The sequence below is a fragment of the Pygocentrus nattereri genome, chromosome 6 (genome assembly GCF_015220715.1).
Source record: "Pygocentrus nattereri isolate fPygNat1 chromosome 6, fPygNat1.pri, whole genome shotgun sequence".
NCBI lineage: Eukaryota > Metazoa > Chordata > Actinopteri > Characiformes > Serrasalmidae > Pygocentrus > Pygocentrus nattereri.
Window position 1 is genome coordinate 48880756 of NC_051216.1, and position 144179 is coordinate 49024934.

General features: G+C 43.9%; 4 protein-coding genes across 20 annotated transcripts in view; all 4 read right to left on the reverse strand.

The window, feature by feature from the left end:
• Window positions 1–19582: 19582 nt before the first annotated feature.
• col6a3 (collagen, type VI, alpha 3) lies at window positions 19583–81117 on the reverse strand. 17 transcript variants are annotated; one of them, XM_037539039.1, is made up of 67 exons: window positions 80572–81117; window positions 78973–79572; window positions 78206–78802; window positions 77439–78038; window positions 76605–77204; window positions 75853–76449; window positions 75007–75606; window positions 74240–74836; window positions 73473–74072; window positions 72639–73238; window positions 71872–72468; window positions 71105–71704; window positions 70271–70870; window positions 69507–70103; window positions 68740–69339; window positions 67906–68505; window positions 67139–67735; window positions 66293–66892; window positions 65526–66122; window positions 64759–65358; window positions 63925–64524; window positions 63159–63755; window positions 62392–62991; window positions 61558–62157; window positions 60791–61387; window positions 60024–60623; window positions 59190–59789; window positions 58425–59021; window positions 51089–51706; window positions 50129–50740; window positions 49307–49903; window positions 48604–49212; window positions 48119–48453; window positions 47440–47518; window positions 46922–47067; window positions 46749–46841; window positions 46582–46635; window positions 46308–46379; window positions 46181–46207; window positions 46038–46082; window positions 45262–45315; window positions 45105–45167; window positions 44398–44463; window positions 43793–43846; window positions 41617–41652; window positions 41401–41463; window positions 41089–41151; window positions 38225–38287; window positions 37824–37886; window positions 34781–34831; window positions 34539–34574; window positions 33715–33777; window positions 33565–33627; window positions 31783–31815; window positions 31634–31679; window positions 31334–31345; window positions 30736–31229; window positions 29650–29752; window positions 28802–29500; window positions 28337–28439; window positions 27792–27844; window positions 27203–27463; window positions 26844–26924; window positions 24879–25049; window positions 23095–23154; window positions 21789–21959; window positions 19583–20618 (listed from the first exon to the last, which is right to left on the reverse strand). In XM_037539039.1, exons 1-67 carry the CDS (start codon window positions 81089–81091, stop codon window positions 20572–20574), a joined length of 23049 nt encoding a protein of 7682 aa, XP_037394936.1. In that variant the 5' UTR covers window positions 81092–81117; the 3' UTR covers window positions 19583–20571. The 17 variants fall into 17 exon arrangements, with proteins under 17 accessions (XP_037394936.1, XP_037394935.1, XP_037394934.1 ...); XM_037539038.1 differs by having other exon boundaries at window positions 19583–20615; window positions 21789–21992; XM_037539037.1 differs by having other exon boundaries at window positions 21789–21992.
• A 9162-nt stretch (window positions 81118–90279) lies between these two features.
• LOC119263618 lies at window positions 90280–112916 on the reverse strand. Its single transcript, XM_037539305.1, has 26 exons — window positions 112347–112916; window positions 111580–112179; window positions 110746–111345; window positions 109979–110575; window positions 109133–109732; window positions 108366–108962; window positions 107520–108119; window positions 106753–107349; window positions 105986–106585; window positions 105152–105751; window positions 104385–104981; window positions 103539–104138; window positions 100420–101016; window positions 99574–100173; window positions 98806–99402; window positions 98039–98638; window positions 97205–97804; window positions 96438–97034; window positions 95671–96270; window positions 94837–95436; window positions 94070–94666; window positions 93303–93902; window positions 92469–93068; window positions 91718–92314; window positions 90872–91471; window positions 90280–90701 (listed from the first exon to the last, which is right to left on the reverse strand). The coding sequence occupies exons 1-26, from the start codon at window positions 112864–112866 to the stop codon at window positions 90280–90282; spliced, it is 15315 nt and encodes a 5104-aa protein (XP_037395202.1). The 5' UTR covers window positions 112867–112916.
• A 181-nt stretch (window positions 112917–113097) lies between these two features.
• LOC119263619 (collagen alpha-3(VI) chain-like) lies at window positions 113098–126288 on the reverse strand. Its single transcript, XM_037539306.1, has 16 exons — window positions 125827–126288; window positions 124952–125552; window positions 124185–124781; window positions 122583–123182; window positions 121815–122411; window positions 121048–121647; window positions 120214–120813; window positions 119449–120045; window positions 118682–119281; window positions 117848–118447; window positions 117081–117677; window positions 116314–116913; window positions 115480–116079; window positions 114713–115309; window positions 113946–114545; window positions 113098–113711 (listed from the first exon to the last, which is right to left on the reverse strand). The coding sequence occupies exons 1-16, from the start codon at window positions 126286–126288 to the stop codon at window positions 113098–113100; spliced, it is 9462 nt and encodes a 3153-aa protein (XP_037395203.1).
• A 12778-nt stretch (window positions 126289–139066) lies between these two features.
• Window positions 139067–144179, reverse strand: part of LOC119263620 (collagen alpha-3(VI) chain-like) — a 36646-nt gene continuing 31533 nt past the window's right edge. The window contains exons 10-16 of the mRNA XM_037539307.1: window positions 143976–144179; window positions 143142–143741; window positions 142374–142970; window positions 141607–142206; window positions 140773–141372; window positions 140006–140602; window positions 139067–139838 (exon numbers count right to left, since the gene is read on the reverse strand). The exon at window positions 143976–144179 is cut by the window's right edge and continues 393 nt beyond it. Coding sequence (XP_037395204.1) covers window positions 139099–139838; window positions 140006–140602; window positions 140773–141372; window positions 141607–142206; window positions 142374–142970; window positions 143142–143741; window positions 143976–144179 — 3938 coding nt within the window. The 3' untranslated portion in view covers window positions 139067–139098. The remainder of the gene's footprint in view (window positions 139839–140005; window positions 140603–140772; window positions 141373–141606; window positions 142207–142373; window positions 142971–143141; window positions 143742–143975) is intronic.

Here is a 144179-nt window from a genome sequence, read left to right on the forward strand (position 1 = left end):
TCCTGAGCTCAGATACTGATAGAAACACAGTCACTGATACAGAGAGAGAAGGAGCAGAGCTGAACTCAGAACAGTGCGATACAACACACTAAAACACACTACAATACACTACAACACAATAAACTACACTACAACACACTACACTACACTACAATACACTACACTACACTACACTACACTACAATACAATAAACTACACTACACAGTGAAATACAATAAAATAAATAAGTGCAGCTTATAATTCAGGGCTGATTTAAGTGCTGTGTAAAGAGACGGTCTTCAGTCTGAGTTTGAAGACAGCAAGAGACTCTGCTGTTCAGACGGTCAGTGGGAGTTCATTCCCCCACCTGGGCTCCAGTACAGAGAACATTCTCGACGCTTGTCTTCCACACGCCTTGAAGGATGGCGGGTCAAGCCGAGCTGTACTCGAAGCTCGAAGGGCTCGTGGTTCAGTTCGAGATTTCACCATTGCCATCAAGTCTGTAGGGGCTGGTCCATTTCTGGCTTTGTAGGCCAGCATTAGGGATTAAATCTGATGCAGCTACAGGAAGCCAGTGAAGGGAGCGCAGCAGTGGGGTGACGTGGCTGAACTTGGGCAGATTGAAGACGAGCCGTGCTGCCGCATTCTGGATGAGCTGCAGTGGCTTGATGGTCTGCATGGGAAGACCAGCCAAGAGCAAGTTGCAGTAGTCAAGCCTTGAGATGACCAGAGACTGCACTAGCACCTGGGCGGCCTCTCGGGTGAGGAAGGGTCGGATCCTTCGGATGTTTTACAGGAGAACCCTGCATGACCAAGTCAGGTTTGCGATGTGAGTAGAGAACGATAGCTGGCTATCCAGAGTCACACCAAGACTTCTCTACAGACGGAACAATCAGAGAGTTCTCAAATGAGACGGTGAGATCATGATGAGGACCTGTAGTCGCAGGGATGAATATCAGCTCGGTCTTGCTAGGATTGATTCAGGTGGTGAGCTGCCATCTATGAAGAGACGTCAGACAGACATGCCGAGATGCGACTGGAAACCTGTGTATCAGAGGGAGAGAAAGAAAACATTAGTTGAGTGTCATCAGCATAACAGACGAGAAGAGAAGCCATGAGAAGATATTACATCAGCAAGAGAGCTAGTGTAAAGAGAAAAGAGAAGAGGACCCAGGACAGAGCCTTGTGGGACACCAGTGGAGAGCCTCAGAGTGAACCCTCTCCATGTTACCTGATAAGAGCGATCCTCCAGATAGGGCCTGAACCACTTCCACGCGTAGCCAGTGGTTCCAAGGTTGGTGAGCATGTCCAGAAGGATTGTATGGTCAACTGTGTCTAAAGCTGCTGAGAGATCGAGAAGGATCAGGACAGATGACAGCTTGGCTGATCTTGCTGATTGGAGTTTCTTGGTCACCGCTATGATGGCAGTTTCTGTAGAGTGCGCTGGTTTGAAGCCAGACTGGTTGGGGTCCTGGAGCTGGTTCTGTGTGAGAAAGAGAGAAAGTTGATTATATGCAGGGAACATCTCAATTTATCAGCCTTGTTGATAGTCCGGCCCCTACAGTTCACACCTTTCACTAACCCGAAACCACACCTGAAACTAGTAATTACAATTAAGCACTAGGTACTACAAGCATACAGCGTTTTTGCAGCGTTTGAGTTTGAAAAGTTTTGTAATTGTACACTGCTCAAAAAAATAAAGGGAACACTCAAGTAACACATCCTAGATCTGAATGAATGAAATATTCTCATTGAATACTTTGTTCTGTACAAAGTTGAATGTGCTGACAACAAAATCACACAAAAATCAATGGAAATCAAATTTATTAACCAGTGGAGGCCTGGATTTGGAGTCACACACAAAATTAAAGTGGAAAAACACACGACAGGCTGATCCAACTTTGATGTAATGTCCTTAAAACAAGTCAAAATGAGGCTCAGTATTGTGTGTGGCCTCCACATGCCTGTATGACCTCCCTACAACGCCTGGGCAGCTCCTGATGGAATCTCCTCCCAGACCTGGACTAAAGCATCCGCCAACTCCTGGACAGTCTGTGGTGAGACAGGATGTCCCAGATGTGCTCAATCGGATTCAGGTCTGGGGAACCGGCGGGCCAGTCCACAGCTTCAATGCCTTCATCTTGCATGAACTGCCGACACACTCCAGCCACATGAGGTCTAGCATTGTCCTGCATTAGGAGGAACCCAGGGCCAACCGCACCAGCATATGGTCTCACAAGGGGTCTGAGGATCTCATCCCGGTACCTAATGGCAGTCAGGCTACCTCTGGCGAGCACATGGAGGGCTGTGCGGCCCTCCAAAGAAATGCCACCCCACACCATTACTGACCCACTGCCAAACCGGTCATGCTGAAGGATGTTGCAGGCAGCAGATCGCTCTCCACGGCGTCTCCAGACTCTGTCACGTCTGTCACATGTGCTCAGTGTGAACCTGCTTTCATCTGTGAAGATCACAGGGCACCAGTGGCGAATTTGCCAATCCTGGTGTTCTCTGGCAAATGCCAAGCGTCCTGCACGGTGTTGGGCTGTGAGCACAACCCCCATCTGTGGACGTCGGGCCCTCATACCATCCTCATGGAGTCGGTTTCTAACCGTTTGTGCAGACACATGCACATTTGTGGCCTGCTGGAGGTCATTCTGCAGGGCTCTGGCAGCTCCTCCTGTCCCTCCTTGCACAAAGGTGGAGGTAGCGGTCCTGCTGCTGGGTTGTTGCCCTCCTACGGCCTCCTCCACGTCTCCTGGTGTACTCGCCTGTCTCCTGGTAGCGCCTCCAGCCTCTGGACACTACGCTGACAGACACAGCAAACCTTCTTGCCACAGCTCGCATTGATGTGCCATCCTAGATGAGCTGCACTACCTGAGCCACTTGTGTGGGTTGTAGAGTCCGTCTCCTGCTACCACGAGTGTGAAAGTACCACCAACATTCAAAAGTGACCAGAACATCAGCCAGAAAGCAGAAAGGTACTGAGAAGTGGTCTGTGGTCCCACCTGCAGAACCACTCCTTTATTGAGTGTGTCTTGCTAATCGCCAGTAATTTCCACCTGTTGTCTGTTCCATTTGCACAACAGCTGTGAAATTGATTGTCAGTGTTGCTTCCTAAGTGGACAGTTTGATTTCACAGAAGTTTGATTTACTTGGAGTTATATTGAGTTGTTTAAGTGTTCCCTTTGTTTTTTTGAGCAGTGTACTATAAATAATGTCTTGTTGCCCAAATCACACACATGTAGAAATACAGCTGTGTAGGTAAACAGGCCAAATGTCTGTGTAGTGATATTTTTCAGATGTAAACAGTGAAATCAAACTGTCTGGACTGCAGGCGTCTTTGTTTGTGAGACGACATCGATCATCTTCTGCTGTGCAGAACAGAATCAGTGATGGATCGTAGGCGCTGAAACGGAGCTGCTGCCAACTGTCAGATTTATTCCATCATGTGACTGAAGTTTCAGAGAGTAGAACGTGTCCTGTGAAGTCATCGCTCTGCAGCTGTGGACGCTCAGTTTTAGTGTTTCTTTAGCTTCACTGTCTGCAGCTCCGAGGTGTGAAGGGCTGCAGGTTCTTCATTCGAGCTGCTGAAGCTGAATGTTGAGCCGATTGGACCAAAAAGCCACATGGAAGACGTTTTGCCCGTTTCACATAAATGTCACCACTTTTATTGAACAATGTTTACAAATGGTTATATCTTCCTTCCGTGAAACATCTCTGCATGACTGAGGAACATCGGGCCTCGTTCACCAACCATACCTGAAAAGAAATTTCTTCTGAAAATCAGTTCTGATGAAGACCCTGACTCACTAATGTTCTCTTTGTGCGGTTTGTTCTGAGGTGAGCACAGAATCCACACACACTCTGCGCTTTTTCTCAGGACTTCCATCAAGAACACACTTAGGAACAGACTCGGGCGATGCTGGAGAGTGAGGCCCTGTGTTTTTACAGCGAATGACACTTGTGTAAAAATAATAATGATCTTTATGTTTGTGGCAACTTTCATACTAAATGCAGCACAAGAAGAAATAAAAACATGGATAAAAGAACAACAGACAAAGCTACAGAACAGGGAATATAATTACAGGAATAATTATAACAATTAAAAAAATAAGTAATTCAGCAAAACACAGCTGTTCCATTTCACATGCTCTTCTCTTAATGCAGCATAAATCCGACTCCACACCTTTCTTCTTTAGAAGTCTTGTTTTGAGGTGGTTGAAAGAAAAACATATTTTCCTTACAGCCAGTCACCGTCTGGAGTTTTTACAGGTAAAGGCAAATATTTCATAATAAACAACACCGACTTTCTCATCATGAAAGCACCACAGTGCTGTTTACACTGGCCCTTATTAAAGTTCTGAGCATCAGTGCTGATCTGGGATCAGTCCATGCCTTTTACAATGCGCTATTAGGGCTGCAGCCTGAAGACCAGTGTTTTCACTCTGAGATGCTGGTAATGCGGCCCAGTGTCTCTGGTTTTGGTTAAAAGCTCAGCCAAGCTGTAATGAGTGAAAAGAGGAGTGAAAAAAGGCTGCAGGGAAAAATGCTTTGTTTCTCAGAATAAACCACAAGAGAAACTTCACCTTTAAGTGGAACATTTGGATTAACAGGAAAATCTTTTTCAAAAGCCTGTTTTTTATCTTTAATACACCACCAAAGCTATGAGCCACCCACAAGGACCATCCTTCGGCTGGGCCTAAACAGGAAGAGGGAGGATGAAAGAAAAGCTACAAGCGGTTTATCAACACCGACCCAAACAGAGGACAGTCACACAGAAAAGCTGAATGAAAGAAGAAGAAAGTCATTCCGGCTTCGTGATTGCAGGAGGTTCATGTTGCACAAAGTCAGAAAGCAGAAACGTCGTGTCAGCATGAAATGATGTTCACTGAGTGAGTCATAAACCCACATCTAGCAGGATGAATCCCAGTGAATCCCAGTGGCATTCCTTAGCAAAGTACCAGGTGGGGGGGCGGTGGGGGGTGGGCATGGGGAACATGGGGGGCATGGTGCATGTGTGGGAAGACCCACAGATTAAAGCCCTGGTGAACTGAAACTAAGATGAAAGTAATTTGAGCCCAGTGTTCAATTGAACCCATTAATTATGTTGATGTCAAGCTTGTAACAATAACAGAACCCTTTTTAGTGCTATATGGAACCCTTTTCACATTCTCCATTGATCTGAAGAACCATCTAATCATGCAAAGAGTTCTTTGAGTGAAAGAATCCTTGAAGAACCACCCTATCCTATCGCTCCTTGGTTGGAAGGCAGGAAACACCTTGGGCAGGTCGCATGTCCATTGCAGGGCAGACAGACAGACGTATACGTTCATACTGTCGGACAGTGTAGCATCTCCAGTTGTCCTGTCTGTATGTCTTTGGACTGTAGGAGGTACCAGAGCACCCAGATGAACCCACACAGACCGTTAACTCCTCACCCTAGTTATTAATTAAAATATTGCTGTAATTTATTTTATTTGCCTGATTTTATTTTTTGATGTTTTTACTTTAGTCCTGCTGGAGGTGCTGATGCTGCTCCTTTTCCTGGACAGAACAGAGAAGCATAAGCGCTCTTTGAGAATTAGGGTTTTTTTCCAACTCCCAAAGAGTAAAGACTTTATTAAATTTATGTAAACAAAAAACCCACCGCATCTCAGGAGAAAACGTTTCCATGTGGAAAGATGACTCACGGCTGAGCCTGGAACAGCGACCTATGGCCACAAAGAGCCAGTGTGTGTTTGGTAATGTTGGGAACGTTTAAAGTTGTGTGTTCGTCAAAGGGAGGTTTTATGTGATCTACTTTGAAGTCGTTAAACGCTGCAGATGTTGGAGGATTTTTATTTTTTTAATTGATTTGTCATGTCCTGCTGAAGACAAAGCTGTGATGTCATGTGTTTTCTTTAACTCTGTCGTACTGTATGTATGGACGACCCACAGAACCTTTTTAATGCAGGAAATTTTTCTTCTGTAGCCGTTTGAACTTATACATGTGTAATTACCTGCAGCTGCTCGTCCAGCTGTGCCGGCTTAAGGAGATTCTGCATACAGCAGAGCGCCGGGCAGTTTACGCTGTACTCTGCATTTGGGCTGTGCCAGTCTGTTTACTCATGAGATGACAGTGAAAATATAAATGGTGCTCTAGATGAGTTTATTTACATCCCCCCGCCTGTGAAAGTAAACCGAAGAAGTGGTCAGACAAACGGAAAAGGGCCACTGCTTATACAGAATAGAGGGGCATCCTAACATAACACTCTCCATAAGACACACTGACATATTTACAGTTCAACTAAACTTTTGTGGAGTCCATCAGACCAGAGGTCAAGACATGGTGAGGCTGTCCAGTGATTATGGTTGATTATTTAAACAGCTTCATGTTGCATTGATTTAGTCGAATTTGCAGTGAAACAGAAACTTGTAGGTTTGTGAGTCCAAAATGCATTTCTGCAGATATTAATCAATAACTTTACATGTATTTTGTATGAGGAAGTCAGGTGTAGCTGAAAAGTATGTTAGGGTGGTGCAGGACATGTATGAGGATAGTGAGACAGTGGTGAGGTGTGCAGTTGGAGGGACAAATGGTTTCAAGGTGAAGGTGGGGTTACATCAGGGATCAGTTTTGAGCCCCTTCTTGGCAGGAGGCTCCATGGACCATGATGTTTGCAGATGACATTGTAATCTGTGGTGAGAGTAGAGAGCAGGTGGAAGAGAATCTGGAGAGGTGGAGGTTTGCACTGGAGAGGAGAGGAATGAAGGTCAGTAGAGACAAGACAGAATACATGTGTGTGAATGAGAGGGAGGCAGGTGGAAAGGTGAAGATGCAAGGAGTAGAGTTCGTAAAGGTGGATGACTTCAAATATCTTGGGTCAACCATCCAGAGCAATGGACAGTGTAGAAAAGAGGTGAGGAAGAGGGTGCAGGCAGGATGAAGTGGGTGGAGACGGATGTCAGGGCTGATGAGTGACAGAAGGATAGCAGCAAGAGTGAAAGGGAAGGTCTACAAGACAGCAGTGCGTCCTGCTATGATGTTTGGTTTGGAGACTGTGGCTCTGTCTAAAAGACAGGAGGCTGAGCTGGAGGTGGCGGAGATGAAGATGGGAGTGACGAGGCTGGACAAGATTAGAAATGAGCAGATCAGAGGGACAGTGAAGGTGGAGCAGTTTGGAGATAAAGCCAGAGAGGCCAGGTTGAGATGGTTTGGACATGTGTTGAGGAGGAATAGTGGATATATTGGGCAAAGAATGTTGGAGATGGAGCTGCCGGGCAGAAGGAAAAGAGGTAGACCTCAGAGAAGGTTTATGGATGTAGTTAAGGTGGACATGGAGATGGTTGGTGTAAAAGTAGAGGAGGCAGCGGATAGGGCAAGATGGAGGCAGATGATCCGCTGTGGCGACCCCTAAAGGGAGCAGCCGAAAGAAGAAGAAGAAGAAGAAGAAGAAGAAGAAGAAGAAGAATTAATATATACATGAAATTGTTTTGTTCTGTTCCAAAAATATACAAATTACATTAACTTAAATTTGATTTTCATTAAGTAAAACTATTTGCTGTTTCGGTCAGAGTTAGTTAGACTAAATTATGTTAGACATAAATTATCTTTATGATATTATAAAATGGGCTAAATTTTAAAGGAAACTAAAACTCAATTAACCAAAAAGATGTGAAAACCAGATTTTGGAGCAGTTAGAGAGACAAGCACATGCAGTTTAAAGAATTCTTTGGAGCGATTCTGAAGACTCTCAGAAAAAGGGTTCAATGTAGGAACCTTTCATTTTAGGGAACAGCCAGTTCATTTGTAGGTGGAAGTGGGAGATGTGTGTAGGTGGAGTGGGAGATGTGTGTAGGTGGAAGTGGGAGATGTGTGTAGGTGGAAGTGGGAGATGTGTGTAGGTGGAAGTGGGAGATGTTTGTAGGTGGAAGTGGGAGATGTGTGTAGGTGGAAGTGGGAGATGTGTGTAGGTGGAAGTGGGAGATGTGTGTAGGTGGAGTGGGAGATGTGTGTAGGTGGAAGTGGGAGATGTGTGTAGGTGGAAGTGGGAGATGTGTGTAGGTGGAAGTGGGAGATGTTTGTAGGTGGAAGTGGGAGATGTGTGTAGGTGGAAGTGGGAGAGTGTTGGTGGAAGTGGGAGATGTTTGTAGGTGGAAGTGGGAGATGTGTGTTGGTGGAAGTGGGAGATGTGTGTAGGTGGAAGTGGGAGATGTTTGTAGGTGGAAGTGGGAGATGTGTGTAGGTGGAAGTTGGAGATGTGTGTAGGTGGAAGTGGGAGATGTGTGTTGGTGGAAGTGGGAGATGTTTGTAGGTGGAAGTGGGAGATGTGTGTAGGTGGAAGTTGGAGATGTGTGTAGGTGGAAGTGGGAGATGTGTGTTGGTGGAAGTGGGAGATGTTTGTAGGTGGAAGTGGGAGATGTGTGTAGGTGGAAGTGGGAGATGTGTGTAGGTGGCAATGGGCGATGTTTGTAGTTTTAAGTGGGAGAGTGTTGGTGGAAGTGGGAGATGTGTGTAGGTGGAAGTGGGAGATGTGTGTAGGTGGAAGTGGGAGATGTTTGTAGGTGGAGGTGGGAGAGTGTTGGTGGAAGTGGGAGATGTTTGGACAGCTTTTGTGTTACAATTTACTGAACAGTAATTTATGTTTTGAGTGATTTCCTTCTGTATTTTTACTTTTCAGACAAATGAGGCCTCATAAACCTGATTACGATTGGGGTTAGTTGAGGAGATCAGCTGTTAAATATTGATACAGCTCGACAGCAGTGCTGTCTTATTATACTGATTCCAAAACATCAGTGAAAATGTAAATACATAAATAAACCCAACCAATGCTGCAACACCCGTCTTTATGAAGTACGCACTCATCACAGGCAGTGCCCGCTCTAACTCTAATGATATAACTTAGAACTACAGTAACGATTTTTACTACCATGAACTACTTTAACACAGGCGTGTCCAATCTTATCCTCAGAGGCCGGTGTGGCTGCAGGTTTTTACTCCAAGCAGGTTGGAGCTCACTTGTTTAATCAGTTGGTCTTAAACTTCAAACTTGCAGCCACACCGGCCTCTGAGGATAAGACTGGACACTCCAGGGTTAATGTGAATTTTTTCCCCACAAAATTAAAAGATGTAGCTGAAAGAAAAATGATTTTGTGGCTGCTGCATGATAGAGACGTACTTTCATTTTGCCCAGAAGGGTAGCGCTGCTCCTCTGATTGGTCGATGGGTCATGAACACAGCCTCAAACGGGTCAACGAGTCAGGAATTCCTCTTATGTATGACATCCGTTACTGTCTCATACCACAGCATTGACCTGAGAGGGTTAACACACCACCAGTCAACATACACCATGGTAACTCTCACAACTCGGCCATCAAATGCGTGTTTTCATATATTACTCCATTTCACTAAATATGAGATTATTCTGGTCTTTATTTGAATACGTGGCTTTTTAGAAAGGTAAGTAATCCACTAGAGGTCACTACTCCAATCTGTCTGAAATATCATGAAATGGTTTTAAATTCTTAAAAACTTTGTTTTTTGTTTTGTAACAAAACAAAAAAAAACAATATTAAGTTGAAACATTTTTCTGCTGAGTGGAATTCATGAAGAAAGCATGATCGTTGCTGGTTTTACTTTAAAAGAGAGGAGCCTTCATGTGTTGAGAGGACGTAAAGGGAGACTGACCACAGTAACAAGCTGGACGGCAGATGTGTAGCTAGTTTTCCTCTTCGCGCTCATGCAGTGCGTTTTTACAGCCGTTGTTTTGTTTTCTTGGAATTCATGATGTGTCTAATTAACCGCTGCACTTTGTTCTATTTTAATCAGATGACTTTGTCTACCAATGTGTGCCAAGAACACTTTGATCTCCTTATCGATTGAGTTTCCGTTTTCCGTCGTATTTCAAGGATAAAAATAGACATGAAGCATGAAGAAGGAAATACTCAACACTTCTTGAAGCAGCAGGGAATGAAAAGTTCTACTTTGTACTTTGGTCGATTGATCCAACATTGCATGTAAAAATCTGTCAAGAAGTTCATCTAAAAGCCAGCATTAATATTTGCCACAGTTGAAAACAGACATGGGTTCATGTGGTGAATGTGTAAGGAAGCATGGCTTCCATTTTCCCCTCAAAACCACTTTCCTCTGACTCTCACGGCTCTTTCCAGTACATGTGCACAGACAAATGAATCCCCACTGAAAGGAACTTGAGAGACATAAAGTCTCTGTGGAAAAGGAGCAGAGTGGAGGGTGATGTGAGTGTCTGTTAGATCTGGACTGGTCACTAACTGAGCTGTAATTCTGCTCATTTGAGCTGAAGGATTTATCTGATTTATCTGCTTGTTTACCACATGGAGCAGAACTTACAGCACATCTTCAGTTTCTACGCTTGTTTTTGATTCTTCAGTAACTACAGGGACTGCAATTAGACAGAAATATGACTGAAAGCTAAATTGAGAGCTCAAGTTGAGAGTATAGTGGTTCTCAAATGGGTCCTCTAGGACCTCCAGACACTGCATTTTTCCTCCAACCCAATTCCCACCACATAGGGGTGAAAATGAGGACCATCTGTCGGTCCCTGAGGTCCAGTATGAGAACCACTGTACTGTATGACCATGATGTACGGACATTGGACAGTGCAGTGGTTCCCAAGCTTTTCACAGTCCTGTGCCCCTTTCTGACACTGTACAACAGACAGGACATGAACAAACACATTCATGTTATTATTACAAAAGTAAGACCAGATTTTTTTAAAAACGCACTAAAATAGACTCTCTGCCAACTAAACACACTAAGGTGCAGTGTTGACAGATCACAGGTCATCGGGCAGTGTGTTCCACCAAGTGGGACCAGAACAGCTAAACCTGTGTTTGACTCTGGTTGTGACTAAAAGATCTCGGAGTTCTGTTTTAACACAGCGAGCAGGTCATAAATACTTTCAGAGGCAAAAAAAACAGTTCAATGCTTTGTGTGCAAAATAAAAAGACTTTCTGAATAAAAATCTGTTCTGAATTTGACTGTGGAGTGAAGGAAAATCAGGACCAGCAGTCCTACAGCAACGTGAATGAGCTGGAGCTTCTCTAGTGAAGCAAGAAGAGCATCACAGCAATCCAATCTACTGGACATCAATTCATCGATTGTCAGCGTCAAACTGACATGAGAAACTTCTGAGTCTGAAATTATTTTACATGCTTAAATCATTGTTTTATTGGCATCTTTTGTTTGTAAACTTCACACTTAAAAACTTCTGCTAATTATGTAAAGCTGTATGCAAAGTTTGGGTACTTTGGCCAAATGACACATTCTGTTGATTTTTAAAGTGAAAAGAAATAAACAACCTCTGTAGCAAACTATTTAACACATCTGCAAATGTTAAAGGACAGGTACTTTTGATTAATGTAAAAACAGAAGAAATGGAATAGATTGTGGAACGGCCAAAACTCACTTTAATTAATCGACTTGTCATGAGCTGTCATTAGGAGCTGTCAGATGAAGGAAATTCCAGAGCATGATTAATACTCTGACTTAACCAGTTGGCGGAGGCTAATTGATGCCTGGGCAGCAGAGAAAGGCTATTAAAAAGGTATCCACCCACTCCTCATTGTTTCCACTGTCTGAAATGTCATTAAGAAGTTAAGGTGGACTGTGAAATCAAGGCAAAGTGTGGAAGACCACGAAACCTTGCAAATACAACAGCTGGTATGCTGACCAGCAAGGGTACCTAAAACATACGACAGCAAAGGACCTGTAGGAAGCTTTAGCTGACATGGTGGTGGGGCAGGTGTTGCTTGCACAAATATGATCTGCATAGATGAGCCATCAGATGAACACCTGAACTGTGACCTCTTCATAGAAAAACCCACTGGAAACAAAAAGTATAATTGTAGAAGAAAAGGAGCATCTGTTGCCAGGGAAACGGGAACCATTGTGTGGGTAGATGGAAGTAAATTCTTTTAAAGTGACAGCTAGCTGGGTAGGAAGCCTAGGAGTAACAGGAGCTCAGCCATGAAGCAGTAGACTACACAAACCAGGGTCTGCCGAGTGCTGTAATGCATAAACATCACCTCTTCTCAGTTCCATCACTCACTACAGAGTTCAACTGCATCTGAAAACCACAAGAGCACTTCAGCTGTACATCCGGAGATTCCATGGCTGAACAGCTGCACACAAGCCTAAGATCACTATGTGCAATGCCAAGCGTCAGCTGGAGTGGAAGTGTTGCCACTGGACTCAGGAGCAGTCGAAATGTGTTCTCTGGAGTGATGAATCTTCTCTATCTGTCTGTCTGATGATGAATCTGGGTTTGGTGGATGTCAGGAGAATGTTACCTACTGGAACGCAGAGCCAACAGTAAAGTTTGGTGGAGGAGGGATGATGGGCTGGGCTGGTTTTCAGGGTTTGGGCTCTCAGTTCCAGTGAAGGGTGATGTTGAAACTACAGCACAAAGACATTTTACACAGTTAAGCTTCCAGCTTCGGGTCAGCGGTTTGGGGAAGAGCCTTTCCTGTTCCAGCAGGACTGAGCCCCTGAGCACAAAGCAGCTCCATAAAGATATGGAGTGACCAGTTTGGTGTGGAGGAATTCCAGTGGCCCTCACAGAATCCTGACCTCAACTCCACCGATCGCCCAGCATCAGTGTCTGACCTCACAAACACTGTTTTGACTGAATGGACACAGATTCCCACAGACTCTCTCCAAAATCTTGTGGGCAGTTTCCCAGAAGAGTTGGCCATGAATGGGGGGGGGTTGCAACTCCATATCAATCATGGTTTTGGGATAGGATTTCCAACAAACCCATATAGCTGTCAGGTGTCCTCAAACTTTTGGCCATAGTGTATATCATAGTGAGAATATCATGATAAGTGAGGGGCTCATCTTTGAATGAAAAATAGCACAGGTCTGGATTTCAAGGGCAGTTATTTTTCTTTGAATCAGCACGAATATAAATAAACTGCACTAACAGCTTTATGGGTTCAGCGCAGAGCCAAAAGGTTTTGCAGTGAGTCATGATTCAGAGGCCTGGAGTCAACAGAGATGAACAGGTGAGCCACAGAAGGAGCAATACTTTTTTGATTATTCCTTTTAATTTCATAAAAAATTAAAGTGCTAGTTTGAGGAAACTCAGACATCAGAATTTTTTCCCAGCACTGTTTGTGAGAATTATAGTAGTGCTACATTTACCTAAAAGATGAGGTCAGTAAAATTGCTTCTGTTGGTCTTTGTTAACTATTTAGAGCCCAAATAAGGGTAAACATTAGCCCCCATGATTAATAATATATGGCATAAAACCATAAAGACAGTCAAGTTAAACTCCTTCTGTGTGGGAATGTTTAAAATGCAGCTGTTCTCTTTCTGTGGAATTCACATTTACCTGATGGCCAGATGGAGGCGCTATTCTTCCAGCAGTAGCGTATAAGCAAAGCTCGCAAGGAATCATGGTTAGCCGCAACTCAGTTTAGCTTCAGGCTAAGTGTTCCCCTGTTTTAATTGTTTTAGACCTATAGCCTCATTCATCTGTTCAGGTAAGGCTTTAACAACAATGCCTGTACTGACCATTCCAGTTGGACCATTACAGCCAGTGTTAGTGCTACATGCCTTAGTCTCATGCGTGTGTGTAACACAGTATAATCTGTTCAGGGAAGGCAGCAACATTACTGACTGTCACCCTGCTGGCAGTTTAAACTGGAAAAATGAAGCTAAACAGCCGCGCTGACGTAGGGGTGCAGGAGGCGTGTCCATGCAAGGCCGCCGCTTGGCGGGCGTCTCGGGAGGTGCTGCGCTCGCATTAGGAGGAGCTTTAATTTAAATTGTTGATGTTAGTTGGCGTGAGTACATGTGCTGCATGTGCCGTGGGGTAGCTCGTTTGGCCACTGTGCAGTCAGTAAACGAGCTTTCGCCTTTAAAGCGCAATGTTTTGTGCATCTTCTTCACTGACGCTGTGATACAGAGCAAGAACAGGTTCCTTAGAGTCCTCAGTTATTCTGTTCTTGGTCTCTACTCTTCTTACTGTTTCTCTCTCATTATCCTGATTGGGCTTTTTCTTTTCTACTGGTTTCTTGACAGGAGGCAGGAAAGCTAACATTGTCTAGATGTGACGAGTTTTGCTGGACATTTCCAAAATGGAAATAGGGGCGTTTTGTGGTCGTTCTAACTCCAAACGTTAGGCTTCACGCCCCGTCCTTTTCCCTGAATGCCATGAACTTTCCTCGTGGTTCTCAGCACAGAGGACAGAGACGTCAAAGAGCACTGGGAGAACTGATCTGCAGTCCACGACAGCTGTGAATTTAATGTGCGATATTATTTCGATGTTTGATGCTAGGAGTTAGTAACATCACATAAATCTCACACGATGGCGACCAAGCGCAGAGAAAAACATACAGGTGATGACTATAAACCAATAAATGTTTTGTGAGATTTTTAGTAAGTTTTTAAACACTCCTGTCTGTTGTTTGGTCCTGTTTGCATATTTTTTCAGGCTTTACTCACAAGCTGAATGCCAAAGACAGGTCACACTGACAGACATGCAGCCACCGCCTTACGCTGTCTGGGAGTGTTGTGACTCATTTATGTTTTCTCAATTTTTAAAAATGATTCTTTATTTAAGGACTGAATGTCTGAATATCAGCATTGGACCATGAGTGTTACAGCTAGGCCATCAGTTTGAGCCATAACTGCCAAAACTTGGTGAAAACTTGAGGGAAGCCCACCTCGACGATATTGCTCATTTCTGCTGGCTTCCCTATGGGATTCTAACAGTGTTACATTAGATTGAACACAGACGTCTGAAGCTTCTAAAAGACATTCCATGTTTTACCTGAAGGTTATAAGCAGTTTCTCAACGACTTTCATTAGTAGAGCTGCTGCCACTGTTTTCCATTTCTAACAGCCCTTTGATGAGGCTGCCGCTCATTCAAGTCAAGTCAGTGATTTATGTAGAACTTCCAGAAGATCTAGAGTGATGTTTTTTTTCTCACAACATTGGTTCTGTTTATTGTAAATCAGAACATGGTTCACTTTGTAATTATGCTGATGGTTAATCTGAAAGGATGGACCTATTTCAGCTCTTGACGTGCCAACCAATAGGAGAGCTCGCCAGCCTTCTGGACCAGTTTGACCACCATGGAGCTTCTCGCTGTAAAACACTGTGCCAACCTCACCAGCATGAACGGATCCTTCTGCTGCTGCTGCACAGACTCAGCCTATCTAAATAACCACTGCGTCACCCTTTTTTCCCCTTTTCTTTATCATATACTTGTATTAACCTAATTTTTTGCTCATGCTGCCTCTCTGTTATGGTTTGCTGTCTGGTGTGGACCAGAGGAGGGTGGGTTCCCCTTTTAAGTCTTGGTTCCTCGGACCCGTATTTTTCTGTAAAGCTGCTTTGTGAAAACACCAGTTTTAGCACTATATAAATAAACTTTGACTTCACTGGCCTTCTCTGCAGGCCTAGGTGCCCTGAGGGCTCCAGCTGACTGTGCATTTATTAACAATACACTGGCAGTTTTTAAGCCATCTAGGCTAATTATTGCTTGGGGACATTTTCAGAGGACAGTGGTCTTATACCTGCCCATGGTGACAAGGCTGAGTCACTGCAACACCGTCTTCACAGCTTTTTAGGCTTCTAGATATTATACAAAATTAATTTTAGACTTTCAGTGCTAAAGCATTGAAGAGCTCTATAAAGTGCAACCTGAGTAAACATTTTATGGCATTTAGCTCTTGCTCCGTATCTGTTTGATGGAATACAGAATCTTCTCACAGTGATTTCAGTGTGTAGTCTGACTGCTGACGTGACAAATGATGGTCAAAGTCTCTTCCACCACATTTCAACATTGTAAATGGCAGCTGTCCAAAGAAATTCTCCTCTAACAAACTCCAGTAAGTGTGTCAAACGAAATACTAAAGAAAGCTCAAATGTGCTGCTTCTCATTGGCTGTGATAATATTAATGGTTTTGTTTGGACATGTTAAAAATATGAATTTTTGGCTGTTATTTCTGGATTCATTTTAAAATTATAGCTGCATTTTAACTGAATAATTATTGATCACAAAGCTCCAGTGAACACAATACACACATATTTCACGCAGATCATACGGAAGTCATCATAAGAGAAAAGCCCTCGAGTGTATTTTGCTCCTCTGTTGAATTTTCCCTGAATTGAAAGTCAGGGCCAGTGTGTGTGAGTCAGCAAACAGCCCACAGTGAGTTAATTAAGGCAGAGAGTCAGCAGGCAGCAGCTCTGAGCCTCCGTGTGTACCGAGGGAAGTTTTTCTCGGTGGCGTGAATGTGACGGTTGACTTTGGCCTGTGGTAAATTGACTCTTCTCAGAGGAAACTCTGACTCGGTGGAGCCAGCATGGTACGCTTTCTGGCCCTGGTGTTAATGGATATTACTCCACGTTTTTATTAAAGGCCCAGCAAAACAAGCGGGGAGCTGGAATAACACGGCCTCTCCGAACACTGGACAAGCACTGTTTACAGTATGACTTCAGTAGAGCTTCCACTGAACATTAGAACCGTTTGTGTTCAGTTTCTATAGAAGTAGACAGACCGACATCACCATGCAGACCCTTCTGGGCCGAGTCATGACTCAGAGGTACTGGACAAACTTCATCAGCAGAGATGGAGACTAAACAATTGCAATCTCTTCTGACTAGAACACGTTTTCCCGGCAATCAGTTCCATATTAATTTGAGTTTATTTTTAATAACGTATTCTTAACTATTGGAAAACCTCCACTCTTCACTCCATGTCTGAAGAGGCAGTTATCAGGAACCCAAACACAAATGTCATAAAATCATAAGAGAGTCGTCAGAAGAGAAAAGTTCTGCGCTCTTCCTCACAGTTACTGAGATCTTCCTCGTCTCCTCTTCTGTAGAGCCTCTGTTCTAGTGCGGTTCTGCGCTCTTCCTCGCAGTAACTGAGATCTTCCTCGTCTCCTCTTCTGTAGAGTCTCTGTTCTAGTGCGGTTCTGCGCTCTTCCTCACAGTAACTGAGATCTTCCTCGTCTCCTCTTCTGTAGACTCTCTGTTCTAGTGCGGTTCTGCGCTCTTCCTCACAGTAACTGAGATCTTCCTCGTCTCCTCTTCTGTAGACTCTCTGTTCTAGTGCGGTTCTGCGCTCTTCTTCGCAGTAACTGAGATCTTCCTCATCTCCTCTTCTGTAGAGTCTCTGTTCTAGTGCGGTTCTGCGCTCTTCCTCACAGTAACTGAGATCTTCCTCGTCTCCTCTTCTGTAGAGTCTCTGTTCTAGTGCGGTTCTGCGCTCTTCCTCACAGTAACTGAGATCTTCCTCGTCTCCTCTTCTGTAGAGTCTCTGTTCTAGTGCGGTTCTGCGCTCTTCCTCACAGTAACTGAGATCTGCCACCCTGAGGCAGAACAGAGCTGCAGTTCTAGGTAGTTAAGAACATTAAAGAATCTCTCCAATTGTGACGTGTATGAGTAATGATATATATATTTAATTTGAATGTGTATTTTTGTCCTAATGAACAGCACAACTTCATTATCATTCTATTTTCAGGGACGCCCCAGAATTAAAATTTTGAGGGGGGCCGGGTGATTATCCCTGTGGGGTCCAGGACCCCACAACTAATGTTAACATGGTTTAGTATATCTGAATATAATTCTGTTTAAAGAATGAAACAGTTTTACTGAGATCTGTGTAAATACAGTATAATGAGCAGTTCTGGCCGTGTAAACACGCTGAACTGAGGGAGTAGTTGGTTTTACGTGGGAAGGTGGGGTGATGATCCGAGCTGGAGAGGAACTGCAGCTCACTGATCAAACCTCTTTACTCTAATGCATAAACTAACGACTGGGTCACAGTTTAAATGGACTGAATATCAGGTTTAATGTGTCTTATTGCTGTCTTTCCTTTAATTCGGTCTGTTTTGGTGTGTAAACGCTCCACCTGGATTCAGGTCCACACCAAAGAACTGAACCACGGACCGGTGACTTCACGATGGACCACACCAGACGAGAGAATCCGGCACCAGAGGCTGGATTTCTCAGCGCTGGACTGTCTGTAGAATCTTATCGTCTTACTCTTCATAGACTGTCATAATGATGATGACAAAAGAGAAATAAAATACTAGCAAAGATGCTTTAAATCAGATCATAGAACAAGTTTTTGGCGAAGCATCAGTGACACGACTCAGGTTGGAAAGCCAATCATAAAGAAGCAGAAAAGATCCAGAAAAGTTTATTACTGCTTTACTTTGTGACACACCGACACTAAGTGTCTCTACTTTAGATGTTCTGCTTATGTTTTTATATTTTTATGGTGGTAAATGTGAGAGTACCAGACTGACTGCATCCCTGGAAAATCTCTGATCAGTAAACTTCTCCATGAATTATCTGGTCCACTTCAGCTGTACAATATCACAAAAACTGATGAACAGGTTTATTACCAATTCAACTTTAGTTACTCAGGCAGTGTCCTGGTTGCATTTTGTCACATTTATTTTCTTGGAAAGCCTTCTGGAGGTGTGGCGCCCCCTCTGACCGAGGTAGAGAATTGTAATTGGCTCTCCATGTAAAATGGATCTGTTTTGAGTCCTTTTAGAGGGTTATACTCATACCTTTGTCTGATGTTCCACTGACTATAAAACAACTGATGGAGAAAACAGAAACTTTAATAATCTGCATTCTATCATCTCAGGCTGATGACTGAACAGAGGATGACTGACATACTTCCAAAACGCAGAGTATAATACTGACAAATGTTGAAAGATAAGGCCTGGACTGTGTCTGATATTTGGCGTGAAGTGTAGCTGTGCCAAAAACTTCACTGCATTAACTTTGTTGATGAGAAAATATTGTACATTTGATGTTTGTTAAGATGGGAAATGTATCCCTGTTCGCTGCTCAGTCAGCGGCTGTTTTTCTGCCCTGATAAATGTCTCTGAGGCCCTCAGAGTTCATAGGAAATGTCTCCTGATGTTTATTGACCTCTGTTGCCATGGAGTCTGCAGATTTGTGCTTGGACCCTCCGCAGCCTCCTACTCGTTTTGTGCTGGTTTAATTTCAAGTGCAGAGCAAAGCGTGGGATCGTGTAGAGGAGAGAGGCAATGTAGGTTGTGGGCTTGGCTCGGCTGCAGACCCCCCCTCCGCCCACCCTCGCTGCAGCCACAGCTTGACCAAATTTGGTTAATATTTATTCAGATTTTCAAAGTCTGCAAAATTCTGCAGTTGTGGAAACACAGTTATGTTAGATTCGAGGATGAGCAGCATTAAAACCCCAAACCATAAAACTGTGCCAAATAAAGTGTTTCTTCTTTATGGCTTTGTCCTGCTTGTGAAGCCCATCTGCCTGGCTGTTTTCTAGACCAGTGATCTCCAAAGCCATAAAAGGACATTCCACTCAAGATGAGTCATGGCTCTGGTCCTCAGCGGTCCAGCTCAACACAAACCATAGGACACATTTGTTCCACAGCTCTCAAACACACCAGGAAATAACGTCAAAATTGCAACGGCAAAAATCCCTCCCGTCCACTCTGAGGTAAACTGGCGCAGCTTTCTTGGACCCTGCAGACACGAAACTAGAAGGGGGAGGTGCAGCGATGAACCAGTTATTCCATTACGCTTAATGGTCAGAAAGCAAGACACCATAAGCCAGAGGTTAGTATAAAGACCAGTTTATTCGTCTTTCTGTTGCCTAATGAAAACACAAAGTTGAAAAACACCACATGTTCAGCTACAAAGTCCATAATACATCATTTACTGAGGCTCAAATGATTCATATCTGCTTACATATAAATACCTGGCGAATCAACCTGGAGCTGGTTCTCAACAGCAATAGGGTTCAGATTAGGAGTGGTTTAGAGTTTAGGTTTAAGATTTAGGGATAAAGAAAAGTAAAAACGAACTTAAGTTACAGAGCGTCTATGATGAATTCTGAATAAAGTGTTTCCATTTTTTATCAGCACATCTGCGTTCTCAGCCGGAGGTTCCAGAAGCGCATATTCAGTTAAAGGGTGGCTGATCTTCACTGGCAGAGGAGATGACAGATATGGTAATTTAGAGTTTTAACTCTGCCAGATTCAGTTAGACGCGTAAACATCAGTGTGGATTCTTTAAATGAGAAACATCTTGAGCTTTTACGAGTCTGAGTGCCGTCCCAGCAATGTGACCAGAGCAAGCAAGCAAAAAAAAAAAAAACAGAAAACGAGAAAAAGAATAAAAGGATTCTTGTAAACAAGCAGTGGAAGCGCATTGAGGGCACCTGGAGTAAAATTCACTATATGGACTGAACACTAGGCTGAACATCTTGCTCTATAACAAAACTGATTTATTGATAAGCTTTCATCACATTCATACATGACTTTTCTATAAAACTGCAACAAAAAAACACAACAACATAAAAACATCTCTTTTGTCCTGGGATTTTACTTTTTAGACACTGGAAAATACTCTGGGAAACAAAAACAACAACTCTGTGTAGCACCAGTACGAAAATATCATGCAGCAACATATTTGCCTTTTTCTCCTTTTGTGGGAAAGTATGACTTCAAAGGTTTTCCTTTGGCAGAATCCAGTGCAGGCATCTTGGCTTTTGGTGCTTTTTTCCTCTGAGCAGAGGTGAATCTTGAATCTTCATCAGTGTTAGTTCTATGTTCTCATCGCAGCAACGACAGGTGCTTGTTTAACATGTGCTGCTGAAAAAGCAAAGAATATGAAACCTTAACTCACAGTGGCAATATAATAAAATGTACTATAAGCAGAAATTATCTGTTATTTTTAGCTCATTCCTGTGACTCCTTTGGAGATCTTACCCAGTGGAACCCTATGAACTGACGTAATTCCCGATTTCTAATTTCGATTTCAGATTTTTTTGACCAAGCTTTGGAGCATCATCTGAGGGATTTTCCCCATTATTATAAGAATGGATAAAATTAGGCTGCAAATATATTGTTTGTTAATCATTACTGCAGCGTTGGTGCTCAGCACTAATATGGGAAATGTCATTATAGCGCTGCTGTCAGAAGAACCTCGCATCTCCAAAGGAACCAGAGCTTCTCCAAGTCATTTTGAGTTGTTTCTTTTGGTCCATTCAACATGAGATTTACCCACAATGTAAAGAGGAATGATTGTTTTCAAATTATGTCAAAAACTGAAAAATGATAAAATGAGATACGAGGTTTGGTTCTGAAAGCAGTGATATACGTGCACAGACATCAGATTCTTTTGTTACGTCCATCAACAAAACGTCAAACTTCTCATATCACACTACAGGGCGGCTGCTCTGTCATTAGCACAGCTGTGGTTCTCAGCTGGGTTTTGGTGCCATACAGAACCCTTCGGCTCTTCGGGCTGCCTGTGTGTGGAGCCACGCTGCTCATTACTCAGTCAGACCAACTCGTATTAGAGTTTAATATCAATTTAAAATGTGCAATTTTTAGTCAGAAAGTCACGATTAGGTAGTTTCCCACATTGTTCAGTGGAAGGTCCGTCTTTCAGCAAGTTTGTGTTATTGCTTTTTTGCTGAATTAATCTGTTTAATATTAACATGATCATTTCATCTCTGAGGTGTGTAACTTTGCATTCGTGACCATCTGTTTTCTGTTCTCTAAATCCACTCGTACCCTAAGGATGGAGAGCACAGCCAGCCAGGACCGCAGCACTCCTGCGGATTACTCTTACAGACAGAGCTATTTTAAAACAGGATCTTTGTAACAGTAAGCAGGACAGGACAGTGACCGCAGCTCTGCAAAGCTTTTGGTATGGTGGCCAGTTTCTGACAGATAAGAGAGAAAACCATTAGTAAAACCAGTTTAAGCCACGCCGAGTCCTCTGCTCAGCAGGTACAGGTGTTCTCCGTGTCTCACCTTTTCCACACGCCTTCTCACACTCCTCCTGTGTTTCAAAGCGGTTCTGGTTGCCGCCGCAGCCTCCATACCAGAAGCGAGTGCAGCTGTTACTGACGGAGTCGTAGAACCATTTCAGTACAAACTTGGCACAGGCACCTTCCTGTTTGGGCAGCTTACATATGTCCACTCCTGAGGAGAGAGGACAGTGCAGTAATGAGGAACCTGCACGGATATCAACCACACGGAAAAGCTCAAAACCTACAGACATACAGGCTGTTAGCATTTAGCTGAGAGTAAGACTTCAAAAGGTACGAAGATCTTTAACTCTGGACAAATCACTCAGCTGCCCATCAGTGCATTAAGACTTATAAAAGAATAAATAACGACGTCATTTCAATCATTTAAGAATTACAAGTGGCTTCGATTAGCGTTCAAACAGAATTCACATATGTTTTTATTAATAATCCGGCTGTACTGTTTTACTGAGTAAGGGCTGGGCTAGATTTGATAATTCTACATTTTAAAAGTGCAGAAACACAAACAGTCATACAGTCTTAAAATGATCTTCAGGGGTTCTTTAGTAAAGAACATGGTCCTATAGAAACCTTTGCTTGATTATAGGGTTCTTGCATTATGAAATGGTTCTTCAGATTGACGGAGAATGTGTTGTACATGGTTCTATATAGAACCTTTCTGAAAAGGGTTCTGTGCTGCACCAGAAAGGGTTCTTGTATTGTTATGATGTCAAGCTTGTAATAATAGAAGAAGTCTTTTGGGTTCTATATAGAACCCTTTTCAATAGAATCCTTTTCTATAACTAAAAGAACAAGCGAAAAAATGCAGACCTATTCTTTGACCCAAAAAGGGATTTGTTTCCAATTAGGGTCTTTCATTTTTTCCACAAGTAACTAAGGGAGTTCAGGGGGCTGAGCTGAAGCACAGGCGGCTTATTGTTCAGAAATTTAGTTATGCAACAAGAGACATTCATGGACACTTCCAGAAGGACGGCTGTCCAACTCTTTATGACTAGAGAGAGCCAAAAAGCTCATATGTGATGTTTCAGGCTCTACATCCACATCAGCGTCTTCACCAATACACAACATTCAAATATCACTTCCGAAACAATTAGAAGGTTCGTCGGAACACTTTTGGACATAAAGTCTGAACGTCAGAAAGTTCTGAAAGTGTCCATTTTGTAGCTGAAGGTTTTGTGAAAATGGCACCCAGCCAAGTGTGCATCTGTAAAAATTCCCAAATGAAGACCTGACTAAAGCTGTGATGTGTGGACAGTTCGCTGCTAGAGTGTTTTCCCTGGCAGACGCACCTGGAGCAGAATGGACCTCTAATTTGACCTCGTCACTCTGCAGCGGCTGCGGCTCCAGAACTGTGGGTGTCAGAAAAAACACAATGTCAAGAATTTGTGTGATTCAAAACAAAACAAGACATTATAAACATCACAGTAAATGCTCCGTGTCTCTGCTAACTGCACTGGCTCCTTTGAGCTTTATGATCCAGCAGGAACTCTTTAAACTTGTGCAGTTCACCCACTTATCTGTCAGCTCTGTACTCTGAGTCAGCAGGAGAGAAACAAGTAATGATTTATTAAGTGGCCTTTATAGGACGGGCTGCTGGACTGCCTGGAAAAGTTTCCATTCTCTATCCACAGTGTACCAAATGTCAGGATAACTCAAGATAGCAACTAAAAACAGGTGAAAAACACAGAAACTGGGGTGGTCGATATCCCACAAATATGATATCTTAATACATTTTCACAGAACACAATAGGTATGGCGATATATAGTGTTTCTGAGATTTAATCCTTTGGAACCGACAACACAGAACCTGTAGCGCCACAACCAAAGAAATCCTATAATACTAATAATATTCAACCCACAGCTACAATGATTTATATTGACTATGCTGCACTAAATCCAGTTAAACAGGCCTAATTATGCTCACTTCATAATAAAACGTGGTGAGTAAGTTCTTTAAGTACTGATGATATCCACAATATACTCAGAAAAGAGAACCGTTACATCATGTATCACGATAATGGCAGAAGATCGCCCCTGACTGAACTGCACATACCGACGTAGTCACTAGTGTATTTCTGATTAAACTCACGTGAAGCATTTCTGCCTCCTTTATTTAAAATGCAACAACTTTTTAGAGCATGAAGCAAACAAGTGTAATTCACTGCTGTCGGAACAAAACCTCGTATCTCCAAAACGGGAACTCTACAGGAGAAGGAATCTCCTGTATTCATCATGAAATTTACACACAATGGCAGATGTGAGGTTTTGTTCCAACAGCAGTGAATTAGAGCTTTATATTCAGTGCCATATCTGTTCTTTTTAGCCAAGTAACATTCTGATACAAACATTTTTGGGCCAGTTCTGCCAGACTACCAACAGCTCCTTCCCACAGGTTCTCCATATCCTCAACAAGGTGCCCCCTCCACCCTCTGCTCAACCCAATTACCTCACCTGGTCTCTAATGACTGTGTTACATGGCAGCGTCGTTCTCTAGACTGTGAACAGCTAGAACTCCAGGACTGTTCACCCCTGATATAAACAGATTTGACCACAGGTTTGTGACTCCTGCTTAATCTACTCTTCTTCTGAAATTAAGGTGTTAACAGTCAGTTTGTGCTGCAGTAACAGCCTCTACTCTTCTAGAAAGGCTACAATGTGAGAAATGAAGAGAATGAAGGTTCTGTGCAGGTACATTTTAGTTCATCAAGGAACAAACAGTGTAAATGTTCCCTCAAAGCTCCAGCAGTGGGTTTAAGGTCTGATTGTGGAGCTTAAATCAGTTCCTCCAGGTGAAAAGTTGGTATTTGTTCCTTTTCATAACCGAATGTTTTAAAACAGAGCAGTAGAGTAAAAGCCTGGAGGCGAGGCGAGGCGAGGCGGGGTGTGTGGAGTCAGTCCAGCTTAGAACAGATCATTTCAGTGGATTATGGTTCAATTATGTTCTCTGACTGAAGGTGCTGAGATGGAGCCTTGAGGGTCCCACCCCAGTGACAGGAGGGGAACCGACCAAGAGACAGTTTAGTGCCTTTATTTGAGAGTGTACCTGGGACAGTGGGGCAAAAAACCCACCTACCTGTATTCTTGCAGCGTCTGAGGCACTGTGCCTCGGTCTCAAACCTATTTTCATTGCCTCCACAACCTCCGTACCAGAACTGGGAACAGAATCCATTCTTTTTGTCAAAGTACCACTTAGCCTCATAGTCTTTGCATGGCAGTCCGCTGTCAAAGTCATGTGAGCATGGGTCTGCAATGTCATTTGCCAGAACATGCAAAGAAAAAGAGAAGGTGGTGAAAGGCGAGAGAGTTAGTGATGCAAACTAGTATATTTAAATGAAAATAAGTAAATATTTGTACGTTTTAATCTAGAAACACAGCTACAGTAGACCACATTCAAACAATGGGAGCCGTTCAGTCGACGTCTTCTGCTGCCACTTTGAACATTTTTTGCAATAGCTAATCAGTGAGGATTACTGAGTGAGAAGATTCTCATCTGTCACTGCTATAAATTCATAAATATTTTGACTGATCTGTTTGAATCCTGTCCCAAATGTTCATGTCTGTGCATATGAATAAAAAAATAAATAAAAATATGAAGTTGTTAAGAAACACATGGAAACAATAGCTATTAAAACTACAGCCGGGCTCCAGCGCTACATGCTTGGACCCTTAAAAAGTGATGCCGAGACATAAACTGAAACAGCTGGACCTGCGTAGTGAAGTAATATGAGTGTGTTGACTTTCAGTGCTTCTCAACCCGTCAAATCCATTCAGGCCACAAAAGTAAAGCAACAGTAACAAAAGACTGATAAACTTTACCAAAACACCAATGTGTTAGTTTGTTGCCCAAAAACTAAAAGCAAACTAACAAGTACAACATGCATCATACCCACCATCGGAAACTGATCAGACTACCTGGCTTGGAGTTATCCGTGCTGATGAAGCATGCAGTCTGACCCTGTTTCAGGCGCTGTGATGTATTAGTGATATTAGATATGTTAGCACTGTTTCTCTGGCTAATGCTGAATTAAACATCTGCTGTGGGTCAAAGGGAAAGTCAGTGAAAGGTACTGTGTGGTGGGTCGCACACAATGATATCACGGCTCTGGAATGCCTGACATATCACGGCTCTGGAAAGCGTTTAACACACGGGGGGACACAGCTGCTCGTTTTCTGAGGGGCACAGGTCCATATCCAGCGACGGGAAGGTCAAAATATTTACTGCAGTTTCACCTCTTGGAGTTTATTATGAAATAAGTGTATTGATTAAATTAATTTAGCAGTTTATAAATTGAATATAAAGTTGAATCACTTTTGTGTCACTAAACTATTTAAAACATGACAGTAAATAAGTGTTTAATCTAATATACATACAAACACACTGAAAAATAAACATGGTGGATCATTCACTACTTTAGTATTTCTAGACCCAACTGGCTCAAAATATAATATACAATATATTTTTCCCTGAGGGGTAAAAACGGTCTTTTAAACGTCGAGTGAGTGAATAAAGGCTAAGTGTGAATTTGGTAGGGAGGTTTTTGTCCAAGTATCTGGGGGAAACTCCTGCTCTTATCACTTAGTTTGGGCGGCTCAGTTGTAACTCTAATTAACTGTCGCTTTGAGCTGGCTTTATCCTTAAAATCGGCAGTTATAAAATAATATAGTTGTGAATTCTGTGACTCAGCAAAACTAAAATCAAGTTGCTGTGAAGTTGCTGTGCATGGAAATACAAGAAGATCAAAAATCACATGACGCTTAAATCTGTTTAACGTACATCAAAAATCAAAAAATGATGTATTCCATCCTCAGTTACGTTGTACCACTGGCTGTTTTGCTGGTGTTTTTTGTGAAAACATTTTTCCAACTCTGAGGTTTCCACACATTTTCTGCTTTAAGAAAACAGCCGTGCCTGTAGCCGTGCAGCTAAAGCCAAAAACTAATTTAATGCTTGGGATGTTTCGCGATCCTGAGCTCAGCTGGGACGACTGACCAGACAGTTCTGAGATTGTAGAGTTTGATTTTGAAAAGAACCACTCACCAGTTTCTGGTTTACTCAGCGGTGCAGTCGACACTACGCCGGTCACTTCACTCCCAGGAACGTATCTGAGCTCTGCTGATTCTGTTTGAATAGTTATACAATATTTCAGATTAAAATCAACATGAACTTTTGCTAGTTTTTTTCATGGTTGTCTCACTTTATATTAAAAAAATTGGACCAAATTGGAAGAAACTGATGTTTCTTCCTCATTATCCTGCACGCTTGTGTAAAATATTAAATTCTCAACAGTTTTAAAAAAAGGTAAAATTGAAAGTGGCTTTATTTTGCATTTCCAGCTACACATTTACTCTGTAAGTGCTGGGCACTATGAACACCTCAGTGTCTGATGTTGACCTTACTTGTGGTAATGACGCCTTTGTAGGTCCTGGTAACTTGTCCCTTAAGGTTGCGGCTGTTGACCACTACATGATAGGTTTGGGCAGCTTCCAGCTGATGGACAGTGAACTGGTGGTCTGTTGTGTTCAGTTGCAGCATCACTCTTTGGTCTCTCATGTGAGTCACAGTGACCTCATGGGTGGCCTTTGGATCATCACTGACCCAGGACAAAGTGAAGCCTGTGGCGGTGACGTTGACGAGGTGCAGGTCTTCTGTGTTTAGTTCTGGATACACACAAAAAAAACAAAACAAAAAAACCCCAATATTTTTATATCATTGGAGCCACTTGTGCATTTCTTTTGCTTGAAATCTCGATGCTGGGGTGCTTTAATACCACTTTAGCCAACACTTGGTAATGGACACGGTGACCTCAGGCTCATGAGAGGCTCTCCAGAGACTCCCGTTCTATCAGAGATTTATAGCAATAGGTCCATTTAATGTAGCTGAATTCACTGATTAGAAGGGGTGTCTGGATACTTCTGAACATACAATTTATTACAATGATGATTAACAGTCATACAGAAGATCAATTTTTTAAATCGGTTGCCATGCCTTTATGTTTTTGTTCATGAACCTCCTGCTGTTGGTGCTGTTTGTGGCTCTTCCTAGAATAAAACAGAAGAAAAAAGTGTTAATACATGTGCTTAAAAAGCTGACTGCAACAAGCATTCTACAATATAATCAATCAATCAATCAATCAATCAATCAATCAATCATTTAACATTTATTTAAACTCTGAGTACATTGACGGAGACCCTGATTTACAACGTAGCTGAGCCAATACAGAGAGATCACAGATGGAGAAGTTAAAAACATCTCAAACACTAAAACATAATAATAATAATATAGTGTATTAATAAATAAGATAAAATAAGCATAAGTAAAAAACACATTTAATTAAATAATGAAAGAAATTAAATGTGTAAAACAATAGCTTGCCAATAATAAAATCAATAAAAAATAACTAAATAACTAAATCATACCAAAAATCACTATAAAATCAAGTGAAACAGTTACAGGCTGATTGGAGGTGAAATGTGTTAATGTGTATAATCCATGAATATAGATATTATATACACCAATACTGAAAAGCTTACTCATGTAAATGTGATGATCTGAAGGGGGATTTTCCTGGCTGGTCACTCTGATACCACTGGCAGTTCTTTGAGACGTTAGGGGACATGTAGAAGACATTCTCCACTGCAGTAAGAGGCGCACAGTCAGGCAAAATCAGGATATGCATTGAATCTATGTGATTATCAATGAGTCATGTAATTATCATGTAAAACAGTGTTTTATTAAGTCCCAGGGAGCTTATATCTGTGACTGTTTTTATTAAGGTTGGTTCTTGTGGGCAAACAATATGCATGTATACTGCATAACTCTACAACGTCTGCAGGGGCTTCTCCAGAATTTCCCCCTTTCAGTGTAAATTCCCAATCTTGGGTAAATCTTATATAAAACAGACGACTGCATACACATACAGTAGACCTTTTCATCATCGTGTTAATATTTACCCTATTTTCCCTGGGACTTCAAAGAGACTGTTGTACACCACTTACTGCTGAGGTACTTGGGTAGTAGCTGGGCAAAGATCTGAAGATGGCTGTCGTAGAAGCCTGCAGGTCCATCTGCGTTCTTGTAGAACACATCTGAAGGCTCACTAGCCACTTGGGCCAGAACACGGGCATCTCCAGCACTGATCTGCTTGCCGATTCTTATCACTACAATGAAGTACCCTTTGCATTTAGCCTCAATGGCAGCCTTCACCAGCCTCTCCTCATGCTCTTCCACTGGCCCAGTCACCAGCAGCATCAGCACCTTCAGGTGGCGTGGATATGGTGCTTTCTCAAACACATGCTCTACTGTGCTCTCCAGGGCAGCTGCCAGAGCACGGCCACCTTCCAGCTGGTACACCTTGTCCATGAGGAAGCTCTGGATGTCCTTTGCCGACTTGTGGTCAGTCAAGCCAAAGGCGACGCTGATGGGAATGCCACTGCCATTGTGCAGGTACTCATATGGCGCGTGCTGGACTAATGCGACTCTAGCCTGATGCGAGGTCGCAGCCGGCTCCGTGGAGATCTCCAGGTTATCCACCACTTGAGCAATATATTGCTTCATGTCTGTGAAGACATTAGGCCAAGTGCTCTCAGAGCTGTCAAGGATGAAGGCCATGTCAATGTCCAGGTCAGTGGTGGAGGCCCTTCTGCCCCTGCTTATAGGTGGCTCATAGTCGCATATCTGATCAGGAGCGCAGAAGTCTGGGGAAAAAAAAAACAGGTTTGGAGGCAGTTTGTGTGGTCACAAATCCTTTTCTCACTAGATTGTCACTCTCTTGGTGTCTCTACTCATGGTGACACAGATTAAAGATGGAAACTGGATCTCATTCGAGAAAACGATGTGCTCCTACCTAGGCAGATGTGGCAGTTCATTATCTTGGTGATAACTGAGTTGTACTCGCTGCTTCCAGGAGGGGGTAAGACCAGAACTTGGGCCAGTGCAGTGTTATTGAGCTGGAACAGATAAATGTGTTAGACTGATAGGTAGATATGTTGGGCAGAGTGCTGGTGACTAATTAATGCTCAGTATCTTTTAGAACCAGTAATTTGTGTCCACATAGTTTAATAATAATCTTGTTTGAGTCCTTGGTTAACGAAAAAGAGGATATTATATTATGAGGTAAATGTTAAGACATTAAATAAACAAATAAATAAACAAAATCTGACAAGTTTACACCGATAGCAGTGTCTACAAAAATGCTGCTGATTTAAAAACAGTATTTATGAGGCGCTTGCTTTATATTGACACATTCCGGTAGCACTGTTTGGAGTGGACCTTTGTAGATTAATAAATTCTTAATTGAGTATTAGTAACACATCAACAACATATCAGTGAGGTAAAACAGTAGTGCAGCATCTGAATACACTGAAGTAAATATCTTGAAGATGTTCTGTTGATGCATTACTTACATTTAGTAGATGTCCTGTTAATATAGGTTTTATATGGTACTTCCATTGAGCAAAACCTAACCTTACCCAACCTAAACCACAACCTAAACCTTATCCTCACCTTGGCCCTAATCCTAACCTCAACCCAAAACCTAATCCTAACCCTATCCTTCACCAAACCCTAATCCGGGTACAGGGTGGTGTCAGAGAGTCTATAACAGCTTGTTGAGGATGTTGATGATCTGTATTAAACCTGTTAATGTTCAGTTCCTCTCAGATTAAACATCTACAGATCTGAACGTGGACACAATAAAGTAAAAAGCAGCTGAATTCAGCAGATTATTCACAAATTTTATTTACTCAGCTAATTAAAAGATTCTTGATAATCTACTGAATGTATTCACTGCTGCTACATCATTGAAATCTTGTTGATGTTACTGTGAGATGTTACTCATCTAAAAAGGACCAATCAGAATAAAGTGTCACCCACACTGCGATATCAGTAGAGCCCTAGATAAGTATGTAGTGGAGGCTCAACTGCGTCTTACCTGCAGGGCTCTGACAAGTGCACGATCCTCGCGGGACACGAGGAAGACAGACGCAATTCCAGCATCATAGAGGCGCAATGCAGCAGCGCTGAACTCTGCTCCAGGCCTAACAGCGCCATTCACAAAGAACACAGCCACCTTTCGCACCAGAAAGCCGCTGCGCACCCTCTTGAAGGTGTTTTGTGCCAAGAAGTTCATGGCTGTCTCCAGGCTTCGCTGCTTATTAGTCTGCAGGGCCTGCAGGCCTTCTACACGTTCCACCAGTGCACGTTTCTTCAAGGCATCTGCAAAGCGGATCTCAGTGGTCACCTCGCTGTTGTAGAGTGTCAGGGCCACTCGAGCTCCTCGTGGACAGTTGCTTTCTGTGATGGTGATGTTTCGCACCAGGCGAACCACAGCGTCCCTCATGTTGTTAAAACTACCTCGTGATACACCGCTAGACGCGTCCAAGGCAAAGGCCAGCTCAGTGGGATAGAGAGGGCACTCCTGAGCACCTGGAGAGGACAACAAGCAGAGATGTTACTGACATGGTTCCAATATCTTTAAATTAGCCATGAAAAGCTGATGTGATGGGTTAATCATATAACTGATCACTTACCATAACAGCAAGCTACAAGAGAAAATGATGGTAAAAGTTAATGCATAATCAGTCATATTTCCTTTTACAATCACATATCGATTGTTATATATACAATTACTACCAAAATTAAAATGACAACACTATGCTGATGAACTATATTCTATTCATACAGAAACGCACAAGGATTTGGATCAATGCACTACTTTTAACTGCATTCCCTATTATCATTATTATTATGTGAACGTAATACATAAATATTCCACAACTTCCAGCACATGAAAGCTTCTGCACTTCTTCGGACTGTAACCTCATACTTACGACAGTTATCCCTGATTTTCTTGACCAGGTCACACTGCGTTGAGGGCTAAAGAAAAACAGGACGTGGATGGTTAGCATAACATTTCTTTTCCCACAAAAAAATGAATGAAGAAGACAAAGCCCACAGTGTGGTACGAAAGTGCCCTCACCACCACGCCTGGTCCTCTGGGTCCTTTCTGGCCCTGTGTGAACCGAAGCACAAAAGTATTATATTCCAACAGCTGGACACAGCTGGAGAGAAAGCTGCACACAGCTTACACCACAATGCTTTAGTTCCCAAAAATCCATATCGGTCACCAATTCTCAAACACAGTTTAGAAGCTGTTGTTAATTAGTAAATCGTGTATTGAAATTATGGCATCACATGCTGCTTTCAAACATCTGATACCACTGCAGAATATAATTAGGACCATCTGATTATGGCAGCGCAATGACTGGATGAGACTGAAGAACAATCTTTGATGAAAAATATTATATAAGTTACAGAATAAAGACAAAATAAAAATCTGTTCACAATGTTAGAATGTTTTTAAACCAGTGCCATAAATGGATCATTTATCAAATCCAGTGACTACAGGAAAAGCGGTCTGTACATATTCTTCATGTGTCTGTTAGGCTGGATAAAAAACAGACTTTGGGTAACACTTCACTTTAAGGACATCTACATAACATGTCCATAATACCTTGAAACACCTAATTTCTGGACAGACGAAATAAAAATGACCGGCCTTTAGACCTTTGGTCATTAAGTGCTTTGACATGTTGGCACATTTTGCCAAAATTTTCAGCTTCTTTTATTTTTTTAAACATTTGTATTTTGCACTTTGTTAATCTTTCTCCTTTTTACTCTGTATCTATAAATGTTACTGTGCCAAAAGGTTAATTCCACAGTCCATAAATCTAGGAGGAAAACATTTTTATCCTCAGTTTGGGGCTAAATACTAGCACTGTTAGCGATGTTCTTCCTTGCTTATATTATTGGAGATGGCACAAGTATAATTGTGCACTGGTTAATTGTCACTCTTTAGGGCTAAATGTTGCTCTGTTATTCCAAGGATTAATAAACACTGTATGTCTTTACCTCAGAAGGGATGGAGGCTAACCAGACTGAAATGCATTACTGTCCATGTAGTAAAATGACATGCAAAGCAACAGATGCTTGAGAAAAAACAAATAATTAAAAAAAAAAGTCACTGAAGAGAAAGTATAGATGAAATATGTGAAATTATACACTTTTTCAAAATAAAAATGTGGACTTTTATTTTGAAATATGTATCTCAGTAAGATGACAAAGTAGTGCATATTAATGTCATGTAAATGTGATTACTTTAGAAATGTTATCACATTTTTATTAGAGGCAAATAAACGTTTTTGTGGTGTCCAGCAGACCAGACCTGTGTTTAGAGATCGGCTAACGCTTCATGATCTTAGACACATGATCTTAATGTGTTTCACAATGTGGCTGCAAACAGCTGAAGTGGTAGTTATGAATAAATGTTTAATGATTCCTAGCCAGGAATATGGAATTCCTGTCTGAGAACAAACGGCTTCTAGTTGATGCTGAAAGGCTGGTGGTGTCAAAGAACAACATGTCATTATTTAATTAAACTGGTCGCCTTTGCTTATAACATGTATTGAAGCCTTTCTCTGCAATGGTGGAAACCAGTCAGATCACAAAAGGAAAGTCCTGGCTTTCTAAACTGGACTCGTCCAGTCTTTCCGTTAACTGCATTCCACAAACATTTACATTTCAGATTACTCCTGACAGAAACCCTGGACTGGGCGCTCTAAGGATTTTTGAAGTTTCTCATCCTGTGGGATGCAGTGCTATGCACATTTAGTTTGATTATTCATCAAAGAACTTCAGAAATTTCTGAACATGCTGCACTAAAGGTTTACTAACAATCAAACTGAGAAAGGCTCGTGCTTACATAAGGTCCAGGATGGCCAACCTCTCCCTTCTGTCCAGGCCCACCAATACCACCAGCAACGCCCTATAAAAATATTACATAATCATACTATAAGCTACAAAGCATTCAGAATGGATGTTATATAAAACTAGCAGAAGATGTGAACCTCACTCTCTGTCCACTGTTTCCTTTAGGTCCAGGTGCTCCCTTGGTTCCAGACTCACCAGCTGCTCCCTAAATAAACAGAGAAAACACTGCATCTTTAGAATCTCCTGTGTTTGCTTTCAATTTTTGAGAAATACACCAATAAATAAAGAGTACCAGATACACATGGATCAGCCACTTCTTTAAATCTCCTCCTTGTTTCTGCACGTTGTCCATTTTAGCAAATCCCCTATTATTATTATTATTATTATTATTATTAGATGGTTTTAAGCACCTCAGTGTTGCTGCTGGACTGAGAACCAAAAATACCCAGCCAACAACGTCCTGTGGGCAGCGCCCTGTGGGCAGCGTCCTGTGACCACTGATGAAGGACTAGAGGATGACCAACGCAAACTGTGCAGCAGCAGATGAGCTGTCGTCTCTGTCTTTACATCTACAAGGTGGACCGACAAGGCAGGAGTGTCTAATAGAGTGGACAGTGAGTGGACACGGTGTTTAAAAACTCCAACAGCACTGCTGTGTCTGATCCACTCACACCAGCACAACACACACTAACACAGCACCACCACGTCAGTGTTACTGCAGTGCTGAGAATGACCCACCACCCAAACAGTACCTGCTCTGTGAGGGTCCATGGGGGTCCTGACCACTGAAGAACAGGGTAACAGAGTATCAGAGAAACAGATGGACTACAGTCTGTAACTGTAGAACTACAAAGTGGAACTGAACGGTCAGTGGAGCTGATAAAGTGGACAGTGAGCGCAGAAACAGGGAGGTTCTTCACGAAGTGGCTGATTGGTGTAAAGATTGGTGACAGGACTTGATCTTACCTTTGGACCAGGATATCCTGGGAAACCTTCATCACCCTGCATTGACAGTTATATTTAATGACTCAAACATCACAAAAGAATCATCTCATGTATACAATACATACATTATCATACAACATACAATTCTACATTAAAACATTATAATACATTTTATATCAACAGCATTAGAGACACTTAATGCTTGCCTGTAAATTGTGTATGTAGCAAATGAAGTGCAACCATTAGAGACAGATCAAACGTACCCTTCTTCCTTTAGGACCAGATACGCCAAATCCATCCCGCCCATCTTCGCCCTGCAGGGAGTGGTACAGCTCTGGGTTAGGGTCAGGGTCAGGGTCAGGGTCAGTGAGTTCAGTTACAGTGTCGGTTCTTAAACAAACGAAAGTATTTTAAATCCACTAGAGAACCGGCTCGATTCCGACTAACGGTCCAAAAAGCTTCACCCAAGTTTAGAAGATAAAGAGTGAGATCTGATGAGGAGGATTCGGGCTGGTGCTGGACGGACAGGGAGCTGGAGTTTAGCCTGTTCTCTGGTGTTTGGAGCTAATGCTAGCTAGCTCCTCGCTAGTTTAACTAAAGATTCAAACACCCCAGTAGCGACAGGTTGGATTAGACCAGCCGCTCTGGCCACAAACACAAACGACATCAGCTTATTTCAGCGGGAGAAATAAGACTGGCTGGTGCTGCAGTGACAGAAACCCAAAACCGAGCCTGTTCTGTGGTGCTTTCAGCTGTGGCCCGCTAGGCTACGCTAACATGAGTGTACAGTGACTCCCGCTGCAGTAATAAAGCTGCACACTCGGCCGTTTAGAGGATAAAGATTACATGAGAGCTCGAACTCGAATATGTGGTGTTGGAGGCACAAAGGACACACAACACGCATCACCATATTGCCGTTTCTGAGTTTTGCAAACAGATAAAACATCCAAGTAAAACAGTCGTCCTACATTTAAAAAAAACTCAGAGTATGATTATCTTCTTTTTAAAAATGGATCAGTCAAAGAACAAAAAAGGAAGAAAAACAGAAGAAGTGGTAGAAACACATTAATAAGATAAGCTAACGGGATGACCTCCATTAACTACTTCTTACTACTTGTTTATTATATACTGGTTGTTTACTGGCTCGGTTACATCGTCTTAATCTGTCTTTTATAGTGACACATGCAGGATCACCCAGGGTTCAATTTGGAGTACTGCATTATTAAGAAGTGCATGTTGGTAGGTGAGCTGTAACTGACTTTAGCCCAATAACCGCATTCATTTACCCCAATAACCGCATTCATTTACCCCAATAACCGCATTCATTTACCCCAATAACTGCATTCATTTACCCCAATAACCGCATTCATTTACCCCAATAATCGCATTCATTTACCCCAATAACCGCATTCATTTACCCCAATAACCGCATTAATTTATCCCAATACTCGCATTCATTTACCCCAATAACTGCATTCATTTACCCCAATAACCGCATTCATTTACCCCAATAACCGCATTCATTTACCCCAATAACTGCATTCATTTACCCCAATAACCGCATTCATTTACCCCAATAACTGCATTCATTTACCCCAATAACCGCATTCATTTACCCCAATAACTGCATTCATTTACCCCAATAACTGCATTCATTTACCCCAATAACCGCATTCATTTACCCCAATAATCGCATTCATTTACCCCAATAACCGCATTCATTTATCCCAATAACTGCATTCATTTACCCCAATAACTGCATTCATTTACCCCAATAACCGCATTCATTTACCCCAATAATCGCATTCATTTACCCCAATAACCGCATTCATTTACCCCAATAATCGCATTCATTTACCCCAATAACCGCATTCATTTATCCCAATAACCGCATTCATTTACCCCAATAACTGCATTCATTTACCCCAATAACCGCATTCATTTACCCCAATAACTGCATTCATTTACCCCAATAACTGCATTCATTTACCCCAATAACCGCATTCATTTACCCCAATAATCGCATTCATTTACCCCAATAACTGCATTCATTTACCCCAATAACTGCATTCATTTACCCCAATAACCGCATTCATTTACCCCAATAATCGCATTCATTTATCCCAATAACCGCATTCATTTACCCCAATAACTGCATTCATTTACCCCAATAACCGCATTCATTTACCCCAATAACTGCATTCATTTACCCCAATAACTGCATTCATTTACCCCAATAACCACATTCATTTACCCAAATAACTGCATTCATTTACCCCAATAATCGCATTCATTTACCCCAATAACCGCATTCATTTACCCCAATAACTGCATCCATTTACCCCAACAATCGCATTCATTTACCCCAATAACCGCATTCATTTACCCCAATAAGCGCATTCATTTACCCCAACAATCGCATTCATTTACCCCAATAATCGCATTCATTTACCCCAATAACCGCATTCATTTACCCCAATAACTGCATTCATTTACCCCAATAACCGCATTCATTTACCCCAATAACTGCATTCATTTACCCCAATAACTGCATTCGTTTACCCCAATAACTGCATTCGTTTACCCCAATAACCGCATTCATTTACCCCAATAACTGCATTCGTTTACCCCAATAACTGCATTCGTTTACACCAATAACCGCATTCATTTACCCCAATAAAAGTTCCTTAATCATCAAACGCCTCAGTCTTTCTCTTGGAGGTGTTTAATGGCAGCTCAGCAGAGCAGCTGTTGATCGCGTCTCACTGGCTGATCTAATGCCGCATCCCAAACCACACACTTCTGTACTTCACCTACTAATGAGTGCACTTCTAATGGGATACGTGCTCCTTGTACACACCAATTAGCTAGTATTCGTTTATTCGTTTGGGACGGGGCGCTAATAACACAGCGGGAAATCTCAGTCGTTTAGATTTCAGCTTTCATTTCTTATCAATACAGCAACCAATCAAATAAAATCAAAACACCACACTCAAATATATCAGTTAATACACTTTAACAATTAGATTTAAACATGGGATTAAAACACGTTTTACTGCCTTTGCTGGACCAGTTATGGCTTTATCTCATTCCAGCCACAGCACTGCATGAAATGAACTTGATGTTGATACCAAAATAGCGGCAGCACAATTGTGACATCATTGGAATGCTATCAATTAGTCACTTATAGAAATAATACCCATGATATAATCATTAATCATGGCACAATAGCAGCAGCATATCACGCTGCACACCTGTATGTGAAGTGATATACATTAGCACTAGGCATTTTAACTTTCAACTTACAGGTTCTCCTCTGGGTCCCAGTGGTCCCACGGTGCCTTTTGGTCCCGTTTCACCGGGTTCACCCTACAGTGATTAAGGGAGAGTGACTACATTTCAACAAACATCTTAACCTCTTAAAATCCCAGTCTTATTACAGACTAAAGCTTATTATTCAGTAAATACAGGGACTTCCGTGCAAACCGGCTCAGCTGCTCTTAGATTATACAACTGTTTAATAAATCTCTGGACTGATCAGCTGTTTAAGGGGTTAAATCAAAGTCTGATATTGATATTGTGGCGTTCTGCCACAGATTATACAGCGCGATTAGTAGAAGAGATATTAGGTGCAAATATGAAGAATGAAGAATATAATAACACATAACAGAGGAGACACTGAAGCCGTTTTCAGCTGTGTGACACACCTTGCGTCCAACTGGCCCTCGTCTGCCCTTCTCTCCAGGAGACCCTTGGGCTCCTCCAGCGCCCTAAAGTACGATAGAGAGTTGATCATTTTGTTGTGTTTAGGCATTGAACACACTAACGTAACAACATGCATCCTCTTCCTCATTTGCCGCATGGCACCTTATTATTGTATAGGAGAGAAATCTCTATTAGGACGGAACGTTCCATCAGATCTGTTCATGCTTAAAGGCGGAGAAACAAACAAGTTCAGGGGTCAGTTGCACCAGCTGAACGTAAGCTTGGAGTCTTTCCTAACCCACATGTTAAGAAAATTTCATTTAAAACTACCAATAAATTTCAGGTGCACAACAAACAGTAATATGCATCGTAACTAGTCGTGCGTCTAGTGATCATAAGCAGAGATACTGTCACTGAGGGTCAGTCAGGAACACCTTGTAAGTGTAGTATTAGTAGTAAGAATGCAGTGCTGGTCTGGCCTCATTGTGAGAAACAGCAAATGGCATATCAGCTTGTTTACTTCCCCAGATTTCTCTGATATTTGTTTCTTATTTTTATTTGTATCACACCAGCGCAATCCAGCGAGATCTGTCACGGTGGAATGCGGTGACAACATTGCAAGTGACTATTTATGATAGCTGCGTCCGAAACGGCGCCCTACTCACTATGCAGCGCACTATTTTGGGGGCTGCCATTTTGTAGCAGTGTCTGAAAACATATCCAGTGTACTTAAACAATCCCACAGTGCACTGCAAAAAATAGTGTACAACCAATATACCCTAGCAGATAGGGGGTACACATAATGCACTGCGTTGTTTGTAAGTAGTGACCAAAGCTGTTTACTACCATCATAAATTCAGCAGTCGTAGGCTGGAGGTGAGGGAACCAGCCCTGTGGTTTGATCCCCTCGGCTGACAGTCCATGACTGAAGTGCCCTTGAGCAAGACACCTAACCCCCAACTGCTCCCCGGGCGCCGTGGATAGGGCTGCCCACCGCTCCGGGCAAGTGTGCTCACTGCCCCCTAGTGTGTGTGTTCACTAGTGTGTTTCACTGCACGGACGGGTTAAATGCAGAGGTCTGATCTCACAGCGTGACAAACACAGACAGACGGTTCTCAATTCTGCTCCCTGCAGTATTGATCTGTATAGTGATCCAGACAGTTGAATGCAGGGTTTAGTGATTAGTGGCCCATTTCTGATGCACCTTGTGTCCTGTTTTAGGGAAACTAGTGCCTGTGTGTTTATTGCCCTTTGTATAATAAAACATGACTGATTTATGGAGCAGAACTTCAGAGAGACAAGCCCGAAACCTGTCACACATTAAATGATTCAGCTCAGCTGTTTCCAGAGCACGCTTTCTGACATCGCCACTCATTCTCAGTGCAGTCCATTCCTTGTGTATCTAATGTTGTCCTCAACATTTGTGAAGGCTGCACAGAGGACTGTTGGAGTCAGCCTTCCCACCACCATGGACATTTACACCTCTAGATGCAGGAAAAGGGCAACTGGCATCATGAAGGACCCCACCCATCCAGCACACACACTCTTCACCTGCTCCCCTCAGGTAGGACTGAGGAACAGCTTCTTCCCTGAAGCCGTGAGACTCTTAAACTCCAATTAGACAATCACTGCAACGGCACTTCATGTCCACTTATTTAGAATAGAATAGAATAGAATTCAACTTTATTGTCATTGCGTATGTCGCAAGTACAAAGCAACGAAATGCAGTTTGCATCCATCCAGAAGTGCTTAGCAGAAATATAAAAGTGTATGTTACAATGTACAGTAAGTATAGTATATACAGGTTAAGAATATGAGGGGGTATAGACATGAAGGGGTTATACAGGTTATAAACAAGGATGTACAGGTTATATTTATCTCTGCTGCTGTACTGAATCAGTGCCCCCACTATATCACCCCTCCACTATATCACCCCTCCACTACATCACCCCTCCACTACATCACTCCTCCACTACATCACCCCTCCACTACATCACCCCTCCACTATATCACCCCTCCACTATATCACCCCTCCACTATATCACCCCTCCACTACATCACTCCTCCACTACATCACCCCTCCACTACATCACCCCTCCACTATATCACCCCTCCACTACATCACCCCTCCACTACATCACTCCTCCACTACATCACCCCTCCACTATATCACCCCTCCACTATATCACCCCTCCACTACATCACCCCTCCACTATATCACCCCTCCACTACGTCACCCCTCCACTACATCACCCCTCCACTACATCACCCCTCCACTACATCTTATCTTATCTTATTCAGATTCAGATTCAGATTCCTTTATTGATCCCAGGGGGAAATTGCAGTTTTTTTTTTTTTTTTTTTTTTTTTTTTTTTTTTTTTTTAATCTTATACTGTTTCAAATTACAGTTGATTTTAAAGTTGCAAAAACTGAATACTGAACAAATACTGAAATTATTATTATTATTATAGTAAATGGACCAGATTATTTAATTATCACCACTGAACTGGACAGCACAGCACAATAAATCACCTGTTTTAACTGTACATACAGCCACTGGTGCATTTACATTTACATGTAACTGGCTTTTGAGGATAAATGTATATTCTTATCCCTAAAACTCATATGTCTGGTCATCACTATCAACAATAAAACCTAAAACTAACTAAATAAAAGACAGAGCTAATAAATAGACATCCTATCTGTATTTAGATGAAGAGAAAAAGTGACTGCTGGGAGAAACTATTTACATACAAAAGATAAATGAGCATGTTAAGAATCTGTTTGAGTGAACATGAGCTAATGTTTGATAGTTTTACAATTAATATACACATTGAAGTTTCGTTATAGAGGTAAGGCTCTTACTCTCGGTCCAGGGTTGCCATCCTCTCCCCTGCTTCCTGGTGTTCCAATAGGTCCACTGGGACCCTAAAAAGACACAAACACAATTAATATATAGGACTAAAACTAATAGTGTTTAATTTTTAAAAGTTCTGACAAATGTTGTGTGGTATATAATATTCTATAAGGATAAGAAAAGCTCAATATGCCTTTGTTTTGCTGGAAAAAAATCAAATCTGATTTTTAAAAATATTTCATTTGCTTTTTGTACTCATGCATAAATTACATTAACTTTTCATTTATATTTCATTGCAATAAAAAACACTTTAAACTCACCCGAGACCCTCCAATTCCAGGCTGTCCTGGGAGACCGTTTTCACCAGGCTTTCCAGGAGGACCCTGGAGGACAGTAATGTTCAATGTCAGGCAGAGTGATAACATCGTGTCGTCCCGCTTACAGAACGAGTACACAACGCAAGGCACACTGCACATTTTTTAAAATGGTAAATGAATTGATTCCAGATGGTGGAATGAAGACTCCAGCCTACTCACAGCTTGTCCAGGTGGTCCTCTCCTACCATCAGCACCCTGTTTAAAAAGAGTGAGTAAGAGGCCACAATCACTACTGTGAGTCTTTGGAGGACAATCTCAACTAACGGTGCAATCACAAGCAGTTCAGTCTGGTAATTTCCCAGTCCAGCTATACCGGTGCAGGATGAGGAATCATCCAGTCTGCACTAATTAACAGTGTTTCACCAGGAAGTGACAGAATATCACACACTGCACAACAGCGAACAGTACAAGCCAACTAGCAGCAAACTCAAACACTAAAAAGGCCATATTCAAAAATCTCAACAAAAAAGAGAGAGAGAGAGAGAGAGAGGGGAGAGAGAGAGAGAGAGAGAGGGAGGGAGGGAGAGAGAGAGAGAGAGAGAGGGAGGGAGAGAGAGAGAGAGAGAGAGGGAGGGAGGGAGAGAGAGAGGGTGGGAGGGAGAGAGAGAGAGAGAGAGAGAGAGAGATGGGAGAGAGAGAGAGAGAGAGAGGGAGGGATGGAGGGTGAGAGAGAGAGAGAGGGAGAGAGGGAGGGAGAGAGAGAGAGAGAGAGAGGGAGGGAGGGAGAGAGAGAGAGAGAGGGAGGGAGGGAGAGAGAGAGAGAGAGAGAGAGAGAGGGAGGGAGGGAGAGAGAGAGGGAGGGAGAGAGAGAGAGAGAGAGAGAGAGAGAGGGGAGGGAGGGAGAGAGGGAGGGAGGGAGAGAGAGAGAGAGAGAGAGAGAGAGGGAGGGAGGGAGAGAGGGAGGGAGGGAGAGAGAGAGAGAGAGAGAGAGAGAGAGAGGGAGGGAGGGAGAGAGAGAGAGAGAGAGAGGGAGGGAGGGAGAGAGAGAGGGTGGGAGGGAGAGAGAGAGAGAGAGAGAGGGAGAGAGAGAGAGAGAGAGAGAGGGAGGGAGGGAGAGAGAGAGGGTGGGAGAGAGAGAGAGAGAGAGAGAGAGGGAGGGAGGGAGAGAGAGAGGGAGGGAGGGAGAGAGAGAGAGAGAGAGAGAGAGGGAGGGAGGGAGGGAGAGAGAGAGGGTGGGAGGGAGAGAGAGAGAGAGAGAGAGAGGGAGGGAGGGAGAGAGAGAGGGAGGGAGGGAGAGAGAGAGAGGCAGAGAGAGGTAGAGGGAGGGAGAGAGAGACAGGGAGAGAGGGAGAGAGAGAGAGGGAGGGAGGGAGAGGGAGAGAGAGAGAGAGAGAGAGAGAGAGAGAGAGAGAGAGAGAGAGAGAGAGGGGGAGGGAGGCGCGATTAGCAACAGAAAACTGTTAAATCTCTTTAAATGTCTTTTAAGCCTACCTGTTCTACACACCTGGCTTCTTTTATTTTCTGCACGTTCAGTAATTGTTGTGATCAGTTTCTGAGCTGCTGAGTGTTTATAGAGTTTATGTCGGTTGACCTGAAACTCAGTTAGTGTGTTTAGTGATATGACTGGTGTAAAATATTGGTGTAATTGTATCATAGACTGTAGACTGAAAGGCAGTTCACATTGTGTTGCAGGGCATGCTGGGGATTGTAGTGCAGCGCACTGTAAAACGGGCTAATAATTAAAATGATTCTGCAGAGTGTGCAGAAGGCCAAGTGGGCGATATTTTGTTGCAGTAACACAAAATAAACATACAATCTTTAATGACAGAAAAACAAAAATAAATAAAAAAGTATCTCGTAAGATTACTTACAATCAAATACGATTACTTACAAATTTGCAGCACATTAACAGAGAACTAACGCTGCCATTATGGTGGAACGATTCCTAATGTAGCACAATGTGACGTACATTCCCAGACCCCATATCTGTAAACATACAGCGATTTGGGGGCTGGAGTTCTCAATCTGGACTCAAGACTTTTTTTCCTCAGATTCCCTGCTGAATAAAACAGCACAGACCAGCGGTTGACCTCTCCTTTTCTAGCAGAGCTGTTTAATGTTTACGCCACACGCCTTCCTCATACAGTTCTGCTGATTTTCACAATCATGTAAGTACGTCTGGGTTCATTGCTACTTTGTGATGTTTTAACATGGTAAATACTGAGGAAATCTGTCCCAAATCAAAGGTTATTTGCTGAATTTGACAGCTAGCATAACTGTGATTTTTAGCCAACTGGCTAACTGACAGATCTCAAATTACCTTAATAATTCAGAGAATTATTTGTTCAGAACAGGGCAGCAGCAGAAATGATTGGTTTGTTCAGGGAAAACATACCCGTCTGCCTGGTTCTCCTGCCTCTCCTCTCCTACCGTCCTCACCAGGCTCTCCCTGTTAGAGATAAAACCACCATCAATATTTTCAATCATTTAAAACCTGTTTTGTTGGTTGATTACAGGGATGTAATGGCACTGAAATGTCCTATCATTATATCAGTGACCAAAGGGATCAACCATAATGGTACTATCATGGTATTGGTCAAAGACACTTAACCTGTATAAAAGCAATAATACACATTAAGATTTTACCACTTCTATGTTTTACTGAACCACATAACACCAATAAATAAATAAATAAAACATTTTAGAAAGTTTCAGATTTCACAAAGTCACCATGGCTCGGTGTCCAGAAGCTAGAAGTGCTTTGCAGTAACATTGCATCTGTGTTGTTTTGCAGCAACGCTGTAGAAGCTGGTTATCAAAATTTCTTCATAGTCAAAAAAGGTTTTTACCAGTGTTATAACAACTGACCACAGAGGCTCACAACAATTTTATCAGATCAAGCAATGTGTTGCAAACATTATATGTATATATATATATATATATATATATATATATATATATATATAAAGAGCAGCATAAGTAGGCAATAAGAAATTCTACCGGTGGTCCAGCATCTCCTGGATCTCCCTTTGGTCCTCTCTGGCTGTTGTCTTGCCCCGTTGTGCCCTGTTAAACACAGAGAACATCACTTACGGACTTCATTTAAAGTCAGACTGAGCTTGCAGTTATTTACTCTTCAAACATCAGAAGTGTTTCTGTTCACAAATGTGACAAAGTGTATGTAAACATAAATCGAATATGCTGAACGTTACTGAACCGACTTTCCAGCAAAATATCTAAAACAATAAAATAAACAGCAAAGTCAGTTTTAGGTTTACACCATACTAAGCATCTAAAGTGATTAATGCATCCTGTGTTATTAGAACAGACAAAAATACTAATAGTAGACAAAAGATGAAGAGACATTTCAAAGGCATATCTGTTAATAAAATCAAGTTGATAAACAGAGCGTTTGATAACACTAACCAGCAAAAAGATTAAAACCAGCTCCTGTCAGGTTTAGCCTGCTGTAATTTAAAAACAACTTATGTTCACAAATCTATAGTAGAAATCTAAAATAATTTATGCATATTGATGAGTAAATTCAAACAGATGGGTAACCACCTGAACTCAGCTCAGCACACAACTGTGTTCCTGGTAAACATCCTGAATGTGTTTAGTGTTTTTAGAGGGTAGGTTTAGCAACTAAGCTAATGATGACAATAACAAAGTCTACTGTAAAACTGGCCAAACTGGCCAACACATACTGGATCTCCTCGTATACCAGTCTGGCCCACATCTCCTGCCTGGCCTTTGGCACCTTTAGGACCCTACATACAGAGAAATCATGAAAGAGAAGACATTTAAAGAAGCCAGATAATAATCCATCATTCACTTAGAAATTCTTATGATGAAATTAATTACCCTCCGGCCAGGGTTGCCTCTGTCTCCTGGTGGGCCAGCAACTCCACTCTTGCCCTGACAAATCACAGGTTTTACTCAGAGAGATTATATGAAGACTGGCCAATTAATTCATTGCAATTAATACATGAAGATAAATTAATAAATTTCCTACCCACTGTAAAAATGAGTCTGCTTAACAGATTATAAAGTAACTGATTACATGGGTTTTGAGACCCAACTCTAAGTCGTCTTGGTTGAATCTAAAATTCTTCCAGCTACTGTTTCTAGATCTGCATCTCTGTTAGATAAACTAAACTGAATTGGCAATTTTTTACTCAGTTTCTCCACTAGCTGGCACTCCTTCTATCACACAGTCCGATCTGGAATATTTTCTTCTTGGGATTCTGGATATAGACAGCAGTGGTATAGCTGGGATTCAAACTCACAACCTCCTGATGTTGGAATGAATTTCTTGACAGTTGCACCACATGAGACGACGTCACGCTTCAAAGTTAAATAACAAATACTTTCTCCAGCGGTGCAGTGGACTGAGCCATCACCCCAAGAGAAGGTTGTGAGTTTGAGCCCCAGCGATGCCACAGCTGTTCGTATGTGTGTTCCCAAGAGGAAGAATGTCCAGAAGGACTGTGATGGAGAGTCCTGAATAGTGGGAAAACTGTGTCCTCAAGTTGAGTCAACGCAAGAAAAGCTGGGTAATTAGTTACTTTATCATTTTAAGTTGAGCTGAACTCTCATTTTTAACAGTTCCCGAAATCAGTCGTTACAAGACAACTTACCTCCTCCCCATTGATACCATCCAGCCCAATTTCTCCAGTCTCTCCCTAGAAAAAGGAAAAGACACATACATACAGTATACATATAAATATAGTACATACAGTATAACACAAAATCTAAAATTCTAAATCTAAAAAGTCCTTACCTTTTCACCATTGTACCCTCGTGCACCCTGAAAGACAGAAAAACCCATTTGATTAAGATTTATGGCTATTTTATGACAACAAAGTGCTGCCACTCTGAAACTTTACAGCTCATTATAATTGCCCCACCTTTACACCCCTTGGCCCTGGGCATCCTTGGAAACCTTGAGTGCCATTCACCCCGAGAGGACCTCGCTCTCCCTGTAGGATTGTATTTTGTAGAAAAATAAAGGTCGGACACATATACATCATAGACTTTAAAGGATTAACAGTGCTTTTATATGTTTTTTGCCAAAGCAACAACACAAAAAATAAAAAAGAAGAAAAAAAGGAAGAAGAACAATAAAAACCATATAATGTAATTCTGAGCTACATTAATTTTCTGATTGACATTAACACTCACAGGTCCACCTTCATCACCAGGATGTCCTCTGTAGCCCTGGCCGCCTGGTAGTCCCTTTTAGAAATGAAACAGACATGAACATCAAATGTACATTAACGCTGCACCTTTAAGCCTCTCTGGACTGATTTTAGCGTAGTATACAATCTCTAAACAAGCGACTCGGTTACCTTTGGTCCAGGAAGGCCGACTGATCCTCTGTCTCCTCTCTGGCCAGTGCACTTGCAAGGCACAGAGCAGCACTCTCGTTCGGCAATGTTGTCCTACACAAAACAGGAGACATCATTCAAAATGACTGCAGATTTGAAGAACACTAGTTAATATTTTGACATGTCATTTTTACCAGTTCCTCCAGCAGTTCATAGTCCAAGTCCATTAGGTTAACACGCAGAGGGCGTGTGTACCTAAAACCCCGCCCAAATTCCAGTAATACTGCTTCCTCAAACCGTGGTACCCTCTCCAGAGCAACCAAGACGAAGGCATTGATGCCTAGAAGACAACAATGTACACCACCATTCAAAAGTTTGGAATATTTACTTTCAATAAAGTGTTTAAATGTTTTTCAAGGAGTGTTTTTAAGGCAAATAACTAAAAATGTGAAAATGTTTGTAAATAATTCAATATTATTTACATTATTTGTCATGTACCTTTTGATGGCTTGTTTATAATATTTGAGTATGTTTCTTTATAGATTGAGTTTTTATTGTACACAAAATAAAGATTATTATGTGAATAAATAAGTTATTCCACCTTTTTTGAACCATTAAGTGTCTAATTTTCTTCAGTGTAATTTATAGTCATGGCTATAAAGAAGTGACGGTAACATTTTTGAGCATTTACCAGCACTGGATCCCATCTTACCTGCAGTCTGCATCTGCTCAACTCGCTGTTTCATGATGTTATACTGGGCATCTAGTCCATCGGTGAGGTGGATTACAACCTTTATGTGTGTGAAAAGCAAACATAAATGAAATGAAATATAAATCCATTTAAATTTAAAGTGAAGATCTGTTTTCTGCACTGTACAGATTTCCTTTTTGTACTTTTCCACTGCAAATCATTATTTTGTTATTCTTCGTTATTGTTAGCCCAAAGATACGTTCAAATGCAACTTAAGTGTTATTCGATTCTAACCATGATGGTGAACTGTGTTTCAGTTCACTCCCCAATGTTATAAATAATAGATATTTGGTTACTGCTGTCTTTGAGGTATAAAAGACTGGCATAAGTGCATGGAATTGCTGTAATGTGAGTTCAGTACATGGTGTGATTAATAAATAATACACTGCTGTCATAAGCTATCTAGATAGATTTGTCATATTTGCCTATATCTCTACATGTCATGCTACATAATATAGGAATTCGGAGGGTCCTCAGACAAATGTGGGTGCATATTAAAGCACATATGGGCTGTACATTAGAAATACAGAGGGGAAGGAAAAAACTAAGCAAGAAAATAATACTTTTCCAGTAACTTAGTTCTTAATGACACAGCAGCAGATAAATGAAGGGATAAATGTGCAGAAGACAACAAACGTACCTTTACTCTGCCTGAAGGTTGGTTCCTGAATCTTGCAATATATGCATCAATGGTTTTGCCATTCAGGACGAAGGGTCCACGGCTGCGCAGGGCCCTGAAGGACTCCATGAGCTGCGTGTAGCTGTCAGTGAAGTCCAGCTGAACAGGCTCAGAGGCAGAGTCCATTGCCAATATGCCTACTTGTATTGATGGGGCTTGATTAGGAGAGCAGCTGATTGCCTGCATCTGGGTAATTCGCTGGAGAATGGCAGACATCTTGGACTCCAATGATCTCTGAGCCACAAAGATGTTCTGTGAAGATACATCGAAGCCCACAAGGACATCCAAGTTGCAAACTGCACATGTTGGAAAACAAAAGGTTTTAAAACATTTTGTGAGCAAATCTGTAGCTGTTCAATCAGCAAGTAATTCATTATGGTGAATCAAGGTAATAAAAGGAAAAAGGATAAATAAATGTAGCTAAATGATTCTACTGAATGTCTCACCTTTTGCAGGCTCAGTCCCTCCTACACACAATTTTCCCCTGATTTCGTCGTCAAGTGTTTCCAAAATCTGCTCATTCAACTCAGAAAGCTCTTGGACGTTGCTGGCCCGGGCCACTGTTGTTGGCTCACTGCCTAAGTCATTAAGCTCATCCTCAATATCACCAACACCAATAGCATATAAGCGCACACCTGTGGATTTAAGGCCCAGCGCTGCTGCTTTACCATCATCTTGAGAACGTCCACCAGTGACCAACATCAGGATCTGAGGGACACCTTCATCCTTCCGACTACCTCTGTCTTTCACAAAGTGTGCTCGCTGAATGTGCTTAATGGCATTGCCAGTATTAATCCCCCGGCCACCTTTATATTCTGCCTTGCCAATGGCAGTGATGATTTCGTCCTTATTGTTATGTGTATTGAGATAGAAAACATCAGTCACATCTGCAGCATAGCTCGCCAGACCAATTCGAAGGTTGTCATTTTCTGTGAAGAAGAGGTCGATGAGGTTGATGATAAACTCCATGACCTCTTTGAAATTACTCCTGCCAAGGTTAATTGAACCATCAACCAAAAAGACAATGTCTGCAGTCTTAGCATTTGGAAGAAGGCCTAGGGGATGACAACAAGACAATATATTAAAATTACTTTCAAAATTGATATATAATTTGTTACATGCATTGTTTAGCAACATAGCTCCACTTACTTGGGGTGGGCTCATCAATGGGAGGTTCAACTGATATTGATCCATTGAGTCTTGCAATGAATGGATCCTGAATGGTTGGAAGTGCGGGAAAGGTAGGTACATGTAGAACATCATCTGGTGTGGTTGCAATCTGTCTAAGTTGCCTGGAATCTGCTGCCCCAGCGCCAATTCCTATACAATTCACCTCAGCGCCTTTGAGGAGTGGGCCATATGCAGAGACATCAGAGGTGGACCTTCCACCTGTGAGCACCACCAAATGCTGAGAGGCCTCTGAACCCCGAGCCCCTGCAGATGCCTTCAACTCATTTCTAATCACATACTCAATAGCCTCAGCTAGGTTTGTGCCACGACCACCCATATGACGCAGTCTCTTGACAGCTGAAATGACCGACTGCTTGTTGTCATGAGTGAGGAGGGAAAACTCAGTCTTGGGTCTCTCTGCATACTGTACCACAGCCACGCGCACTTGATCAGGCCGCACATTGAGCTGCTGGACAATCTTTATAATGAAGTCACGGATATGTGCAATTCCACTTTGTCCAACGTTGTCAGATCCATCAACAAGGAAGATAATGTCTTTTTTTCCAAGATTAAGGCCTGAAAGTTAAAAAAAAGCATTAAATTTAATACATTAAATGCTCCTAAACACTGTAGATTGGAAACTGGACTTTTATTTGAGGTCTGTCTCTCAGAAGTTAGAGAACCATAACTGACATTTTGCAAAAACATAGCTGTTTTGTAATGTTTTTCCCGTACATTCAAACAATGACTACTTATAATTAAATTAATAAAACACTGAGTTGAATAATGTCACTTGTGTACCTGTATCCACAGTAGATGCACGTCTGATGATTTCTTCAGAATTCATAGTGTTAACTGTAACCAAAAGCTGCTGCTCTACTGATGGCAGCTGCCGGAAGTCTCTAATTGTGTAGGCATGCTCTGAACCCAGAGAGATCAGTTTCAGCTCCTCTAAATCAGCATTATTTGATCCAACTGCCAAAGGAGCCACAACATTCAATTTGAGTTGCTTGGCAGGCTCAGATACGTCATCGTTTGACTTTCCTCCCGTCACCAGGATGAGAAACTGGGGTACGCGCTCTTCGATTCGGCTGCCAGCTGATCTCTGGTAGATGTTCTTTGAGACCCAGTTCAGTGCTTGGCCAGTGTTCAGTACTCTGCCACCTTTGCTTCTCATTCTTCTCACTGCCTGGAGAACCTCTTCTTTGGTGGAGTGCTCATTTAGGAGGAACTCCCGTTTGGGATCTTCACTGTATTGTACAACTGAAACTCTCACTTTGTCTAAACCAACATCTAGCTTCTCCACAACCCTCTGAATCATGTCTCGTATTGCTGGGAATTCGCTGCGCATCGTAGTTGTTCCATCAACAAGGAAGACAACATCTTTCTTCCCTCCATTTGATGTTGGAGGTACTACAGTGATTTGACACAAACGACAAACAAATATGATGAGAATAAATTGTATTTTTGACGAAAAAAGAACTTATAAAGATTATATTCTGCATATGTCATTAAAAATAACATCTTTACATCAGTCCAGTGTTCTAACAGCAGAAATGGAAAAAAACTTTTTTGTAAATTAAACATTTGATGTGCTGTTCATAGTTTGCAAATCCTAAGCACGTTGTAAGACAAAGATTTATATATACAGCCATACACACACAGACATAGAAAATAGAAATAAAATAAAAAATAGAAATCATTTTAAAATAGATAAAATAGAAATAATTTTTTTTTAAATATAAAATTTAATGTAATTACCTGTCATATTGGTGTAAAAAATCCGGGGTTGCAATCTGGCCAGTTCTTCATTTGACAACTCTGTTACTGTGGTGATAAGGTCATCTTGGACAGTGTAAAGGCCAGGCAAATCATCCACGGTGTAGGCAAAACTGGGAACATAGGAGATTACCTGCAATTCTTGAGGATCAACATCCCGTGTTCCAATACTAAAAGGCACAATTCCTGTCTGTTTCAGAGTATTTGCTGGTGTTCTTATATTATCTGTCGATCTTCCTCCTGAAATTACTACCAGGAACTGTGGGACACCCTCCTGTTTCCTGCCACCACGTCTTGAATCCAGGACTTCACGAATGACAAAAGTCATGGCTGCTCCGAGGTTGCGCTGTCTTCCTCCTTGTTGTCTGAGTTCTTTGATAGCAGTTAGAACACCTTCTTTGGTCTTGTGTGAGTTGAGGTATATATCTGGACGTGGCGTGTCTCCATACTGCACTACGCCTACACGGATCTTGTTTTCGCCAACATTTAGGTTCTCCACAACTCTGCGGACAAACTCCTGGATGATGGGGAACTCTCTCCCAACACCGTCAGATCCATCAATCACAAAGACAACATCCTTCTTGGGACCCTGGGACTCAGCTGCATTTAAAATGAACAAAAATATATCCATCAATTTTTGGTGCCCCCTTGAGGTGAGCCCTTATTTCATGGACATCTCTATTATTTACATGCATACCAAATTTCTAAAAGTTTGAACCATGAATTAAACTCAATTACCATGAATTAAAGCCTTCACTTATGTATACTATTTATTTATACTCATTTTTGCTCATTTACAGTAAAGAATCATATTGGATTGCGTATTTCCCCTTACAGACCAAACATTGAACACAGTTTAATTGCAGCAAGTGGTCATTTACAGCAGATCGAGCGCTTAGTAATGTAAAACCACTGTTTCTACGGTGCTGTCTCAATCAAATATCACATGGCCAAGAAAGTGAAAATCCATTTCAGATGTTTCAGCCACGCTGACTGGTAACAGGTGTATAAAATCAAGCACATAGTCATGCAGTCCATCCATCCATCCATCCATCCATCCATCCATCCATCCATCCATCCATCCATCCATCCATCCATTATCTTCCGCTTCTCTGGGGTTCGGGTCGCGGGGGCAGCATCCTAAGCAATGAGGCCCAGACCTCCCTTTCCCCAGCCACTTCCACTAGCTCTCTAGGGGGGATTCCGAGGTGCTCCCAGGCCAGCTGGGCGATATAGTCACGCCAGCGTGTCCTGGGTCTTCCCCGGGGTCTCCTCCTGGGTGGACTTGCCTGTGACACCTCCCAAGGGAGGCGTCCAGGAGGCATCCTAACAAGATGCTCGAACCACCTCACCTGGCTCCTCTCGACGTGAAGAAGCAGCGGCTCTACTCCGAGTCCCTCCCGGATGACTGAACTTCTCACCCTATCTCTAAGGGAGAGTCCAGCCACCCTGCGGAGGAAACTCATTTCGGCCGCTTGTAATCGCGATCTTATTCTTTCGGTCATTACCCAAAGCTCATGACCATAGGTGAGGGTGGGAACGTAGATCGACCAGTAAATTGAGAGCCTTGCCTTATGGCTCAACTCTTTCTTTACCACAACAGACCGGTAAAGAGCCCGCATCACTGCTGACCCAGCACCAATCCGCCTGTCAATCTCCCGCTCCCTTGTACCATCACTTGTGAACAAGACCCCGAGACACTTAAACTCCTCCACTTGAGGCAAGAGCTTATCCCCAACCCAGAGAGAGCTCTCCACCCTTTAGTCATGCAGTCTCCATAGACAAAAAAAGAGGGTCACACTGCAGAGCTCGGTGACTTTAAACATGGCATTGTCATAGGATGCTGCCTTTGCCCAAAGTCAGCTTGTGAAATTGCTGACCTGCTAGATCTGTCCCGACAACTATAATTTTTAAATTATTAATAAATAGAAGTGCTTAGGAGCATAGCCCTTAAAAATGCCTATCCTCTGTTGCATCACTCACTAGTTTCAAACTGTCTCTGTAGGCAACATCAGCACAAGAACTTGTGCATTGTGATGTCCAAGGAGCTGAACATAATCCTAAAATCACTATGTGCAGTACCAAGCATTGAGTGAAGTGGTGTAAAGCATGTCACCCCTGAACTCTTGAGCAGTAGAAATGTGTTCTCTGGAGTGATGAATCACGCTTTACTGTCTGGGACTTAGTGTAGGAGGGATAAAGGTCTGGGACTATTTTTAGAGTTCCAAGTTAATGCTTATTGTTTGGGAATTGGATGTGCAACAAGTTCATATAGTTGTGATGGTCAGGCAGACACATACTTTTTGTTATATATTCTATAATAAAGTATCAATAAAAATACTAAATTTAAAAAAGGGAAATGGCATCTATCCTCTTTGCAATTACATATTCTGGTCCTAGTGCACTTATTCTGTGCGTAATGGTTGGCTGTAGCCTAAGGACGCAGCAGAAAGAAATTAATAATCTTTATCACACTGAATATCTAACCCCAGGGAGTGTATCGGTGATGTCAAGACAAAACCTTTAAAACCTTCAAAATGGAAACTCAGAGGACAAAACTTTTTAAAACTAATAACCCCTAAAGAGGTCAGGGTCCACTGGTGGGCTCAAAGTTTTATTACACACTTCTAGAATCTAAGTATCTAAGTATTGCTTAACAAGTTTGCAGTTAAGTCCCTGTAGTTACTGAATAATAAGCTTTAGTATGTGATACACCTGGGATGTAAAGGGTTAATGGACATTAATGGAAAAAATTGTATTAAAATTATGTGTGGAAGTTATGTGCAAAGGAATTAATGATAATCTGAGTATCTGAGTTGTTAGCGAGTGTTGTAATAGTTCAAACTTTTACAAATGTAATTATTTAACCAATTAACCATAAACTATCAAATAAACTACTGTTCATCCAGTGACATCAGGAAGAACATTATTTTAACTGAATTTTATTTCACTTCCAATATACAACAGTTCTTATTTAATATTATTTTAGCTGTCAACTGTCAAACTAAACCCAATGGGAGCTGGTTATGTGGGTGTAAATACAGTTCAACATTTTTCCTGTAATTTGTAGTCATCTTTAAGATTTGGGTTAGTGAACTCTGTGCTGTGTGTTGACTGAGTGCACAGCTTGCTTTTATCTCTCTTCTACACTGACGCACCTCAGAAAACGCATATTATTCCCTACGTCTCCCTGCAATCAAATTAATCACTGCAGAATAAAAAAATTCTGTTTCATGTTCACATGCTGGTTGATTTTGCATAGCGTCTTATTTTGGTAGCCCTTTTAAATATCAGCCTGCGTAACTGATACTCTGAATGTGTAGCTGATTCCAGTGTTGGCTGGTGCTGTGATAATATTGTGCAGCATGTGTGAAAAAAGAGTGTGAAAACACGACACACACTCACAGCCAGGACACCTAACTAAAGGACATAAATAATAGGGGCATTGTGAGGCTTTAGTGATCAGCTATATTCTACTGAAATGATAGCTACAATTAGGATTAGACGTATCTGCTCACCTGTCAGCCAATCAGAACAAGGAGGTGTATCTACTTGCCTGTCAATATTGCATAGCAGGCATCTGCCATTTAGCCTAGCAGGCTATGATCCCATGTTATGTTAAAGCCTACTATCGCAGCTTAGTAGTAAAATAATTGTCATTGTACCACTACTTACAGTGAGTTAAACACCCAAATAAACCAAGAAAAGAAATTGACCAACACTAGTCAAGCCCTTTAATAGCCAGGGGCCACCAATGGGTCCAAGGTTTTATTACACACTTGTATAATCCAATATAAAAAAGATAAGAATAAATAAGATAATAAGATAATAATAAATAAGAACAGGTCAGCCAGTTTGCATTGGTGTCTCTATGTACTGAATAATAAGCTTTAGTGTGTAATAAGCTTGGGATCTTAGGGGGTTAATACTGGTGTGGAGAGAGAAAGGACAACTGAAGGGACTGAAGAGTGACACTGACTTTGGTCTGTATTGGCTGGACAGGTGATTACTTTGCATAGCTCATCCGCAGCTAACAAAGTGCACATCTACATCTAATTTAGCATCAACATTCAGGAATTCTAGCCTAGGCAGTGCATGAGCATATATTTTGCAAGCATGGCCCTCAAAGAATGCTGCCAAATCCATTAATTCATGTCCTTTAAAGCGTAACCCTGAATACTATTGGAAGAGTACAAAGTAGTTCAAAAGTACTTGCTTTTAAATGTACTTCAATCAAATGCATTAGCCATGAGACTCATACAGTTCAATCAAATTTTAGGCTAATAAGCCACACTCGACAATTTTTCGCACATTTTTACAAAACAACCAACTGTGTTAGAGACTGAAAAATATGTCAAGCATCCTTAACACACATGAAAAAACAAATGAACATAGAAAGAGTTTCTGTAAATGGAGTTGGGCACCAGATTAGCCTTGCAAAACACAATAGATGCACAAAATCAGGCTGCCGAGAATGCATTGGCACAAGGTGATTAGACTTATGAAAGTATTGGCTATGCTAAACCTGGCATTCCATGGACGCGTGGAGAGACTGTTTGAGCGTAACATTGTGAATTTCCTCAATCTAGTGGAGATGACTGGCCTTTTCGACAACACGGCTGAATGCATTAGGAAAGTAACTTCAGAAGGAATGCAGGTTCATTATTTAGGTAAAGACATACAAAATGAAACCATAGCAATGCTAGCTTCTCAGAAGCAGCAGGAAAGTCTTATGATGCTGAGGTCAGCTAAATACTGCTCCATAATTCTAGGTTGTACTCCAGATGTGAGCAAAACAGAACAGATAACTGTGATCGTACATTTTGTTACAACACAGGGAGGAAGCATTTCTTGAAATTCCAAGAAATAACTGATTGTACAGGTGTTGGCATGACTGATGTTCTTGTTAAGAAACGTGGGAAGCTGGATATTGACATGAGAGGTCAAGGCTATGACAGTGGATCGAATATGAGAGGTAAACATAGTGGAGTGCACTAAAAAGTGAGAGACATAAACCCAAGGACATTTTATGTGCCTTGCATTTCCCACTCTCTTAATTTGGAAAGTAATGATGCTGTCTGCAGGCAGTTGACTTCCAATCCTCGAGGTTTATGTCTTTTTCTCTGCTTCCATGTCTTGCTGGGATGTGTTAAAACAGCATGTAGGTAAACGTGGCCACGAGATGGGAAAGTCAGGTAACTGTGCTCAAACCCATCCAACGTATATGATGTCCTGCTGTCAGTGGCAGAAGACGAAAGTCTAACAGACGCTTTTGGAGTTAAAACTAGATGACTAGAAGTCAAAGTCATTGCACCAAAGACCAAAACCTACAAATTCATGTGCTCCATCATAAAGTGGCATGCCATTTTGAAAGTGATAAATATTAACAGCAAAACACTGCAGACGACAAGTCTGTAGATGTACCTGTTGCAGTGACAATTCCTGCTGGACTGCAATTTGGGTCTGCTGTCCAATGGAGGTGGAGGATTTGGAAACAGAGGCCTGCTTTCCTCCACAAAGTGCGACCATGAAATAGGAAATGAAGGTTTCACCACGAAGAAGACAATGAGGCAGTGACCATTCCACAACAGGATTACTAAGAAAATCCTGGACTGCACCATCAGTGCTGTGAAAGAGTGGTTTTCTCACCTTCAGGAACACAGGGGCATATTTGGGGTGTTGTGTGACATTGTATCCAGCAAGAAGAAAAATGCTATAAACCCTCTCCAAGAGTGCACAACTCTGGTGAAAGCCCTGACAAACAGCCACTGCAGAGATATAGATAAGGAAGAACTTTTTTGTGGAGTTGACTATTTTGAGTAGATGTCTAGTAGCTGGAACAAGACACACTCAACTTCACCTGGGGATGGAATCCCCAGTGCTTTTATAGCATTATGAGAGCTTCTCACCATCCCCGGTTCATTATGTATGAGTAGCGTTGGGTTGAAACTAAGAAAACACTACCTCTGCAGTTCAACGAAACATGACAGACTTAATGGACTGACTGACAAGTCTGTAGAACATGAACTGGCACAGAGAATTGAAATACAGAATGCAGTTACGGTATTAGCTGTGATGAAGGCCTGTTGTGTACATTCTGAAAGGTAAGTTAAGCTGTATTTCCTCTCTGGTTGTTAAGTTGTTTAATCTGCTGATGATGTAATGAGCTTGCACAAATTTCACTTGTGCATGTTTTACACACATGAGAAAATGATTATCCAGATGTGTTATTTATATATGGGTAAGAAAAATACTTGCTTTGAGCAGATTATTTGTGTTATGTGTATGGCATATTTGCCTTTGTGAGTTGTTACTGGTATGGTATTTCGCAAATGGGGGCATCATTACTTTTCACCTAAAGTGGCAAAAAGGCATGCATTGGTCCTAATAACAAGCTAAACAGTAAGCAGCTCTAAAAGCAGAATACCCTTACCTATTTTCACTATCAAGTGCAGCCAGGTGTGGATTCTGACAGTGCTATATGAAGAAGTGGCACCAAGTCTACCATTTTGGGTGGGCACAACAAATTTAAGGGTGGGCTGAAACTTGCTCTTGCAGAAAAAAACTTCACCATCTCTCACACAGCTTCACTCTCACAGATAAACTTTCTCTGTGTCTTGTGGATCCATGACCTCTTTTGCATATTAAAAACTCCCTCACATTTCCTTGGATATATTATCAGATTAAGTTTTTACAGATATTGAAAATTAAAATGATTTAAAGATTATATTAACTGTGGTATTTAATAAGCACAGATTAAACAATATAGCAGGAAAAAAACTGTATCTTGTCAAGTGAAATTACGTTAAAACTAATATTCTCATTTTGAGAATTCAATACAATTTATTATTTCATTAATTTTTAGTAATTACAAAGGTAAGTAATTTTGTCAAGTGTAATTATTTATTATAAGAGTAGATAATTTTCTTTGTTTCAAGTATACTTCTTAACAAAATGATCTACTAATACTGTGAGATAATTTGAATGTAATTTCACAGATTTCACAAAAAATTTCGAGAAATCACATAAATTAAATTATAAAAAGCTTACAGCATTTTACAAATGAGAAATGGTAGATATTTTAACTTTATTTGACGATTAGTCGACATGTTCAAACTGTCCACCATTCTTGACACAAAGTCACACATTGCAGGGAAAGAATCCCTAGTGCCATCTGAACCATCCAAAAGGAACACTACATCCATCCTGGTCATTCTTCTTTGCGCTACAGGTAGTAATAAAGCACAAATTCACCTATCGTATTCCCCGCAATTGGCTGTGCGGGCAACCTGAAAATATCTGTGACAATCTGTCTTACCTATGACTGTAGGTTTCACCGGCGTCACATATGAAATTGTGGTTCCGAGAGTGGACAAAAACTGCTGCTGGACAGCGGGAAGGTCAGTGATCTCAGAAATAGACTGAGCATATGAAGGATCACTGACAATTCTCTGAATCTCTCTGCCAGAAATCCTGGTGCCAACACCAAGAATCAAGACCCCACTTTCTTTCAAAGCAGAGGCAGGTGTATCGACATTATCGTTTGACCTTGATCCACTGAGCAAAATGAGAATCTGAGGGACACCCTGTTGACTTCTACTGCCAGCAGAGGAAGTGAAGACATTGTCTCTCACATACTGAAGAGCTGACCCAGTGTTGAGGGGTCTGCCACCTCTGTGCCTTAGAGTCTTGATGGTGTCGAGGACGTCTGTCTCTTCCGAGTAAGTATTTAGATAGAAATGGGTCTCAGGATCTCTACTGTACTGCACCACTGAAACGCGGTCCCTGTTCTCTTCAACGTTGAGTTTTTCAACTACTGTGTGTACAAAGTCAAGCATGGCTGGGAATCCATTCCTAGTGCCATCTGAACCATCCAGCAGGAAGACAACATCCTTTCTGCTCATGTCAAAATCAGCTGGAAAGAGAACAATGCCATTTGTTAACATGCATCAATTTGAGGTCTAAAGGACATAGAGAAATTTCTTTCATTGCCTATTTTATAGTCTGGCTTCAATTAAGAAAAAAAAACCCAAACATATAGTTAGGTTAATCGTATTAAAATAATTCTTTCACGCAGTCATACCAGTAGGAGTTGGTGATGCCGGAGTGATGGGAACAGAAACAGCCTCTACAGTGTTGACAAGCTGCTCTTGGACATTTGGGAGCTCAGTGAAATCTGACACAGACAGAGCGTATTTAGGCTCATGTGAAATCTTCTGCAGTTCTCTGCTGTCGGAGCCTCGTGATCCTATTGTGAATATCAAGACTCCCAGATCTTTCAGAGCAGAGGCCGGGACATCAACATTGTCAAATGACCTTGCGCCACTCAGAAGGATCAGTATTTGTGGCACACCCTCTAGTCGTCTGCTGCCTGAGGAGGCAGTGAAGACATTGTCTCTAACGTACTGGAGAGCCGCCCCCGTGTTCAGGGGTCTTCCTCCTTTGTGCCTCAGAACACTAACCGTGTCCACTATGTCATCCTTTCTTGTGTACGTGTTTAGATAGAAATGTGTCTCAGGATCTCTGCTGAACTGGACTACAGAAACACGGTCTTTGTCCTCAGCCACATTCAACTTCTCCATCACTCTTAGCACAAAGTCCTTCATCGCAGGGAACCCACTGCGTGTGCCATCTGACCCATCCAGCAGGAAAACAACATCTCTCCTTTGTGCTTCAGGCTCAACTACAGAAATTGAGGTTGAAAAGGCAGAGCACTGTAAACAAGCTCACAATACTATTTTCCTCTTTGCACTGATCATAAAAAGAGTAGCCTTTCATTACATCACCATGATTTGCATGCTACATACATTTCCATTTCTGGACTTCTCTATATACCAGGGAGAATTTGGAACAGCTTTGAAGAAAATCAGGCCCGTAAAAGGCTGAGTAACATGGATTAATACTCGGTTTGTCTTACCTATCTGTGTTGGAGAGACAGTTTTGGTCTCTTCGTGTACGGTGTTAATTCTGGAGAAAAGCTGCTCTTGGACAGTGGGGAAATTAGCAAAGTCTGTCACTGAGAGTGCAGAACTAGGGTCATATGAGATCTTCTGCAATTCTCTACTATCAGAGCCCCTTGATCCTACGGCGAAGGTCAAGACTCCAAGCTCCTTCAGGGAAGAGGCTGGCATGTCAATGTTATCAAACGACCTTCCGCCACTCAACAAAATCAGTAACTGAGGCACACCCTCTAGACGTCTGCTTCCGGAAGAGGCAGTGAAGACGTTGTCTCTCACATACTGGAGAGCTGCTCCTGTATTGAGGGGTCGCCCCCCTCTGTGCCGTAGACCTCTAACAGTGTTGAGAACGCTCTCCTTTGTTGTGTACGTGTTAAGATAGAAATGGGCCTCTGGCTCTCTGCTGAACTGGACTACCGACACACGGTCTCTCCTGTCTGACACGTTCAACCTGTCCACCATTCTTTGCACAAAGTCACGCATTGCAGGGAAAGAATCCCTAGTGCCATCTGAACCATCCAAAAGGAACACTACATCTCTCCTGGTCATTCTTCTTTCTGCTACAGGTAGTGAAAAACAAAACAAAAGTCAAATAAACCTTCACTGCTTGATTTTCAAAATCACCTGACTCACTTAATAGAAACTCTGAATGCACAAATTGACCTATCGTTCTCCCCGCAAATGGCTGTGCGGGCAACCTGAAAATATCTGTGACAATCTGTCTTACCTATGACTGTAGGTTTCACCGGCGTCACATATGAAACTGTGCTTGCGAGAGTGGACAAAAACTGCTGCTGGACAGCGGGAAGGTCAGAGATCTCAGAAATAGACTGAGCATATGAAGGATCACTGACAATTCTCTGAATCTCTCTGCTCGAATTCCTGGTGCCAACACCAAGAATCAAGACCCCACTTTCTTTCAAAGCAGAGGCAGGTGTATCGACATTATCGTTTGACCTTGATCCACTGAGCAAAATGAGAATCTGAGGGACACCCTGTTGACTTCTACTGCCAGCAGAGGAAGTGAAGACATTGTCTCTCACATACTGAAGAGCTGACCCAGTGTTGAGGGTTCTGCCACCTCTGTGCCTTAGAGTCTTGATGGTGTCGAGGACGTCTGTCTCTTCCGAGTAAGTATTTAGATAGAAATGGGTTTCAGGATCTCTACTGTACTGCACCACTGAAACACGGTCCCTGTTCTCCTCAACGTTGAGTTTTTCAACTACTTTTTGTACAAAGTCAAGCATGGCTGTGAATCCTTTCCTAGTGCCATCTGAACCATCCAGCAGGAAGACAACATCCTTTCTGCTCATGTCAAATTCAACTGGAAAGAGAACAATGCCATTTGTTAACATGCATCAATTTGAGGTCTAAAGGACATAGAGAAATTTCTTTCATTGCCTATTTTATAGTCTGGCTTCAATTAAGAAAAAAAAACCCCCAAGCATATAGTTAGGTTAATCGTATTAAAATAATTCTTTCACGCAGTCATACCAGTAGGAGTTGGTGATGCTGGAGTGATGGGAACAGAAACAGCCTCTACAGTGTTGACAAGCTGCTCTTGGACATTTGGGAGCTCAGTGAAATCTGACACAGACAGAGCGTATTTAGGCTCATGTGAAATCTTCTGCAGTTCTCTGCTGTCGGAGCCTCGTGATCCTATTGTGAATATCAAGACTCCCAGATCTTTCAGAGCAGAGGCCGGGACATCAACATTGTCAAATGACCTTGCGCCACTCAGAAGGATCAGTATTTGTGGCACACCCTCTAGTCGTCTGCTGCCTGAGGAGGCAGTGAAGACATTGTCTCTAACGTACTGGAGAGCCGCCCCCGTGTTCAGGGGTCTTCCTCCTTTGTGCCTCAGAACACTAACCGTGTCCACTATGTCATCCTTTCTTGTGTACGTGTTTAGATAGAAATGTGTCTCAGGATCTCTGCTGAACTGGACTACAGAAACACGGTCTTTGTCCTCAGCCACATTCAACTTCTCCATCACTCTTAGCACAAAGTCCTTCATCGCAGGGAACCCACTGCGTGTGCCATCTGACCCATCCAGCAGGAAAACAACATCTCTCCTTTGTGCTTCAGGCTCAACTACAGAAATTGAGGTTGAAAAGGCAGAGCACTGTAAACAAGCTCACAATACTATTTTCCTCTTTGCACTGATCATAAAAAGAGTAGCCTTTCATTACATCACCATGATTTGCATGCTACATACATTTTCATTTCTGGACTTCTCTATATACCAGGGAGAATTTGGAACAGCTTTGAAGAAAATCAGGCCCGTAAAAGACTGAGTGACATGGATTAATACTCGGTTTGTCTTACCTATCTGTGTTGGAGAGACAGTTTTGGTCTCTTCGCGTACGGTGTTAATTCTGGAGAAAAGCTGCTCTTGGACAGTGGGGAGATTAGCAAAGTCTGTCACTGAGAGTGCAGAACTAGGGTCATATGAGATCTTCTGCAATTCTCTACTATCGGAGCCCCTTGATCCTACGGCGAAGGTCAAGACTCCAAGCTCCTTCAGGGAAGAGGCTGGCATGTCAATGTTATCAAACGACCTTCCGCCACTCAACAAAATCAGTAACTGAGGCACACCCTCTAGATGTCTGCTTCCGGAAGAGGCAGTGAAGACGTTGTCTCTAACATACTGGAGAGCTGCTCCTGTATTGAGGGGTCGCCCCCCTCTGTGCCGTAGACCTCTAACAGTGTTGAGAACGCTCTCCTTTGTTGTGTACGTGTTAAGATAGAAATGGGCCTCTGGCTCTCTGCTGAACTGGACTACCGACACACGGTCTCTCCTGTCTGACACGTTCAACCTGTCCACCATTCTTTGCACAAAGTCACGCATTGCAGGGAAAGAATCCCTAGTGCCATCTGAACCATCCAAAAGGAACACTACATCTCTCCTGGTCATTCTTCTTTCCGCTACAGGTAGTGAAAAACAAAACAAAAGTCAAATAAACCTTCACTGCTTGTTTTTCAAAATCACCTGACTCACTTAATAGAAACTCTGAATGCACAAATTGACCTATCGTTCTCCCCGCAAATGGCTGTGCGGGCAACCTGAAAATATCTGTGACAATCTGTCTTACCTATGACTGTAGGTTTCACCGGCGTCACATATGAAACTGCGCTTGCGAGAGTGGACAAAAACTGCTGCTGGACAGCGGGAAGGTCAGAGATCTCAGAAATAGACTGAGCATATGAAGGATCACTGACAATTCTCTGAATCTCTCTGCTCGAATTCCTGGTGCCAACACCAAGAATCAAGACCCCACTTTCTTTCAAAGCAGAGGCAGGTGTATCAACATTATCGTTTGACCTTGATCCACTGAGCAAAATGAGAATCTGAGGGACACCCTGTTGACTTCTACTGCCAGCAGAGGAAGTGAAGACATTGTCTCTCACATACTGAAGAGCTGACCCAGTGTTGAGGGGTCTGCCACCTCTGTGCCTTAGAGTCTTGATGGTGTCGAGGACGTCTGTCTCTTCCGAGTATGTATTTAGATAGAAATGGGTCTCAGGATCTCTACTGTACTGCACCACTGAAACACGGTCCCTGTTCTCCTCAACGTTGAGTTTTTCAACTACTTTTTGTACAAAGTCAAGCATGGCTGTGAATCCTTTCCTAGTGCCATCTGAACCATCCAGCAGGAAGACAACATCCTTTCTGCTCATGTCAAAATCAACTGGAAAAAGAACAATGCCATTTGTTAACATGCATCAATTTGAGGTCTAAAGGACATAGAGAAATTTCTTTCATTGCCTATTTTATAGTCTGGCTTCAATTAAGAAAAAAAAACCCCAAACATATAGTTAGGTTAATCGTATTAAAATAATTCTTTCACGCAGTCATACCAGTAGGAGTTGGTGATGCCGGAGTGATGGGAACAGAAACAGCCTCTACAGTGTTGACAAGCTGCTCTTGGACATTTGGGAGCTCAGTGAAATCTGACACAGACAGAGCGTATTTAGGCTCATGTGAAATCTTCTGCAGTTCTCTGCTGTCGGAGCCTCGTGATCCTATTGTGAATATCAAGACTCCCAGATCTTTCAGAGCAGAGGCCGGGACATCAACATTGTCAAATGACCTTGCGCCACTCAGAAGGATCAGTATTTGTGGCACACCCTCTAGTCGCCTGCTGCCTGAGGAGGCAGTGAAGACATTGTCTCTAACGTACTGGAGAGCCGCCCCCGTGTTCAGGGGTCTTCCTCCTTTGTGCCTCAGAACACTAACCGTGTCCACTATGTCATCCTTTCTTGTGTACGTGTTTAGATAGAAATGTGTCTCAGGATCTCTGCTGAACTGGACTACAGAAACACGGTCTTTGTCCTCAGCCACATTCAACTTCTCCATCACTCTTAGCACAAAGTCCTTCATCGCAGGGAACCCACTGCGTGTGCCATCTGACCCATCCAGCAGGAAAACAACATCTCTCCTTTGTGCTTCAGGCTCAACTACAGAAATTGAGGTTGAAAAGGCAGAGCACTGTAAACAAGCTCACAATACTATTTTCCTCTTTGCACTGATCATAAAAAGAGTAGCCTTTCATTACATCACCATGATTTGCATGCTACATACATTTTCATTTCTGGACTTCTCTATATACCAGGGAGAATTTGGAACAGCTTTGAAGAAAATCAGGCCCGTAAAAGACTGAGTGACATGGATTAATACTCGGTTTGTCTTACCTATCTGGGTTGGAGAGACAGTTTTGGTCTCTTCGCGTACGGTGTTAATTCTGGAGAAAAGCTGCTCTTGGACAGTGGGGAGATTAGCAAAGTCTGTCACTGAGAGTGCAGAACTAGGGTCATATGAGATCTTCTGCAATTCTCTACTATCGGAGCCCCTTGATCCTACGGTGAAGGTCAAGACTCCAAGCTCCTTCAGGGAAGAGGCTGGCATGTCAATGTTATCAAACGACCTTCCGCCACTCAACAAAATCAGTAACTGAGGCACACCCTCTAGACGTCTGCTTCCGGAAGAGGCAGTGAAGACGTTGTCTCTCACATACTGGAGAGCTGCTCCTGTATTGAGGGGTCGCCCCCCTCTGTGCCGTAGACCTCTAACAGTGTTGAGAACGCTCTCCTTTGTTGTGTACGTGTTAAGATAGAAATGGGCCTCTGGCTCTCTGCTGAACTGGACTACCGACACACGGTCTCTCCTGTCTGACACGTTCAACCTGTCCACCATTCTTTGCACAAAGTCACGCATTGCAGGGAAAGAATCCCTAGTGCCATCTGAACCATCCAAAAGGAACACTACATCTCTCCTGGTCATTCTTCTTTCCGCTACAGGTAGTGAAAAACAAAACAAAAGTCAAATAAACCTTCACTGCTTGTTTTTCAAAATCACCTGACTCACTTAATAGAAACTCTGAATGCACAAATTGACCTATCGTTCTCCCCGCAAATGGCTGTGCGGGCAACCTGAAAATATCTGTGACAATCTGTCTTACCTATGACTGTAGGTTTCACCGGCGTCACATATGAAACTGCGCTTGCGAGAGTGGACAAAAACTGCTGCTGGACAGCGGGAAGGTCAGAGATCTCAGAAATAGACTGAGCATATGAAGGATCACTGACAATTCTCTGAATCTCTCTGCTCGAATTCCTGGTGCCAACACCAAGAATCAAGACCCCACTTTCTTTCAAAGCAGAGGCAGGTGTATCAACATTATCGTTTGACCTTGATCCACTGAGCAAAATGAGAATCTGAGGGACACCCTGTTGACTTCTACTGCCAGCAGAGGAAGTGAAGACATTGTCTCTCACATACTGAAGAGCTGACCCAGTGTTGAGGGGTCTGCCACCTCTGTGCCTTAGAGTCTTGATGGTGTCGAGGACGTCTGTCTCTTCCGAGTATGTATTTAGATAGAAATGGGTCTCAGGATCTCTACTGTACTGCACCACTGAAACACGGTCCCTGTTCTCCTCAACGTTGAGTTTTTCAACTACTTTTTGTACAAAGTCAAGCATGGCTGTGAATCCTTTCCTAGTGCCATCTGAACCATCCAGCAGGAAGACAACATCCTTTCTGCTCATGTCAAAATCAACTGGAAAAAGAACAATGCCATTTGTTAACATGCATCAATTTGAGGTCTAAAGGACATAGAGAAATTTCTTTCATTGCCTATTTTATAGTCTGGCTTCAATTAAGAAAAAAAAACCCCCAAACATATAGTTAGGTTAATCGTATTAAAATAATTCTTTCACGCAGTCATACCAGTAGGAGTTGGTGATGCCGGAGTGATGGGAACAGAAACAGCCTCTACAGTGTTGACAAGCTGCTCTTGGACATTTGGGAGCTCAGTGAAATCTGACACAGACAGAGCGTATTTAGGCTCATGTGAAATCTTCTGCAGTTCTCTGCTGTCGGAGCCTCGTGATCCTATTGTGAATATCAAGACTCCCAGATCTTTCAGAGCAGAGGCCGGGACATCAACATTGTCAAATGACCTTGCGCCACTCAGAAGGATCAGTATTTGTGGCACACCCTCTAGTCGTCTGCTGCCTGAGGAGGCAGTGAAGACATTGTCTCTAACGTACTGGAGAGCCGCCCCCGTGTTCAGGGGTCTTCCTCCTTTGTGCCTCAGAACACTAACCGTGTCCACTATGTCATCCTTTCTTGTGTACGTGTTTAGATAGAAATGTGTCTCAGGATCTCTGCTGAACTGGACTACAGAAACACGGTCTTTGTCCTCAGCCACATTCAACTTCTCCATCACTCTTAGCACAAAGTCCTTCATCGCAGGGAACCCACTGCGTGTGCCATCTGACCCATCCAGCAGGAAAACAACATCTCTCCTTTGTGCTTCAGGCTCAACTACAGAAATTGAGGTTGAAAAGGCAGAGCACTGTAAACAAGCTCACAATACTATTTTCCTCTTTGCACTGATCATAAAAAGAGTAGCCTTTCATTACATCACCAAGTCAAATAAACCTTCACTGCTTGTTTTTCAAAATCACCTGACTCACTTAATAGAAACTCTGAATGCACAAATTGACCTATCGTTCTCCCCGCAAATGGCTGTGCGGGCAACCTGAAAATATCTGTGACAATCTGTCTTACCTATGACTGTAGGTTTCACCGGCGTCACATATGAAACTGCGCTTGCGAGAGTGGACAAAAACTGCTGCTGGACAGCGGGAAGGTCAGAGATCTCAGAAATAGACTGAGCATATGAAGGATCACTGACAATTCTCTGAATCTCTCTGCTCGAATTCCTGGTGCCAACACCAAGAATCAAGACCCCACTTTCTTTCAAAGCAGAGGCAGGTGTATCAACATTATCGTTTGACCTTGATCCACTGAGCAAAATGAGAATCTGAGGGACACCCTGTTGACTTCTACTGCCAGCAGAGGAAGTGAAGACATTGTCTCTCACATACTGAAGAGCTGACCCAGTGTTGAGGGGTCTGCCACCTCTGTGCCTTAGAGTCTTGATGGTGTCGAGGACGTCTGTCTCTTCCGAGTATGTATTTAGATAGAAATGGGTCTCAGGATCTCTACTGTACTGCACCACTGAAACACGGTCCCTGTTCTCCTCAACGTTGAGTTTTTCAACTACTTTTTGTACAAAGTCAAGCATGGCTGTGAATCCTTTCCTAGTGCCATCTGAACCATCCAGCAGGAAGACAACATCCTTTCTGCTCATGTCAAAATCAACTGGAAAAAGAACAATGCCATTTGTTAACATGCATCAATTTGAGGTCTAAAGGACATAGAGAAATTTCTTTCATTGCCTATTTTATAGTCTGGCTTCAATTAAGAAAAAAAAAACCCCAAACATATAGTTAGGTTAATCGTATTAAAATAATTCTTTCACGCAGTCATACCAGTAGGAGTTGGTGATGCCGGAGTGATGGGAACAGAAACAGCCTCTACAGTGTTGACAAGCTGCTCTTGGACATTTGGGAGCTCAGTGAAATCTAACACAGACAGAGCGTATTTAGGCTCATGTGAAATCTTCTGCAGTTCTCTGCTGTCGGAGCCTCGTGATCCTATTGTGAATATCAAGACTCCCAGATCTTTCAGAGCAGAGGCCGGGACATCAACATTGTCAAATGACCTTGCGCCACTCAGAAGGATCAGTATTTGTGGCACACCCTCTAGTCGTCTGCTGCCTGAGGAGGCAGTGAAGACATTGTCTCTAACGTACTGGAGAGCCGCCCCCGTGTTCAGGGGTCTTCCTCCTTTGTGCCTCAGAACACTAACCGTGTCCACTATGTCATCCTTTCTTGTGTACGTGTTTAGATAGAAATGTGTCTCAGGATCTCTGCTGAACTGGACTACAGAAACACGGTCTTTGTCCTCAGCCACATTCAACTTCTCCATCACTCTTAGCACAAAGTCCTTCATCGCAGGGAACCCACTGCGTGTGCCATCTGACCCATCCAGCAGGAAAACAACATCTCTCCTTTGTGCTTCAGGCTCAACTACAGAAATTGAGGTTGAAAAGGCAGAGCACTGTAAACAAGCTCACAATACTATTTTCCTCTTTGCACTGATCATAAAAAGAGTAGCCTTTCATTACATCACCATGATTTGCATGCTACATACATTTTCATTTCTGGACTTCTCTATATACCAGGGAGAATTTGGAACAGCTTTGAAGAAAATCAGGCCCGTAAAAGACTGAGTGACATGGATTAATACTCGGTTTGTCTTACCTATCTGGGTTGGAGAGACAGTTTTGGTCTCTTCGCGTACGGTGTTAATTCTGGAGAAAAGCTGCTCTTGGACAGTGGGGAGATTAGCAAAGTCTGTCACTGAGAGTGCAGAACTAGGGTCATATGAGATCTTCTGCAATTCTCTACTATCGGAGCCCCTTGATCCTACGGCGAAGGTCAAGACTCCAAGCTCCTTCAGGGAAGAGGCTGGCATGTCAATGTTATCAAACGACCTTCCGCCACTCAACAAAATCAGTAACTGAGGCACACCCTCTAGACGTCTGCTTCCGGAAGAGGCAGTGAAAACGTTGTCTCTCACATACTGGAGAGCTGCTCCTGTCTTGAGGGGTCGCCCCCCTCTGTGCCGTAGACCTCTAACAGTGTTAAGAACGCTCTCCTTTGTTGTGTACGTGTTAAGATAGAAATGGGCTTCTGGCTCTCTGCTGAACTGGACTACCGACACACGGTCTCTCCTGTCTGACACGTTCAACCTGTCCACCATTCTTTGCACAAAGTCACGCATTGCAGGGAAAGAATCCCTAGTGCCATCTGAACCATCCAAAAGGAACACTACATCTCTCCTGGTCATTCTTCTTTCCGCTACAGGTAGTGAAAAACAAAACAAAAGTCAAATAAACCTTCACTGCTTGTTTTTCAAAATCACCTGACTCACTTAATAGAAACTCTGAATGCACAAATTGACCTATCGTTCTCTCCGCAAATGGCTGTGCGGGCAACCTGAAAATATCTGTGACAATCTGTCTTACCTATGACTGTAGGTTTCACTGGCGTCACATATGAAACTGTGCTTGCGAGAGTGGACAAAAACTGCTGCTGGACAGAGGGAAGGTCAGAGATCTCAGAAATAGACTGAGCATATGAAGGATCACTGACAATTCTCTGAATCTCTCTGCTCGAATTCCTGGTGCCAACACCAAGAATCAAGACCCCACTTTCTTTCAAAGCAGAGGCAGGTGTATCAACATTATCGTTTGACCTTGATCCACTGAGCAAAATGAGAATCTGAGGGACACCCTGTTGACTTCTACTGCCAGCAGAGGAAGTGAAGACATTGTCTCTCACATACTGAAGAGCTGACCCAGTGTTGAGGGGTCTGCCACCTCTGTGCCTTAGAGTCTTGATGGTGTCGAGGACGTCTGTCTCTTCCAAGTAAGTATTTAGATAGAAATGGGTCTCAGGATCTCTACTGTACTGCACCACTGAAACACGGTCCCTGTTCTCCTCAACGTTGAGTTTTTCAACTACTTTTTGTACAAAGTCAAGCATGGCTGTGAATCCTTTCCTAGTGCCATCTGAACCATCCAGCAGGAAGACAACATCCTTTCTGCTCATGTCAAAATCAACTGGAAAGAGAACAATGCCATTTGTTAACATGCATCAATTTGAGGTCTAAAGGACATAGAGAAATTTCTTTCATTGCCTATTGAAGTCTGGCTTCAATTAAGAAAAAAAAAACCCAAATATATAGTTAGGTTAATCGTATTAAAATAATTCTTTCATGCAGTCATACCAGTAGGAGTTGGTGATGCCGGAGTGATGGGAACAGAAACAGCCTCTACAGTGTTGACAAGCTGCTCTTGGACATTTGGGAGCTCAGTGAAATCTGACACAGACAGAGCGTATTTAGGCTCATGTGAAATCTTCTGCAGTTCTCTGCTGTCGGAGCCTCGTGATCCTATTGTGAATATCAAGACTCCCAGATCTTTCAGAGCAGAGGCCGGGACATCAACATTGTCAAATGACCTTGCGCCACTCAGAAGGATCAGTATTTGTGGCACACCCTCTAGTCGTCTGCTGCCTGAGGAGGCAGTGAAGACATTGTCTCTAACGTACTGGAGAGCCGCCCCCGTGTTCAGGGGTCTTCCTCCTTTGTGCCTCAGAACACTAACCGTGTCCACTATGTCATCCTTTCTTGTGTACGTGTTTAGATAGAAATGTGTCTCAGGATCTCTGCTGAACTGGACTACAGAAACACGGTCTTTGTCCTCAGCCACATTCAACTTCTCCATCACTCTTAGCACAAAGTCCTTCATTGCAGGGAACCCACTGCGTGTGCCATCTGACCCATCCAGCAGGAAAACAACATCTCTCCTTTGTGCATCAGGCTCAACTACAGAAATTGAGGTTGAAAAGGCAGAGCACTGTAAACAAGCTCACAATACTATTTTCCTCTTTGCACTGATCATAAAAAGAGTAGCCTTTCATTACATCACCATGATTTGCATGCTACATACATTTTCATTTCTGGACTTCTCTATATACCAGGGAGAATTTGGAACAGCTTTGAAGAAAATCAGGCCCGTAAAAGACTGAGTGACATGGATTAATACTCGGTTTGTCTTACCTATCTGGGTTGGAGAGACAGTTTTGGTCTCTTCGCGTACGGTGTTAATTCTGGAGAAAAGCTGCTCTTGGACAGTGGGGAGATTAGCAAAGTCTGTCACTGAGAGTGCAGAACTAGGGTCATATGAGATCTTCTGCAATTCTCTACTATCGGAGCCCCTTGATCCTACGGCGAAGGTCAAGACTCCAAGCTCCTTCAGGGAAGAGGCTGGCATGTCAATGTTATCAAACGACCTTCCGCCACTCAACAAAATCAGTAACTGAGGCACACCCTCTAGACGTCTGCTTCCGGAAGAGGCAGTGAAGACGTTGTCTCTCACATACTGGAGAGCTGCTCCTGTATTGAGGGGTCGCCCCCCTCTGTGCCGTAGACCTCTAACAGTGTTGAGAACGCTCTCCTTTGTTGTGTACGTGTTAAGATAGAAATGGGCCTCTGGCTCTCTGCTGAACTGGACTACCGACACACGGTCTCTCCTGTCTGACACGTTCAACCTGTCCACCATTCTTTGCACAAAGTCACGCATTGCAGGGAAAGAATCCCTAGTGCCATCTGAACCATCCAAAAGGAACACTACATCTCTCCTGGTCATTCTTCTTTCCGCTACAGGTAGTGAAAAACAAAACAAAAGTCAAATAAACCTTCACTGCTTGTTTTTCAAAATCACCTGACTCACTTAATAGAAACTCTGAATGCACAAATTGACCTATCGTTCTCCCCGCAAATGGCTGTGCGGGCAACCTGAAAATATCTGTGACAATCTGTCTTACCTATGACTGTAGGTTTCACCGGCGTCACATATGAAACTGCGCTTGCGAGAGTGGACAAAAACTGCTGCTGGACAGCGGGAAGGTCAGAGATCTCAGAAATAGACTGAGCATATGAAGGATCACTGACAATTCTCTGAATCTCTCTGCTCGAATTCCTGGTGCCAACACCAAGAATCAAGACCTCACTTTCTTTCAAAGCAGAGGCAGGTGTATCAACATTATCATTTGACCTTGATCCACTGAGCAAAATGAGAATCTGAGGGACACCCTGTTGACTTCTACTGCCAGCAGAGGAAGTGAAGACATTGTCTCTCACATACTGAAGAGCTGACCCAGTGTTGAGGGGTCTGCCACCTCTGTGCCTTAGAGTCTTGATGGTGTCGAGGACGTCTGTCTCTTCCGAGTAAGTATTTAGATAGAAATGGGTCTCAGGATCTCTACTGTACTGCACCACTGAAACACGGTCCCTGTTCTCCTCAACGTTGAGTTTTTCAACTACTTTTTGTACAAAGTCAAGCATGGCTGGGAATCCATTCCTAGTGCCATCTGAACCATCCAGCAGGAAGACAACATCCTTTCTGCTGATGTCAAATTCAACTGGAAAGAGAACAATGCCATTTGTTAACATGCATCAATTTGAGGTCTATAGGACATAGAGAAATTTCTTTCATTGCCTATTTTATAGTCTGGCTTTTTATTAAGAAAAAAAAAACCCAAACCTATTGTTAGGTTAATCGTATTAAAATAATTCTTTCACGCAGTCATACCAGTAGGAGTTGGTGATGCTGGAGTGATGGGAACAGAAACAGCCTCTACAGTGTTGACAAGCTGCTCTTGGACATTTGGGAGCTCAGTGAAATCTGACACAGACAGAGCGTATTTAGGCTCATGTGAAATCTTCTGCAGTTCTCTGCTGTCGGAGCCTCGTGATCCTATTGTGAATATCAAGACTCCCAGATCTTTCAGAGCAGAGGCCGGGACATCAACATTGTCAAATGACCTTGCGCCACTCAGAAGGATCAGTATTTGTGGCACACCCTCTAGTCGTCTGCTGCCTGAGGAGGCAGTGAAGACATTGTCTCTAACGTACTGGAGAGCCGCCCCCGTGTTCAGGGGTCTTCCTCCTTTGTGCCTCAGAACACTAACCGTGTCCACTATGTCATCCTTTCTTGTGTACGTGTTTAGATAGAAATGTGTCTCAGGATCTCTGCTGAACTGGACTACAGAAACACGGTCTTTGTCCTCAGCCACATTCAACTTCTCCATCACTCTTAGCACAAAGTCCTTCATTGCAGGGAACCCACTGCGTGTGCCATCTGACCCATCCAGCAGGAAAACAACATCTCTCCTTTGTGCTTCAGGCTCAACTACAGAAATTGAGGTTGAAAAGGCAGAGCACTGTAAACAAGCTCACAATACTATTTTCCTCTTTGCACTGATCATAAAAAGAGTAGCCTTTCATTACATCACCATGATTTGCATGCTACATACATTTTCATTTCTGGACTTCTCTATATACCAGGGAGAATTTGGAACAGCTTTGAAGAAAATCAGGCCCGTAAAAGACTGAGTGACATGGATTAATACTCGGTTTGTCTTACCTATCTGTGTTGGAGAGACAGTTTTGGTCTCTTCGCGTACGGTGTTAATTCTGGAGAAAAGCTGCTCTTGGACAGTGGGGAGATTAGCAAAGTCTGTCACTGAGAGTGCAGAACTAGGGTCATATGAGATCTTCTGCAATTCTCTACTATCGGAGCCCCTTGATCCTACGGCGAAGGTCAAGACTCCAAGCTCCTTCAGGGAAGAGGCTGGCATGTCAATGTTATCAAACGACCTTCCGCCACTCAACAAAATCAGTAACTGAGGCACACCCTCTAGACGTCTGCTTCCGGAAGAGGCAGTGAAGACGTTGTCTCTCACATACTGGAGAGCTGCTCCTGTATTGAGGGGTCGCCCCCCTCTGTGCCGTAGACCTCTAACAGTGTTAAGAACGCTCTCCTTTGTTGTGTACGTGTTAAGATAGAAATGGGCTTCTGGCTCTCTGCTGAACTGGACTACCGACACACGGTCTCTCCTGTCTGACACGTTCAACCTGTCCACCATTCTTTGCACAAAGTCACGTATTGCAGGGAAAGAATCCCTAGTGCCATCTGAACCATCCAAAAGGAACACTACATCTCTCCTGGTCATTCTTCTTTCCGCTACAGGTAGTGAAAAACAAAACAAAAGTCAAATAAACCTTCACTGCTTGTTTTTCAAAATCACCTGACTCACTTAATAGAAACTCTGAATGCACAAATTGACCTATCGTTCTCCCCGCAAATGGCTGTGCGGGCAACCTGAAAATATCTGTGACAATCTGTCTTACCTATGACTGTAGGTTTCACCGGCGTCACATATGAAACTGCGCTTGCGAGAGTGGACAAAAACTGCTGCTGGACAGCGGGAAGGTCAGAGATCTCAGAAATAGACTGAGCATATGAAGGATCACTGACAATTCTCTGAATCTCTCTGCTCGAATTCCTGGTGCCAACACCAAGAATCAAGACCCCACTTTCTTTCAAAGCAGAGGCAGGTGTATCAACATTATCGTTTGACCTTGATCCACTGAGCAAAATGAGAATCTGAGGGACACCCTGTTGACTTCTACTGCCAGCAGAGGAAGTGAAGACATTGTCTCTCACATACTGAAGAGCTGACCCAGTGTTGAGGGGTCTGCCACCTCTGTGCCTTAGAGTCTTGATGGTGTCGAGGACGTCTGTCTCTTCCGAGTAAGTATTTAGATAGAAATGGGTCTCAGGATCTCTACTGTACTGCACCACTGAAACACGGTCCCTGTTCTCCTCAACGTTGAGTTTTTCAACTACTTTTTGTACAAAGTCAAGCATGGCTGGGAATCCATTCCTAGTGCCATCTGAACCATCCAGCAGGAAGACAACATCCCTTCTGCTGATGTCAAATTCAACTGGAAAGAGAACAATGCCATTTGTTAACATGCATCAATTTGAGGTCTAAAGGGCATAGAGAAATTTCTTTCATTGCCTATTTTATAGTCTGGCTTTTTATTAAGAAAAAAAAAACCCAAACCTATAGTTAGGTTAATCGTATTAAAATAATTCTTTCACGCAGTCATACCAGTAGGAGTTGGTGATGCCGGAGTGATGGGAACAGAAACAGCCTCTACAGTGTTGACAAGCTGCTCTTGGACATTTGGGAGCTCAGTGAAATCTGACACAGACAGAGCGTATTTAGGCTCATGTGAAATCTTCTGCAGTTCTCTGCTGTCGGAGCCTCGTGATCCTATTGTGAATATCAAGACTCCCAGATCTTTCAGAGCAGAGGCCGGGACATCAACATTGTCAAATGACCTTGCGCCACTCAGAAGGATCAGTATTTGTGGCACACCCTCTAGTCGTCTGCTGCCTGAGGAGGCAGTGAAGACATTGTCTCTAACGTACTGGAGAGCCGCCCCCGTGTTCAGGGGTCTTCCTCCTTTGTGCCTCAGAACACTAACCGTGTCCACTATGTCATCCTTTCTTGTGTACGTGTTTAGATAGAAATGTGTCTCAGGATCTCTGCTGAACTGGACTACAGAAACACGGTCTTTGTCCTCAGCCACATTCAACTTCTCCATCACTCTTAGCACAAAGTCCTTCATTGCAGGGAACCCACTGCGTGTGCCATCTGACCCATCCAGCAGGAAAACAACATCTCTCCTTTGTGCTTCAGGCTCAACTACAGAAATTGAGGTTGAAAAGGCAGAGCACTGTAAACAAGCTCACAATACTATTTTCCTCTTTGCACTGATCATAAAAAGAGTAGCCTTTCATTACATCACCAAGTCAAATAAACCTTCACTGCTTGTTTTTCAAAATCACCTGACTCACTTAATAGAAACTCTGAATGCACAAATTGACCTATCGTTCTCCCCGCAAATGGCTGTGCGGGCAACCTGAAAATATCTGTGACAATCTGTCTTACCTATGACTGTAGGTTTCACCGGCGTCACATATGAAACTGCGCTTGCGAGAGTGGACAAAAACTGCTGCTGGACAGCGGGAAGGTCAGAGATCTCAGAAATAGACTGAGCATATGAAGGATCACTGACAATTCTCTGAATCTCTCTGCTCGAATTCCTGGTGCCAACACCAAGAATCAAGACCCCACTTTCTTTCAAAGCAGAGGCAGGTGTATCAACATTATCGTTTGACCTTGATCCACTGAGCAAAATGAGAATCTGAGGGACACCCTGTTGACTTCTACTGCCAGCAGAGGAAGTGAAGACATTGTCTCTCACATACTGAAGAGCTGACCCAGTGTTGAGGGGTCTGCCACCTCTGTGCCTTAGAGTCTTGATGGTGTCGAGGACGTCTGTCTCTTCCGAGTAAGTATTTAGATAGAAATGGGTCTCAGGATCTCTACTGTACTGCACCACTGAAACACGGTCCCTGTTCTCCTCAACGTTGAGTTTTTCAACTACTTTTTGTACAAAGTCAAGCATGGCTGGGAATCCATTCCTAGTGCCATCTGAACCATCCAGCAGGAAGACAACATCCTTTCTGCTCATGTCAAAATCAACTGGAAAGAGAACAATGCCATTTGTTAACATGCATCAATTTGAGGTCTAAAGGACATAGAGAAATTTCTTTCATTGCCTATTTTATAGTCTGGCTTCAATTAAGAAAAAAAAAAAAGGTTAATCGTATTAAAATAATTCTTTCACGCAGTCATACCAGTAGGAGTTGGTGATGCTGGAGTGATGGGAACAGAAACAGCCTCTACAGTGTTGACAAGCTGCTCTTGGACATTTGGGAGCTCAGTGAAATCTGACACAGACAGAGCGTATTTAGGCTCATGTGAAATCTTCTGCAGTTCTCTGCTGTCGGAGCCTCGTGATCCTATTGTGAATATCAAGACTCCCAGATCTTTCAGAGCAGAGGCCGGGACATCAACATTGTCAAATGACCTTGCGCCACTCAGAAGGATCAGTATTTGTGGCACACCCTCTAGTCGTCTGCTGCCTGAGGAGGCAGTGAAGACATTGTCTCTAACGTACTGGAGAGCCGCCCCCGTGTTCAGGGGTCTTCCTCCTTTGTGCCTCAGAACACTAACCGTGTCCACTATGTCATCCTTTCTTGTGTACGTGTTTAGATAGAAATGTGTCTCAGGATCTCTGCTGAACTGGACTACAGAAACACGGTCTTTGTCCTCAGCCACATTCAACTTCTCCATCACTCTTAGCACAAAGTCCTTCATTGCAGGGAACCCACTGCGTGTGCCATCTGACCCATCCAGCAGGAAAACAACATCTCTCCTTTGTGCTTCAGGCTCAACTACAGAAATTGAGGTTGAAAAGGCAGAGCACTGTAAACAAGCTCACAATACTATTTTCCTCTTTGCACTGATCATAAAAAGAGTAGCCTTTCATTACATCACCATGATTTGCATGCTACATACATTTTCATTTCTGGACTTCTCTATATACCAGGGAGAATTTGGAACAGCTTTGAAGAAAATCAGGCCCGTAAAAGACTGAGTGACATGGATTAATACTCGGTTTGTCTTACCTATCTGTGTTGGAGAGACAGTTTTGGTCTCTTCGCGTACGGTGTTAATTCTGGAGAAAAGCTGCTCTTGGACAGTGGGGAGATTAGCAAAGTCTGTCACTGAGAGTGCAGAACTAGGGTCATATGAGATCTTCTGCAATTCTCTACTATCGGAGCCCCTTGATCCTACGGCGAAGGTCAAGACTCCAAGCTCCTTCAGGGAAGAGGCTGGCATGTCAATGTTATCAAACGACCTTCCGCCACTCAACAAAATCAGTAACTGAGGCACACCCTCTAGACGTCTGCTTCCGGAAGAGGCAGTGAAGACGTTGTCTCTCACATACTGGAGAGCTGCTCCTGTATTGAGGGGTCGCCCCCCTCTGTGCCGTAGACCTCTAACAGTGTTGAGAACGCTCTCCTTTGTTGTGTACGTGTTAAGATAGAAATGGGCTTCTGGCTCTCTGCTGAATTGGACTACCGACACACGGTCTCTCCTGTCTGACACGTTCAACCTGTCCACCATTCTTTGCACAAAGTCACGCATTGCAGGGAAAGAATCCCTAGTGCCATCTGAACCATCCAAAAGGAACACTACATCTCTCCTGGTCATTCTTCTTTCCGCTACAGGTAGTGAAAAACAAAACAAAAGTCAAATAAACCTTCACTGCTTGTTTTTCAAAATCACCTGACTCACTTAATAGAAACTCTGAATGCACAAATTGACCTATCGTTCTCCCCGCAAATGGCTGTGCGGGCAACCTGAAAATATCTGTGACAATCTGTCTTACCTATGACTGTAGGTTTCACCGGCGTCACATATGAAACTGTGCTTGCGAGAGTGGACAAAAACTGCTGCTGGACAGAGGGAAGGTCAGAGATCTCAGAAATAGACTGAGCATATGAAGGATCACTGACAATTCTCTGAATCTCTCTGCTCGAATTCCTGGTGCCAACACCAAGAATCAAGACCCCACTTTCTTTCAAAGCAGAGGCAGGTGTATCAACATTATCGTTTGACCTTGATCCACTGAGCAAAATGAGAATCTGAGGGACACCCTGTTGACTTCTACTGCCAGCAGAGGAAGTGAAGACATTGTCTCTCACATACTGAAGAGCTGACCCAGTGTTGAGGGGTCTGCCACCTCTGTGCCTTAGAGTCTTGATGGTGTCGAGGACGTCTGTCTCTTCCGAGTAAGTATTTAGATAGAAATGGGTCTCAGGATCTCTACTGTACTGCACCACTGAAACACGGTCCCTGTTCTCCTCAACGTTGAGTTTTTCAACTACTTTTTGTACAAAGTCAAGCATGGCTGGGAATCCATTCCTAGTGCCATCTGAACCATCCAGCAGGAAGACAACATCCCTTCTGCTGATGTCAAATTCAACTGGAAAGAGAACAATGCCATTTGTTAACATGCATCAATTTGAGGTCTAAAGGGCATAGAGAAATTTCTTTCATTGCCTATTTTATAGTCTGGCTTTTTATTAAGAAAAAAAAAACCCAAACCTATAGTTAGGTTAATCGTATTAAAATAATTCTTTCACGCAGTCATACCAGTAGGAGTTGGTGATGCCGGAGTGATGGGAACAGAAACAGCCTCTACAGTGTTGACAAGCTGCTCTTGGACATTTGGGAGCTCAGTGAAATCTGACACAGACAGAGCGTATTTAGGCTCATGTGAAATCTTCTGCAGTTCTCTGCTGTCGGAGCCTCGTGATCCTATTGTGAATATCAAGACTCCCAGATCTTTCAGAGCAGAGGCCGGGACATCAACATTGTCAAATGACCTTGCGCCACTCAGAAGGATCAGTATTTGTGGCACACCCTCTAGTCGTCTGCTGCCTGAGGAGGCAGTGAAGACATTGTCTCTAACGTACTGGAGAGCCGCCCCCGTGTTCAGGGGTCTTCCTCCTTTGTGCCTCAGAACACTAACCGTGTCCACTATGTCATCCTTTCTTGTGTACGTGTTTAGATAGAAATGTGTCTCAGGATCTCTGCTGAACTGGACTACAGAAACACGGTCTTTGTCCTCAGCCACATTCAACTTCTCCATCACTCTTAGCACAAAGTCCTTCATTGCAGGGAACCCACTGCGTGTGCCATCTGACCCATCCAGCAGGAAAACAACATCTCTCCTTTGTGCTTCAGGCTCAACTACAGAAATTGAGGTTGAAAAGGCAGAGCACTGTAAACAAGCTCACAATACTATTTTCCTCTTGCACTGATCATAAAAAGAGTAGCCTTTCATTACATCACCATGATTTGCATGCTACATACATTTTCATTTCTGGACTTCTCTATATACCAGGGAGAATTTGGAACAGCTTTGAAGAAAATCAGGCCCGTAAAAGACTGAGTGACATGGATTAATACTCGGTTTGTCTTACCTATCTGTGTTGGAGAGACAGTTTTGGTCTCTTCGCGTACGGTGTTAATTCTGGAGAAAAGCTGCTCTTGGACAGTGGGGAGATTAGCAAAGTCTGTCACTGAGAGTGCAGAACTAGGGTCATATGAGATCTTCTGCAATTCTCTACTATCGGAGCCCCTTGATCCTACGGCGAAGGTCAAGACTCCAAGCTCCTTCAGGGAAGAGGCTGGCATGTCAATGTTATCAAACGACCTTCCGCCACTCAACAAAATCAGTAACTGAGGCACACCCTCTAGACGTCTGCTTCCGGAAGAGGCAGTGAAGACGTTGTCTCTCACATACTGGAGAGCTGCTCCTGTATTGAGGGGTCGCCCCCCTCTGTGCCGTAGACCTCTAACAGTGTTGAGAACGCTCATCCTTTGTTGTGTACGTGTTAAGATAGAAATGGGCCTCTGGCTCTCTGCTGAACGGACTACCGACACACGGTCTCTCCTGTCTGACACGTTCAACCTGTCCACCATTCTTTGCACAAAGTCACGCATTGCAGGGAAAGAATCCCTAGTGCCATCTGAACCATCCAAAAGGAACACTACATCTCTCCTGGTCATTCTTCTTTCCGCTACAGGTAGTGAAAAACAAAACAAAAGTCAAATAAACCTTCACTGCTTGTTTTCAAAATCACCTGACTCACTTAATAGAAACTCTGAATGCACAAATTGACCTATCGTTCTCCCCGCAAATGGCTGTGCGGGCAACCTGAAAATATCTGTGACAATCTGTCTTACCTATGACTGTAGGTTTCACCGGCGTCACATATGAAACTGTGCTTGCGAGAGTGGACAAAAACTGCTGCTGGACAGAGGGAAGGTCAGAGATCTCAGAAATAGACTGAGCATATGAAGGATCACTGACAATTCTCTGAATCTCTCTGCTCGAATTCCTGGTGCCAACACCAAGAATCAAGACCCCACTTTCTTTCAAAGCAGAGGCAGGTGTATCAACATTATCGTTTGACCTTGATCCACTGAGCAAAATGAGAATCTGAGGGACACCCTGTTGACTTCTACTGCCAGCAGAGGAAGTGAAGACATTGTCTCTCACATACTGAAGAGCTGACCCAGTGTTGAGGGGTCTGCCACCTCTGTGCCTTAGAGTCTTGATGGTGTCGAGGACGTCTGTCTCTTCCGAGTAAGTATTTAGATAGAAATGGGTCTCAGGATCTCTACTGTACTGCACCACTGAAACACGGTCCCTGTTCTCCTCAACGTTGAGTTTTTCAACTACTTTTTGTACAAAGTCAAGCATGGCTGGGAATCCATTCCTAGTGCCATCTGAACAATCCAGCAGGAAGACAACATCCCTTCTGCTGATGTCAAATTCAACTGGAAAAGAGAACAATGCCATTTGTTAACATGCATCAATTTGAGGTCTAAAGGGCATAGAGAAATTTCTTTCATTGCCTATTTTATAGTCTGGCTTTTTATTAAGAAAAAAAAAACCCAACCTATAGTTAGGTTAATCGTATTAAAATAATTCTTTCACCGCAGTGCATACCAGTAGGAGTTGGTGATGCCGAGTGATGGGAACAGAAACAGCCTCTACAGTGTTGACAAGCTGCTCTTGGACATTTGGGAGCTCAGTGAAATCTGACACAGACAGAGCGTATTTAGGCTCATGTGAAATCTTCTGCAGTTCTCTGCTGTCGGAGCCTCGTGATCCTATTGTGAATATCAAGACTCCCAGATCTTTCAGAGCAGAGGCCGGGACATCAACATTGTCAAATGACCTTGGCGCCACTCAGAAGGATCAGTATTTGTGGCACACCCTCTAGTCGTGCTGCTGCCTGAGGAGGCAGTGAAGACATTGTCTCTAACGTACTGGAGAGCCGCCCCCGTGTTCAGGGGTCTTCCTCCTTTGTGCCTCAGAACACTAACCGTGTCCACTATGTCATCCTTTCTTGTGTACGTGTTTAGATAGAAATGTGTCTCAGGATCTCTGCTGAACTGGACTACAGAAACACGGTCTTTGTCCTCAGCCACATTCAACTTCTCCATCACTCTTGCACAAAGTCCTTCATTGCAGGGACCCACTGCGTGTGCCATCTGACCCATCCAGCAGGAAACAACATCTCTCCTTTGTGCTTCAGGCTCAACTACAGAAATTGAGGTTGAAAAGGCAGAGCACTGTAAACAAGCTCACAATACTATTTTCCTCTTTGCACTGATCATAAAAAAGTAGCCTTTCATTACATCACCAAGTCAAATAAACCTTCACTGCTTGTTTTTCAAAATCACCTGACTCACTTAATAGAAACTCTGAATGCACAAATTGACCTATCGTTCTCCCCGCAAATGGCTGTGCGGGCAACCTGAAAATATCTGTGACAATCTGTCTTACCTATGACTGTAGGTTTCACCGGCGTCACATATGAAACTGCGCTTGCGAGAGTGGACAAAAACTGCTGCTGGACAGCGGGAAGGTCAGAGATCTCAGAAATAGACTGAGCATATGAAGGATCACTGACAATTCTCTGAATCTCTCTGCTCGAATTCCTGGTGCCAACACCAAGAATCAGACCCCACTTTCTTTCAAAGCAGAGGCAGGTGTATCAACATTATCGTTTGACCTTGATCCACTGAGCAAAATGAGAATCTGAGGGACACCCTGTTGACTTCTACTGCCAGCAGAGGAAGTGAAGACATTGTCTCTCACATACTGAAGAGCTGACCCAGTGTTGAGGGGTCTGCCACCTCTGTGCCTTAGAGTCTTGATGGTGTCGAGGACGTCTGTCTCTTCCGAGTAAGTATTTAGATAGAAATGGGTCTCAGGATCTCTACTGTACTGCACCACTGAAACGACGTGTCCCTGTTCTCCTCAACGTTGAGTTTTTCAACTACTTTTTGTACAAAGTCAGCATGGCTGGGAATCCATTCCTAGTGCCATCTGAACCATCCAGCAGGAAGACAACATCCTTTCTGCTCATGTCAAATCAACTGGAAAGAGAACAATGCCATTTGTTAACATGCATCAATTTGAGGTCTAAAGGACATAGAGAAATTTCTTTCATTGCCTATTTTATAGTCTGGCTTCAATTAAGAAAAAAAAAAAAGGTTAATCGTATTAAAATAATTCTTTCACGCAGTCATACCAGTAGGAGTTGGTGATGCTGGAGTGATGGGAACAGAAACAGCCTCTACAGTGTTGACAAGCTGCTCTTGGACATTTGGGAGCTCAGTGAAATCTGACACAGACAGAGCGTATTTAGGCTCATGTGAAATCTTCTGCAGTTCTCTGCTGTCGGAGCCTCGTGATCCTATTGTGAATATCAAGACTCCCAGATCTTTCAGAGCAGAGGCCGGGACATCAACATTGTCAAATGACCTTGCGCCACTCAGAAGGATCAGTATTTGTGGCACACCCTCTAGTCGTCTGCTGCCTGAGGAGGCAGTGAAGACATTGTCTCTAACGTACTGGAGAGCCGCCCCCGTGTTCAGGGGTCTTCCTCCTTTGTGCCTCAGAACACTAACCGTGTCCACTATGTCATCCTTTCTTGTGTACGTGTTTAGATAGAAATGTGTCTCAGGATCTCTGCTGAACTGGACTACAGAAACACGGTCTTTGTCCTCAGCCACATTCAACTTCTCCATCACTCTTAGCACAAAGTCCTTCATTGCAGGGAACCCACTGCGTGTGCCATCTGACCCATCCAGCAGGAAAAACACATCTCTCCTTTGTGCTTCAGGCTCAACTACAGAAATTGAGGTTGAAAAGGCAGAGCACTGTAAACAAGCTCACAATACTATTTTCCTCTTTGCACTGATCATAAAAAGAGTAGCCTTTCATTACATCACCATGATTTGCATGCTACATACATTTTCATTTCTGGACTTCTCTATATACCAGGGAGAATTTGGAACAGCTTTGAAGAAAATCAGGCCCGTAAAAGACTGAGTGACATGGATTAATACTCGTTTTCTTACCTATCTGTGTTGGAGAGACAGTTTTGGTCTCTTCGCGTACGGTGTTAATTCTGGAGAAAAGCTGCTCTTGGACAGTGGGGAGATTAGCAAAGTCTGTCACTGAGAGTGGCAGAACTAGGGTCATATGAGATCTTCTGCAATTCTCTACTATCGGAGCCCCTTGATCCTACGGCGAAGGTCAAGACTCCAAGCTCCTTCAGGGAAGAGGCTGGCATGTCAATGTTATCAAACGACCTTCCGCCACTCAACAAAATCAGTAACTGAGGCACACCTCTAGACGTCTGCTTCCGGAAGAGGCAGTGAAGACGTTTTCTCTCACATACTGGAGAGCTGCTCCTGTATTGAGGGGTCGCCCCCCTCTGTGCCGTAGACCTCTAACAGTGTTAAGAACGCTCTCCTTTGTTGTGTACGTGTTAAGATAGAAATGGGCTTCTGGCTCTCTGCTGAACTGGACTACCGACACACGGTCTTCTCTCCTGTCTGACACCGTTCAACCTGTCCACCATTCTTTGCACAAAGTCACGTATTGCAGGGAAAGAATCCCTAGTGCCATCTGAACCATCCAAAAGGAACACTACATCTCTCCTGGTCATTCTTCTTTCCGCTACAGGTAGTGAAAAACAAAAACAAAGTCAAATAAACCTTCACTGCTTGTTTTTCAAATCACCTGACTCACTTAATAGAAACTCTGAATGCACAAATTGACCTATCGTTCTCCCGCAAATGGCTGTGCGGCAACCTGAAAATATCTGTGACAATCTGTCTTACCTATGACTGTAGGTTTCACCGGCGTCACATATGAAACTGTGCTTGCGAGAGTGGACAAAAACTGCTGCTGGACAGAGGGAAGGTCAGAGATCTCAGAAATAGACTGAGCATATGAAGGATCACTGAATTCTCTGAATCTCTCTGCTCGAATTCCTGGTGCCAACACCAAGAATCAGACCCCACTTTCTTTCAAGCAGAGGCAGGTGTATCAACATTATCGTTTGACCTTGATCCACTGAGCAAAATGAAATCTGAGGGACACCCTGTTGACTTCTACTGCCAGCAGAGGAAGTGAAGACATTGTCTCTCACATACTGAGAGCTGACCCAGTGTTGAGGGGTCTGCCACCTCTGTGCCTTAGAGTCTTGATGGTGTCGAGGACGTCTGTCTCTTCCGAGTAAGTATTTAGATAGAAATGGGTCTCAGGATCTCTACTGTACTGCACCACTGAAACACGGTCCCTGTTCTCCTCAACGTTGAGTTTTTCAACTACTTTTTGTACAAAGTCAAGCATGGCTGGGAATCCATTCCTAGTGCCATCTGAACCATCCAGCAGGAAGACAACATCCCTTCTGCTGATGTCAAATTCAACTGGAAAGAGAACAATGCCATTTGTTAACATGCATCAATTTGAGGTCTAAAGGGCATAGAGAATTTCTTTCATTGCCTATTTTATAGTCTGGCTTTTTATTAAGAAAAAAAAACCCAAACCTATAGTTAGGTTAATCGTATTAAAATAATTCTTTCACGCAGTCATACCAGTAGGAGTTGGTGATGCCGGAGTGATGGGAACAGAAACAGCCTCTACAGTGTTGACAAGCTGCTCTTGGACATTTGGGAGCTCAGTGAAATCTGACACAGACAGAGCGTATTTAGGCTCATGTGAAATCTTCTGCAGTTCTCTGCTGTCGGAGCCTCGTGATCCTATTGTGAATATCAAGACTCCCAGATCTTTCAGAGCAGAGGCCGGGACATCAACATTGTCAAATGACCTTGCGCCACTCAGAAGGATCAGTATTTGTGGCACACCCTCTAGTCGTCTGCTGCCTGAGGAGGCAGTGAAGACATTGTCTCTAACGTACTGGAGAGCCGCCCCCGTGTTCAGGGGTCTTCCTCCTTTGTGCCTCAGAACACTAACCGTGTCCACTATGTCATCCTTTCTTGTGTACGTGTTTAGATAGAAATGTGTCCAGGATCTCTGCTGAACTGGACTACAGAAACACGGTCTTTGTCCTCAGCCACATTCAACTTCTCCATCACTCTTAGCACAAAGTCCTTCATTGCAGGGAACCCACTGCGTGTGCCATCTGACCCATCCAGCAGGAAAACAACATCTCTCCTTTGTGCTTCAGGCTCAACTACAGAAATTGAGGTTGAAAAGGCAGAGCACTGTAAACGCTCACAATACTATTTTCCTCTTTGCACTGATCATAAAAAGAGTAGCCTTTCATTACATCACCAGTCAAATAAACCTTCACTGCTTGTTTTCAAAATCACCTGACTCACTTAATAGAAACTCTGAATGCACAAATTGACCTATCGTTCTCCCCGCAAATGGCTGTGCGGGCAACCTGAAAATATCTGTGACAATCTGTCTTACCTATGACTGTAGTTTCACCGCGTCACATATGAAACTGCGCTTGCGAGAGTGGACAAAAACTGCTGCTGGACAGCGGGAAGGTCAGAGATCTCAGAAATAGACTGAGCATATGAAGGATCACTGACAATTCTCTGAATCTCTCTGCTCGAATTCCTGGTGCCAACACCAAGAATCAGACCCACACTTTCTTTCAAAGCAGAGGCAGGTGTATCAACATTATCGTTTGACCTTGATCCACTGAGCAAAATGAGAATCTGAGGGACACCCTGTTGACTTCTACTGCCAGCAGAGGAAGTGAAGACATTGTCTCTCACATACTGAAGAGCTGACCCAGTGTTGAGGGGTCTGCCACCTCTGTGCCTTAGAGTCTTGATGGTGTCGAGGACGTCTGTCTCTTCCGAGTAAGTATTTAGATAGAAATGGGTCTCAGGATCTCTACTGTACTGCACCACTGAAACACGGTCCCTGTTCTCCTCAACGTTGAGTTTTTCAACTACTTTTTGTACAAAGTCAAGCATGGCTGGGAATCCATTCCTAGTGCCATCTGAACCATCTAGCAGAAGACAACATCCTTTCTTGCTGATGTCAAATTCAACTGGAAAGAGAACAATGCCATTTTTAACATGCATCAATTTGAGGTCTAAAGGCATAGAGAAATTTCTTTCATTGCCTATTTTATAGTCTGGCTTTTTATTAAGAAAAAAAAACCCAAACCTATAGTTAGGTTAATCGTATTAAAATAATTCTTTCACGCAGTCATACCAGTAGGAGTTGGTGATGCCGGAGTGATGGGAACAGAAACAGCCTCTACAGTGTTGACAAGCTGCTCTTGGACATTTGGGAGCTCAGTGAAATCTGACACAGACAGAGCGTATTTAGGCTCATGTGAAATCTTCTGCAGTTCTCTGCTGTCGGAGCCTCGTGATCCTATTGTGAATATCAAGACTCCCAGATCTTTCAGAGCAGAGGCCGGGACATCAACATTGTCAAATGACCTTGCGCCACTCAGAAGGATCAGTATTTGTGGCACACCCTCTAGTCGTCTGCTGCCTGAGGAGGCAGTGAAGACATTGTCTCTAACGTACTGGAGAGCCGCCCCCGTGTTCAGGGGTCTTCCTCCTTTGTGCCTCAGAACACTAACCGTGTCCACTATGTCATCCTTTCTTGTGTACGTGTTTAGATAGAAATGTGTCTCAGGATCTCTGCTGAACTGGACTACAGAAACACGGTCTTTGTCCTCAGCCACATTCAACTTCTCCATCACTCTTAGCACAAAGTCCTTCATTGCAGGGAACCCACTGCGTGTGCCATCTGACCCATCCAGCAGGAAAACAACATCTCTCCTTTGTGCTTCAGGCTCAACTACAGAAATTGAGGTTGAAAAGGCAGAGCACTGTAAACAAGCTCACAATACTATTTTCCTCTTTGCACTGATCATAAAAGAGTAGCCTTTCATTACATCACCATGATTTGCATGCTACATACATTTTCATTTCTGGACTTCTCTATATACCAGGGAGAATTTGGAACAGCTTTGAAGAAAATCAGGCCCGTAAAAGACTGAGTGACATGGATTAATACTCGGTTTGTCTTACCTATCTGTGTTGGAGAGACAGTTTTGGTCTCTTCGCGTACGGTGTTAATTCTGGAGAAAAGCTGCTCTTGGACAGTGGGGAGATTAGCAAAGTCTGTCACTGAGAGTGCAGAACTAGGGTCATATGAGATCTTCTGCAATTCTCTACTATCGAGCCCCTTGATCCTACGGCGAAGGTCAAGACTCCAAGCTCCTTCAGGGAAGAGGCTGGCATGTCAATGTTATCAAACGACCTTCCGCCACTCAACAAAATCAGTAACTGAGGCACACCCTCTAGACGTCTGCTTCCGGAAGAGGCAGTGAAGACGTTGTCTCTCACATACTGGAGAGCTGCTCCTGTATTGAGGGGTCGCCCCCCTCTGTGTGCCGTAGACCTCTAACAGTGTTAAGAACGCTCTCCTTTGTTGTGTACGTGTAAGATAGAAATGGGCTTCTGGCTCTCTGCTGAACTGGACTACCGACACACGGTCTCTCCTGTCTGACACGTTCAACCTGTCCACCATTCTTTGCACAAAGTCACGTATTGCAGGGAAAGAATCCCTAGTGCCATCTGAACCATCCAAAAGGAACACTACATCTCTCCTGGTCATTCTTCTTTCCGCTACAGGTAGTGAAAACAAAACAAAAGTCAAATAAACCTTCACTGCTTGTTTTTCAAAATCACCTGACTCACTTAATAGAAACTCTGAATGCACAAATTGACCTATCGTTCTCCCCGCAAATGGCTGTGCGGGCAACCTGAAAATATCTGTGACAATCTGTCTTACCTATGACTGTAGGTTTCACCGGCGTCACATATGAAACTGTGCTTGCGAGAGTGGACAAAAACTGCTGCTGGACAGCGGGAGGTCAGAGATCTCAGAAATAGACTGAGCATATGAAGGATCACTGACAATTCTCTGAATCTCTCTGCTCGAATTCCTGGTGCCAACACCAAGAATCAAGACCCCACTTTCTTTCAAAGCAGAGGCAGGTGTATCAACATTATCGTTTGACCTTGATCCACTGAGCAAAATGAGAATCTGAGGGACACCCTGTTGACTTCTACTGCCAGCAGAGGAAGTGAAGACATTGTCTCTCACATACTGAAGAGCTGACCCAGTGTTGAGGGTCTGCCACCTCTGTGCCTTAGAGTCTTGATGGTGTCGAGGACGTCTGTCTCTTCCGAGTAAGTATTTAGATAGAAATGGGTCTCAGGATCTCTACTGTACTGCACCACTGAAACACGGTCCCTGTTCTCCTCAACGTTGAGTTTTTCAACTACTTTTTGTACAAAGTCAAGCATGGCTGGGAATCCATTCCTAGTGCCATCTGAACCATCCAGCAGGAAGACAACATCCCTTCTGCTGATGTCAAATTCAACTGGAAAGAGAACAATGCCATTTGTTAACATGCATCAATTTGAGGTCTAAAGGCATAGAGAAATTTCTTTCATTGCCTATTTTATAGTCTGGCTTTTTATTAAGAAAAAAAAAACCCAAACCTATAGTTAGGTTAATCGTATTAAAATAATTCTTTCACGCAGTCATACCAGTAGGAGTTGGTGATGCCGGAGTGATGGGAACAGAAACAGCCTCTACAGTGTTGACAAGCTGCTCTTGGACATTTGGGAGCTCAGTGAAATCTGACACAGACAGAGCGTATTTAGGCTCATGTGAAATCTTCTGCAGTTCTCTGCTGTCGGAGCCTCGTGATCCTATTGTGAATATCAAGACTCCCAGATCTTTCAGAGCAGAGGCCGGGACATCAACATTGTCAAATGACCTTGCGCCACTCAGAAGGATCAGTATTTGTGGCACACCCTCTAGTCGTCTGCTGCCTGAGGAGGCAGTGAAGACATTGTCTCTAACGTACTGGAGAGCCGCCCCCGTGTTCAGGGGTCTTCCTCCTTTGTGCCTCAGAACACTAACCGTGTCACTATGTCATCCTTTCTTGTGTACGTGTTTAGATAGAAATGTGTCTCAGGATCTCTGCTGAACTGGACTACAGAAACACGGTCTTTGTCCTCAGCCACATTCAACTTCTCCATCACTCTTAGCACAAAGTCCTTCATTGCAGGGAACCCACTGCGTGTGCCATCTGACCCATCCAGCAGGAAAACAACATCTCTCCTTTGTGCTTCAGGCTCAACTACAGAAATTGAGGTTGAAAAGGCAGAGCACTGTAAACAAGCTCACAATACTATTTTCCTCTTTGCACTGATCATAAAAAGAGTAGCCTTTCATTACATCACCAAGTCAAATAAACCTTCACTGCTTGTTTTTCAAAATCACCTGACTCACTTAATAGAAACTCTGAATGCACAAATTGACCTATCGTTCTCCCCGCAAATGGCTGTGCGGGCAACCTGAAAATATCTGTGACAATCTGTCTTACCTATGACTGTAGGTTTCACCGGCGTCACATATGAAACTGCGCTTGCGAGAGTGGACAAAAACTGCTGCTGGAACAGCGGGAAGGTCAGAGATCTCAGAAATAGACTGAGCATATGAAGGATCACTGACAATTCTCTGAATCTCTCTGCTCGAATTCCTGGTGCCAACACCAAGAATCAAGACCCCACTTTCTTCAAAGCAGAGGCAGGTGTATCAACATTATCGTTTGACCTTGATCCACTGAGCAAAATGAGAATCTGAGGGACACCCTGTTGACTTCTACTGCCAGCAGAGGAAGTGAAGACATTGTCTCTCACATACTGAAGAGCTGACCCAGTGTTGAGGGGTCTGCCACCTCTGTGCCTTAGAGTCTTGATGGTGTCGAGGACGTCTGTCTCTTCCGAGTAAGTATTTAGATAGAAATGGGTCTCAGGATCTCTACTGTACTGCACCACTGAAACACGGTCCCTGTTCTCCTCAACGTTGAGTTTTTCAACTACTTTTTGTACAAAGTCAAGCATGGCTGGGAATCCATTCCTAGTGCCATCTGAACCATCCAGCAGGAAGACAACATCCCTTCTGCTGATGTCAAATTCAACTGGAAAGAGAACAATGCCATTTGTTAACATGCATCAATTTGAGGTCTAAAGGGCATAGAGAAATTTCTTTCATTGCCTATTTTATAGTCTGGCTTTTTATTAAGAAAAAAAAAACCCAAACCTATAGTTAGGTTAATCGTATTAAAATAATTCTTTCACGCAGTCATACCAGTAGGAGTTGGTGATGCCGGAGTGATGGGAACAGAAACAGCCTCTACAGTGTTGACAAGCTGCTCTTGGACATTTGGGAGCTCAGTGAAATCTGACACAGACAGAGCGTATTTAGGCTCATGTGAAATCTTCTGCAGTTCTCTGCTGTCGGAGCCTCGTGATCCTATTGTGAATATCAAGACTCCCAGATCTTTCAGAGCAGAGGCCGGGACATCAACATTGTCAAATGACCTTGCGCCACTCAGAAGGATCAGTATTTGTGGCACACCCTCTAGTCGTCTGCTGCCTGAGGAGGCAGTGAAGACATTGTCTCTAACGTACTGGAGAGCCGCCCCCGTGTTCAGGGGTCTTCCTCCTTTGTGCCTCAGAACACTAACCGTGTCCACTATGTCATCCTTTCTTGTGTACGTGTTTAGATAGAAATGTGTCTCAGGATCTCTGCTGAACTGGACTACAGAAACACGGTCTTTGTCCTCAGCCACATTCAACTTCTCCATCACTCTTAGCACAAAGTCCTTCATTGCAGGGAACCCACTGCGTGTGCCATCTGACCCATCCAGCAGGAAAACAACATCTCTCCTTTGTGCTTCAGGCTCAACTACAGAAATTGAGGTTGAAAAGGCAGAGCACTGTAAACAAGCTCACAATACTATTTTCCTCTTTGCACTGATCATAAAAAGAGTAGCCTTTCATTACATCACCAAGTCAAATAAACCTTCACTGCTTGTTTTTCAAAATCACCTGACTCACTTAATAGAAACTCTGAATGCACAAATTGACCTATCGTTCTCCCCGCAAATGGCTGTGCGGGCAACCTGAAAATATCTGTGACAATCTGTCTTACCTATGACTGTAGGTTTCACCGGCGTCACATATGAAACTGCGCTTGCGAGAGTGGACAAAAACTGCTGCTGGACAGCGGGAAGGTCAGAGATCTCAGAAATAGACTGAGCATATGAAGGATCACTGACAATTCTCTGAATCTCTCTGCTCGAATTCCTGGTGCCAACACCAAGAATCAAGACCCCACTTTCTTTCAAAGCAGAGGCAGGTGTATCAACATTATCGTTTGACCTTGATCCACTGAGCAAAATGAGAATCTGAGGGACACCCTGTTGACTTCTACTGCCAGCAGAGGAAGTGAAGACATTGTCTCTCACATACTGAAGAGCTGACCCAGTGTTGAGGGGTCTGCCACCTCTGTGCCTTAGAGTCTTGATGGTGTCGAGGACGTCTGTCTCTTCCGAGTAAGTATTTAGATAGAAATGGGTCTCAGGATCTCTACTGTACTGCACCACTGAAACACGGTCCCTGTTCTCCTCAACGTTGAGTTTTTCAACTACTTTTTGTACAAAGTCAAGCATGGCTGGGAATCCATTCCTAGTGCCATCTGAACCATCCAGCAGGAAGACAACATCCTTTCTGCTCATGTCAAAATCAACTGGAAAGAGAACAATGCCATTTGTTAACATGCATCAATTTGAGGTCTAAAGGACATAGAGAAATTTCTTTCATTGCCTATTTTATAGTCTGGCTTCAATTAAGAAAAAAAAAAAGGTTAATCGTATTAAAATAATTCTTTCACGCAGTCATACCAGTAGGAGTTGGTGATGCTGGAGTGATGGGAACAGAAACAGCCTCTACAGTGTTGACAAGCTGCTCTTGGACATTTGGGAGCTCAGTGAAATCTGACACAGACAGAGCGTATTTAGGCTCATGTGAAATCTTCTGCAGTTCTCTGCTGTCGGAGCCTCGTGATCCTATTGTGAATATCAAGACTCCCAGATCTTTCAGAGCAGAGGCCGGGACATCAACATTGTCAAATGACCTTGCGCCACTCAGAAGGATCAGTATTTGTGGCACACCCTCTAGTCGTCTGCTGCCTGAGGAGGCAGTGAAGACATTGTCTCTAACGTACTGGAGAGCCGCCCCCGTGTTCAGGGGTCTTCCTCCTTTGTGCCTCAGAACACTAACCGTGTCCACTATGTCATCCTTTCTTGTGTACGTGTTTAGATAGAAATGTGTCTCAGGATCTCTGCTGAACTGGACTACAGAAACACGGTCTTTGTCCTCAGCCACATTCAACTTCTCCATCACTCTTAGCACAAAGTCCTTCATTGCAGGGAACCCACTGCGTGTGCCATCTGACCCATCCAGCAGGAAAACAACATCTCTCCTTTGTGCTTCAGGCTCAACTACAGAAATTGAGGTTGAAAAGGCAGAGCACTGTAAACAAGCTCACAATACTATTTTCCTCTTTGCACTGATCATAAAAAGAGTAGCCTTTCATTACATCACCATGATTTGCATGCTACATACATTTTCATTTCTGGACTTCTCTATATACCAGGGAGAATTTGGAACAGCTTTGAAGAAAATCAGGCCCGTAAAAGACTGAGTGACATGGATTAATACTCGGTTTGTCTTACCTATCTGTGTTGGAGAGACAGTTTTGGTCTCTTCGCGTACGGTGTTAATTCTGGAGAAAAGCTGCTCTTGGACAGTGGGGAGATTAGCAAAGTCTGTCACTGAGAGTGCAGAACTAGGGTCATATGAGATCTTCTGCAATTCTCTACTATCGGAGCCCCTTGATCCTACGGCGAAGGTCAAGACTCCAAGCTCCTTCAGGGAAGAGGCTGGCATGTCAATGTTATCAAACGACCTTCCGCCACTCAACAAAATCAGTAACTGAGGCACACCCTCTAGACGTCTGCTTCCGGAAGAGGCAGTGAAGACGTTGTCTCTCACATACTGGAGAGCTGCTCCTGTATTGAGGGGTCGCCCCCCTCTGTGCCGTAGACCTCTAACAGTGTTGAGAACGCTCTCCTTTGTTGTGTACGTGTTAAGATAGAAATGGGCTTCTGGCTCTCTGCTGAATTGGACTACCGACACACGGTCTCTCCTGTCTGACACGTTCAACCTGTCCACCATTCTTTGCACAAAGTCACGTATTGCAGGGAAAGAATCCCTAGTGCCATCTGAACCATCCAAAAGGAACACTACATCTCTCCTGGTCATTCTTCTTTCCGCTACAGGTAGTGAAAAACAAAACAAAAGTCAAATAAACCTTCACTGCTTGTTTTTCAAAATCACCTGACTCACTTAATAGAAACTCTGAATGCACAAATTGACCTATCGTTCTCCCCGCAAATGGCTGTGCGGGCAACCTGAAAATATCTGTGACAATCTGTCTTACCTATGACTGTAGGTTTCACCGGCGTCACATATGAAACTGTGCTTGCGAGAGTGGACAAAAACTGCTGCTGGACAGAGGGAAGGTCAGAGATCTCAGAAATAGACTGAGCATATGAAGGATCACTGACAATTCTCTGAATCTCTCTGCTCGAATTCCTGGTGCCAACACCAAGAATCAAGACCCCACTTTCTTTCAAAGCAGAGGCAGGTGTATCAACATTATCGTTTGACCTTGATCCACTGAGCAAAATGAGAATCTGAGGGACACCCTGTTGACTTCTACTGCCAGCAGAGGAAGTGAAGACATTGTCTCTCACATACTGAAGAGCTGACCCAGTGTTGAGGGGTCTGCCACCTCTGTGCCTTAGAGTCTTGATGGTGTCGAGGACGTCTGTCTCTTCCGAGTAAGTATTTAGATAGAAATGGGTCTCAGGATCTCTACTGTACTGCACCACTGAAACACGGTCCCTGTTCTCCTCAACGTTGAGTTTTTCAACTACTTTTTGTACAAAGTCAAGCATGGCTGGGAATCCATTCCTAGTGCCATCTGAACCATCCAGCAGGAAGACAACATCCCTTCTGCTGATGTCAAATTCAACTGGAAAGAGAACAATGCCATTTGTTAACATGCATCAATTTGAGGTCTAAAGGGCATAGAGAAATTTCTTTCATTGCCTATTTTATAGTCTGGCTTTTTATTAAGAAAAAAAAAACCCAAACCTATAGTTAGGTTAATCGTATTAAAATAATTCTTTCACGCAGTCATACCAGTAGGAGTTGGTGATGCCGGAGTGATGGGAACAGAAACAGCCTCTACAGTGTTGACAAGCTGCTCTTGGACATTTGGGAGCTCAGTGAAATCTGACACAGACAGAGCGTATTTAGGCTCATGTGAAATCTTCTGCAGTTCTCTGCTGTCGGAGCCTCGTGATCCTATTGTGAATATCAAGACTCCCAGATCTTTCAGAGCAGAGGCCGGGACATCAACATTGTCAAATGACCTTGCGCCACTCAGAAGGATCAGTATTTGTGGCACACCCTCTAGTCGTCTGCTGCCTGAGGAGGCAGTGAAGACATTGTCTCTAACGTACTGGAGAGCCGCCCCCGTGTTCAGGGGTCTTCCTCCTTTGTGCCTCAGAACACTAACCGTGTCCACTATGTCATCCTTTCTTGTGTACGTGTTTAGATAGAAATGTGTCTCAGGATCTCTGCTGAACTGGACTACAGAAACACGGTCTTTGTCCTCAGCCACATTCAACTTCTCCATCACTCTTAGCACAAAGTCCTTCATTGCAGGGAACCCACTGCGTGTGCCATCTGACCCATCCAGCAGGAAAACAACATCTCTCCTTTGTGCTTCAGGCTCAACTACAGAAATTGAGGTTGAAAAGGCAGAGCACTGTAAACAAGCTCACAATACTATTTTCCTCTTTGCACTGATCATAAAAAGAGTAGCCTTTCATTACATCACCATGATTTGCATGCTACATACATTTTCATTTCTGGACTTCTCTATATACCAGGGAGAATTTGGAACAGCTTTGAAGAAAATCAGGCCCGTAAAAGACTGAGTGACATGGATTAATACTCGGTTTGTCTTACCTATCTGTGTTGGAGAGACAGTTTTGGTCTCTTCGCGTACGGTGTTAATTCTGGAGAAAAGCTGCTCTTGGACAGTGGGGAGATTAGCAAAGTCTGTCACTGAGAGTGCAGAACTAGGGTCATATGAGATCTTCTGCAATTCTCTACTATCGGAGCCCCTTGATCCTACGGCGAAGGTCAAGACTCCAAGCTCCTTCAGGGAAGAGGCTGGCATGTCAATGTTATCAAACGACCTTCCGCCACTCAACAAAATCAGTAACTGAGGCACACCCTCTAGACGTCTGCTTCCGGAAGAGGCAGTGAAGACGTTGTCTCTCACATACTGGAGAGCTGCTCCTGTATTGAGGGGTCGCCCCCCTCTGTGCCGTAGACCTCTAACAGTGTTGAGAACGCTCTCCTTTGTTGTGTACGTGTTAAGATAGAAATGGGCTTCTGGCTCTCTGCTGAATTGGACTACCGACACACGGTCTCTCCTGTCTGACACGTTCAACCTGTCCACCATTCTTTGCACAAAGTCACGCATTGCAGGGAAAGAATCCCTAGTGCCATCTGAACCATCCAAAAGGAACACTACATCTCTCCTGGTCATTCTTCTTTCCGCTACAGGTAGTGAAAAACAAAACAAAAGTCAAATAAACCTTCACTGCTTGTTTTTCAAAATCACCTGACTCACTTAATAGAAACTCTGAATGCACAAATTGACCTATCGTTCTCCCCGCAAATGGCTGTGCGGGCAACCTGAAAATATCTGTGACAATCTGTCTTACCTATGACTGTAGGTTTCACCGGCGTCACATATGAAACTGTGCTTGCGAGAGTGGACAAAAACTGCTGCTGGACAGAGGGAAGGTCAGAGATCTCAGAAATAGACTGAGCATATGAAGGATCACTGACAATTCTCTGAATCTCTCTGCTCGAATTCCTGGTGCCAACACCAAGAATCAAGACCCCACTTTCTTTCAAAGCAGAGGCAGGTGTATCAACATTATCGTTTGACCTTGATCCACTGAGCAAAATGAGAATCTGAGGGACACCCTGTTGACTTCTACTGCCAGCAGAGGAAGTGAAGACATTGTCTCTCACATACTGAAGAGCTGACCCAGTGTTGAGGGGTCTGCCACCTCTGTGCCTTAGAGTCTTGATGGTGTCGAGGACGTCTGTCTCTTCCGAGTAAGTATTTAGATAGAAATGGGTCTCAGGATCTCTACTGTACTGCACCACTGAAACACGGTCCCTGTTCTCCTCAACGTTGAGTTTTTCAACTACTTTTTGTACAAAGTCAAGCATGGCTGGGAATCCATTCCTAGTGCCATCTGAACCATCCAGCAGGAAGACAACATCCCTTCTGCTGATGTCAAATTCAACTGGAAAGAGAACAATGCCATTTGTTAACATGCATCAATTTGAGGTCTAAAGGGCATAGAGAAATTTCTTTCATTGCCTATTTTATAGTCTGGCTTTTTATTAAGAAAAAAAAAACCCAAACCTATAGTTAGGTTAATCGTATTAAAATAATTCTTTCACGCAGTCATACCAGTAGGAGTTGGTGATGCCGGAGTGATGGGAACAGAAACAGCCTCTACAGTGTTGACAAGCTGCTCTTGGACATTTGGGAGCTCAGTGAAATCTGACACAGACAGAGCGTATTTAGGCTCATGTGAAATCTTCTGCAGTTCTCTGCTGTCGGAGCCTCGTGATCCTATTGTGAATATCAAGACTCCCAGATCTTTCAGAGCAGAGGCCGGGACATCAACATTGTCAAATGACCTTGCGCCACTCAGAAGGATCAGTATTTGTGGCACACCCTCTAGTCGTCTGCTGCCTGAGGAGGCAGTGAAGACATTGTCTCTAACGTACTGGAGAGCCGCCCCCGTGTTCAGGGGTCTTCCTCCTTTGTGCCTCAGAACACTAACCGTGTCCACTATGTCATCCTTTCTTGTGTACGTGTTTAGATAGAAATGTGTCTCAGGATCTCTGCTGAACTGGACTACAGAAACACGGTCTTTGTCCTCAGCCACATTCAACTTCTCCATCACTCTTAGCACAAAGTCCTTCATTGCAGGGAACCCACTGCGTGTGCCATCTGACCCATCCAGCAGGAAAACAACATCTCTCCTTTGTGCTTCAGGCTCAACTACAGAAATTGAGGTTGAAAAGGCAGAGCACTGTAAACAAGCTCACAATACTATTTTCCTCTTTGCACTGATCATAAAAAGAGTAGCCTTTCATTACATCACCATGATTTGCATGCTACATACATTTTCATTTCTGGACTTCTCTATATACCAGGGAGAATTTGGAACAGCTTTGAAGAAAATCAGGCCCGTAAAAGACTGAGTGACATGGATTAATACTCGGTTTGTCTTACCTATCTGTGTTGGAGAGACAGTTTTGGTCTCTTCGCGTACGGTGTTAATTCTGGAGAAAAGCTGCTCTTGGACAGTGGGGAGATTAGCAAAGTCTGTCACTGAGAGTGCAGAACTAGGGTCATATGAGATCTTCTGCAATTCTCTACTATCGGAGCCCCTTGATCCTACGGCGAAGGTCAAGACTCCAAGCTCCTTCAGGGAAGAGGCTGGCATGTCAATGTTATCAAACGACCTTCCGCCACTCAACAAAATCAGTAACTGAGGCACACCCTCTAGACGTCTGCTTCCGGAAGAGGCAGTGAAGACGTTGTCTCTCACATACTGGAGAGCTGCTCCTGTATTGAGGGGTCGCCCCCCTCTGTGCCGTAGACCTCTAACAGTGTTAAGAACGCTCTCCTTTGTTGTGTACGTGTTAAGATAGAAATGGGCTTCTGGCTCTCTGCTGAACTGGACTACCGACACACGGTCTCTCCTGTCTGACACGTTCAACCTGTCCACCATTCTTTGCACAAAGTCACGTATTGCAGGGAAAGAATCCCTAGTGCCATCTGAACCATCCAAAAGGAACACTACATCTCTCCTGGTCATTCTTCTTTCCGCTACAGGTAGTGAAAAACAAAACAAAAGTCAAATAAACCTTCACTGCTTGTTTTTCAAAATCACCTGACTCACTTAATAGAAACTCTGAATGCACAAATTGACCTATCGTTCTCCCCGCAAATGGCTGTGCGGGCAACCTGAAAATATCTGTGACAATCTGTCTTACCTATGACTGTAGGTTTCACCGGCGTCACATATGAAACTGTGCTTGCGAGAGTGGACAAAAACTGCTGCTGGACAGAGGGAAGGTCAGAGATCTCAGAAATAGACTGAGCATATGAAGGATCACTGACAATTCTCTGAATCTCTCTGCTCGAATTCCTGGTGCCAACACCAAGAATCAAGACCCCACTTTCTTTCAAAGCAGAGGCAGGTGTATCAACATTATCGTTTGACCTTGATCCACTGAGCAAAATGAGAATCTGAGGGACACCCTGTTGACTTCTACTGCCAGCAGAGGAAGTGAAGACATTGTCTCTCACATACTGAAGAGCTGACCCAGTGTTGAGGGGTCTGCCACCTCTGTGCCTTAGAGTCTTGATGGTGTCGAGGACGTCTGTCTCTTCCGAGTAAGTATTTAGATAGAAATGGGTCTCAGGATCTCTACTGTACTGCACCACTGAAACACGGTCCCTGTTCTCCTCAACGTTGAGTTTTTCAACTACTTTTTGTACAAAGTCAAGCATGGCTGGGAATCCATTCCTAGTGCCATCTGAACCATCCAGCAGGAAGACAACATCCCTTCTGCTGATGTCAAATTCAACTGGAAAGAGAACAATGCCATTTGTTAACATGCATCAATTTGAGGTCTAAAGGGCATAGAGAAATTTCTTTCATTGCCTATTTTATAGTCTGGCTTTTTATTAAGAAAAAAAAAAACCCAAACCTATAGTTAGGTTAATCGTATTAAAATAATTCTTTCACGCAGTCATACCAGTAGGAGTTGGTGATGCCGGAGTGATGGGAACAGAAACAGCCTCTACAGTGTTGACAAGCTGCTCTTGGACATTTGGGAGCTCAGTGAAATCTGACACAGACAGAGCGTATTTAGGCTCATGTGAAATCTTCTGCAGTTCTCTGCTGTCGGAGCCTCGTGATCCTATTGTGAATATCAAGACTCCCAGATCTTTCAGAGCAGAGGCCGGGACATCAACATTGTCAAATGACCTTGCGCCACTCAGAAGGATCAGTATTTGTGGCACACCCTCTAGTCGTCTGCTGCCTGAGGAGGCAGTGAAGACATTGTCTCTAACGTACTGGAGAGCCGCCCCCGTGTTCAGGGGTCTTCCTCCTTTGTGCCTCAGAACACTAACCGTGTCCACTATGTCATCCTTTCTTGTGTACGTGTTTAGATAGAAATGTGTCTCAGGATCTCTGCTGAACTGGACTACAGAAACACGGTCTTTGTCCTCAGCCACATTCAACTTCTCCATCACTCTTAGCACAAAGTCCTTCATTGCAGGGAACCCACTGCGTGTGCCATCTGACCCATCCAGCAGGAAAACAACATCTCTCCTTTGTGCTTCAGGCTCAACTACAGAAATTGAGGTTGAAAAGGCAGAGCACTGTAAACAAGCTCACAATACTATTTTCCTCTTTGCACTGATCATAAAAAGAGTAGCCTTTCATTACATCACCAAGTCAAATAAACCTTCACTGCTTGTTTTTCAAAATCACCTGACTCACTTAATAGAAACTCTGAATGCACAAATTGACCTATCGTTCTCCCCGCAAATGGCTGTGCGGGCAACCTGAAAATATCTGTGACAATCTGTCTTACCTATGACTGTAGGTTTCACCGGCGTCACATATGAAACTGCGCTTGCGAGAGTGGACAAAAACTGCTGCTGGACAGCGGGAAGGTCAGAGATCTCAGAAATAGACTGAGCATATGAAGGATCACTGACAATTCTCTGAATCTCTCTGCTCGAATTCCTGGTGCCAACACCAAGAATCAAGACCCCACTTTCTTTCAAAGCAGAGGCAGGTGTATCAACATTATCGTTTGACCTTGATCCACTGAGCAAAATGAGAATCTGAGGGACACCCTGTTGACTTCTACTGCCAGCAGAGGAAGTGAAGACATTGTCTCTCACATACTGAAGAGCTGACCCAGTGTTGAGGGGTCTGCCACCTCTGTGCCTTAGAGTCTTGATGGTGTCGAGGACGTCTGTCTCTTCCGAGTAAGTATTTAGATAGAAATGGGTCTCAGGATCTCTACTGTACTGCACCACTGAAACACGGTCCCTGTTCTCCTCAACGTTGAGTTTTTCAACTACTTTTTGTACAAAGTCAAGCATGGCTGGGAATCCATTCCTAGTGCCATCTGAACCATCCAGCAGGAAGACAACATCCTTTCTGCTCATGTCAAAATCAACTGGAAAGAGAACAATGCCATTTGTTAACATGCATCAATTTGAGGTCTAAAGGACATAGAGAAATTTCTTTCATTGCCTATTTTATAGTCTGGCTTCAATTAAGAAAAAAAAAAAGGTTAATCGTATTAAAATAATTCTTTCACGCAGTCATACCAGTAGGAGTTGGTGATGCTGGAGTGATGGGAACAGAAACAGCCTCTACAGTGTTGACAAGCTGCTCTTGGACATTTGGGAGCTCAGTGAAATCTGACACAGACAGAGCGTATGTAGGCTCATGTGAAATCTTCTGCAGTTCTCTGCTGTCGGAGCCTCGTGATCCTATTGTGAATATCAAGACTCCCAGATCTTTCAGAGCAGAGGCCGGGACATCAACATTGTCAAATGACCTTGCGCCACTCAGAAGGATCAGTATTTGTGGCACACCCTCTAGTCGTCTGCTGCCTGAGGAGGCAGTGAAGACATTGTCTCTAACGTACTGGAGAGCCGCCCCCGTGTTCAGGGGTCTTCCTCCTTTGTGCCTCAGAACACTAACCGTGTCCACTATGTCATCCTTTCTTGTGTACGTGTTTAGATAGAAATGTGTCTCAGGATCTCTGCTGAACTGGACTACAGAAACACGGTCTTTGTCCTCAGCCACATTCAACTTCTCCATCACTCTTAGCACAAAGTCCTTCATTGCAGGGAACCCACTGCGTGTGCCATCTGACCCATCCAGCAGGAAAACAACATCTCTCCTTTGTGCTTCAGGCTCAACTACAGAAATTGAGGTTGAAAAGGCAGAGCACTGTAAACAAGCTCACAATACTATTTTCCTCTTTGCACTGATCATAAAAAGAGTAGCCTTTCATTACATCACCATGATTTGCATGCTACATACATTTTCATTTCTGGACTTCTCTATATACCAGGGAGAATTTGGAACAGCTTTGAAGAAAATCAGGCCCGTAAAAGACTGAGTGACATGGATTAATACTCGGTTTGTCTTACCTATCTGTGTTGGAGAGACAGTTTTGGTCTCTTCGCGTACGGTGTTAATTCTGGAGAAAAGCTGCTCTTGGACAGTGGGGAGATTAGCAAAGTCTGTCACTGAGAGTGCAGAACTAGGGTCATATGAGATCTTCTGCAATTCTCTACTATCGGAGCCCCTTGATCCTACGGCGAAGGTCAAGACTCCAAGCTCCTTCAGGGAAGAGGCTGGCATGTCAATGTTATCAAACGACCTTCCGCCACTCAACAAAATCAGTAACTGAGGCACACCCTCTAGACGTCTGCTTCCGGAAGAGGCAGTGAAGACGTTGTCTCTCACATACTGGAGAGCTGCTCCTGTATTGAGGGGTCGCCCCCCTCTGTGCCGTAGACCTCTAACAGTGTTAAGAACGCTCTCCTTTGTTGTGTACGTGTTAAGATAGAAATGGGCTTCTGGCTCTCTGCTGAACTGGACTACCGACACACGGTCTCTCCTGTCTGACACGTTCAACCTGTCCACCATTCTTTGCACAAAGTCACGTATTGCAGGGAAAGAATCCCTAGTGCCATCTGAACCATCCAAAAGGAACACTACATCTCTCCTGGTCATTCTTCTTTCCGCTACAGGTAGTGAAAAACAAAACAAAAGTCAAATAAACCTTCACTGCTTGTTTTTCAAAATCACCTGACTCACTTAATAGAAACTCTGAATGCACAAATTGACCTATCGTTCTCCCCGCAAATGGCTGTGCGGGCAACCTGAAAATATCTGTGACAATCTGTCTTACCTATGACTGTAGGTTTCACCGGCGTCACATATGAAACTGTGCTTGCGAGAGTGGACAAAAACTGCTGCTGGACAGAGGGAAGGTCAGAGATCTCAGAAATAGACTGAGCATATGAAGGATCACTGACAATTCTCTGAATCTCTCTGCTCGAATTCCTGGTGCCAACACCAAGAATCAAGACCCCACTTTCTTTCAAAGCAGAGGCAGGTGTATCAACATTATCGTTTGACCTTGATCCACTGAGCAAAATGAGAATCTGAGGGACACCCTGTTGACTTCTACTGCCAGCAGAGGAAGTGAAGACATTGTCTCTCACATACTGAAGAGCTGACCCAGTGTTGAGGGGTCTGCCACCTCTGTGCCTTAGAGTCTTGATGGTGTCGAGGACGTCTGTCTCTTCCGAGTAAGTATTTAGATAGAAATGGGTCTCAGGATCTCTACTGTACTGCACCACTGAAACACGGTCCCTGTTCTCCTCAACGTTGAGTTTTTCAACTACTTTTTGTACAAAGTCAAGCATGGCTGGGAATCCATTCCTAGTGCCATCTGAACCATCCAGCAGGAAGACAACATCCCTTCTGCTGATGTCAAATTCAACTGGAAAGAGAACAATGCCATTTGTTAACATGCATCAATTTGAGGTCTAAAGGGCATAGAGAAATTTCTTTCATTGCCTATTTTATAGTCTGGCTTTTTATTAAGAAAAAAAAAACCCAAACCTATAGTTAGGTTAATCGTATTAAAATAATTCTTTCACGCAGTCATACCAGTAGGAGTTGGTGATGCCGGAGTGATGGGAACAGAAACAGCCTCTACAGTGTTGACAAGCTGCTCTTGGACATTTGGGAGCTCAGTGAAATCTGACACAGACAGAGCGTATTTAGGCTCATGTGAAATCTTCTGCAGTTCTCTGCTGTCGGAGCCTCGTGATCCTATTGTGAATATCAAGACTCCCAGATCTTTCAGAGCAGAGGCCGGGACATCAACATTGTCAAATGACCTTGCGCCACTCAGAAGGATCAGTATTTGTGGCACACCCTCTAGTCGTCTGCTGCCTGAGGAGGCAGTGAAGACATTGTCTCTAACGTACTGGAGAGCCGCCCCCGTGTTCAGGGGTCTTCCTCCTTTGTGCCTCAGAACACTAACCGTGTCCACTATGTCATCCTTTCTTGTGTACGTGTTTAGATAGAAATGTGTCTCAGGATCTCTGCTGAACTGGACTACAGAAACACGGTCTTTGTCCTCAGCCACATTCAACTTCTCCATCACTCTTAGCACAAAGTCCTTCATTGCAGGGAACCCACTGCGTGTGCCATCTGACCCATCCAGCAGGAAAACAACATCTCTCCTTTGTGCTTCAGGCTCAACTACAGAAATTGAGGTTGAAAAGGCAGAGCACTGTAAACAAGCTCACAATACTATTTTCCTCTTTGCACTGATCATAAAAAGAGTAGCCTTTCATTACATCACCAAGTCAAATAAACCTTCACTGCTTGTTTTTCAAAATCACCTGACTCACTTAATAGAAACTCTGAATGCACAAATTGACCTATCGTTCTCCCCGCAAATGGCTGTGCGGGCAACCTGAAAATATCTGTGACAATCTGTCTTACCTATGACTGTAGGTTTCACCGGCGTCACATATGAAACTGCGCTTGCGAGAGTGGACAAAAACTGCTGCTGGACAGCGGGAAGGTCAGAGATCTCAGAAATAGACTGAGCATATGAAGGATCACTGACAATTCTCTGAATCTCTCTGCTCGAATTCCTGGTGCCAACACCAAGAATCAAGACCCCACTTTCTTTCAAAGCAGAGGCAGGTGTATCAACATTATCGTTTGACCTTGATCCACTGAGCAAAATGAGAATCTGAGGGACACCCTGTTGACTTCTACTGCCAGCAGAGGAAGTGAAGACATTGTCTCTCACATACTGAAGAGCTGACCCAGTGTTGAGGGGTCTGCCACCTCTGTGCCTTAGAGTCTTGATGGTGTCGAGGACGTCTGTCTCTTCCGAGTAAGTATTTAGATAGAAATGGGTCTCAGGATCTCTACTGTACTGCACCACTGAAACACGGTCCCTGTTCTCCTCAACGTTGAGTTTTTCAACTACTTTTTGTACAAAGTCAAGCATGGCTGGGAATCCATTCCTAGTGCCATCTGAACCATCCAGCAGGAAGACAACATCCTTTCTGCTGATGTCAAATTCAACTGGAAAGAGAACAATGCCATTTGTTAACATGCATCAATTTGAGGTCTAAAGGGCATAGAGAAATTTCTTTCATTGCCTATTTTATAGTCTGGCTTTTTATTAAGAAAAAAAAAACCCAAACCTATAGTTAGGTTAATCGTATTAAAATAATTCTTTCACGCAGTCATACCAGTAGGAGTTGGTGATGCCGGAGTGATGGGAACAGAAACAGCCTCTACAGTGTTGACAAGCTGCTCTTGGACATTTGGGAGCTCAGTGAAATCTGACACAGACAGAGCGTATTTAGGCTCATGTGAAATCTTCTGCAGTTCTCTGCTGTCGGAGCCTCGTGATCCTATTGTGAATATCAAGACTCCCAGATCTTTCAGAGCAGAGGCCGGGACATCAACATTGTCAAATGACCTTGCGCCACTCAGAAGGATCAGTATTTGTGGCACACCCTCTAGTCGTCTGCTGCCTGAGGAGGCAGTGAAGACATTGTCTCTAACGTACTGGAGAGCCGCCCCCGTGTTCAGGGGTCTTCCTCCTTTGTGCCTCAGAACACTAACCGTGTCCACTATGTCATCCTTTCTTGTGTACGTGTTTAGATAGAAATGTGTCTCAGGATCTCTGCTGAACTGGACTACAGAAACACGGTCTTTGTCCTCAGCCACATTCAACTTCTCCATCACTCTTAGCACAAAGTCCTTCATTGCAGGGAACCCACTGCGTGTGCCATCTGACCCATCCAGCAGGAAAACAACATCTCTCCTTTGTGCTTCAGGCTCAACTACAGAAATTGAGGTTGAAAAGGCAGAGCACTGTAAACAAGCTCACAATACTATTTTCCTCTTTGCACTGATCATAAAAAGAGTAGCCTTTCATTACATCACCATGATTTGCATGCTACATACATTTTCATTTCTGGACTTCTCTATATACCAGGGAGAATTTGGAACAGCTTTGAAGAAAATCAGGCCCGTAAAAGACTGAGTGACATGGATTAATACTCGGTTTGTCTTACCTATCTGTGTTGGAGAGACAGTTTTGGTCTCTTCGCGTACGGTGTTAATTCTGGAGAAAAGCTGCTCTTGGACAGTGGGGAGATTAGCAAAGTCTGTCACTGAGAGTGCAGAACTAGGGTCATATGAGATCTTCTGCAATTCTCTACTATCGGAGCCCCTTGATCCTACGGCGAAGGTCAAGACTCCAAGCTCCTTCAGGGAAGAGGCTGGCATGTCAATGTTATCAAACGACCTTCCGCCACTCAACAAAATCAGTAACTGAGGCACACCCTCTAGACGTCTGCTTCCGGAAGAGGCAGTGAAGACGTTGTCTCTCACATACTGGAGAGCTGCTCCTGTATTGAGGGGTCGCCCCCCTCTGTGCCGTAGACCTCTAACAGTGTTAAGAACGCTCTCCTTTGTTGTGTACGTGTTAAGATAGAAATGGGCTTCTGGCTCTCTGCTGAACTGGACTACCGACACACGGTCTCTCCTGTCTGACACGTTCAACCTGTCCACCATTCTTTGCACAAAGTCACGTATTGCAGGGAAAGAATCCCTAGTGCCATCTGAACCATCCAAAAGGAACACTACATCTCTCCTGGTCATTCTTCTTTCCGCTACAGGTAGTGAAAAACAAAACAAAAGTCAAATAAACCTTCACTGCTTGTTTTTCAAAATCACCTGACTCACTTAATAGAAACTCTGAATGCACAAATTGACCTATTGTTCTCCCCGCAAACGGCTGTGCGGGCAACCTGAAAATATCTGTGACAATCTGTCTTACCTATGACTGTAGGTTTCACCGGCGTCACATATGAAACTGTGCTTGCGAGAGTGGACAAAAACTGCTGCTGGACAGCGGGAAGGTCAGAGATCTCAGAAATAGACTGAGCATATGAAGGATCACTGACAATTCTCTGAATCTCTCTGCTCGAATTCCTGGTGCCAACACCAAGAATCAAGACCCCACTTTCTTTCAAAGCAGAGGCAGGTGTATCAACATTATCGTTTGACCTTGATCCACTGAGCAAAATGAGAATCTGAGGGACACCCTGTTGACTTCTACTGCCAGCAGAGGAAGTGAAGACATTGTCTCTCACATACTGAAGAGCTGACCCAGTGTTGAGGGGTCTGCCACCTCTGTGCCTTAGAGTCTTGATGGTGTCGAGGACGTCTGTCTCTTCCGAGTAAGTATTTAGATAGAAATGGGTCTCAGGATCTCTACTGTACTGCACCACTGAAACACGGTCCCTGTTCTCCTCAACGTTGAGTTTTTCAACTACTTTTTGTACAAAGTCAAGCATGGCTGGGAATCCATTCCTAGTGCCATCTGAACCATCCAGCAGGAAGACAACATCCCTTCTGCTGATGTCAAATTCAACTGGAAAGAGAACAATGCCATTTGTTAACATGCATCAATTTGAGGTCTAAAGGGCATAGAGAAATTTCTTTCATTGCCTATTTTATAGTCTGGCTTTTTATTAAGAAAAAAAAAACCCAAACCTATAGTTAGGTTAATCGTATTAAAATAATTCTTTCACGCAGTCATACCAGTAGGAGTTGGTGATGCCGGAGTGATGGGAACAGAAACAGCCTCTACAGTGTTGACAAGCTGCTCTTGGACATTTGGGAGCTCAGTGAAATCTGACACAGACAGAGCGTATTTAGGCTCATGTGAAATCTTCTGCAGTTCTCTGCTGTCGGAGCCTCGTGATCCTATTGTGAATATCAAGACTCCCAGATCTTTCAGAGCAGAGGCCGGGACATCAACATTGTCAAATGACCTTGCGCCACTCAGAAGGATCAGTATTTGTGGCACACCCTCTAGTCGTCTGCTGCCTGAGGAGGCAGTGAAGACATTGTCTCTAACGTACTGGAGAGCCGCCCCCGTGTTCAGGGGTCTTCCTCCTTTGTGCCTCAGAACACTAACCGTGTCCACTATGTCATCCTTTCTTGTGTACGTGTTTAGATAGAAATGTGTCTCAGGATCTCTGCTGAACTGGACTACAGAAACACGGTCTTTGTCCTCAGCCACATTCAACTTCTCCATCACTCTTAGCACAAAGTCCTTCATTGCAGGGAACCCACTGCGTGTGCCATCTGACCCATCCAGCAGGAAAACAACATCTCTCCTTTGTGCTTCAGGCTCAACTACAGAAATTGAGGTTGAAAAGGCAGAGCACTGTAAACAAGCTCACAATACTATTTTCCTCTTTGCACTGATCATAAAAAGAGTAGCCTTTCATTACATCACCAAGTCAAATAAACCTTCACTGCTTGTTTTTCAAAATCACCTGACTCACTTAATAGAAACTCTGAATGCACAAATTGACCTATCGTTCTCCCCGCAAATGGCTGTGCGGGCAACCTGAAAATATCTGTGACAATCTGTCTTACCTATGACTGTAGGTTTCACCGGCGTCACATATGAAACTGTGCTTGCGAGAGTGGACAAAAACTGCTGCTGGACAGCGGGAAGGTCAGAGATCTCAGAAATAGACTGAGCATATGAAGGATCACTGACAATTCTCTGAATCTCTCTGCTCGAATTCCTGGTGCCAACACCAAGAATCAAGACCCCACTTTCTTTCAAAGCAGAGGCAGGTGTATCAACATTATCGTTTGACCTTGATCCACTGAGCAAAATGAGAATCTGAGGGACACCCTGTTGACTTCTACTGCCAGCAGAGGAAGTGAAGACATTGTCTCTCACATACTGAAGAGCTGACCCAGTGTTGAGGGGTCTGCCACCTCTGTGCCTTAGAGTCTTGATGGTGTCGAGGACGTCTGTCTCTTCCGAGTAAGTATTTAGATAGAAATGGGTCTCAGGATCTCTACTGTACTGCACCACTGAAACACGGTCCCTGTTCTCCTCAACGTTGAGTTTTTCAACTACTTTTTGTACAAAGTCAAGCATGGCTGGGAATCCATTCCTAGTGCCATCTGAACCATCCAGCAGGAAGACAACATCCCTTCTGCTGATGTCAAATTCAACTGGAAAGAGAACAATGCCATTTGTTAACATGCATCAATTTGAGGTCTAAAGGGCATAGAGAAATTTCTTTCATTGCCTATTTTATAGTCTGGCTTTTTATTAAGAAAAAAAAAACCCAAACCTATAGTTAGGTTAATCGTATTAAAATAATTCTTTCACGCAGTCATACCAGTAGGAGTTGGTGATGCCGGAGTGATGGGAACAGAAACAGCCTCTACAGTGTTGACAAGCTGCTCTTGGACATTTGGGAGCTCAGTGAAATCTGACACAGACAGAGCGTATTTAGGCTCATGTGAAATCTTCTGCAGTTCTCTGCTGTCGGAGCCTCGTGATCCTATTGTGAATATCAAGACTCCCAGATCTTTCAGAGCAGAGGCCGGGACATCAACATTGTCAAATGACCTTGCGCCACTCAGAAGGATCAGTATTTGTGGCACACCCTCTAGTCGTCTGCTGCCTGAGGAGGCAGTGAAGACATTGTCTCTAACGTACTGGAGAGCCGCCCCCGTGTTCAGGGGTCTTCCTCCTTTGTGCCTCAGAACACTAACCGTGTCCACTATGTCATCCTTTCTTGTGTACGTGTTTAGATAGAAATGTGTCTCAGGATCTCTGCTGAACTGGACTACAGAAACACGGTCTTTGTCCTCAGCCACATTCAACTTCTCCATCACTCTTAGCACAAAGTCCTTCATTGCAGGGAACCCACTGCGTGTGCCATCTGACCCATCCAGCAGGAAAACAACATCTCTCCTTTGTGCTTCAGGCTCAACTACAGAAATTGAGGTTGAAAAGGCAGAGCACTGTAAACAAGCTCACAATACTATTTTCCTCTTTGCACTGATCATAAAAAGAGTAGCCTTTCATTACATCACCAAGTCAAATAAACCTTCACTGCTTGTTTTTCAAAATCACCTGACTCACTTAATAGAAACTCTGAATGCACAAATTGACCTATCGTTCTCCCCGCAAATGGATGTGCGGGCAACCTGAAAATATCTGTGACAATCTGTCTTACCTATGACTGTAGGTTTCACCGGCGTCACATATGAAACTGTGCTTGCGAGAGTGGACAAAAACTGCTGCTGGACAGCGGGAAGGTCAGAGATCTCAGAAATAGACTGAGCATATGAAGGATCACTGACAATTCTCTGAATCTCTCTGCTCGAATTCCTGGTGCCAACACCAAGAATCAAGACCCCACTTTCTTTCAAAGCAGAGGCAGGTGTATCAACATTATCGTTTGACCTTGATCCACTGAGCAAAATGAGAATCTGAGGGACACCCTGTTGACTTCTACTGCCAGCAGAGGAAGTGAAGACATTGTCTCTCACATACTGAAGAGCTGACCCAGTGTTGAGGGGTCTGCCACCTCTGTGCCTTAGAGTCTTGATGGTGTCGAGGACGTCTGTCTCTTCCGAGTAAGTATTTAGATAGAAATGGGTCTCAGGATCTCTACTGTACTGCACCACTGAAACACGGTCCCTGTTCTCCTCAACGTTGAGTTTTTCAACTACTTTTTGTACAAAGTCAAGCATGGCTGGGAATCCATTCCTAGTGCCATCTGAACCATCCAGCAGGAAGACAACATCCCTTCTGCTGATGTCAAATTCAACTGGAAAGAGAACAATGCCATTTGTTAACATGCATCAATTTGAGGTCTAAAGGGCATAGAGAAATTTCTTTCATTGCCTATTTTATAGTCTGGCTTTTTATTAAGAAAAAAAAAACCCAAACCTATAGTTAGGTTAATCGTATTAAAATAATTCTTTCACGCAGTCATACCAGTAGGAGTTGGTGATGCCGGAGTGATGGGAACAGAAACAGCCTCTACAGTGTTGACAAGCTGCTCTTGGACATTTGGGAGCTCAGTGAAATCTGACACAGACAGAGCGTATTTAGGCTCATGTGAAATCTTCTGCAGTTCTCTGCTGTCGGAGCCTCGTGATCCTATTGTGAATATCAAGACTCCCAGATCTTTCAGAGCAGAGGCCGGGACATCAACATTGTCAAATGACCTTGCGCCACTCAGAAGGATCAGTATTTGTGGCACACCCTCTAGTCGTCTGCTGCCTGAGGAGGCAGTGAAGACATTGTCTCTAACGTACTGGAGAGCCGCCCCCGTGTTCAGGGGTCTTCCTCCTTTGTGCCTCAGAACACTAACCGTGTCCACTATGTCATCCTTTCTTGTGTACGTGTTTAGATAGAAATGTGTCTCAGGATCTCTGCTGAACTGGACTACAGAAACACGGTCTTTGTCCTCAGCCACATTCAACTTCTCCATCACTCTTAGCACAAAGTCCTTCATTGCAGGGAACCCACTGCGTGTGCCATCTGACCCATCCAGCAGGAAAACAACATCTCTCCTTTGTGCTTCAGGCTCAACTACAGAAATTGAGGTTGAAAAGGCAGAGCACTGTAAACAAGCTCACAATACTATTTTCCTCTTTGCACTGATCATAAAAAGAGTAGCCTTTCATTACATCACCATGATTTGCATGCTACATACATTTTCATTTCTGGACTTCTCTATATACCAGGGAGAATTTGGAACAGCTTTGAAGAAAATCAGGCCCGTAAAAGACTGAGTGACATGGATTAATACTCGGTTTGTCTTACCTATCTGTGTTGGAGAGACAGTTTTGGTCTCTTCGCGTACGGTGTTAATTCTGGAGAAAAGCTGCTCTTGGACAGTGGGGAGATTAGCAAAGTCTGTCACTGAGAGTGCAGAACTAGGGTCATATGAGATCTTCTGCAATTCTCTACTATCGGAGCCCCTTGATCCTACGGCGAAGGTCAAGACTCCAAGCTCCTTCAGGGAAGAGGCTGGCATGTCAATGTTATCAAACGACCTTCCGCCACTCAACAAAATCAGTAACTGAGGCACACCCTCTAGACGTCTGCTTCCGGAAGAGGCAGTGAAGACGTTGTCTCTCACATACTGGAGAGCTGCTCCTGTATTGAGGGGTCGCCCCCCTCTGTGCCGTAGACCTCTAACAGTGTTAAGAACGCTCTCCTTTGTTGTGTACGTGTTAAGATAGAAATGGGCTTCTGGCTCTCTGCTGAACTGGACTACCGACACACGGTCTCTCCTGTCTGACACGTTCAACCTGTCCACCATTCTTTGCACAAAGTCACGTATTGCAGGGAAAGAATCCCTAGTGCCATCTGAACCATCCAAAAGGAACACTACATCTCTCCTGGTCATTCTTCTTTCCGCTACAGGTAGTGAAAAACAAAACAAAAGTCAAATAAACCTTCACTGCTTGTTTTTCAAAATCACCTGACTCACTTAATAGAAACTCTGAATGCACAAATTGACCTATCGTTCTCCCCGCAAATGGCTGTGCGGGCAACCTGAAAATATCTGTGACAATCTGTCTTACCTATGACTGTAGGTTTCACCGGCGTCACATATGAAACTGCGCTTGCGAGAGTGGACAAAAACTGCTGCTGGACAGCGGGAAGGTCAGAGATCTCAGAAATAGACTGAGCATATGAAGGATCACTGACAATTCTCTGAATCTCTCTGCTCGAATTCCTGGTGCCAACACCAAGAATCAAGACCCCACTTTCTTTCAAAGCAGAGGCAGGTGTATCAACATTATCGTTTGACCTTGATCCACTGAGCAAAATGAGAATCTGAGGGACACCCTGTTGACTTCTACTGCCAGCAGAGGAAGTGAAGACATTGTCTCTCACATACTGAAGAGCTGACCCAGTGTTGAGGGGTCTGCCACCTCTGTGCCTTAGAGTCTTGATGGTGTCGAGGACGTCTGTCTCTTCCGAGTAAGTATTTAGATAGAAATGGGTCTCAGGATCTCTACTGTACTGCACCACTGAAACACGGTCCCTGTTCTCCTCAACGTTGAGTTTTTCAACTACTTTTTGTACAAAGTCAAGCATGGCTGGGAATCCATTCCTAGTGCCATCTGAACCATCCAGCAGGAAGACAACATCCTTTCTACTCATGTCAAAATCAACTGGAAAGAGAACAATGCCATTTGTTAACATGCATCAATTTGAGGTCTAAAGGACATAGAGAAATTTCTTTCATTGCCTATTTTATAGTCTGGCTTCAATTAAGAAAAAAAAACCCAAACCTATAGTTAGGTTAATCGTATTAAAATAATTCTTTCACGCAGTCATACCAGTAGGAGTTGGTGATGCCGGAGTGATGGGAACAGAAACAGCCTCTACAGTGTTGACAAGCTGCTCTTGGACATTTGGGAGCTCAGTGAAATCTGACACAGACAGAGCGTATTTAGGCTCATGTGAAATCTTCTGCAGTTCTCTGCTGTCGGAGCCTTGTGATCCTATTGTGAATATCAAGACTCCCAGATCTTTCAGAGCAGAGGCCGGGACATCAACATTGTCAAATGATCTTGCGCCACTCAGAAGGATCAGTATTTGTGGCACACCCTCTAGTCGTCTGCTGCCTGAGGAGGCAGTGAAGACATTGTCTCTAACGTACTGGAGAGCCGCCCCCATGTTCAGGGGTCTTCCTCCTTTGTGCCTCAGAACACTAACCGTGTCCACTATGTCATCCTTTCTTGTGTACGTGTTTAGATAGAAATGTGTCTCAGGATCTCTGCTGAACTGGACTACAGAAACACGGTCTTTGTCCTCAGCCACATTCAACTTCTCCATCACTCTTAGCACAAAGTCCTTCATCGCAGGGAACCCACTGCGTGTGCCATCTGACCCATCCAGCAGGAAAACAACATCTCTCCTTTGTGCTTCAGGCTCAACTACAGAAATTGAGGTTGAAAAGGCAGAGCACTGTAAACAAGCTCACAATACTATTTTCCTCTTTGCACTGATCATAAAAAGAGTAGCCTTTCATTACATCACCATGATTTGCATTCTACATACATTTTCATTTCTGGACTTCTCTATATACCAGGGAGAATTTGGAACAGCTTTGAAGAAAATCAGGCCCGTAAAAGACTGAGTGACATGGATTAATACTCGGTTTGTCTTACCTATCTGGGTTGGAGAGACAGTTTTGGTCTCTTCGCGTACGGTGTTAATTCTGGAGAAAAGCTGCTCTTGGACAGTGGGGAGATTAGCAAAGTCTGTCACTGAGAGTGCAGAACTAGGGTCATATGAGATCTTCTGCAATTCTCTACTATCGGAGCCCCTTGATCCTACGGCGAAGGTCAAGACTCCAAGCTCCTTCAGGGAAGAGGCTGGCATGTCAATGTTATCAAACGACCTTCCGCCACTCAACAAAATCAGTAACTGAGGCACACCCTCTAGACGTCTGCTTCCGGAAGAGGCAGTGAAGACGTTGTCTCTCACATACTGGAGAGCTGCTCCTGTATTGAGGGGTCGCCCCCCTCTGTGCCGTAGACCTCTAACAGTGTTGAGAACGCTCTCCTTTGTTGTGTACGTGTTAAGATAGAAATGGGCCTCTGGCTCTCTGCTGAACTGGACTACCGACACACGGTCTCTCCTGTCTGACACGTTCAACCTGTCCACCATTCTTTGCACAAAGTCACGCATTGCAGGGAAAGAATCCCTAGTGCCATCTGAACCATCCAAAAGGAACACTACATCTCTCCTGGTCATTCTTCTTTCCGCTACAGGTAGTGAAAAACAAAACAAAAGTCAAATAAACCTTCACTGCTTGTTTTTCAAAATCACCTGACTCACTTAATAGAAACTCTGAATGCACAAATTGACCTATCGTTCTCCCCGCAAATGGCTGTGCGGGCAACCTGAAAATATCTGTGACAATCTGTCTTACCTATGACTGTAGGTTTCACCGGCGTCACATATGAAACTGTGCTTGCGAGAGTGGACAAAAACTGCTGCTGGACAGAGGGAAGGTCAGAGATCTCAGAAATAGACTGAGCATATGAAGGATCACTGACAATTCTCTGAATCTCTCTGCTCGAATTCCTGGTGCCAACACCAAGAATCAAGACCCCACTTTCTTTCAAAGCAGAGGCAGGTGTATCAACATTATCGTTTGACCTTGATCCACTGAGCAAAATGAGAATCTGAGGGACACCCTGTTGACTTCTACTGCCAGCAGAGGAAGTGAAGACATTGTCTCTCACATACTGAAGAGCTGACCCAGTGTTGAGGGGTCTGCCACCTCTGTGCCTTAGAGTCTTGATGGTGTCGAGGACGTCTGTCTCTTCCGAGTAAGTATTTAGATAGAAATGGGTCTCAGGATCTCTACTGTACTGCACCACTGAAACACGGTCCCTGTTCTCCTCAACGTTGAGTTTTTCAACTACTTTTTGTACAAAGTCAAGCATGGCTGGGAATCCATTCCTAGTGCCATCTGAACCATCCAGCAGGAAGACAACATCCTTTCTGCTGATGTCAAATTCAACTGGAAAGAGAACAATGCCATTTGTTAACATGCATCAATTTGAGGTCTAAAGGACATAGAGAAATTTCTTTCATTGCCTATTTTATAGTCTGGCTTTTTATTAAGAAAAAAAAAACCCAAACCTATAGTTAGGTTAATCGTATTAAAATAATTCTTTCACGCAGTCATACCAGTAGGAGTTGGTGATGCCGGAGTGATGGGAACAGAAACAGCCTCTACAGTGTTGACAAGCTGCTCTTGGACATTTGGGAGCTCAGTGAAATCTGACACAGACAGAGCGTATTTAGGCTCATGTGAAATCTTCTGCAGTTCTCTGCTGTCGGAGCCTCGTGATCCTATTGTGAATATCAAGACTCCCAGATCTTTCAGAGCAGAGGCCGGGACATCAACATTGTCAAATGACCTTGCGCCACTCAGAAGGATCAGTATTTGTGGCACACCCTCTAGTCGTCTGCTGCCTGAGGAGGCAGTGAAGACATTGTCTCTAACGTACTGGAGAGCCGCCCCCGTGTTCAGGGGTCTTCCTCCTTTGTGCCTCAGAACACTAACCGTGTCCACTATGTCATCCTTTCTTGTGTACGTGTTTAGATAGAAATGTGTCTCAGGATCTCTGCTGAACTGGACTACAGAAACACGGTCTTTGTCCTCAGCCACATTCAACTTCTCCATCACTCTTAGCACAAAGTCCTTCATCGCAGGGAACCCACTGCGTGTGCCATCTGACCCATCCAGCAGGAAAACAACATCTCTCCTTTGTGCTTCAGGCTCAACTACAGAAATTGAGGTTGAAAAGGCAGAGCACTGTAAACAAGCTCACAATACTATTTTCCTCTTTGCACTGATCATAAAAAGAGTAGCCTTTCATTACATCACCATGATTTGCATGCTACATACATTTTCATTTCTGGACTTCTCTATATACCAGGGAGAATTTGGAACAGCTTTGAAGAAAATCAGGCCCGTAAAAGACTGAGTGACATGGATTAATACTCGGTTTGTCTTACCTATCTGGGTTGGAGAGACAGTTTTGGTCTCTTCGCGTACGGTGTTAATTCTGGAGAAAAGCTGCTCTTGGACAGTGGGGAGATTAGCAAAGTCTGTCACTGAGAGTGCAGAACTAGGGTCATATGAGATCTTCTGCAATTCTCTACTATCGGAGCCCCTTGATCCTACGGCGAAGGTCAAGACTCCAAGCTCCTTCAGGGAAGAGGCTGGCATGTCAATGTTATCAAACGACCTTCCGCCACTCAACAAAATCAGTAACTGAGGCACACCCTCTAGACGTCTGCTTCCGGAAGAGGCAGTGAAGACGTTGTCTCTCACATACTGGAGAGCTGCTCCTGTATTGAGGGGTCGCCCCCCTCTGTGCCGTAGACCTCTAACAGTGTTAAGAACGCTCTCCTTTGTTGTGTACGTGTTAAGATAGAAATGGGCTTCTGGCTCTCTGCTGAACTGGACTACAGACACACGGTCTCTCCTGTCTGACACGTTCAACCTGTCCACCATTCTTTGCACAAAGTCACGCATTGCAGGGAAAGAATCCCTAGTGCCATCTGAACCATCCAAAAGGAACACTACATCTCTCCTGGTCATTCTTCTTTCCGCTACAGGTAGTGAAAAACAAAACAAAAGTCAAATAAACCTTCACTGCTTGTTTTTCAAAATCACCTGACTCACTTAATAGAAACTCTGAATGCACAAATTGACCTATCGTTCTCCCCGCAAATGGCTGTGCGGGCAACCTGAAAATATCTGTGACAATCTGTCTTACCTATGACTGTAGGTTTCACCGGCGTCACATATGAAACTGTGCTTGCGAGAGTGGACAAAAACTGCTGCTGGACAGAGGGAAGGTCAGAGATCTCAGAAATAGACTGAGCATATGAAGGATCACTGACAATTCTCTGAATCTCTCTGCTCGAATTCCTGGTGCCAACACCAAGAATCAAGACCCCACTTTCTTTCAAAGCAGAGGCAGGTGTATCAACATTATCGTTTGACCTTGATCCACTGAGCAAAATGAGAATCTGAGGGACACCCTGTTGACTTCTACTGCCAGCAGAGGAAGTGAAGACATTGTCTCTCACATACTGAAGAGCTGACCCAGTGTTGAGGGGTCTGCCACCTCTGTGCCTTAGAGTCTTGATGGTGTCGAGGACGTCTGTCTCTTCCGAGTAAGTATTTAGATAGAAATGGGTCTCAGGATCTCTACTGTACTGCACCACTGAAACACGGTCCCTGTTCTCCTCAACGTTGAGTTTTTCAACTACTTTTTGTACAAAGTCAAGCATGGCTGGGAATCCATTCCTAGTGCCATCTGAACCATCCAGCAGGAAGACAACATCCTTTCTGCTGATGTCAAATTCAACTGGAAAGAGAACAATGCCATTTGTTAACATGCATCAATTTGAGGTCTAAAGGACATAGAGAAATTTCTTTCATTGCCTATTTTATAGTCTGGCTTTTTATTAAGAAAAAAAAAACCCAAACCTATAGTTAGGTTAATCGTATTAAAATAATTCTTTCACGCAGTCATACCAGTAGGAGTTGGTGATGCCGGAGTGATGGGAACAGAAACAGCCTCCACAGTGTTGACAAGCTGCTCTTGGACATTTGGGAGCTCAGTGAAATCTGACACAGACAGAGCGTATTTAGGCTCATGTGAAATCTTCTGCAGTTCTCTGCTGTCGGAGCCTCGTGATCCTATTGTGAATATCAAGACTCCCAGATCTTTCAGAGCAGAGGCCGGGACATCAACATTGTCAAATGACCTTGCGCCACTCAGAAGGATCAGTATTTGTGGCACACCCTCTAGTCGTCTGCTGCCTGAGGAGGCAGTGAAGACATTGTCTCTAACGTACTGGAGAGCCACCCCCGTGTTCAGGGGTCTTCCTCCTTTGTGCCTCAGAACACTAACCGTGTCCACTATGTCATCCTTTCTTGTGTACGTGTTTAGATAGAAATGTGTCTCAGGATCTCTGCTGAACTGGACTACAGAAACACGGTCTTTGTCCTCAGCCACATTCAACTTCTCCATCACTCTTAGCACAAAGTCCTTCATCGCAGGGAACCCACTGCGTGTGCCATCTGACCCATCCAGCAGGAAAACAACATCTCTCCTTTGTGCTTCAGGCTCAACTACAGAAATTGAGGTTGAAAAGGCAGAGCACTGTAAACAAGCTCACAATACTATTGTCCTCTTTGCACTGATCATAAAAAGAGTAGCCTTTCATTACATCACCATGATTTGCATGCTACATACATTTTCATTTCTGGACTTCTCTATATACCAGGGAGAATTTGGAACAGCTTTGAAGAAAATCAGGCCCGTAAAAGACTGAGTGACATGGATTAATACTCGGTTTGTCTTACCTATCTGGGTTGGAGAGACAGTTTTGGTCTCTTCGCGTACGGTGTTAATTCTGGAGAAAAGCTGCTCTTGGACAGTGGGGAGATTAGCAAAGTCTGTCACTGAGAGTGCAGAACTAGGGTCATATGAAATCTTCTGCAATTCTCTACTATCGGAGCCCCTTGATCCTACGGCGAAGGTCAAGACTCCAAGCTCCTTCAGGGAAGAGGCTGGCATGTCAATGTTATCAAACGACCTTCCGCCACTCAAGAAAAACAGTAACTGAGGCACACCCTCTAGACGTCTGCTTCCGGAAGAGGCAGTGAAGACGTTGTCTCTCACATACTGGAGAGCTGCTCCTGTATTGAGGGGTCGCCCCCCTCTGTGCCGTAGACCTCTAACAGTGTTAAGAACGCTCTCCTTTGTTGTGTACGTGTTAAGATAGAAATGGGCTTCTGGCTCTCTGCTGAACTGGACTACTGACACACGGTCTCTCCTGTCTGACACGTTCAACCTGTCCACCATTCTTTGCACAAAGTCACGCATTGCAGGGAAAGAATCCCTAGTGCCATCTGAACCATCCAAAAGGAACACTACATCTCTCCTGGTCATTCTTCTTTCCGCTACAGGTAGTGAAAAACAAAACAAAAGTCAAATAAACCTTCACTGCTTGTTTTTCAAAATCACCTGACTCACTTAATAGAAACTCTGAATGCACAAATTGACCTATCGTTCTCCCCGCAAATGGCTGTGCGGGCAACCTGAAAATATCTGTGACAATCTGTCTTACCTATGACTGTAGGTTTCACCGGCGTCACATATGAAACTGTGCTTGCGAGAGTGGACAAAAACTGCTGCTGGACAGAGGGAAGGTCAGAGATCTCAGAAATAGACTGAGCATATGAAGGATCACTGACAATTCTCTGAATCTCTCTGCTCGAATTCCTGGTGCCAACACCAAGAATCAAGACCCCACTTTCTTTCAAAGCAGAGGCAGGTGTATCAACATTATCGTTTGACCTTGATCCACTGAGCAAAATGAGAATCTGAGGGACACCCTGTTGACTTCTACTGCCAGCAGAGGAAGTGAAGACATTGTCTCTCACATACTGAAGAGCTGACCCAGTGTTGAGGGGTCTGCCACCTCTGTGCCTTAGAGTCTTGATGGTGTCGAGGACGTCTGTCTCTTCCGAGTAAGTATTTAGATAGAAATGGGTCTCAGGATCTCTACTGTACTGCACCACTGAAACACGGTCCCTGTTCTCCTCAACGTTGAGTTTTTCAACTACTTTTTGTACAAAGTCAAGCATGGCTGGGAATCCATTCCTAGTGCCATCTGAACCATCCAGCAGGAAGACAACATCCTTTCTGCTGATGTCAAATTCAACTGGAAAGAGAACAATGCCATTTGTTAACATGCATCAATTTGAGGTCTAAAGGACATAGAGAAATTTCTTTCATTGCCTATTTTATAGTCTGGCTTTTATTAAGAAAAAAAAACCCAAACCTATAGTTAGGTTAATCGTATTAAAATAATTCTTTCACGCAGTCATACCAGTAGGAGTTGGTGATGCCGGAGTGATGGGAACAGAAACAGCCTCTACAGTGTTGACAAGCTGCTCTTGGACATTTGGGAGCTCAGTGAAATCTGACACAGACAGAGCGTATTTAGGCTCATGTGAAATCTTCTGCAGTTCTCTGCTGTCGGAGCCTCGTGATCCTATTGTGAATATCAAGACTCCCAGATCTTTCAGAGCAGAGGCCGGGACATCAACATTGTCAAATGACCTTGCGCCACTCAGAAGGATCAGTATTTGTGGCACACCCTCTAGTCGTCTGCTGCCTGAGGAGGCAGTGAAGACATTGTCTCTAACGTACTGGAGAGCCGCCCCCGTGTTCAGGGGTCTTCCTCCTTTGTGCCTCAGAACACTAACCGTGTCCACTATGTCATCCTTTCTTGTGTACGTGTTTAGATAGAAATGTGTCTCAGGATCTCTGCTGAACTGGACTACAGAAACACGGTCTTTGTCCTCAGCCACATTCAACTTCTCCATCACTCTTAGCACAAAGTCCTTCATCGCAGGGAACCCACTGCGTGTGCCATCTGACCCATCCAGCAGGAAAACAACATCTCTCCTTTGTGCTTCAGGCTCAACTACAGAAATTGAGGTTGAAAAGGCAGAGCACTGTAAACAAGCTCACAATACTATTGTCCTCTTTGCACTGATCATAAAAAGAGTAGCCTTTCATTACATCACCATGATTTGCATGCTACATACATTTTCATTTCTGGACTTCTCTATATACCAGGGAGAATTTGGAACAGCTTTGAAGAAAATCAGGCCCGTAAAAGACTGAGTGACATGGATTAATACTCGGTTTGTCTTACCTATCTGGGTTGGAGAGACAGTTTTGGTCTCTTCGCGTACGGTGTTAATTCTGGAGAAAAGCTGCTCTTGGACAGTGGGGAGATTAGCAAAGTCTGTCACTGAGAGTGCAGAACTAGGGTCATATGAGATCTTCTGCAATTCTCTACTATCGGAGCCCCTTGATCCTACGGCGAAGGTCAAGACTCCAAGCTCCTTCAGGGAAGAGGCTGGCATGTCAATGTTATCAAACGACCTTCCGCCACTCAACAAAATCAGTAACTGAGGCACACCCTCTAGACGTCTGCTTCCGGAAGAGGCAGTGAAGACGTTGTCTCTCACATACTGGAGAGCTGCTCCTGTATTGAGGGGTCGCCCCCCTCTGTGCCGTAGACCTCTAACAGTGTTGAGAACGCTCTCCTTTGTTGTGTACGTGTTAAGATAGAAATGGGCTTCTGGCTCTCTGCTGAATTGGACTACCGACACACGGTCTCTCCTGTCTGACACGTTCAACCTGTCCACCATTCTTTGCACAAAGTCACGCATTGCAGGGAAAGAATCCCTAGTGCCATCTGAACCATCCAAAAGGAACACTACATCTCTCCTGGTCATTCTTCTTTCCGCTACAGGTAGTGAAAAACAAAACAAAAGTCAAATAAACCTTCACTGCTTGTTTTTCAAAATCACCTGACTCACTTAATAGAAACTCTGAATGCACAAATTGACCTATCGTTCTCCCCGCAAATGGCTGTGCGGGCAACCTGAAAATATCTGTGACAATCTGTCTTACCTATGACTGTAGGTTTCACCGGCGTCACATATGAAACTGTGCTTGCGAGAGTGGACAAAAACTGCTGCTGGACAGAGGGAAGGTCAGAGATCTCAGAAATAGACTGAGCATATGAAGGATCACTGACAATTCTCTGAATCTCTCTGCTCGAATTCCTGGTGCCAACACCAAGAATCAAGACCCCACTTTCTTTCAAAGCAGAGGCAGGTGTATCAACATTATCGTTTGACCTTGATCCACTGAGCAAAATGAGAATCTGAGGGACACCCTGTTGACTTCTACTGCCAGCAGAGGAAGTGAAGACATTGTCTCTCACATACTGAAGAGCTGACCCAGTGTTGAGGGGTCTGCCACCTCTGTGCCTTAGAGTCTTGATGGTGTCGAGGACGTCTGTCTCTTCCGAGTAAGTATTTAGATAGAAATGGGTCTCAGGATCTCTACTGTACTGCACCACTGAAACACGGTCCCTGTTCTCCTCAACGTTGAGTTTTTCAACTACTTTTTGTACAAAGTCAAGCATGGCTGGGAATCCATTCCTAGTGCCATCTGAACCATCCAGCAGGAAGACAACATCCTTTCTGCTGATGTCAAATTCAACTGGAAAGAGAACAATGCCATTTGTTAACATGCATCAATTTGAGGTCTAAAGGGACATAGAGAAATTTCTTTCATTGCCTATTTTATAGTCTGGCTTTTTATTAAGAAAAAAAAAACCCAAACCTATAGTTAGGTTAATCGTATTAAAATAATTCTTTCACGCAGTCATACCAGTAGGAGTTGGTGATGCCGGAGTGATGGGAACAGAAACAGCCTCTACAGTGTTGACAAGCTGCTCTTGGACATTTGGGAGCTCAGTGAAATCTGACACAGACAGAGCGTATTTAGGCTCATGTGAAATCTTCTGCAGTTCTCTGCTGTCGGAGCCTCGTGATCCTATTGTGAATATCAAGACTCCCAGATCTTTCAGAGCAGAGGCCGGGACATCAACATTGTCAAATGACCTTGCGCCACTCAGAAGGATCAGTATTTGTGGCACACCCTCTAGTCGTCTGCTGCCTGAGGAGGCAGTGAAGACATTGTCTCTAACGTACTGGAGAGCCGCCCCCGTGTTCAGGGGTCTTCCTCCTTTGTGCCTCAGAACACTAACCGTGTCCACTATGTCATCCTTTCTTGTGTACGTGTTTAGATAGAAATGTGTCTCAGGATCTCTGCTGAACTGGACTACAGAAACACGGTCTTTGTCCTCAGCCACATTCAACTTCTCCATCACTCTTAGCACAAAGTCCTTCATCGCAGGGAACCCACTGCGTGTGCCATCTGACCCATCCAGCAGGAAAACAACATCTCTCCTTTGTGCTTCAGGCTCAACTACAGAAATTGAGGTTGAAAAGGCAGAGCACTGTAAACAAGCTCACAATACTATTTTCCTCTTTGCACTGATCATAAAAAGAGTAGCCTTTCATTACATCACCATGATTTGCATGCTACATACATTTTCATTTCTGGACTTCTCTATATACCAGGGAGAATTTGGAACAGCTTTGAAGAAAATCAGGCCCGTAAAAGACTGAGTGACATGGATTAATACTCGGTTTGTCTTACCTATCTGGGTTGGAGAGACAGTTTTGGTCTCTTCGCGTACGGTGTTAATTCTGGAGAAAAGCTGCTCTTGGACAGTGGGGAGATTAGCAAAGTCTGTCACTGAGAGTGCAGAACTAGGGTCATATGAGATCTTCTGCAATTCTCTACTATCGGAGCCCCTTGATCCTACGGCGAAGGTCAAGACTCCAAGCTCCTTCAGGGAAGAGGCTGGCATGTCAATGTTATCAAACGACCTTCCGCCACTCAACAAAATCAGTAACTGAGGCACACCCTCTAGACGTCTGCTTCCGGAAGAGGCAGTGAAGACGTTGTCTCTCACATACTGGAGAGCTGCTCCTGTATTGAGGGGTCGCCCCCCTCTGTGCCGTAGACCTCTAACAGTGTTGAGAACGCTCTCCTTTGTTGTGTACGTGTTAAGATAGAAATGGGCCTTCTGGCTCTCTGCTGAACTGGACTACCGACACACGGTCTCTCCTGTCTGACACGTTCAACCTGTCCACCATTCTTTGCACAAAGTCACGCATTGCAGGGAAAGAATCCCTAGTGCCATCTGAACCATCCAAAAGGAACACTACATCTCTCCTGGTCATTCTTCTTTCCGCTACAGGTAGTGAAAAACAAAACAAAAGTCAAATAAACCTTCACTGCTTGTTTTTCAAAATCACCTGACTCACTTAATAGAAACTCTGAATGCACAAATTGACCTATCGTTCTCCCCGCAAATGGCTGTGCGGGCAACCTGAAAATATCTGTGACAATCTGTCTTACCTATGACTGTAGGTTTCACCGGCGTCACATATGAAACTGTGCTTGCGAGAGTGGACAAAAACTGCTGCTGGACAGAGGGAAGGTCAGAGATCTCAGAAATAGACTGAGCATATGAAGGATCACTGACAATTCTCTGAATCTCTCTGCTCGAATTCCTGGTGCCAACACCAAGAATCAAGACCCCACTTTCTTTCAAAGCAGAGGCAGGTGTATCAACATTATCGTTTGACCTTGATCCACTGAGCAAAATGAGAATCTGAGGGACACCCTGTTGACTTCTACTGCCAGCAGAGGAAGTGAAGACATTGTCTCTCACATACTGAAGAGCTGACCCAGTGTTGAGGGGTCTGCCACCTCTGTGCCTTAGAGTCTTGATGGTGTCGAGGACGTCTGTCTCTTCCGAGTAAGTATTTAGATAGAAATGGGTCTCAGGATCTCTACTGTACTGCACCACTGAAACACGGTCCCTGTTCTCCTCAACGTTGAGTTTTTCAACTACTTTTTGTACAAAGTCAAGCATGGCTGGGAATCCATTCCTAGTGCCATCTGAACCATCCAGCAGGAAGACAACATCCTTTCTGCTGATGTCAAATTCAACTGGAAAGAGAACAATGCCATTTGTTAACATGCATCAATTTGAGGTCTAAAGGACATAGAGAAATTTCTTTCATTGCCTATTTTATAGTCTGGCTTTTTATTAAGAAAAAAAAAACCCAAACCTATAGTTAGGTTAATCGTATTAAAATAATTCTTTCACGCAGTCATACCAGTAGGAGTTGGTGATGCCGGAGTGATGGGAACAGAAACAGCCTCTACAGTGTTGACAAGCTGCTCTTGGACATTTGGGAGCTCAGTGAAATCTGACACAGACAGAGCGTATTTAGGCTCATGTGAAATCTTCTGCAGTTCTCTGCTGTCGGAGCCTCGTGATCCTATTGTGAATATCAAGACTCCCAGATCTTTCAGAGCAGAGGCCGGGACATCAACATTGTCAAATGACCTTGCGCCACTCAGAAGGATCAGTATTTGTGGCACACCCTCTAGTCGTCTGCTGCCTGAGGAGGCAGTGAAGACATTGTCTCTAACGTACTGGAGAGCCGCCCCCGTGTTCAGGGGTCTTCCTCCTTTGTGCCTCAGAACACTAACCGTGTCCACTATGTCATCCTTTCTTGTGTACGTGTTTAGATAGAAATGTGTCTCAGGATCTCTGCTGAACTGGACTACAGAAACACGGTCTTTGTCCTCAGCCACATTCAACTTCTCCATCACTCTTAGCACAAAGTCCTTCATTCGCAGGGAACCCACTGCGTGTGCCATCTGACCCATCCAGCAGGAAAACAACATCTCTCCTTTGTGCTTCAGGCTCAACTACAGAAATTGAGGTTGAAAAGGCAGAGCACTGTAAACAAGCTCACAATACTATTTTCCTCTTTGCACTGATCATAAAAAGAGTAGCCTTTCATTACATCACCATGATTTGCATGCTACATACATTTTCATTTCTGGACTTCTCTATATACCAGGGAGAATTTGGAACAGCTTTGAAGAAAATCAGGCCCGTAAAAGACTGAGTGACATGGATTAATACTCGGTTTGTCTTACCTATCTGTGTTGGAGAGACAGTTTTGGTCTCTTCGCGTACGGTGTTAATTCTGGAGAAAAGCTGCTCTTGGACAGTGGGGAGATTAGCAAAGTCTGTCACTGAGAGTGCAGAACTAGGGTCATATGAGATCTTCTGCAATTCTCTACTATCGGAGCCCCTTGATCCTACGGCGAAGGTCAAGACTCCAAGCTCCTTCAGGGAAGAGGCTGGCATGTCAATGTTATCAAACGACCTTCCGCCACTCAACAAAATCAGTAACTGAGGCACACCCTCTAGACGTCTGCTTCCGGAAGAGGCAGTGAAGACGTTGTCTCTCACATACTGGAGAGCTGCTCCTGTATTGAGGGGTCGCCCCCCTCTGTGCCGTAGACCTCTAACAGTGTTGAGAACGCTCTCCTTTGTTGTGTACGTGTTAAGATAGAAATGGGCTTCTGGCTCTCTGCTGAATTGGACTACCGACACACGGTCTCTCCTGTCTGACACGTTCAACCTGTCCACCATTCTTTGCACAAAGTCACGCATTGCAGGGAAAGAATCCCTAGTGCCATCTGAACCATCCAAAAGGAACACTACATCTCTCCTGGTCATTCTTCTTTCCGCTACAGGTAGTGAAAAACAAAACAAAAGTCAAATAAACCTTCACTGCTTGTTTTTCAAAATCACCTGACTCACTTAATAGAAACTCTGAATGCACAAATTGACCTATCGTTCTCCCCGCAAATGGCTGTGCGGGCAACCTGAAAATATCTGTGACAATCTGTCTTACCTATGACTGTAGGTTTCACCGGCGTCACATATGAAACTGTGCTTGCGAGAGTGGACAAAAACTGCTGCTGGACAGAGGGAAGGTCAGAGATCTCAGAAATAGACTGAGCATATGAAGGATCACTGACAATTCTCTGAATCTCTCTGCTCGAATTCCTGGTGCCAACACCAAGAATCAAGACCCCACTTTCTTTCAAAGCAGAGGCAGGTGTATCAACATTATCGTTTGACCTTGATCCACTGAGCAAAATGAGAATCTGAGGGACACCCTGTTGACTTCTACTGCCAGCAGAGGAAGTGAAGACATTGTCTCTCACATACTGAAGAGCTGACCCAGTGTTGAGGGGTCTGCCACCTCTGTGCCTTAGAGTCTTGATGGTGTCGAGGACGTCTGTCTCTTCCGAGTAAGTATTTAGATAGAAATGGGTCTCAGGATCTCTACTGTACTGCACCACTGAAACACGGTCCCTGTTCTCCTCAACGTTGAGTTTTTCAACTACTTTTTGTACAAAGTCAAGCATGGCTGGGAATCCATTCCTAGTGCCATCTGAACCATCCAGCAGGAAGACAACATCCCTTTCTGCTGATGTCAAATTCAACTGGAAAGAGAACAATGCCATTTGTTAACATGCATCAATTTGAGGTCTAAAGGGACATAGAGAAATTTCTTTCATTGCCTATTTTATAGTCTGGCTTTTTATTAAGAAAAAAAAAACCCAAACCTATAGTTAGGTTAATCGTATTAAAATAATTCTTTCACGCAGTCATACCAGTAGGAGTTGGTGATGCCGGAGTGATGGGAACAGAAACAGCCTCTACAGTGTTGACAAGCTGCTCTTGGACATTTGGGAGCTCAGTGAAATCTGACACAGACAGAGCGTATTTAGGCTCATGTGAAATCTTCTGCAGTTCTCTGCTGTCGGAGCCTCGTGATCCTATTGTGAATATCAAGACTCCCAGATCTTTCAGAGCAGAGGCCGGGACATCAACATTGTCAAATGACCTTGCGCCACTCAGAAGGATCAGTATTTGTGGCACACCCTCTAGTCGTCTGCTGCCTGAGGAGGCAGTGAAGACATTGTCTCTAACGTACTGGAGAGCCGCCCCCGTGTTCAGGGGTCTTCCTCCTTTGTGCCTCAGAACACTAACCGTGTCCACTATGTCATCCTTTCTTGTGTACGTGTTTAGATAGAAATGTGTCTCAGGATCTCTGCTGAACTGGACTACAGAAACACGGTCTTTGTCCTCAGCCACATTCAACTTCTCCATCACTCTTAGCACAAAGTCCTTCATTCGCAGGGAACCCACTGCGTGTGCCATCTGACCCATCCAGCAGGAAAACAACATCTCTCCTTTGTGCTTCAGGCTCAACTACAGAAATTGAGGTTGAAAAGGCAGAGCACTGTAAACAAGCTCACAATACTATTTTCCTCTTTGCACTGATCATAAAAAGAGTAGCCTTTCATTACATCACCAAGTCAAATAAACCTTCACTGCTTGTTTTTCAAAATCACCTGACTCACTTAATAGAAACTCTGAATGCACAAATTGACCTATCGTTCTCCCCGCAAATGGCTGTGCGGGCAACCTGAAAATATCTGTGACAATCTGTCTTACCTATGACTGTAGGTTTCACCGGCGTCACATATGAAACTGCGCTTGCGAGAGTGGACAAAAACTGCTGCTGGACAGCGGGAAGGTCAGAGATCTCAGAAATAGACTGAGCATATGAAGGATCACTGACAATTCTCTGAATCTCTCTGCTCGAATTCCTGGTGCCAACACCAAGAATCAAGACCCCACTTTCTTTCAAAGCAGAGGCAGGTGTATCAACATTATCGTTTGACCTTGATCCACTGAGCAAAATGAGAATCTGAGGGACACCCTGTTGACTTCTACTGCCAGCAGAGGAAGTGAAGACATTGTCTCTCACATACTGAAGAGCTGACCCAGTGTTGAGGGGTCTGCCACCTCTGTGCCTTAGAGTCTTGATGGTGTCGAGGACGTCTGTCTCTTCCGAGTAAGTATTTAGATAGAAATGGGTCTCAGGATCTCTACTGTACTGCACCACTGAAACACGGTCCCTGTTCTCCTCAACGTTGAGTTTTTCAACTACTTTTTGTACAAAGTCAAGCATGGCTGGGAATCCATTCCTAGTGCCATCTGAACCATCCAGCAGGAAGACAACATCCTTTCTGCTCATGTCAAATTCAACTGGAAAGAGAACAATGCCATTTGTTAACATGCATCAATTTGAGGTCTAAAGGACATAGAGAAATTTCTTTCATTGCCTATTTTATAGTCTGGCTTTCAATTAAGAAAAAACAAACCTATAGTAGGTTAATCGTATTAAAATAATTCTTTCACGCAGTCATACCAGTAGGAGTTGGTGATGCTGGAGTGATGGGAACAGAAACAGCCTCTACAGTGTTGACAAGCTGCTCTTGGACATTTGGGAGCTCAGTGAAATCTGACACAGACAGAGCGTATGTAGGCTCATGTGAAATCTTCTGCAGTTCTCTGCTGTCGGAGCCTCGTGATCCTATTGTGAATATCAAGACTCCCAGATCTTTCAGAGCAGAGGCCGGGACATCAACATTGTCAAATGACCTTGCGCCACTCAGAAGGATCAGTATTTGTGGCACACCCTCTAGTCGTCTGCTGCCTGAGGAGGCAGTGAAGACATTGTCTCTAACGTACTGGAGAGCCGCCCCCGTGTTCAGGGGTCTTCCTCCTTTGTGCCTCAGAACACTAACCGTGTCCACTATGTCATCCTTTCTTGTGTACGTGTTTAGATAGAAATGTGTCTCAGGATCTCTGCTGAACTGGACTACAGAAACACGGTCTTTGTCCTCAGCCACATTCAACTTCTCCATCACTCTTAGCACAAAGTCCTTCATCGCAGGGAACCCACTGCGTGTGCCATCTGACCCATCCAGCAGGAAAACAACATCTCTCCTTTGTGCTTCAGGCTCAACTACAGAAATTGAGGTTGAAAAGGCAGAGCACTGTAAACAAGCTCACAATACTATTTTCCTCTTTGCACTGATCATAAAAAGAGTAGCCTTTCATTACATCACCATGATTTGCATGCTACATACATTTTCATTTCTGGACTTCTCTATATACCAGGGAGAATTTGGAACAGCTTTGAAGAAAATCAGGCCCGTAAAAGACTGAGTGACATGGATTAATACTCGGTTTGTCTTACCTATCTGGGTTGGAGAGACAGTTTTGGTCTCTTCGCGTACGGTGTTAATTCTGGAGAAAAGCTGCTCTTGGACAGTGGGGAGATTAGCAAAGTCTGTCACTGAGAGTGCAGAACTAGGGTCATATGAGATCTTCTGCAATTCTCTACTATCGGAGCCCCTTGATCCTACGGCGAAGGTCAAGACTCCAAGCTCCTTCAGGGAAGAGGCTGGCATGTCAATGTTATCAAACGACCTTCCGCCACTCAACAAAATCAGTAACTGAGGCACACCCTCTAGACGTCTGCTTCCGGAAGAGGCAGTGAAGACGTTGTCTCTCACATACTGGAGAGCTGCTCCTGTATTGAGGGGTCGCCCCCCTCTGTGCCGTAGACCTCTAACAGTGTTAAGAACGCTCTCCTTTGTTGTGTACGTGTTAAGATAGAAATGGGCTTCTGGCTCTCTGCTGAACTGGACTACCGACACACGGTCTCTCCTGTCTGACACGTTCAACCTGTCCACCATTCTTTGCACAAAGTCACGCATTGCAGGGAAAGAATCCCTAGTGCCATCTGAACCATCCAAAAGGAACACTACATCTCTCCTGGTCATTCTTCTTTCCGCTACAGGTAGTGAAAAACAAAACAAAAGTCAAATAAACCTTCACTGCTTGTTTTTCAAAATCACCTGACTCACTTAATAGAAACTCTGAATGCACAAATTGACCTATTGTTCTCCCCGCAAACGGCTGTGCGGGCAACCTGAAAATATCTGTGACAATCTGTCTTACCTATGACTGTAGGTTTCACCGGCGTCACATATGAAACTGTGCTTGCGAGAGTGGACAAAAACTGCTGCTGGACAGCGGGAAGGTCAGAGATCTCAGAAATAGACTGAGCATATGAAGGATCACTGACAATTCTCTGAATCTCTCTGCTCGAATTCCTGGTGCCAACACCAAGAATCAAGACCCCACTTTCTTTCAAAGCAGAGGCAGGTGTATCAACATTATCGTTTGACCTTGATCCACTGAGCAAAATGAGAATCTGAGGGACACCCTGTTGACTTCTACTGCCAGCAGAGGAAGTGAAGACATTGTCTCTCACATACTGAAGAGCTGACCCAGTGTTGAGGGGTCTGCCACCTCTGTGCCTTAGAGTCTTGATGGTGTCGAGGACGTCTGTCTCTTCCGAGTAAGTATTTAGATAGAAATGGGTCTCAGGATCTCTACTGTACTGCACCACTGAAACACGGTCCCTGTTCTCCTCAACGTTGAGTTTTTCAACTACTTTTTGTACAAAGTCAAGCATGGCTGGGAATCCATTCCTAGTGCCATCTGAACCATCCAGCAGGAAGACAACATCCTTTCTGCTGATGTCAAATTCAACTGGAAAGAGAACAATGCCATTTCTTAACATGCATCAATTTGAGGTCTAAAGGACATAGAGAAATTTCTTTCATTGCCTATTTTATAGTCTGGCTTTTTATTAAGAAAAAAAAAACCCAAACCTATAGTTAGGTTAATCGTATTAAAATAATTCTTTCACGCAGTCATACCAGTAGGAGTTGGTGATGCCGGAGTGATGGGAACAGAAACAGCCTCTACAGTGTTGACAAGCTGCTACTTGGACATTTGGGAGCTCAGTGAAATCTGACACAGACAGAGCGTATTTAGGCTCATGTGAAATCTTCTGCAGTTCTCTGCTGTCGGAGCCTCGTGATCCTATTGTGAATATCAAGACTCCCAGATCTTTCAGAGCAGAGGCCGGGACATCAACATTGTCAAATGACCTTGCGCCACTCAGAAGGATCAGTATTTGTGGCACACCCTCTAGTCGTCTGCTGCCTGAGGAGGCAGTGAAGACATTGTCTCTAACGTACTGGAGAGCCGCCCCCGTGTTCAGGGGTCTTCCTCCTTTGTGCCTCAGAACACTAACCGTGTCCACTATGTCATCCTTTCTTGTGTACGTGTTTAGATAGAAATGTGTCTCAGGATCTCTGCTGAACTGGACTACAGAAACACGGTCTTTGTCCTCAGCCACATTCAACTTCTCCATCACTCTTAGCACAAAGTCCTTCATCGCAGGGAACCCACTGCGTGTGCCATCTGACCCATCCAGCAGGAAAACAACATCTCTCCTTTGTGCTTCAGGCTCAACTACAGAAATTGAGGTTGAAAAGGCAGAGCACTGTAAACAAGCTCACAATACTATTTTCCTCTTTGCACTGATCATAAAAAGAGTAGCCTTTCATTACATCACCATGATTTGCATGCTACATACATTTTCATTTCTGGACTTCTCTATATACCAGGGAGAATTTGGAACAGCTTTGAAGAAAATCAGGCCCGTAAAAGACTGAGTGACATGGATTAATACTCGGTTTGTCTTACCTATCTGGGTTGGAGAGACAGTTTTGGTCTCTACGCGTACGGTGTTAATTCTGGAGAAAAGCTGCTCTTGGACAGTGGGGAGATTAGCAAAGTCTGTCACTGAGAGTGCAGAACTAGGGTCATATGAGATCTTCTGCAATTCTCTACTATCGGAGCCCCTTGATCCTACGGCGAAGGTCAAGACTCCAAGCTCCTTCAGGGAAGAGGCTGGCATGTCAATGTTATCAAACGACCTTCCGCCACTCAACAAAATCAGTAACTGAGGCACACCCTCTAGACGTCTGCTTCCGGAAGAGGCAGTGAAGACGTTGTCTCTCACATACTGGAGAGCTGCTCCTGTATTGAGGGGTCGCCCCCCTCTGTGCCGTAGACCTCTAACAGTGTTAAGAACGCTCTCCTTTGTTGTGTACGTGTTAAGATAGAAATGGGCTTCTGGCTCTCTGCTGAACTGGACTACCGACACACGGTCTCTCCTGTCTGACACGTTCAACCTGTCCACCATTCTTTGCACAAAGTCACGCATTGCAGGGAAAGAATCCCTAGTGCCATCTGAACCATCCAAAAGGAACACTACATCTCTCCTGGTCATTCTTCTTTCCGCTACAGGTAGTGAAAAACAAAACAAAAGTCAAATAAACCTTCACTGCTTGTTTTTCAAAATCACCTGACTCACTTAATAGAAACTCTGAATGCACAAATTGACCTATCGTTCTCCCCGCAAATGGCTGTTCGGGCAACCTGAAAATATCTGTGACAATCTGTCTTACCTATGACTGTAGGTTTCACCGGCGTCACATATGAAACTGTGCTTGCGAGAGTGGACAAAAACTGCTGCTGGACAGAGGGAAGGTCAGAGATCTCAGAAATAGACTGAGCATATGAAGGATCACTGACAATTCTCTGAATCTCTCTGCTCGAATTCCTGGTGCCAACACCAAGAATCAAGACCCCACTTTCTTTCAAAGCAGAGGCAGGTGTATCAACATTATCGTTTGACCTTGATCCACTGAGCAAAATGAGAATCTGAGGGACACCCTGTTGACTTCTACTGCCAGCAGAGGAAGTGAAGACATTGTCTCTCACATACTGAAGAGCTGACCCAGTGTTGAGGGGTCTGCCACCTCTGTGCCTTAGAGTCTTGGTGGTGTCGAGGACGTCTGTCTCTTCCGAGTAAGTATTTAGATAGAAATGGGTCTCAGGATCTCTACTGTACTGCACCACTGAAACACGGTCCCTGTTCTCCTCAACGTTGAGTTTTTCAACTACTTTTTGTACAAAGTCAAGCATGGCTGGGAATCCATTCCTAGTGCCATCTGAACCATCCAGCAGGAAGACAACATCCTTTCTGCTAATGTCAAATTCAACTGGAAAGAGAACAATGCCATTTGTTAACATGCATCAATTTGAGGTCTAAAGGACATAGAGAAATTTCTTTCATTGCCTATTTTATAGTCTGGCTTTTTTTATTAAGAAAAAAAAACCCAAACATATAGTTAGGTTAATCGTATTAAAATAATTCTTTCACGCAGTCATACCAGTAGGAGTTGGTGATGCCGGAGTGATGGGAACAGAAACAGCCTCCACAGTGTTGACAAGCTGCTCTTGGACATTTGGGAGCTCAGTGAAATCTGACACAGACAGAGCGTATTTAGGCTCATGTGAAATCTTCTGCAGTTCTCTGCTGTCGGAGCCTCGTGATCCTATTGTGAATATCAAGACTCCCAGATCTTTCAGAGCAGAGGCCGGGACATCAACATTGTCAAATGACCTTGCGCCACTCAGAAGGATCAGTATTTGTGGCACACCCTCTAGTCGTCTGCTGCCTGAGGAGGCAGTGAAGACATTGTCTCTAACGTACTGGAGAGCCACCCCCGTGTTCAGGGGTCTTCCTCCTTTGTGCCTCAGAACACTAACCGTGTCCACTATGTCATCCTTTCTTGTGTACGTGTTTAGATAGAAATGTGTCTCAGGATCTCTGCTGAACTGGACTACAGAAACACGGTCTTTGTCCTCAGCCACATTCAACTTCTCCATCACTCTTAGCACAAAGTCCTTCATCGCAGGGAACCCACTGCGTGTGCCATCTGACCCATCCAGCAGGAAAACAACATCTCTCCTTTGTGCTTCAGGCTCAACTACAGAAATTGAGGTTGAAAAGGCAGAGCACTGTAAACAAGCTCACAATACTATTTTCCTCTTTGCACTGATCATAAAAAGAGTAGCCTTTCATTACATCACCATGATTTGCATGCTACATACATTTTCATTTCTGGACTTCTCTATATACCAGGGAGAATTTGGAACAGCTTTGAAGAAAATCAGGCCCGTAAAAGACTGAGTGACATGGATTAATACTCGGTTTGTCTTACCTATCTGGGTTGGAGAGACAGTTTTGGTCTCTTCGCGTACGGTGTTAATTCTGGAGAAAAGCTGCTCTTGGACAGTGGGGAGATTAGCAAAGTCTGTCACTGAGAGTGCAGAACTAGGGTCATATGAGATCTTCTGCAATTCTCTACTATCGGAGCCCCTTGATCCTACGGCGAAGGTCAAGACTCCAAGCTCCTTCAGGGAAGAGGCTGGCATGTCAATGTTATCAAACGACCTTCCGCCACTCAACAAAATCAGTAACTGAGGCACACCCTCTAGACGTCTGCTTCCGGAAGAGGCAGTGAAGATGTTGTCTCTCACATACTGGAGAGCTGCTCCTGTATTGAGGGGTCGCCCCCCTCTGTGCCGTAGACCTCTAAGAGTGTTGAGAACGCTCTCCTTTGTTGTGTACGTGTTAAGATAGAAATGGGCCTCTGGCTCTCTGCTGAACTGGACTACCGACACACGGTCTCTCCTGTCTGACACGTTCAACCTGTCCACCATTCTTTGCACAAAGTCACGCATTGCAGGGAAAGAATCCCTAGTGCCATCTGAACCATCCAAAAGGAACACTACATCTCTCCTGGTCATTCTTCTTTCCGCTACAGGTAGTGAAAAACAAAACAAAAGTCAAATAAACCTTCACTGCTTGTTTTTCAAAATCACCTGACTCACTTAATAGAAACTCTGAATGCACAAATTGACCTATCGTTCTCCCCGCAAATGGCTGTGCGGGCAACCTGAAAATATCTGTGACAATCTGTCTTACCTATGACTGTAGGTTTCACCGGCGTCACATATGAAACTGTGCTTGCGAGAGTGGACAAAAACTGCTGCTGGACAGCGGGAAGGTCAGAGATCTCAGAAATAGACTGAGCATATGAAGGATCACTGACAATTCTCTGAATCTCTCTGCTCGAATTCCTGGTGCCAACACCAAGAATCAAGACCCCACTTTCTTTCAAAGCAGAGGCAGGTGTATCAACATTATCGTTTGACCTTGATCCACTGAGCAAAATGAGAATCTGAGGGACACCCTGTTGACTTCTACTGCCAGCAGAGGAAGTGAAGACATTGTCTCTCACATACTGAAGAGCTGACCCAGTGTTGAGGGGTCTGCCACCTCTGTGCCTTAGAGTCTTGATGGTGTCGAGGACGTCTGTCTCTTCCGAGTAAGTATTTAGATAGAAATGGGTCTCAGGATCTCTACTGTACTGCACCACTGAAACACGGTCCCTGGTCTCCTCAACGTTGAGTTTTTCAACTACTTTTTGTACAAAGTCAAGCATGGCTGGGAATCCATTCCTAGTGCCATCTGAACCATCCAGCAGGAAGACAACATCCTTTCTGCTGATGTCAAATTCAACTGGAAAGAGAACAATGGCATTTGTTAACATGCATCTATTTGAGGTCTAAAGGACATAGAGAAATTTCTTTCATTGCCTAATTTATAGTCTGGCTTCAATTAAGATGAAAAAAACCCCAAACATATAGTTAGGTTAATCGTATTAAAATAATTCTTTCACGCAGTCATACCAGTAGGAGTTGGTGATGCCGGAGTGATGGGAACAGAAACCGCCTCTACAGTGTTGACAAGCTGCACTTGGACATTTGGGAGCTCAGTGAAATCTGACACAGACAGAGCGTATTTAGGCTCATGTGAAATCTTCTGCAGTTCTCTGCTGTCGGAGCCTCGTGATCCTATTGTGAATATCAAGACTCCCAGATCTTTCAGAGCAGAGGCCGGGACATCAACATTGTCAAATGACCTTGCGCCACTCAGAAGGATCAGTATTTGTGGCACACCCTCTAGTCGTCTGCTGCCTGAGGAGGCAGTGAAGACATTGTCTCTAACGTACTGGAGAGCCGCCCCCGTGTTCAGGGGTCTTCCTCCTTTGTGCCTCAGAACACTAACCGTGTCCATTATGTCATCCTTTCTTGTGTACGTGTTTAGATAGAAATGTGTCTCAGGATCTCTGCTGAACTGGACTACAGAAACACGGTCTTTGTCCTCAGCCACATTCAACTTCTCCATCACTCTTAGCACAAAGTCCTTCATCGCAGGGAACCCACTGCGTGTGCCATCTGACCCATCCAGCAGGAAAACAACATCTCTCCTTTGTGCTTCAGGCTCAACTACAGAAATTGAGGTTGAAAAGGCAGAGCACTGTAAACAAGCTCACAATACTATTTTCCTCTTTGCACTGATCATAAAAAGAGTAGCCTTTCATTACATCACCATGATTTGCATGCTACATACATTTTCATTTCTGGACTTCTCTATATACCAGGGAGAATTTGGAACAGCTTTGAAGAAAATCAAGCCCGTAAAAGACTGAGTGACATGGATTAATACTCGGTTTGTCTTACCTATCTGGGTTGGAGAGACAGTTTTGGTCTCTTCGCGTACGGTGTTAATTCTGGAGAAAAGCTGCTCTTGGACAGTGGGGAGATTAGCAAAGTCTGTCACTGAGAGTGCAGAACTAGGGTCATATGAGATCTTCTGCAATTCTCTACTATCGGAGCCCCTTGATCCTACGGCGAAGGTCAAGACTCCAAGCTCCTTCAGGGAAGAGGCTGGCATGTCAATGTTATCAAACGACCTTCCGCCACTCAACAAAATCAGTAACTGAGGCACACCCTCTAGACGTCTGCTTCCGGAAGAGGCAGTGAAGACGTTGTCTCTCACATACTGGAGAGCTGCTCCTGTATTGAGGGGTCGCCCCCCTCTGTGCCGTAGACCTCTAACAGTGTTGAGAACGCTCTCCTTTGTTGTGTACGTGTTAAGATAGAAATGGGCCTCTGGCTCTCTGCTGAACTGGACTACCGACACACGGTCTCTCCTGTCTGACACGTTCAACCTGTCCACCATTCTTTGCACAAAGTCACGCATTGCAGGGAAAGAATCCCTAGTGCCATCTGAACCATCCAAAAGGAACACTACATCTCTCCTGGTCATTCTTCTTTCCGCTACAGGTAGTGAAAAACAAAACAAAAGTCAAATAAACCTTCACTGCTTGTTTTTCAAAATCACCTGACTCACTTAATAGAAACTCTGAATGCACAAATTGACCTATCGTTCTCCCCGCAAATGGCTGTGCGGGCAACCTGAAAATATCTGTGACAATCTGTCTTACCTATGACTGTAGGTTTCACCGGCGTCACATATGAAACTGTGCTTGCGAGAGTGGACAAAAACTGCTGCTGGACAGCGGGAAGGTCAGAGATCTCAGAAATAGACTGAGCATATGAAGGATCACTGACAATTCTCTGAATCTCTCTGCTCGAATTCCTGGTGCCAACACCAAGAATCAAGACCCCACTTTCTTTCAAAGCAGAGGCAGGTGTATCAACATTATCGTTTGACCTTGATCCACTGAGCAAAATGAGAATCTGAGGGACACCCTGTTGACTTCTACTGCCAGCAGAGGAAGTGAAGACATTGTCTCTCACATACTGAAGAGCTGACCCAGTGTTGAGGGGTCTGCCACCTCTGTGCCTTAGAGTCTTGATGGTGTCGAGGACGTCTGTCTCTTCCGAGTAAGTATTTAGATAGAAAGGGGTCTCAGGATCTCTACTGTACTGCACCACTGAAACACGGTCCCTGTTCTCCTCAACGTTGAGTTTTTCAACTACTTTTTGTACAAAGTCAAGCATGGCTGGGAATCCATTCCTAGTGCCATCTGAACCATCCAGCAGGAAGACAACATCCTTTCTGCTGATGTCAAATTCAACTGGAAAGAGAACAATGCCATTTGTTAACATGCATCAATTTGAGGTCTAAAGGACATAGAGAAATTTCTTTCATTGCCTATTTTATAGTCTGGCTTCAATTAAGAAAAAAAAAACAAACAAACATATAGTTAGGTTAATCGTATTAAAATAATTCTTTCACGCAGTCATACCAGTAGGAGTTGGTGATGCCGGAGTGATGGGAACAGAAACCGCCTCTACAGTGTTGACAAGCTGCACTTGGACATTTGGGAGCTCAGTGAAATCTGACACAGACAGAGCGTATTTAGGCTCATGTGAAATCTTCTGCAGTTCTCTGCTGTCGGAGCCTCGTGATCCTATTGTGAATATCAAGACTCCCAGATCTTTCAGAGCAGAGGCCGGGACATCAACATTGTCAAATGACCTTGCGCCACTCAGAAGGATCAGTATTTGTGGCACACCCTCTAGTCGTCTGCTGCCTGAGGAGGCAGTGAAGACATTGTCTCTAACGTACTGGAGAGCCGCCCCCGTGTTCAGGGGTCTTCCTCCTTTGTGCCTCAGAACACTAACCGTGTCCACTATGTCATCCTTTCTTGTGTACGTGTTTAGATAGAAATGTGTCTCAGGATCTCTGCTGAACTGGACTACAGAAACACGGTCTTTGTCCTCAGCCACATTCAACTTCTCCATCACTCTTAGCACAAAGTCTTTCATCGCAGGGAACCCACTGCGTGTGCCATCTGACCCATCCAGCAGGAAAACAACATCTCTCCTTTGTGCTTCAGGCTCAACTACAGAAATTGAGGTTGAAAAGGCAGAGCACTGTAAGCAAGCTCACAATACTATTTTCCTCTTTGCACTGATCATAAAAAGAGTAGCCTTTCATTACATCACCATGATTTGCATGCTACATACATTTTCATTTCTGGACTTCTCTATATACCAGGGAGAATTTGGAACAGCTTTGAAGAAAATCAGGCCCGTAAAAGACTGAGTGACATGGATTAATACTCGGTTTGTCTTACCTATCTGGGTTGGAGAGACAGTTTTGGTCTCTTCGCGTACGGTGTTAATTCTGGAGAAAAGCTGCTCTTGGACAGTGGGGAGATTAGCAAAGTCTGTCACTGAGAGTGCAGAACTAGGGTCATATGAGATCTTCTGCAATTCTCTACTATCGGAGCCCCTTGATCCTACGGCGAAGGTCAAGACTCCAAGCTCCTTCAGGGAAGAGGCTGGCATGTCAATGTTATCAAACGACCTTCCGCCACTCAACAAAATCAGTAACTGAGGCACACCCTCTAGACGTCTGCTTCCGGAAGAGGCAGTGAAGACGTTGTCTCTCACATACTGGAGAGCTGCTCCTGTATTGAGGGGTCGCCCCCCTCTGTGCCGTAGACCTCTAACAGTGTTGAGAACGCTCTCCTTTGTTGTGTACGTGTTAAGATAGAAATGGGCCTCTGGCTCTCTGCTGAACTGGACTACCGACACACGGTCTCTCCTGTCTGACACGTTCAACCTGTCCACCATTCTTTGCACAAAGTCACGCATTGCAGGGAAAGAATCCCTAGTGCCATCTGAACCATCCAAAAGGAACACTACATCTCTCCTGGTCATTCTTCTTTCCGCTACAGGTAGTGAAAAACAAAACAAAAGTCAAATAAACCTTCACTGCTTGTTTTTCAAAATCACCTGACTCACTTAATAGAAACTCTGAATGCACAAATTGACCTATCGTTCTCCCCGCAAATGGCTGTGCGGGCAACCTGAAAATATCTGTAACAATCTGTCTTACCTATGACTGTAGGTTTCACCGGCGTCACATATGAAACTGTGCTTGCGAGAGTGGACAAAAACTGCTGCTGGACAGCGGGAAGGTCAGAGATCTCAGAAATAGACTGAGCATATGAAGGATCACTGACAATTCTCTGAATCTCTCTGCTCGAATTCCTGGTGCCAACACCAAGAATCAAGACCCCACTTTCTTTCAAAGCAGAGGCAGGTGTATCAACATTATCGTTTGACCTTGATCCACTGAGCAAAATGAGAATCTGAGGGACACCCTGTTGACTTCTACTGCCAGCAGAGGAAGTGAAGACCTTGTCTCTCACATACTGAAGAGCTGACCCAGTGTTGAGGGGTCTGCCACCTCTGTGCCTTAGAGTCTTGATGGTGTCGAGGACGTCTGTCTCTTCCGAGTAAGTATTTAGATAGAAATGGGTCTCAGGATCTCTACTGTACTGCACCACTGAAACACGGTCCCTGTTCTCCTCAACATTGAGTTTTTCAACTACTTTTTGTACAAAGTCAAGCATGGCTGGGAATCCATTCCTAGTGCCATCTGAACCATCCAGCAGGAAGACAACATCCTTTCTGCTGATGTCAAAATCAACTGGAAAGAGAACAATGCCATTTGTTAACATGCATCAATTTGAGGTCTAAAGGACATAGAGAAATTTCTTTCATTGCCTATTTTATAGTCTGGCTTCAATTAAGAAAAAAAAACAAACAAACATATAGTTAGGTTAATCGTATTAAAATAATTCTTTCACGCAGTCATACCAGTAGGAGTTGGTGATGCCGGAGTGATGGGAACAGAAACAGCCTCTACAGTGTTGACAAGCTGCTCTTGGACATTTGGGAGCTCAGTGAAATCTGACACAGACAGAGCGTATTTAGGCTCATGTGAAATCTTCTGCAGTTCTCTGCTGTCGGAGCCTCGTGATCCTATTGTGAATATCAAGACTCCCAGATCTTTCAGAGCAGAGGCCGGGACATCAACATTGTCAAATGACCTTGCGCCACTCAGAAGGATCAGTATTTGTGGCACACCCTCTAGTCGTCTGCTGCCTGAGGAGGCAGTGAAGACATTGTCTCTAACGTACTGGAGAGCCGCCCCCGTGTTCAGGGGTCTTCCTCCTTTGTGCCTCAGAGCTCTAACCGTGTCCACTATGTCATCCTTTCTTGTGTACGTGTTTAGATAGAAATGTGTCTCAGGATCTCTGCTGAACTGGACTACAGAAACACGGTCTTTGTCCTCAGCCACATTCAACTTCTCCATCACTCTTAGCACAAAGTCCTTCATCGCAGGGAACCCACTGCGTGTGCCATCTGACCCATCCAGCAGGAAAACAACATCTCTCCTTTGTGCTTCAGGCTCAACTACAGAAATTGAGGTTGAAAAGGCAGAGCACTGTAAACAAGCTCACAATACTATATTCCTCTTTGCACTGATCATAAAAAGAGTAGCCTTTCATTACATCACCATGATTTGCATGCTACATACATTTTTATTTCTGGACTTCTCTATATACCAGGGAGAATTTGGAACAGCTTTCAAGAAAATCAGGCCCGTAAAAGACTGAGTGACATGGATTAATACTCGGTTTGTCTTACCTATCTGGGTTGGAGAGACAGTTTTGGTCTCTTCGCGTACGGTGTTAATTCTGGAGAAAAGCTGCTCTTGGACAGTGGGGAGATTAGCAAAGTCTGTCACTGAGAGTGCAGAACTAGGGTCATATGAGATCTTCTGCAATTCTCTACTATCGGAGCCCCTTGATCCTACGGCGAAGGTCAAGACTCCAAGCTGCTTCAGGGAAGAGGCTGGCATGTCAATGTTATCAAACGACCTTCCGCCACTCAACAAAATCAGTAACTGAGGCACACCCTCTAGACGTCTGCTTCCGGAAGAGGCAGTGAAGACGTTGTCTCTCACATACTGGAGAGCTGCTCCTGTATTGAGGGGTCGCCCCCCTCTGTGCCGTAGACCTCTAACAGTGTTGAGAACGCTCTCCTTTGTTGTGTACGTGTTAAGATAGAAATGGGCCAATGGCTCTCTGCTGAACTGGACTACCGACACACGGTCTCTCCTGTCTGACACATTCAACCTGTCCACCATTCTTTGCACAAAGTAACGCATTGCAGGGAAAGAATCCCTAGTGCCATCTGAGCCATCCAAAAGGAACACTACATCCCTCCTGGTCATTCTTCCTTCCACTACAGGTAGTGAAAAACAAACCAAAAGTCAAATAAACCTTCACTGCTTGTTTTTCAAAATCACATGACTCACTTAATAGAAACTCTGAATGCACAAATTGACCTATCGTTCTCTCCGCAAATGGCTGTGCGGGCAACCTGAAAATATCTGTGACAATCTGTCTTACCTATGACTGTAGGTTTCACCGGCGTCACATATGAAACTGTGCTTGCGAGAGTGGACAAAAACTGCTGCTGGACAGCGGGAAGGTCAGAGATCTCAGAAATAGACTGAGCATATGAAGGATCACTGACAATTCTCTGAATCTCTCTGCTCGAATTCCTGGTGCCAACACCAAGAATCAAGACCCCACTTTCTTTCAAAGCAGAGGCAGGTGTATCGACATTATCGTTTGACCTTGATCCACTGAGCAAAATGAGAATCTGAGGGACACCCTGTTGACTTCTACTGCCAGCAGAGGAAGTGAAGACATTGTCTCTCACATACTGAAGAGCTGACCCAGTGTTGAGGGGTCTGCCACCTCTGTGCCTTAGAGTCTTGATGGTGTCGAGGACGTCTGTCTCTTCTGAGTAAGTATTTAGATAGAAATGGGCCTCAGGATCTCTACTGTACTGCACCACTGAAACGCGGTCCCTGCTCTCCTCAACGTTGAGTTTTTCAACTACTTTTTGTACAAAGTCAAGCATGGCTGGGAATCCATTCCTAGTGCCATCTGAACCATCCAGCAGGAAGACAACATCCTTTCTGCTGATGTCAAAATCAGCTGGAAAGAGAACAATGCCATTTGTTAACATGCATCAATTTGAGGTCTAAAGGACATAGAGAAATTTCTTTCATTGCCTATTTTATAGTCTGGCTTCAATTAAGAAAAAAAAAAACCCCAAACATATAGTTAGGTTAATTGTATTAAAATAATTCTTTCACGCAGTCATACCAGTAGGAGTTGGTGATGCTGGAGTGATGGGAACGGAAACAGCCTCTACAGTGTTGACAAGCTGCTCTTGGACATTTGGGAGCTCAATGAAATCTGACACAGACAGAGCGTATTTAGGCTCATGTGAAATCTTCTGCAGTTCTCTGCTGTCGGAGCCTCGTGATCCTATTGTGAATATCAAGACTCCCAGATCTTTCAGAGCAGAGGCCGGGACATCAACATTGTCAAATGACCTTGCGCCACTCAGAAGGATCAGTATTTGTGGCACACCCTCTAGTCGTCTGCTGCCTGAGGAGGCAGTGAAGACATTGTCTCTAACGTACTTGAGAGCCGCCCCTGTGTTCAGGGGTCTTCCTCCTTTGTGCTTCAGAACTCTAACCGTGTCCACTACGTCATCCTTTCTTGTGTATGTGTTTAGATTGAAATGTGTCTCAGGATCTCTGCTGAACTGGACTACAGAAACACGGTCTTTGTCCTCAGCCACATTCAACTTCTCCATCACTCTTAGCACAAAGTCCTTCATCGCAGGGAACCCACTGCGTGTGCCATCTGACCCATCCAGCAGGAAAACAACATCTCTCCTTTGTGCATCAGGCTCAACTACAGAAATTGAGGTTGAAAAGGCAGAGCACTGTAAACAAGCTCACAATACTATTTTCCTCTTTGCACTGATCATAAAAAGAGTAGCCTTTCATTACGTCACCATGATTTGCATGCTACATACATTTTCATTTCTGGACTTCTCTATATACCAGGGAGAATTTGGAACAGCTTTGAAGAAAATCAGGCCTGTAAAAGACTGAGTGAAATGGATTAATACTAGGTTTGTCTTACCTATCTGGGTTGGAGAGACAGTTTTGGTCTCTTCGTGTACGGTGTTAATTCTGGAGAAAAGCTGCTCTTGCACAGTGGGGAGATTAGCAAAGTCTGTCACTGAGAGTGCAGAACTAGGGTCATATGAGATCTTCTGCAATTCTCTACTATCGGAGCCCCTTGATCCTACGGCGAAGGTCAAGACTCCAAGCTCCTTCAGGGAAG

Bases quoted from the DNA above. Each gene is read 5' to 3' on its own strand.
- col6a3 (XM_037539037.1), bottom strand. From the start codon at position 81,091: ATGCTTGACTTTGTACAAAAAGTAGTTGAAAAACTCAACGTTGAGGAG. The intron at 65,359-65,525 runs GTAAGACAGATT...CACTACCTGTAG, and splicing joins GGTGAAACCTACAGTCATAG to CGGAAAGAAGAATGACCAGG. The intron at 43,847-44,397 runs GTAGAATTTCTT...TATCTCTAACAG, and splicing joins CAGGAGATGCTGGACCACCG to GGAGAGCCTGGTGAGGACGG.
- LOC119263618 (XM_037539305.1), bottom strand. From the start codon at position 112,866: ATGCTTGACTTTGTACAAAAAGTAGTTGAAAAACTCAACGTTGAGGAG. The intron at 97,035-97,204 runs GTATGACTGCGT...TTCTCTTTCCAG, and splicing joins GGCATCACCAACTCCTACTG to TTGAATTTGACATCAGCAGA. The intron at 93,069-93,302 runs GTAAGACAAACC...CAATTTCTGTAG, and splicing joins TGTCTCTCCAACACAGATAG to TTGAGCCTGAAGCACAAAGG.
- LOC119263619 (XM_037539306.1), bottom strand. From the start codon at position 126,288: ATGGTGGACAGGTTGAACGTGTCAGACAGGAGAGACCGTGTGTCGGTA. The intron at 120,814-121,047 runs GTAAGACAAACC...CAATTTCTGTAG, and splicing joins TGTCTCTCCAACCCAGATAG to TTGAGCCTGAAGCACAAAGG. The intron at 118,448-118,681 runs GTAAGACAAACC...CAATTTCTGTAG, and splicing joins TGTCTCTCCAACCCAGATAG to TTGAGCCTGAAGCACAAAGG.